This window comes from Microcebus murinus, chromosome 18 (genome assembly GCF_040939455.1).
Source record: "Microcebus murinus isolate Inina chromosome 18, M.murinus_Inina_mat1.0, whole genome shotgun sequence".
Lineage (NCBI taxonomy): Eukaryota > Metazoa > Chordata > Mammalia > Primates > Cheirogaleidae > Microcebus > Microcebus murinus.
The window spans coordinates 38108836-38236547 of NC_134121.1; the positions used below are offsets into that span (position 1 = coordinate 38108836).

Sequence of the window (127712 nt, forward strand, 5' to 3'; positions counted from 1 at the left end):
GCCCTCGGGGAGTGTTTGTTGACTGATAAAGCAAATGCCCTATTTCCTAAGAAGAGGTGATAACGTTGTACCTACTGCTACTGTGGCACTGGGTGTATTCCCGGCAGTGGGCACTGCCCATTCTGCTTTTGAGTTTTCAGAGCCAAGATGGTTTCTGCGGGAGGGTCCCTGGGAGAAGCAATAAAGGCTTTGTGGGTTGAGCTGCAGCAGAGAGATGGACTGAAACTCCCCCTGCCTAGTGGCCCAAGCCCCATCCTCCCTCCCCAACTGACTGCAGCTCCAGGCAGGATGGAAGGAGCATGTGCTGCCTCCCCCGCACAGCGGGCCTCCCAGGGGAACCCAGCATCAGGGATTTCCTGGCAAGGAGATGGAAAGATAAGATAATTGCAAGGTACAGCTCAGGGCAGGCGTGACAGCAGAGAGAAGAAAGCAGAACAAGGGGGGACAGGGAGACCCAGGCATAGGAAACACTAGGGTCAGAGACAGAGGGGCAGGGTGGAAGAGCAAAGCCTTTCCTCCCTCTTACTGCCTGAGTCTTTTAGCTCCTGGTGGCTCCCTGAAGGCCAGGAGCACCCCCAAACCAGGCTCCGGCTCCCACGCCCCAGCCTCCCCCTTGTCCCCTCCCAAGCAGTGGGCCTGTTTCCTCCAGACCCCAGCCTGGTGGCCCCTCCGCCCCCAGCCTGTGCTTGATCTGATTTGGCATGCAGGTGAGAGCTGGCTGCTGTGCCCGATTCTGGAGTTTTCAAAGCAAGAAGAATTAATTAGCTCTGCGGGCCACAGTTAGCAGCTCCCACACCTGGACCACAGCTAAGACTCGCAGAGTTTCAAAGTTCTTAGCAGCATTCCCTCCTGGGGGTTCGCTGGAGCAGCTGCCTCCTTGACCTGCCTTGCTCTGCCCCAGAGCAACGAAACCTGCTTTGAGAGTTAATTCCCCTCCTAGCAACCACTGTCCTGGATTAGTCCGGAGTCCGGAAGCTTCAGGCAAGGATCACTGAGCACTGTGGGCTCAGCACTCGGATGCCCGGGATCCTTGTCCGGGCTTCTCCACACACAAGGTCCTTCACTGGTCCCCGTGAGCCTGCTTCCTCCTTTGGGGGTCACATTGAGCACCTGTCCCTGGAAGGGACATGGGTGTGGGTGTCCCCTCCCTGGCTTGATCCCTCTGCAAGAGGGGGACAGGGTAGCACCAGGGGAGGTGCCGTCCTGTGCTGCCACCTGGTGTCTGCTGCCCTTGCTGCACCACTGTCGCCAGTCCAGGTGAGGGAAAAGGAGGCCAGGGAGCACCAGGCTGTGACGGGTGGGGACGAGGGTGAGGGTGGAGGCGAAGGCTGTTTGGAAAGCGGGTGAGGTCTGGGTGGGGCAGGGGCAGAGGACAGGAAGTGGGAAGGGAGCGGGATGGGGAGGAGAACAGTTGCCATGGGGTTCAAGGGCAACATTATACCAGGGAAGGGTGAGGCCTGGGAACCTGGAGTGATTGCAGAGCCAGCTTTGGCCAGCTCTTAGACACCTAGAGCCAGGGGACACCCTCTGCTGTGATGGAGCCCCTCTCCCCACTGTTCCCTGGGAGCCCACCAGGTGGGAGGCGACGGCCTCTCTGACCCTCTGAGTACACCAAGCTGGGAACATGTGCGTACATGTCTATGAACACGAATGTGATTGCGTTGGAAAAGGGCCCCCTAGCAAGTCATTTTGTAAGCAGGCCTCTTCCCATCATGCCCCATGCCCCCACACAATGAGAAGAGACCGGGGTAGTGTGGGTTGGAGGTTGGCCAGACCCAGGGTCAAGTCCCAACTGTGTCATTTCCTGGCTGTGTGACCTTGGACAAGTCACTTAACCTCTCTGAACCCCACTGCCTCATGGAAAATGCTAGCAATTGTCCTTCCCTTGCTGGGGTGTTTTGAGAAGTGAGACTGCAGATGAGCCTCAGAATTGTTTTTAGCACCAGCTCAGCTCGCCCCTCTTCCCAGTCCCCCACCCCCAGACAGACCTTTTCCTGGAGTCCTGGGGGTGGAGGAAGCAGAAGCAGCCAAGCCCGAGGGAGGGGGGCCGCAGCTGCTGACACAGTTTCCCCTGAACCCGCAAGGGGAAGGGCAAAAGCCACAGGGTAGATGCTCCCACCTCCGAAAGCCCCCACCCTCCTGAAGCCCCTGGCCAATTCCAGTCCTGCCCCTGGAGGCTCTGCTGTGAGGCCGCCACCTGCACCAGCCCCTCCCACCCAACCTCCTTCAGTCTTCTCCACCCCCGCCCCCACCCGCCATGCACCCCAGACAGAACAAATAACCACCAGACAGCAGCATGAGGTCAGCATCGCCATTATTATTACTGCCACTCGTAAGAGTTGGCGGAATCGCGATTTCCACTGCAAACCCTTTCAATGAGACAAAACAGCTTCCATCATTGATCAAGATTTTACATTATTGGGGAGAGGCCACAGTTCTCTCCCCCCAAATACCCACTTTGACTCTGCTGTTAGTATTTCCACATCTCTACCCAGATGCCCCCTCCAGGCGCTGTCTTCTTCCAGAGAACCCTGTCAGCCAGTCCACTGACGGGCCGGGAGGGAGCGGGGGCAGCCTTTTCCTTTCCACCAGGCTGACCGCTGCACATCGGAGCAACCCAAAAGTGTGGTCAGTGCACCCCAAATAAGCTTCCTAGGCTCCTACTGGGAGGAGGGGGTCCGGGGAAGGGGACCCCAAAAGGAACCAGGCAAGCTGAGTCAACCTCAGTAACGCTACAGCTGCAGCATCACCGTGCCGCCCCGCTGTCCGGTTTGGGGGTGTGTGCTGGAACGGAGGGGACGGGTAACAGTCCAGCTCTCTGGCTTCGCCTTGACCCAGAATCCTCCAACCACTAGAAGGAAAAAGGATGCCAGAGACTCCTCCCTATATCTTCCATCCTCATAGGAAATAGACAGCTATAGAATTCTACAAAAATATAAAAGCTTCATCTGCAGATCCAGGTGACAAACCTCTAGGAATTTTGTACAGCTTTGCTTTTAAAAAAAAAAAGGCAGCTCCTATAAGCACTTTTTCTCCCTATCGGAGGAGGCCAGGGGAAAAGAGTTTGGCATTATTGCACACCCTAAAAGGATAAAACTAGGTGTTTGCTTCAAGGAGTGGTATCGTTTCTGTCCAAAACAGCAATTAGAAAAGCTCTCGCCAGCTTAGAAAACACAAGGCCGGACAATGCCTCCAGGGCCACCCACCGGTAGCCTGGCACCCCCAGCTCCCAGCTCCCTGGTTCAGAGGATGGGCGCTGTGCATGAGGGCTGCTGCTGAGGTTTCCAGAATCAATCCAGTCCTGGGGTTTGAAGGCCCCAGGGCCAGGGGGTAGGGCTGTCAAGGGAGTGGGGTTGGGGCAGATGTTTAGGGGTAACACCTGGCAGGTGACAGGCTGACTGAGCCCGTGGTTACCACCTCTTGGCACCAGCATTTCAGACAAGAGAATATTGCTTGTGGTAGCACCAGAAAGGTGGCTTGGGGCCACGCTTCTTTCCCCTCCTCCTGCCTGCCTGTGCTGCCTTCACTACTCCCTCCTCTGCTGGTTCCCACTGGGCAGGCAGTGGACAAACCATGTAAACACCTTGATGGTGCTCGTTCATCACCCCCCGGGGGTTCAGCTCTCCACTCAGCAGCCAAATCCACCAGAAGGTCGCCTCTGGACACCCAGCCCTGGCACCTCATCCCTGGGACAGAGCAGCCCACTTCATTTGCACAGCTTAATTCCATTGCCAGCAGGTGGGCGGGGAGTGCCAGTCTGCTCCCCTGCCCGCCCCACAAAGGCAGGAGGCTGGAGCCCAGACCAATCAGGTCACGCATCCAGCCACAAGTGTGGCAAATCCAGGGCTGAAGCCCCAGGAAGGAAGACCTAGAAGCATTTGCCCCTTTTTCCTCCATCAACCCACAAATCCAGCTCTGCAGCGGCTGAGGCGTCCTCCCCCAGCCTCAGGCAGCCCATTAGCCAAAACAGCTTCATTATGCCAATTTCCAGCTTTCAGTGTGCGGCTGATAGCTGTCAGCAGAAATAAGAGTTAATCTGGAATTACTCACATTCACTGAGCTGCCGAGCTAAGGGGAAGCAATAATGCTTTGATAGCAGAAGGAGGAGACCCTGCCTCCCCAGCCTAGCACCAAGCAGAGGGGCTTCTCCTGTCCTTCCCGCCCCGCCCCGGGGAGGGCAGGCTGGAGGTTGCAGTCCTCCAGAGCAAGGCGTGTGGGTTCTCTGTCTGTCAGACACACACACACACTCACACTCATGCACTCACACACACACACCTTCCCTTCTTGCCGCCCACTCCCCAACTCCAGGAATCTCTCTCCAATGCCATCTGGACATGCCTGACTCTCCATGCCCTTGGCTTTTACTCTGGACCGTGATTTATTTTTTTATTTAGGAAAATTACTTTATTTTATATAGATATAGATATAGATATGTATGTATGTATATATAAAAAGGTTCCATTTCATTTGTAAAATCTCATTTTTCCCTTTTTTCGTTTTTCTTTTTTTTCCCCTACAGAAAATGATGACGAGGTTAAAGGAGAAAATAAGTTACATTACAGTTTCCAAAATGGTCCTCGCTCTCCGCTGAAGATGGGCCACCGTCGGGGCGGTAATGCACTCTCGGTCCCAGCTTGTGCTTTGCAAGAAGAGGGAATATAACTAGACTGGTTATTTTAGGTTAAAATAGCCAAGAGACAGACGCCTTCGCCTCAAAAATATTCTGAGACACATAAAAGTAGAAGGAAACAAGTCTCTTCAGTCACAAAATGTCGTACATCCCGCATATACTAGATTCAATTAATTTAATAAAATAGAATATACATAGAGATTCTGCACAAACGTATTGCTTTCTCCCAACAGCTCCTGGTGTCGGGAACCTCGGCTACACTGGGCCTCTCTCTCCGTCCGCCCGGAGCCAGAGGTGCCAGGGCTGCTGCTTCTCGCTCTCTTTGGAAGTTCTGCTCGCAGGTGCCCAGGGCAACCGAGGCAGGGAGGAGCGCCTCCTTGGTGTCTATACGGAACTCTTTTCAGGAAGATAGCCCAGGAGGAGGAGCTAGGATTTGGCACCCAGTGGAGAAAGGCGAGTGGGAGAGTGGGGCAGGACTCAGGGGTCCAGGTCTGCTAGGTCAGAGGACAAGCCGGAGAGACTCAGCACGTCTGTCTTTGGGGAGGGCGAGGCAGCCATGCTGTCGGGGGGGCCAGAGGCCAAGGGGTCCTTGGACTCGCTGGACGGAGCCCTCCTCCGGAGGCAGACGCCAGGGCTGGGTGGGGGCCGAGGGCCCTGGCTCTCGGGGGGGTCTATGGAAATACTGGGTGGGCTGAACTTTTTCTTGGGCCGGCTCCCAGGCCCCCCAAGAGGATGGTCCCCGAGGTTCGAGGGGTCTGGGCCCAGGCGGGGTTGGGAGCCGCTGTCCAGGCAGCTGACGGCGATGGAGTGTCTCCTCTGTTCGTCCAGCCAGGACACGGGCCGGCGCTGGCCGCTCTGGGCTTCCACGCTGTAGCACTTCTTCAGGTCCCGCGGGGATGGGGGCCCCTCCTGGCCGCCAGTGGGCAGGAGGTCTCCTGAAATCCAGCTCAGCTCTGTGTCCAACTCCAAGCTGCTTCCGGTCTCGGGAGGGCCCTTGCCCTGGTGGGGATCTGGGCCTGGGCAAGGGGCTGGCGGGGGCATGTGCTTCGAGATCTTGCTCTGGCTGCGGGAATGCTGCTGCACTTGGATGCGAGACTGGCCCCAGAAGGAGTAGGCCCGGGCCAGAGGTGGGGACGGCCCACTCACCTCCGACAGCAAGTCCTCCCGGCTGCCCAGGCCCTGGACGTCCAGGGAATCAGTCCTTATTGCTGCCTGTGTGGGGTGGGGGAGGGGTCAGCACAGGGGTTTCTTCTCCAACGTGGATTGTCCCTCCTGTCACTACCCTCATGCCCATGCGGCTGCAGAGGTACTGGCTCTTTTTGGAAGAGAGGGTCCGTATACAGCCTGCTGTCTGTGGTCTACCATGCCTCCCCCCACCCCAAATCCTGTCTTCCCTTCCCCGTGCCCTGGTGTCCCCCAAGCCTGCAGGAATGGCTCTCTGCAGCCCCCATCCCTTTGGCTTTGAATACCCTCCCCAGTTGGCAAGCACCTGTCAACTTTAAGGACTCAGGTTCTCTGTGATGTCGTGCTTGACACTCTCCACCCCCAAGCAAAACTGACCCTTTCCTCCTCTGTGCTCCCTGCCGCACCATAGACACGAGCATCTGGCAACTGTGACCTGTTGCTGCAATGATTTGATGCTGGGTAGTCTCTGCTATGGGACTTTGAGCTCCAGACGGCAGGAGCCGTGTCCCCAGTGCCTGGCACACAGAGGCCGTTTAGTGAATATTTGCAGAATAAATAAGGACCGAGCCTGCCGTCCCAGTGCATATGATTAGCGATTCTCACGCCCATGCAAAGGGCAGACACGGGGCATGGGCTGTGGCCTTGTCACAGGTGGGGCAAATATGCCTCACCTGGCTTCATGTGGCTCTGCTCAGTGCCCTGGGAGTGTGGGCTCCAGGAGGTGGGCTTGGGGCTTGGCCAAAGGTGAAGACACTTAAAACCTGCTTCATTCCCTCAGCTCAGTCCAAAGTGTGGAGAATAGGGAAGCTGCTCTGGGCCAGGTGAAAGGAAGTCCAGGGGCCTGGGTTCTATGTCCAGTCGATATGTATGGCCCTGGGCAGCCACTGCCCGCCCTGTCCCAGCCCCTGGGCCTTCTCAGTAAAACAAGAGAGTGGAGTGAACCTCTAGAAGGCACAGACCACCTCTGCGTTGCCCTATACTGTGTCCCTCATACCTAGAACTGATCTGGCACTCCCTTGGCACACAGTAAATGTCTGCTGGAAGCCCCTGGACCTATCCCCACCTGCTCACCTGGCGCCTGAGTGGCCTTTGAGCCAAAGGGGAGCGGCCCGGTGGGGGCAGTTTGGGGATGGTGCCCCACGTGGGGGCGCCGTGGGGCTGGAGCAGATGGGGCACGTCTTTGGGAAGCTGCGGGATGTAGCTGGTGTCTGCTGGTTGGGAGTGAACGGACAAGACGGAGCCTGCAGGGGGGAAGGGGAGCAGGGGAGGGGTGAGGAGGAGAGAGGTTGTCCTACCCGAGCCCCTCCCTTCCACACTCCCTCCGCCATCAGGGCCTCTGCCCTTATGCCCCACGGGCTGGGCGCTCCCCAGAGGTAGGAGAGCCCCCACCCAAGTCAAGACCGGCTTAGGGAAGGATGAGGTCTTCCTGTGTGAGCCGAGCCAGCCTGCCCCAGCCCTGGTACCTGACTGAGCTTTGGGGAACCCCCAGCCCCTGCGTCCCAGGGGCCCCTCGGCAGTGCTTCCGTCCCGACACATGTAGCTGTCATTGGGCAGAGAGTGCGTCCGGCTGACCCCAGACTTGCGCACAGTCAGTAAGTCTGGTCCCAGCATGACGGGCACCTCCTCGGGGCGGGGCTCCATCTGCAAAAGGAACAGGGGTGGGAAGCGGGGGGAAGAGAGGGTGTCTGGGTTTGGTAACTGAGGCAGAGCTGGGCAACAGAAACCAGACCCCCTCACCCCATCCCTCCCAGGACAAGGTAGAGATGGGCATGAGCGTGGCTGGGGAGGGGCAGACGTGGGGAGGAAGAGGGTGGGAGGAGGCCCTGCCCAGGCACCTAAGCACATCATCCCCTCCAAGCCTCCCGTGGGGTGTTGGAGGGGCAAGGAGGTGTCCAGAGAAGGGAGAGCAGCCCCCAGCCCCCAGCCCTGCAGCTGGTCCACGGGCTCATTCTAAGGCCCCATTTAGAGGCTCTGAAGGGAGCCCTGGTGCTACAGGGGATGGGCCTGGGCCCTGACCCAGAGCAGCACAGGAGAGGATTAAAAGCTAACAGCAGCCCCCTGCCCTTGCTGGAGCTGTGGGGGGAGAGGACACTCCCAGTGAGCACGGGACTGGGCAGCCCTTGAGAGCCTGCAGGGACGAGGCTGTTAATCTGGTCCCTGTGGCAGTCCCAGTCCCAGCATGGGGCCTGTGCTGGGTTCCTGTGGGTTGAATGACAGCTGAACACCAGGGAGATGCCACAGCTGGCCCCCACCTCCACTGCAACAACACAAGGACTCTGCGGGGACCTGGGTATGTGGACTCAGCTCCTCCCTTAGTGGACAGACTTGGGGTTTTTGCTGTTTCAAAGAAAGGAGGTAATCAGCCTCAGGCTGGCTGGAGGGAGCAAGGTTTGCTCCCAAGAGCTTTCTCTCTGACCCTTGTGACCCCACGTGAGGCTGCTGAGTTCCTGTCCCCCACGTGGGCCCAGCCAGCTGAACAGCCCGCAGCCCTGAGGGTGGCTGTGGGAGAGGCCAGTCTTCCTTCCTTGCTTTGCCTCTCAGCCCCAGGCTCCACTTCTGCCAGCCACCCAAGACTCCTAGGCCCCCCCGGCCGGTGGTCAAGCCTCTGCCCCAGCTGAGTAGCTGGGCCTGCTCTGAGGGCAGGAGGGGAAGGGCTGGGAGGAGGGGCTGCTCACAGCTGGATGAGGACAGGGAGCTGGGACGGCGTGGGGATGGCGGGGAGGGGACAGTTGTCAGGCACAAAGGAGCCCCCCCCCACCCCGCTGAGTTTGGCAAGGACACAGGGACACACAGGGACAGTAACAGAGGAGACAGGAACAGCGCCCCAGGTGAAGAAGGGCATGGTGGTAGTGGAAGAGATGTGGCTCTCGCCCACTGTGTGGTGGTGAATGTCTCATGTCGGGGCGGGGAAGGAGGGGTGCAGGGAAGGGGAGGGCTGGCTTGCACAGGGCTCCAAATACAGGGACTGGCTCTGATGCCACCTCTGTGCTGGGCTGTGTCATTCCTGGGTGTCTGGTTTAACTCTTTCATAATCACTGTCCCTACACCCTTCTGGGCAGGGCCCCAATTTAATCTCGTCTAATTTCTTTGTCCCCAGTGGGGGGCCTGCAGACCTCATGCCAGCAGAACCTGCCTGCTGGCTGAAGCCTCTGGATGGAGCCTGGTGGCAGAGTGAGAGGAGGTGCCCAGGGTCCTCCCTGGGCCACTCTGGAGCCCTGCAGCCAGCCCAGCCCTGGGGGTGGCCGGGGAGCCATGAGGGGCAGTGTATGTACATTGCTCTCCAGGGCACTAAGTAAGAGTGTGTGAATGTCATCAGGCAAAGAGTCATCCGTCAGAGCTAGAGAGCAGGACGGTTCAGACACAATCTCTGACGTCAGAGACAGAGCCTCCATCTCAGCTAGAGGGATCTAGACAGGGAGAGAGATGATCAGGCATGAGAAACCAGGACAGCGCACACGTGTGCACGCGCGCACACTCTGCACATTCTCTCTCGTCCCCACTTCCCCCTTTTGACAAAGCATGGGGAAGAAAGGCTCCCTTCTCTCCCCACCCCGTTCCCAAACAAGCCGACGCGCCTCCCCTCACCCACTTCAACCCCCTGCTCTGATCAGAGGCTGCAGCAGGCACCAAAGAGCCAGAGCAAACACTGACAAAGCCAGACACAGAAACACATTCTAAAGACACCCCAGGAACCTCACCGGCCCCTCCCACACTCCCACCGCCCAGAGAGGGAGCAGGGAGGAGGGAGGGCTTTCGACGTTCATAAAGATGATACCAAAAAGAAAAATGAAGAAAGGCCAGCAAAGCACCGTCTCTCCTCTGGGCACAGACAGAGCGGCACGGGGGGTGTTGGGGACAATGCCGCCAATCTGACGGCTGTTTTCTGCCTATTCTCTCCGCCTCCAAGAGCCTGGCAGGACTTGGCCTGCCCCCAGATTCCGGCTTCTCCCCTCACGGGCCCTCCTCCGCCTGCCTGCCGCCCGCCCTCTCCTCCCGACGCCCAGTGGGCGCACGCGGGTGGGCCGCCACGCCATCTGGCTGAGACTGCATCCCAAGAGGCAAGGTCCCTTCCCACGTGAGGATCACCCTCCGTGTTTGGGGATCAGGCTAAGGGCTTCCCGGGAACCTGCCTGCAGAGGGCAAGGCTTTTCTATCTCCAGCTGACTCCTGTCTCCACTGCAGGTCTGAGCCCCTGACCCAGGTGGAAAGGTGGCGGGGCCCTCTGCCAAATGGAAGGGGTCAAGGGTGGAAGAGGAGGGCAGGAGGAGCCCAGAAGGCAGAAGATCCGGGATTTGACGGGACTGGGGCGGAAAGGCAAGTGGCGCTGTGGGAAGGGGCTGGGCTTGGGGAGGAAGCCAAGTCCTATCCCACACCACGGTCTCAGAGCCCATGCCTGGAGGGAGCCTTCTGTCCCTCCCAGGACAGAAGTTAGTGGCTACTGAGCACTCACCATGCCCAAAGGGCTCCGTGGCTTAAAGAGCCACCAAATGGGACTGGGGTGGGTGCTGGACAAGAGGAGAAATGGACTGTGGCTCAAGACATGCCCCTCGGTGGGTTCCCTGGCCACCTGTGCTTTTCCTGGCACTTGCATCTGGCAGCTCACCCCCCCACCCCCAAGGTCCCACTGCCAACTTGTCTTCTGCCCCATCGCTCTCCTCTCTTTCAGATTCTTTCTTACAAATCACCTCCCCAAGCTTCTTCTCCCTCTACCCTGCCCCCTTGGAAGGGCAACCTCACTACCCTTCCCTTCCAATTCTGTTCCAGAGGTTGATCTCAGCCTGGCAGAACCCCTGACCACCTCCTGCCAAGCCTAACACTCAACTGAGGCCCTGAAGCTGCCCCTCCTACAGATACCCAGGCACCCAGCGACACCCCCAGCCTCCCCAGAAGCGCGGCACAGCATGGCACAGCCCGGCATGGTTAGGGGAGGGGCACAGCACGAAGGCACAGTAACCTGTGGGTCGGAGCCGCCCAGGCTGGGGGCAGAAGGGGAGGCAGAGGGCCGGCCCCCGGGGCCTGCCAGCTCGTCCATCAGCTTCAGCTCCCCCTCCAGGGAGCCCTGGAACAGCAGGGACATGGTGTCAAACAGCTGTCTGTCCTGGGGAGGACCAGCCCACAGGGGAGCCGGAGAGCCAGGGAGCACGGGGTGGAGGGGCAGTGACGGGAAGTGTCGTGGTAGAGAGTTGACAAGAGACACAGGGAGAAAGGGGCGGTGAGACCCACGTGACACACAGGCACACGCGAGCACGCGCACGCACACACACACACACAGAGCAACAAAGAGACGGGAAGAGGAGGGCGTGGGGAAGAGGGAAGGTGTGAGAGGAGGAAGGAGAGATGGGAGATGGAGATGAGAAGAGCCCATGGGTGGGAGGGAGAGGGAAAGAGAAGATAGAGAAAAGGATGGAGGGATGCAGGGTATCAGGAGGTTAGAGGGTGGGTAGGACGGAGGTTTGGCAATTGGGTAAGGGTAAGAAAGAAACAGGAAGGAAACAGAAAACTTAGCCTTGAACCTACAAGCCAGGGAAGGGAGGCCAGACCAGGCCATGGGAGCGGGGAGGCCCTGTGGGGTGAGTGTGGGCAGCCTGCTGGGGAGGGGCAGGGACGGCTCCCCAGCGTCCAGGTAGCGGAGTCAGAAGGATCCAGTAGCCTGGGGTCCGCTGTGCTGCCGTGGCCGGTGCCTCCCACGGTCCACCCCGCCGCCCTCCTCCTGCCCCAGGCCCCCTTGCGGCCGGGTGGGTGTTCGCTCACCAAGGGGTGCTCCAGGGAGAGGCGGGAGGCTGCTCTCGCATGGGCCTCGGTGCACAGGGCCCCGGGCTCAGGGCTGTCGGGGCTGTCAGGGCCCGCGACCCCAGGCCAGAGGAAGGGGCTGCCCAGCGGCGAGTGGGGCTGGGGACTGAGGGTCTTCATCTCCAGCTCCAGCTCGGCCTCCAGCTCGGCCTCCTCCTTGGCCTCCTTGTTGCTCTCCTCCAGGTGCTTCATCAGCACGGCGATCACCACGTTGACCAGCACGAACTGGGCCGTCAGCACGAAGGACACGAAGTAGATGGGCGAGATGACCGTGTTGTAGCAGGTGGACTCCTGGTCACAGTCCCGGAGGGTGTCCTGGGGCGGGCGGGAGAGAGGGTGAGGCCGGCAGGACAGCGGATGGGGCTGTCGTGGAAAATCAGGTCACTGGTGTCACAGAGCACAGGAAGGGGAGAAGGGAGCGTCCTGGGGGCAGAAGAGCATTAGATGTCGCCTGAGGAAGTGTGAGTCAGAGCACGTCCTGGGGAGAGGGAGTTCCAGAGCCTTCTGGCATGGGAGAGAGAAGGTCACATGCTTTTATTCATGGCCAATCCATCTTCCCAAGGAATGTTGGCCCAGGAAATAGGGCTGTCTCCCTGATGCCTGGGCCAGCCCTGGGAGGGACCCACTAGGGGTGGGCTCTCACCTTCATGATGCCGTTCCAGTTGTCACCTGTGGAGACTCGGAAGAGGGTCAAGAAGGCCATGCCAAAGTTCCGGAAGGTGGCATGCCGGCCCAGGCCCTCACAGGGGTGTGTCTCATCACACTCTGGGGAGGAGGGGGACAGGAGAGGCCTGGGTTAGTCCGGGAGCCCCTGGATCTCCAGCCCTGGCTCCTGCCCCCGCCCCCACCCCAACTCACCCAGGTCTCCAAAGAGCTCCACGCCCAGAGCTGCAAAGATGAAAAACAACAACATGAAGAGCAGTCCCAGGTTCCCCACCTGGAAAAGAGGAAAAGCAATGGAAAAGGTGCTGCTGGATCTCCCGGGCAGCTTCCCTGAGCCCCCAGCCCCTCTAGAGAGCACCTCCCCCTCCCCAGAGGCCCCCTCCAGCTACCTGGGGCAGGGCCTGCATCACCGTGTCCAGCAGCGCCCGCATGCCCACAGCCATCTTCAGCAGCTTCAGCACTGCAGGACAGGACAACATCATGAGCCAGCCCCTCTGGGTCCCGGGCCTCACAGCTGGCCCAGCCAGGTGCGCCCCCACTTTCAGCCCGGCCCTCAATCTTCCCCGGTGGCAGAGGCTGGGAGAAAGACCCATGGGAACCCACAGCCACCCAGTCCCTGCAAGCCACGAAGCTGACTCTTGCCATCTCTCCCTGGGCTGGTGCGCTGGCCACCAACCTCGGGCGATGCGCAGCACCCTCATGATGCGGATGATGGTGGGGTTGATGGGCAGCGAGGCGTTGACCTCAATCTCCTCCAGCGTGATGCCCATGATGGACAGCAGCACGATGGCCAGGTCCAGCTGGTTCCACCTGAAAGCCCAGGAAAGCCCAGCCCTGGTTCCACCTGAAAGCCCGCGGCCCCTGAGTGAAGGCCAGGGTCATGGAAGAGGGGCAGTTGTGGCACAGAAAGACAGGGCTGGGAAGGAGGGCAGAGGCCCGCTGGTCCAGCCTCCGCTCCGCAGAGGAGAGGCATGGCTTACCTAAGGCCACACGGCCAAGTGGTAGCACAGGTAGGGCTAGGACTTTAGCGGGAGGGCTGCTGCTTTTTATCTGTATTCATTTGCTTTTATACAGTGTTTACTACGTACCACTTTACAAATAGGAACTCATAAACGTACAGCTCTGTGATTTGGATACGATTATTGTCTCCTATTTTACAGATGAGGAAACTGAGGCACAGAGAGGCTAAGTAACTTACCCGAGGCAACCAGGATTCAAATCTGATCCAGACAGTCTGGCTCCAGGCTCTGTGCTTTTAAGCCCAAGGCTTGGCCACATTGATTTCCAGCTGCCAGTGCCCCCCAGGCCCTGTCTTGTCAAACTCCCTCCACGTCCTCCCATCTCCCAGGCCCTGGGTGCTCCCCCGCCCCTGCCCCAGCCACCAGTGGGGGCTGGACCTCAGCAGTTATGAAACGGCTTTAGGCACTAGGTCCTCCTGGGTATTTCCCCAAGAGACACACCCCTCTCTGCCTCGACACCAAACTCTCCCATCCCTTTCTCCTCTCCATTACCTGTCCTGGAAGAACCGACGGAAACCAAAGGCCACGAGTTTGAAAACTGACTCCAAGACGAAGATGACAGTGAAGATGTAGTTGCAGATCTTCAGAGCCTCATCCAGGATCTGGCAGGGACAGGGACAAGATGCAGGGTCTCCTGAGTCCCAGGGCAGAGGCCTGCTCCCCCCAACCCCACCATACCGCCTGGACCTGGGAGACAGGCTGAGTCTAAGGAGAGCTGTCTTCCCTGCTCCCGCAGGGAAGGCTGGCCGCCTGCCCCCGCCCCACGGTGGAGCAAGGTCCTCATTCACGAGAATGTGGGCCTCATGAGAATGTGATGGCAGGCACAGGGTGCTAGGACTGGAAGAGGCTTTGTGCATTACCAATTCAACCTCCGCATTGTATAGATGAGGAAACTGAGGGCTGGAGGGCAGCTAAGGGAGGCTGATTGGAAAAGTGGCAAGATCACAGGTAAGTTCTGGAATTCCAGGAGGGCAGGCACCAATGTGCCTGCTTTCCCCTCAAAGGTCCAGAGCCCAGCTCATGGTAGGCACTCAATAAATATATGCTAGGTAAAGAAACCAGATCCTCTACTTTCTAGCTGTGTGACCTTGGTCAAGTCAACTAACATCTCTGGGCCTCAGTGTCCTCATATATAAAACGGAAATGATACCCACCTCCAAGGGTCACCACAAAGAGCACAAGAGGAAACCATGTAAGGTGCCCAGCACTTGCCTGGCATAGAAGTGCCTTGGCTCAAGTGTGTGAGCCTTGCCCAGGGCTTCCATGGCTGGAGATGGGGGCCAGAGGCTGGACCCTTGCTCCTACCTGGGGCTGCTGGTAGTGCTCCATGGCCATGGTGACCACATTCAGCCCGATGACACCTGTGATGAAGAGATCCAGGTAGTGGCTGGTGCACAAGTGGTGGACGAGGAGCCGGAAGCGGGAGTAGTCCGAGTAGTAGGGTTTGGACTGGGCTTCTGGCAGGGCAGGGAGGAGAGCAGAGCAAGCGTCAGGCCCCTGCCCTCGGCACCCCTCCACCCCCAGTCCCTCACAGCTGCCAGCCTCTAACGCCAACATTCCGGTGTCATCAGCATCCTCACCCTCCCCACACCGCCCTTGGGAGGGGGCCACTCTCTCGGCACGTCCCCCTCCAAGCATCTGTTGTACTGGCTGCAGTTGGGGGCAGGTTGGGTCAGGACATGCAGAGCTCCCCACCTACATTAGACACCAGGTGAGCCCCCTCCCCAAGACAGCCTCTAAAATCCATCAGCCCCTCTTAAAGCCCTTGACTCAGTGTTCCGCAGCGAGGCCAGATCAATAAGATGAAAAACCACCGGTCTTATCGGGCTCAGAGGAGGCTCCATCAACAGAGCGGCAAAGGCTCTTGCTCATTCACCAAGCTCAGCCCCTGGGGGGGAGCAGAGGAGATTACACATAGCTGGGATTGGAAGATAAAACCGGAGATTGGAAATTGGACATCTTCTTGGCTGGCTGCACTGACCCACTCAGAGGGCCTCCAGGGGACAGAGCCTGGGCCTCCTGCACCCTCGGGTGGGGGAGGGCAGCGGGGAGCCCACAGGGCTCTGCTCCATCCCAGACTCGGGCTGGGAGGGTCCCACCTGTGGACTCACCCAGTTTCTAATGAGGCAATGCCTAGCCTGCTCCTGGGTGTTGGGGCAGCATTAGGCTGCGGGCTGGGCTGGAAACACTGTCTGAGATCTGTCAGAGGCACAATATTTCTCTTGTAATTAGTGAACCACTTAGATATAAAAATCGTGGTGCCAGAAGGTTGGCCTGCTAAGCAGGCAGAATAAATCTGGGGGCAGGAGATTGTAGGGGGCCCCTCCTCTAGGTGCTGAGGAAGGGCCGGGCCAAGTTGGGGCACATATTATCTGGAGGAGGTTGACAGATTGGTCTCCCAGGCAGCCACAGGGAGGGAGGAGGCTCCTCGCGGGAAGGCTTGGGGCAGCCTCAGGTCCCAGACAGCCCTTCCCCCTCTCAGGAGGTCTCGAGTGGAAGCCAGCCAGCAAGGGCTGCAGCCTCTGAGGCCCGTGCCAGGGGCTGGCTGGCTCAGGGGCGGCAGGAAGCTTTGGGCCTAGGCCAGCTCAGATGTAACTGTCCTTTCCCATGCAGAGGACCATTTAACAGAGAGGTAAACTAAGGCAGGGAGCGGCCTGGGGTGGGCCCCCACCAAAGGCCGAAGGAGGAAGAGCGCCCAGGAGCTGCACAGTTAGCCTCGTGGGCTGGCGCGCTCCAAGCCCCCTCGGCCACTCTCCAGCATCGCCCTGAGGTGTGGATAACCAGGGGGCAGTGTCCCCAAGGAGTTCTGGTGTGCCTTATGGGCACATGAAGCCATCATTTTGTTTTCAGAGAAGTGGCTTCCTTTGTTCAGGCTGCCCTCCTGTCCCCCAGGAGTGTGGGGTGGAGAGGCCTGGGGCAGGGGACGTGAGGCCCCGGTCATCCACACTGCGATGGTGGAGGGTGGACCGGGAGACCGGGCCTCTTCCTTCCTTCCGTCAGTACCACGAGAACCAGAGGGCGCTAGTCGCCCTGCGTTGCCTTAGCAGCCGGAACTCTTTCTCTGCATTAATCTCCATAAATGCCGAGAGCACCCGATCCCATTATGCTAAAATATGAATGGAGAATTAACTAAAATGTTTGAATACAATTAGGTTAGAAAAAGCGGCTCCTTATTAGTCCCATTATTAGCCGAGACAATGTAGAGGAGAGGCTGGAAGGGAGAGCTGCCCCCTCTCTGGGGTCACCCCAGCCTGACTCTGTAGGCAGCCCCAGGCCAAATGGGGCCCCTGCTACCACCAAGTCTGCCTTCCAGCCTTGCTCTTGGAGCCTGAGGGGTGGGTGGGCTAGGATTCAGCCGGGGACCCTCCTGCAAGCAGCCCAGAGGGAAGGTGGGGGCAGGAGGATGGAGGCAGGGCATGTGCTCACAGCGACAGGTCCCAGGCCCCTGAGGTCTATACAAATACCCCTCCACTCCTGCCCCTACCCCAGACCAGCAGGTACCTCCACCCCTGCCCCTTCCCTAGACCAGCAGGTGCCTCCACCCCTACCCCTACCCCAGACCAGCAGGTGCCAAGGCTGCCAGAAATCCCCCCCTACAGCACAGGTCCGAAGAGTACCAGGCCAATCTGATCAGCATCTCCCAGGACCCATTTGTTTTACAGAGGGAGAGAATGAGGCCCAGTAAAAGGTGATCCTTTCAGCACATTGTGAGGCATCACCCAGCAGGACCCGAACTTCCAGCTCGAGTCCCTCGCCCCACTGCCAGGCGGGTTTAGACACAGGCCTTGAGGCTCTGGCCCCGAAGATGCCCTTGGATGGCCTGTCCAGAGGGCTCTGGATGAAGCTACTCCCCCAGCCCCCGTTGCTGCTCCCTAGACCTTGGTTCTAAGGCAAGCACCGAGTCTGGAAGAGAAATGGAACCCCCTGCGAGGAGTCTTGGGCATGTCTGCTGCTCTGACAGCTCCGGCCATAGCCTAGGAGGGCTTGCACCCCTGGTCACTGGCAAGCTGGTAGCTGTGGCCCCACCTGCCTTCCTCCCACCAGTGTGAGCTGCCCTCCCAGAGTCAGACCTAGGACTGCCTGGACCCCCGGTCAGGGGCAAGGGCAGGGAAGGGGTGAGAGGCGCTGTGAGGCAACAGGCACGCTGAGTTAGTAGGGGACACTGGAAGCCCAAGGCATGGCCAGGGTGGAGGGTTGGCAGAGGAGAGTGGCAGTGAGTAGGTGGGAGGCAGGGGTCACTCCCAGGGACACAGGCCCCCACAGCAGAGGCCACACCTTCAGCTGCTGTGGCCAGGCCCGATCACTGGGCCCCGCCCAGTGGAAGGAGAGGGTGAGCTGAGTGGATGCCGCAGGTGGCTGAGGACAGTGGAGCTGGGGCTGGAGGCTGAGTAGTCACTTGGGGCTGGAAGGATCACCCAGCAGCCCGGGTCCCTCCCTCCACCAGGGATGCTGGGCTAGGCTGGACGCAGGTGTCTGGTCAGGCCCGTTCCCACATAATCAAAGGCTCTTCTCTTCTGCCCGCTCCCCCTAGGAGCGGCCCTGGGGAGAGTGGTACCAGCAGGGAGGTGTGGTGCAGTGTTTGATTCCCACAGCCCAGGCTAGAGGGTTTGACTTTGTCCCCAGTCTACCCTGGTGGGCAGACTGGTGTATCAGCACCACCAACACCTGGGAGCCGATTGGCAATGTAGACGCTCAGGTCCTGCCTAAACCACTCTAGGAGAACTCCTTTGGTAGGGCTGGGGCAGCTGTTTATGCTCTCCAGGAGGTGCTTATGAACACTGAAGTTTGAAAAGCTCTGGTCTGGGCCATGCAGAACTCCAGGTCCTGGGAAGAGGGATATGGGCTCATGTGAGCCCCTCTTCAGGGTCCCTGAGTCCTCATTAACAGCAAGGGAGGGTCATCCGTGTACCTGCCTGCATGTGCCAACGGGAGCAAGGCAGCATGTCCCCAGAATGGGGGTGCAGTGCGAGAGTAACCAGAGTGTTTGGCATCCAGTGGGTGTGTCATGTCTCTGGGCCGTGACAGTGTGCATGTGCTGATTGTCACGGGACAACCTCCAAGGCAGAGAAGTCTCTGGGGCCCGACTTGTGCGAGGGTGGAGTCTGGGGTGAGTGTGAATGTGTGTGCTTACTTCCATTTGCAGACTAGGTAGATCTGCAGGGGGAAAGCTGAAGGCCACTCCTCCTCTCACCCAGTCCCCTAGCACTTCAGGAATTTGCAAGACAATTTGCCGCAGGGTGGCGGGACCCTGGCAATCTGAATGCAAACCAACCCGAGACTCCTGAGCCCCCAGAGAGACGGTCTCTCAATGCCCAACACCGCAGCTCAGCACCATGGGACAGGGGACAGGGATCCATCCAGGGCCTCAGGGAGGACTTACTGAAGGGCAGCTCAGGGGTCCTCCCTTGGGTGGGTCCCTGAGCCCCCATAGACCAAGCTGCCCGACACCCTGGGACACCCCCAGGGCAGCGTCTGCCTGATTCTGGCTGGGGGTGGGGGGTGGGGAACAGTGGAGAAAGGTGCAGCCAGCGGCTCCCAGACGGAAGTCCCCTGCCCTCAGCAGCCACATGGGGTCCTTATGTTCTTTCTAATGCTTTTAAAAGCTTAAAAGAAATCCTACATTTGCCCACGTTAAGACCCCACAGACTAATTTAAGGATAAAATGGTCTTTCTTTGCCATCATTTAGTGTGTAACCTTCTGCAGCGCAGAAGCTCTGATTAGCAATTAGATGTGCCTCTGATTAGTAAAAACGGTGAAACAGTCATTACTGAAGTGCTCTTAACTTCAGAGACCGGCCTTTTAAAATGTGGGGTCTGTTGGATGGCATGATAAGGGGGGCCTTAGGGAAGAACAGCTGGGGAACCACCAGCTGGACACATGGCGTGGCCAGGCCCCACGGACTCTCTGAGCCTCTGAAGCTCCGTCTGGGGCCCGGCGGGGGCAGGGGACAGGCGGGAGACCGAGGGACCAGAGGAGGGCGGGCTGGACCAGGAGGGCCTTCCCGGGGACACAGCCTTCGAAGATAAGGACCCAACACACTCCCAAATCTCTGGCTTTTTTGGGAGAAGCTCGTGGCCAGCACAGGCCTTCAACTCCCAATTCCTGCTGTGTGTGGCGATGACGCGGCCACTGTGATTACTTGACTATTAATGAGTCTGTTCAATTATTCATCGTTACATTTTTAAAACAAATCCTTCCCCTCTCTGCTCCTCTCATCCTGCTCCCTTGGATCAAAGTCTTCCCCTCAGACAAAAGGAGACGGGAGAGATTTGCAGCTCTAATAATCGACCGGTGAGACGCAGGACGCAGGCACAGGGGGGCAGGGGGCCGCAGAAGCCTCCTCTGGGAAGGGGTCCTCCAGGAGGTGTCCGCGGAGGGGCGCCAGGCCCTCCCCGCCCGTCCAGCTCAGCACAGGCCTGCGGGTGACGCAGAGACCAGCGCCGCAGCCCCTGCCCTCTTGGGGGCCCCGGGGACCCTCACCCCGTCACCCCAAGAGGATAGAATCAATGAGCCATGGAGAGGGAGCAAAGAGCACGTCCCCACACGCATGAACCCACTCCCCAGACGCAGTACCTGACGCAGCGCTGGCTGAGCTGCCGGAAGCAATTACATCGTCCAGCATTAGATCTAAAAGAACGAAACACGACATTGGTCACTGGCCGGACCAGGTGGGCTGGGCAGGGCCCCTCAGCAGCTCGCATCCCCTCGGCTCCGACCCTCACTCTGCCTGCGAGTAAGGTGCACTGAGCACGGTGGCGTGCTCTGAACGTCCAGCCCCAAACTGGGGGCACAGGGCACTTGAGGAAGATAAATGATCCCTCCAGCTCGCCAGGGTCACGGGGCAGGGAGGCACCAGGAGGGCAGGCGGCCTGTCATCAGAACAGATGTCCGCTCCTACCTCGCGTGGCCTCAGCTGCACCTGAGACGGCTACGGACCCCAGAAGGGGAGCCAGCTGGTCAGGCAGGGGCCACAAGTGCCTCCTGCCAAAACAATTCCATCTGCCCGACTGCAAGGCGGGGGTGGGGCGCATGGAGCAGGGGCGGGAGCGTGGCCGCTGGGGACAGCACACCTGCTCAGCTTCAGACCTCCACGGGGAAGCCGAGGCCAGACTCCTACACAGAGCTGAGCAGGAGGCCTGGGGGGCTGACGCCGAGGGTGTGGGACAAGAAATGCACTGCCCACTGCTGCCCGGAGGCCAGCTTCTCCTCCACGTCCTCCCAGAGCAGCCTCCACCTGTCACCGGGAGCAGGCGCCCTGTCCCACCCCCACCCTCCTTTGCAACCCCCACAGTCTCCCCCCTTCTCCAGGTGCCTCGCCCAGGTGGCAGGAGATGGAGCCGAGGGCAGAGGGGAGGCGGGGGCACCGCAGCCCCTAACTCACTTGGTGGTACTCACATTTCAACACACCCAGGGGGAAACTCAGGGCACCGCACGCGTCTTATCGGCGGAAGGAAGACGGTTTGTGAAAGGGCTGAGAGAGCGTGGGAAACCCACACCCCCAAACAGGGACAGACACACAGACAGACAGACGAAGGCCTGGAGAAACCCACACGTGAAGACACCTAGAGAGACGTGGGCTGTGACTGAGAGAGGCTCGGGGATTCTGCTGTTCCAGATAGACGGGAGCCCTGAGGACAGGGACACAGGTGCAGACGCACCTGGAGACACACTACAAACAAAGGGACGGGGCGCCTGCCGCTTCCCTCACGTCCTTCCTGGCCTGTGTGTCTTCCCTCTGAGCCTTGGCCCGCCCCTGGCGTAAGAGCACAAGGAGGGCTGGGGTGGGAGCTTCGCCCACCCAACACCAAGAGATGCTGGAGAGCACGGGTGAGGCCCTTGACCCCGGACCTCCCCTGAGCCTGAGACATTTTTCTTCTTTAGTTTGCCCCCAGAAAAGATCAGGAAGCCAGGTAGTTTTGCTGGAGACAAGGAGGGAGGGTGGGCTTGGGTTCTCATGCTGTTGTCCATTTACAGGTTCTGCTGAGGCCTTGCTGGGCAGCTACAGGCAGTATTCGGGCACAGGGTCAAGAGGTTTGCCTGCCAGCCCTGGGGCGGGCAGGACTGGCACCTGGGCCAGTCCCTGGGCGGCTGGATGCCGGCACAGGGCAGCATCCCACGAGGCTCCTCCGAGAGTTGAGCGGGGGGAGGCCGTGTGTCCGCTCCCACCTGGCATCATCCGGGAAGGATAATGCTGAGACCCAGGGAGCCCCCAGGCTGGGGGCAGCTCCTGGAACCCCCAGGGCCGAAGTGGCCGGCTTCATGCGGGCTCTAAAGGCAGACATGCTGTTGGGGGGGAGGAGATGAGGAAGGGGGAGGGGAGCGTCTTCTCCCTGCCCCCAGCCCCAGCCCCCAGCCCCCTGCAGTCGCAAGGCCAAGGTCAAGCACGACCCAGAGAGATGTGGAAAGACTACCGACCAGCCATCTGCTTCTCCTTACTCCTTCTCTTTTTCTCCAGTCTCCGCAGACGCTTCTCCTCCCGCCGCCGGGCTTCCTCCTCCTCCTGGTGCTGCCGACACTTGTGGAAGTTCTCCACCACCACGCCCACAAACATGTTCAGGACAAAGAAGGCCACAATGAGCAGGAACGAGATGAAGTACAGCAGCATCCAGGGGTTGTGGTTCATGATGGGCTGGCGGGGAACAGGAAGGACGGGGAGCATCAGGCGCTGCCCACAGCCTGGGTTCCCGCAAGCCCAGATAGCTGCGGGGACCGGCAGGCGATGTGAACGCTGTGGGTTTGATGTCAGGCAGTAGGGAGAGGTGGAGACTATGGCAAAGGAGAGTATATTCTCCACCCCAAAGTGGCGACTTTGTACCAGCTGACTCCTCCCGCCCTGCAGAAACGCAGGCCCAGTGTGCTCAGACCCTCACACTCTTCCCGAGTAGACCCAAATCTGGATATTCATGTGAAATTCACCAGTTTTTAAATATTCACCACAAATTCAAAAACTTTTAAACATGTTGCAGGCCAATAAAACATGTCTGGATTTGGCCCACAGGCCACCAGCTACAGCTTCTGTTGTAAGATGTGACATCCCTTTGATGGCATTTTGCCAACCCGCCTTGCTCCTTCTGTCCTGGGCCTGCAGCAATGCCTGGCATCATCCCATACTGAGTGACCTGAGCCCAAAGATGGATCCTGCCCACCTCGGCCCTACCTGCTGGTCCACACCCACAGCATCCAGCCCATCGTACATGATGTCCACCCAACCGTCCTTGGAGGCCAGCACGAACAGGGACATCAGGGCCTAGGGGAGGGGGAGGAGATCATGTGAAATCTAGGATGTGTGGCTGAACCACCCACCACCTGCTCCCAAAGTGCTTCCAGGAAGCAGCTCGGGGTACCCTAGCCCCTGAGAAGTTGGGCTGGAGTCCCACTCTTGGCCCCAGGAGAGCTCCTTGTCCCAGGGCTCCATGGCCAGTCTGAAGGCAGAGGAGCTGTGAGAGAGGTTCACACTCTGACTTCAGGCAGGTAGGGCAAGGGGTCCCAAAGCCCTGGAAATCCAGAAACCAAAACCAGGGTGGGTCTGGGAAACAAACCAGCAAAATTGAGCAAGCTACTTCTTCTTCTGCATTTCTGTTTCTTCAAATTGGGAGCAAGAAAAGGAATGGGGAATATGCCTGCACTCTGCACACACCCTCTTATCGCATCCTTGCTATGACCTCCAGGGAGATGCTGTATGGCCCCATTCACAAGCTGATGAAACTGAAGCCATGGTAAGTCAGTTGCCCAAGGTCCCTGAGCTGACAATGATGGTGCAGGATTCGCACCCAGGGCTACCTGCTCCCACATCCAGCAACCTCATGTGTGCTTTCTGCTCTGCCATGCAGCTCTGTGGCCCTGGGTGAGCCCCTTACCCTCTCTGAGCCTCCGTTTCTTTATCTTTCAGGAAGGCTACAGACTGCTGTGGGCTCCCCTATTGGACTGCCACCAGAGACTGGGCTTTGTGACACCAGAGGGAAAGAAGGGCTGCTCTCTTTGTGGCTGCCCACCTCCAGTCAAGTCAGCATGTGTCACTGAGCATGGACTTGTGTCCCCTCCAGCCTCCTCACCACCATGCCACCTCCGAGCCTGAGCTCACCTGGCCGAGGTTGTCAAAGTTGTACTTGTGCCGGACCCACCGGTAACTGGCCTCAGCACAGTCAGACTTGTTGGTGATGTTCCTGGTGTCCTCGCCCTGGCATACAAAGAACTTCCCTTTGAAGAGCTGGACACACACCACCCCGGGGACAGAGAGAAGTCAGCTGTGAGCGTAGGAAGCCAGGACTCCTGAGCCACCCCCCACAGTAGCCCTGGGCCCTAAGAGCTCTGGGCACACCCCGAGTCAGCATGGGGTGCTCTACTCTGGGGTAAGTCAACTGGGGAAGCACTGCCAGGAATCTCCCCTGCAGGCACCCTTCCTCTTCCTAGGGAGGGAGGAATTGGGAGTGGGTACTGGGGCATGGCAGAGGGGTGGTAACAGTCACTCATCTTCTCCAAGGGCCAGGCAGTAGAACTCCAAGGGGGGTCCCCATCAACACCAACTGGGACCACATTAGAAAGCACATTCCAGCAGGGCTGGGGAGTGGGGAGGGGAAGGGCACCCTGTAGAGGGAGGCGTGCAGAGAGGCACCACAGGGCTTTGATAAATGCACCCCAGCTTAGTCCCCAGGGCTGAGAATTTCTAGGAAACTCTCTGCCTCTCCCCGGTGCAGAGGACATCCCAGGAAGCCAAAGGGAGGAGGGAGGGAAAGGGAGGGGACAGTCACTCAGGAGCTCCTGTGCTGCCCCAACAGCCAGCTGCCTACCCTGCAGCTGAAACAGCTGGAGCCAGGGGCCCTGGAAGACTGGGGTGGAGGGGCTCCCAGGCCCCCCGAGGTGTCTGCAATCCTGCAGGCAGCTCTGACTCTCTCTCCTCCAAACCCAAGTCTCCTCCCTGTGCTGGAGGCCAAGTTTCCCCAGCAGCCCCCACTTCCTGCCTGTCTGGGGTCTGCACCCGCCTGCCTGCCAGAGCGCTGCTAACCTGGCCCAGCTGTCTGGGCCCTGGATCCTCGGGCCTGGCCTGCAGCCCACCGTGCTCAAGCAGGGAAGGAAGGGAGGAGATCCCGGAGCAGACATGGGCCAGCGTCTGCACTCCAGGAGCTCATGGGCGGGGGCAGGAACAGCAGCCTGCGGCTCCCATGGCCAGAAACCTCTCTGCAGCCCGATCCTCTGTGGGACCCTCCTCTAAGCTCCCCATGTTCTACACAATGCCCAGGAGGCAAAGGGGCCGGAGGTCCTAGTCCTGGAGGGAAGTGTCCCTGCTGGGGCTCTTCTGGAGCGAAGGCAGCAGCAGCAGCTTGAGAGCCTCAGGACCCAGGGCTGAGAGAGGGCACTCCCCAGGCTTTCCCCGACAGCTGGCTCCACACACCTGCACCCCCAGGATGCCGAAAATGATGAAAAAGGCACAGCAGATGACCACAATGTTGCCGATGGGCTTCAGTGAGGACATCAGCGTCTCCACCACCAGCTTCAGCCCCTGTGCCCGGCTGATTACCCTGGAGAGGGGAGGGAGAGGCTGAGAGGGGCTCCTCCAGCCCAGGCACGCCCTTGTCCCTTGCCCAGCTGGGTCCCCACTCCTCACCCCAGCCTTGGCTCATGGGTCCCTTACTGGGTTCTGGTGGCAGAGCACAGTCTTCTTTTCATGGGACCCTGCCATCAGGAGCCCCACCGTGAGCCCTCAAAGCCGACTGTGGACATCCCTGGCCCCTACCTCTCCACCTCCCTTCCAGGATGTCCAGTGTATTACCTGTCCGGGCTGGGTGGGGGGACTCAACTCAAGGGGGTTCCCTAGGGATGCAGTGTGTTGAAGGTCCAACCATGACCCCTGAGGGTACCACCCAAGGGAGAGCTTCAGCTGAAGGCCATGAGGTACGGCCCTTGTCCCGTGCCCTGCACAGGGCTGCCAGCATGGAGCAAAGTGGCCCTGAGGAACAGGTCGTGCTGGAGGGAAGGAGAGGGATGGGCTGGGGGCAGGTGGGCACCTTGGACGGAAAGTGCTAGGGCCGTAATTGGAGTGAGTGTCATCTGGGCTGGGGTCGCAGACAGGGAGCAGGCGTGTGTGGGCCTGCGGGGTGGGGGTGGGGGCTGGCGGTGCGCCTGGGAGGGTTCACCTGAGCGGGCGCAGGGTCCGCAGCAGCCGCAGCACCCGCAACATGCCCAGGATCTTGGTGCCGCTGTCGGAGACCATGGACACCAGGATGTCGATGACGGAGATGAGCGCCAGCAGCCCGTCCAGCACGTTCCAGCTGCTGCGCAGGTACGCCTGCTCCCCAAAGCACCAGCCCAGGGCCACCACCTGGGGACCACCGCTGCGTCACCAGCCACTTGTGCTGCAGCCGACCCACCCACCCTCCTCCAAAATCCGCACGGCCCAACCCCGCGCCAACCCCCCTGTCACCTTCACTGTCATCTCAGCCAGGAAGACCGCAGTGAAGACGTAGTTGGAGAGGGTCAGGAAGATGCGTTCCTGCGGGAGAGAGGAGGCAGGGCTTGCCCACCGGGAAGCCCCCACCCTCAGGCCCCATCTCTGCATACAGAAGCCAAAACCTGCTTCTAACATGTGACTCCAAAAAAATGAGTCACCCCCTGATCTGGGCCCCCACAGAGCCAGGGCCAGCACCCTAACTCACGAGCAGCCCTGGGGACAGTCTTCCCTCTGCTCCGACCAGAATTCCCCGAAACGTGGCCTGGAGCGGGAAACGAGCACACCACAGTGCTGTCATGAGTCCCATATCCCAGGCTCTATTCCCTGAGTCCTTTCTTAAAACTGGGGCAGGATTTAACTTGATCTCTGACCCCCGCCTGCTATCCTGCCCTCCTCATTTGCTCTCCTGCTGTGCGCCCCAGAAATGGAGCACACAGACTGTGCACCCCCAGGCACGGGCTGGGACAGGGCGGGAAAGAAGGTGAAGCAGGCTCATCCCTGACTGGCCAGGAGAGGGTCGCAGAGCGCTGGAGGGTGCAGGCAGAGCGTGAGCACAGAGGGAGGGGAGCAGGCACAGTGACAGAGCTGGAGGTGGAGTGGCTGAGCGGGCAGACGGGGAGAGAGGCATGGAGACAGTGACACAGTGACTGAGAGCTCTGCGGCCAGCGCTCTTGCTCTGCCCCCGCAGCCCCAGGCGTGGAGTCTCCCATGCTGGTGCTCCCTCATCCTCCTGGTCCTGGGCCGACCCCTCCATCCCCACCCTGGCCTGGCTGCAGCCCACCCTAATCGAGAACAGAAGCCCCAGCGGCACTGAAGTCTAAACAATGGTGTGGGAGGTGGTGAGGAGGACACCCTGGCCACCTCCGAGCAAGTGGTGCAAGATGCCATGAGAGGAAATAGATCCATCTCCACCCCCCCTTCTAGGACCCGATCCCTGCTGGTGGGGAGGGGCTGTGATGCCAGGCTGGGAGAGGCAGCTCCCAGACCAGCTGGGCCCATCCTGAAGAGCTTAGCCCCAGGGCGGAGTGTCCAGCACCTGGGTCTCTGGCCCCTCCTCTCCTGCTGAGCAGGACTGACAGGTTCCCAGCCAAGCACAGGTGACCAATGTCCCCCCTAATACCCCTGAAACCTACTTGTTTGTGACCCAGCAGGACCCCAAGGAGCAGAGCCGGCTTCCCTAGCTCACTCCGCACGGCCTATGAGGCAGACTGGGTGAGCATCCCCCCATCTGCGCGCAGGGTTGCATCACCCCTGTCACTCACTGGACACACACACAGGCCTCACAAGCGTCTGGCTCACGAGACCATGTCATCTGTAAACAGTCTGGGGTGAGATGAAGCACCCAGCTGCTGGGCTGGTGTATCACAGAAGGGAAACTGAGGCAGGGGAGGATACAGGAGGCATCTTGGAGGGCCAGGAGCAAGGGTTGTAGTCTTGGCAACCTAAATGAGAATCCTGGCCCTCTGCCCGGCCACCAACATGTGACCCTGGGTGGGTCAGTGACTGTGTGTCCTCCTGGCCTCTCTTCTCACTCAGAGGGGCCTGGCCCAAACAGGACGCAAACTGCCGCGTTTATAGCCCTGGTGACTCACAGCGCTGTGGGGGTCGATTTTGGGGCGCTCCATGGCAATGGTGATGCAATTGAGGAAGATGATGACGAGGACCACATGGTCGAACATCTTGTGGGTGATGATCCGGTGACACAGGAGGCGGAACCTGCTCCGGGACAGAAGCAAAGGCTGGGGGGCAGGGCAGGGTGGCAGCGAGAGGCAGGGAGCCGTCGCCTGCAGCCTCTGCCCCGGTTTCCTCCCAGGCAAGGCCACGCTGTCCCGGGCCCTCACTCACACCTCCACGGCAGGGCACCACTTCTGGGGTCCCCAAAAGCACTGCGGGGAAATTTCCCGAGAGAAGGAGAGGCTGGGCCAGGTCAGAGCCTCCCCACATACCTGGACTGAGGAGGGAAGATGTAGGCGGACCACGAGTCGCGCTCGCGGCAGCAGGCAGGGAGCCGGGCTCGGATCCACGCTCGGACTCGCTCCACTTTGCTCTGGAACAAACACTGGGGCATGAGCAGGGCCGGCCTCCACGACAGCTCCACGACCCAGCCCCTGCCCACCCTCTCCCACCTTGGCCTCTCCTCCGCCACCCTAAAGCCACCTCCCCACCGGCCTGTCAACCCTCTGGGGGGCCCTTCCCTCCCCAGCCCCCGTTACCCTCCCTCTCCTGCCCGCACCCCCGCCCCGGCTCTCCACTCTCTTCCCATCCCTGCCTTCAGCCCAGCCCCTGCCTGCCCTCCCTCCTTCTCTCCCTGCTGGGCTTGGAAGCACATCAATTATCAAACGTTGTCCCGATCACAGCTGTCTGTTCAGAGACACACCTGGGCCAAGGAGACTCTGGCCTCTGTCTTCACGTGCTAGCCCTGAGGTCCCTGCTCCCATCCCAGGGGAAAGGTGTTGGGAGGGGTTGGGGGAGGGCGAATGGGTCAGGACTGGCGGGCAGTCAGGGCTCGTGCTGAGTGGAGATGAGAAAGGGGGATGGGGCCATCAGTTTGGGGAGATGAGTGATGGGTCTTTCTGAGTCACAGGGGGAGGGCCATGAAAGATTCATACACATCTGCCCGACACCATTCACATCATCGGCCACCGCAGAGCCGCAGCCCCAGGCACGGCTAGGAAGTGGGGCTCGGCAGGCAGGTGGCGGGAGGAAGCGGGCTGTTTGGAGCTCAGCCTCCGGGCCGGGCACGCTCGATATCCCTTGGGCTCGGAATGGTAGCTCCCTTGCCCCCTGCCAGGCCGGGCACAGCTCCCCTCTCCCAAGGGCAGGGGTGAGGGGTCACTGTGCCCACAGGGGCCTCACCAGGTTGCCCTCGTCATCGGCGTCATCCCCCTCCAGTGGGGGCTCATCGGGCCGCAGGGCCCGGGCCAGGCGCCCTGCAGCGGACTTGCCATTGCAGTCCTGGTGCTCAGAGGTGGCGCTGCGGCCGCTGGCTGTGCGGTGCAGCCCCGGCACCTGCAGGGTGTCCGGCAGGTCGAAGGAGCTCTTAGCCTCGCGCTCCAGGGAGCCCCTGTGGTGGCGGTCGCTGCCTGCCGGGCTGGCCCGCTCCTCTTCTGAGCTCTCGTCCTCATCCTGGCTCTCCCGGCCTTCACCCGACAGCAGGGACCGCCGCTCCCCACTCGGGCTCCTCCGCTTCAGGCTGGGGGCCCGGCCCAGGCTGTTCCTGCTGGAGCGCCTGCTGGTCCAGCTGCTGGCCGCGCTCCAGGGGCTGTGCGGGGAGCTGCGGGCGCTCGGCTGCAGGCGGGGAGAGCAGCGGTCTCAGCCAGGGCCCGCCAGCCCCGCACCCTCGACTGCACCCTGTCCCCGCTGAGGCACCACACCAGGTATAGGGGAGTGAGCAGGAGCTCTGAACTCTGATGCCTGATCTGTGTTCAGATCCTGGCTCATCCAACTGGTTGTGTGACTTGGGGCAAGTTATTAAACCTCTCTGTGCCTCCGTGTCCTCATCTGTAAAACAGATATGGCAACAGCACTTCACCCTCATTTAGTTGGTGAGAGAAGTGTTATCATCGGCTGAGTGGCAGTATAAAGCAATAGAGAGTAGGAACTCAAACAACTCAACAGCAAGAAAGAAGCCCAATTTAAAAAATGGAAGCCAGGCAAGTGCCTGTAGTCCCAGCTACTTGGGAGACTGATGTGGGAAGGTCGCTTGAGCCCAGGAGTTTGAGACTAGCCTGGGCAACATAGCAAGACCCTGTCTCTTAAAATAAAAAACAATGAAAGAGAAAAAAAAATGGGAGGAGGCATTTCTTAAAAGAAGACAAACAAATGGCCAACAGGTATATGAAAAAATGCTCAATGTCACTAACCATTGCATTTCTCTAAATGCAAATTAAAACCACAATAAGATATCACCTCACACCTGTTAGAATGGCCATTATCAAAAAGATGGAGGATAACAAGTGTTGGCAGGGATGTGGAGAAAAGGGAACCCTTTTGTACTGTTAGTAGAAATGTAAATTAGTATAGCCATTATGGCAAACAGTATGGAGGTTCCTCAAAAACCCAAAATTAGAGACACCATATGATCCTGCAATCCCACTACTGGGTATATATCCAAAGGATTTGAAATCAGTATGCAGTAGAGATGTCTGCACTCCCATGTTCATCGCAGCACTATTCACAATAGCCAAGAGACAGAATCGACCTATGTGTCCATCAATGAATAAACAAATAAAGAAAATGTGTCTATATATACAATGGAACACTATTCAGCCTTAAAAAAGAAGGAAATCCTGCCATTTGTGACAACATGAATAAACACTATGCTAAGTGAAGTAAGCCAGGCACAGAAAGACAAGTACTGCATAATCTCACTTATACATAGAATCTTAAAAAGCTGAACTCATAGAGGCAGAGAGTAGAATGCTGGTTACCAGAGGCTGCGGCTGAGGTAGCGTGTGTGAATGGGGAGCCCTTGATCAAGGCTTCAAAGTTTCAATTAGGTAGGAGGAGTATTTGAGATTTATTGCACAGCATAATGGCTATAGTTAATAATAAGGTCATGTATATTTCAAAATTGCTGAGAGTAGATTTTAAATGTTTGCAACACACACAAAAAAATGTGAAGTGCTGAATATGTTAATTAGCTTGATTTATATCAAAACATCACATATACTGCCGGGCAAGGTGGCTCAGTAGCCTGTAGTCCCAGCTACTCAGGAGGCTGAGGTGGGAGGATCACTTGAGCCCAGGAGTTTGAGGCTGCAGTGAGCTGTGATCACACCACTGCATTCTAGCCTGGGTGACAGAGCAAGACTCCATCTCTAAAAAATAAAGTAAGATAAAAATCACATTGTACCCCATAAATAAAATTGTTGTCAATTAAATGTGAAATTTTAAAAATTAAAAATAAATAAAACCACAGCAAGAGGATGGGCTCTAACGGCAGCCTCCTGGATTGAAACACTGGCTCTGCTGTCCATTTCAGCAACCTGAGACTCAAGTCCCCGTCTGGAGAACAGGGATAACACTGGCACCTACCTCGCAGAGCTGCTGTGAGGACTCGGTGCGTTTAGAATGGTTATGGGCAGTGTCTAGAACAGTGTCTGGCACAGAACCGGCAAGGAGACGAAGGTTTGCTATTATTATGGTTAGGTATTAAGAAGGAAAGGACACTCCTGCCCCCATTTTACAGAAGAGGCTCTGAGAGGTAGAGTCTTGCCCAAGGTCACTCGGCTAGGGGACAAAATAGGCAGGATTAGAACCCCACTCTTCTGCCTCCCAGGCTAGGGCTCCCTCACTTGCCTGCACACCCAGGCCCTGTCCCGCACACGGCCCAGGGCTGTCCCCTTGGACCTGCCTGCCTCCATCCTCTCTTCCTCCTGTCCTCCTCCCAACATCTTCCACCTTTGGGCACCCACATGCACCCCCTACCGGTGACTTCATCTCGTGGGCCACCCCCGGCTCGACCGATCCACTGCTGCTGGTCCGGCGGGAAGGGGGGCCCAGTGCCTCCCCCATGCCCGTGCTGGAGCTCTTGGGCAGCGACATGGGTGTGGCGGCCGTGTGGATGATGAGAGGTGGCAGCAGGCTCTTCCGCAGCTCTGGGTGCTCTCCCAGAGACACCACTGCAAAGGGATAGAGGGAGAGACCCTGAGTCCACTCAGGGCTGGCCTGGGGCTGGGGACAACAGCACCCCCCCCAGGATGGGCACTCACAGGCCAAGCGCTTCTTCCTGTCCCCATCGCCATCCAGACTGGGCGAGAAGAAATCGGGCTCTGACTCGGACTTGGTGGCATCTCCCTAGGACCAGGGAGCAGCAGGCCATTAGGGACCTGGTCAGGCAGGGGTTGCTGGGATGGACTGGGTCTCCCTCTCCTCATATACACACACCACACACAGGCCACAGGAACCAGCAACCACGGCACAAGGCATGCACCGGCACAGGCCAAACCACCCGGGCTCGGGGCCCGAGGCTTCCCAGGGCCCCCAACGCCTCTGCCCTCCACCAGCCACCCCTCAGAGAAGGCACATGGCACAGCCAGCCTGGCTGGATGGCACCAAGGCCGACTGGGGACAGGAGGGGTAGCTGGGCGGGCAGGTGGCACAGGCGGGAAGGGGCTGGGGACCCAAGTGAAGTGGTCACTAGAGCCTCAATTCCAAAAGTCCACTTGAGGCCCCTGCCTTCTCTTCATAGCTCCCCTGCCCCTAGCCTCAGACCTGAGGACCCTGGAAGGAAATTGAAAGACCCCAGACAGAGCAGCTCAGCCCAAGGACGCCACTGCAGCACCTCTGCTCCTTCCCTCCACCTTCCCCAGGCCCCAGCGCCCTTCCTGGCCCCATTTTTACCTCTCTCCCTGTCTCTGGGACAGTTTTTTCTTCCTTCTTAGCAGGTCAGTAGGTTTCCCAGTAATTACACACTTCTCCTTAAGAAGTTATTAAAAAATACTTGATTGCTACTTTTGATAAGGACATAAATATTGGGTAATTGGCATCTCAGGGGATCATTTTCATTAACTCAGTTTATATCCCTAACGAGGCCTTTAATTATCAAGTGGGATCTCCAGGGGGCTGCTCGGGATGCGCAGCGCCATGGGGTCCCGCAGGAATCCTGGCTTCGCCCCGAATTCTGGTGCCATGCCGGAACAGTGGAGCACGGGCTCGGCGTGGGGGCCAGAGGAGGCCCGTGCCCTGAGACAGCTGGCTGGACCTAACTGGGCGAGTGAGGGGCCGGACACTCAGAGGCGGATTTAAAATACGGGTACATTCCATCCTGGGCCACACCCCATCCCCACGTCCTCCAAGGCCGTGTCCTGAGCTGAGGCAGCTTGTGGGGTCTCCAACGAGGACCCAGGACAAAGGGTGAAGGGGTGAGAGGTGGGGGAGTGTCTGCGCCCACGGGGATGGACTCCACTGCGGCGGGACGTCTGGGACTCCTCGGGACCTCAGCACAGGCGCGCATACCCGGGGCGCCCCACACACGTGCACACAGAGGATTCTAAGTCCCTTCCTTCTCTGGCCTGTCCACTGGTCTGGCAGGGACGGGAACGGTGCCCTTTTTGGGTAGATGGGGGCAGAGGCAAGGAGGCTCCTCCCTTCCATGTCCTCAAGGGGGAAGGGACTTAAAATCAAAGCAAACCTCACAACACCAAGGACCACCACGGCTATCACAGGGTGCACAGCAGCGGAGCGTGGACACGAGCACAGAGACACGGAGGCGGAGTGGAGGGGCACAGGGCAGGAGGCGGGGGACATGCCAACTCATGATCGCGTACCTACCCCCTGGGAGTCGACAGGCAGCTGAATACAGCTTAACTGTCCACTCGCATCTTCCCGTTTGCTGATTTCCTACAGGGAAAGGGGGAGGCAGGGGAGGGCCGCTGGTCACAGGCACTCGGGCCTTCAAGTATCGGCAGGATGAAGGAAAGGAGGGGTGCAAACCCCACAGCAGGAGGGGAAATGAGAGACATGGGGGAGGCGAGGGACAGAATGCCCTTCCAGAATTCAACTGCAGGCCCTCGGCAGGCCGGAATGAATCTGGAGGGGGCGGGCAGAGGCCACAAAGATGGGAATGAGGGCAGGAAAGAATCGAGCCCCCCAGTGGTCCTAATAATAACAGCTGCGGTTCACGGAGGGCGTGCCCGGTCCACAAAGCAAACCGCTGGGAGAAGGCCAGCTCGCTTCCTTGCAAGGTAGGAAGCAGGCACCCCATCACCACCTTACACGGGAGACAGCTGGGGTTTGGGGAAGTGAAGAAAACTGCCCCGAATCAGAGTAGGAGGTGGATCTGGGCCTTGAAGCTGAGCATCCAGGTCACCTCTCCTGGCTCGGAGGCAGGGGCTCGGGATTGGACAGGATGGGGGAGGGAGGAGTGGATGAAAGTCGGAGGCGACAGGAGCAGACACGGGCCTCGTAGCGTCTCATGTTCTCGGCTCACGTCCCACCACATCAGAAAAGATGCAGCTGCTCCGTTTGGGATGGGATGTGACAAGTAGCACGGAGACGATGGCTATGATGTTGTTTAGTATCAATTAATGGCCTCACACAGGGCCTGCTGCCTGCTCATTTAATTAAGAGTGTGGATGATAAATATATAGGGATTCAGGGCACAGCCCCCCGCGAGTCAGGAAATCAGCAGCCCAGCAGTCTCCGGCCCCCGGACCACCTCCTCCTATCTCTCGGCAGGGTGGCAAAGCCAGCAGGGGGCCAGGCTTGAGGCCACCTGCCGGGGAAGCCCACCAAAACGGGGGCAGCCACTTCCTCTGCCGCCGAGGGGGGTTGTCTTATTTGGAAAAAAAATGCTGGGCCATCATCACGGCAAAACCAGCCTCCCCTGCCGTACCGTGGGGCCTCCTTAGATCTAAGTGCTCGGCCCCTTGAAGCCTACACAGGAGAGGACAGGTGCCTCTGGCGGTGTCCAGGCCATCGGAATTGAATGACATCCCCCAGCCCATGCCCGCCACATGCGGGGCAAGGAGCAGCCACTCCAGCCCCTCACGCGGGCATCCAGGGCTGCCTCGACTCTCACGGAGGGGCTTGATCTTGAAATCCATCCCACCCCAGACAGGAAGGATCGCAGCCCAAGACGCCACCTCCTGAGTGAGACCCTCCCCGCCAAGGCACGTATACTCTGAGGTTTCAGGATGGGAGTGGCCACTGGGCTCTTGCTGACCCTCACGCTGGGGCAGCTCACAGGCAGGGCCCAGCAGGGCCAGGGTGACCGGCTGGCCCAAGGGCCAGGCTGCTCTCGAGCCCACACTCAGACTTCTTCGCTGCCTAGCAACCAGCCCAGCTCAGCCGCACTCGATTTAGCAAGGTGTTTGCTGAAAGGGCCGAGTGGCGGGGCGGGGGCCGTCTGTGCTGGGCACCTCAAGACTGCCTTGGCGGCTGAGTGGCAGTGGCGGGAGGGGGACAGGCTCGAGGTGTTTTCCATTTCCCTCCACACTGTTCCACAGGAATTTTTCAGAGGCGCTGCCTTTGGAAGGAGCTAACGGGCCCCCTCCTCACTGAGCTCCCCCTCCCACAGGCCCCGCACGGTGGCCGAGCAAGTCCACAGGGACCCTGGGTCTCGTAGGAACACTGTGGTACCCTCAACTCCTCAGGGCCCAGGGAACCCCCAAATGAGTGTCCCACTCCAGGGAGCGTGCCGACGTCCCTCCTTCCCTGCAAGAGGCCCAGCCTTCAGCAAAGCTGCCCTCGCTGCCACCCAGCAGGGAGGAGACGCGGTAATGGATAACTACAGAATTAAGAGGGACTCGGGGAGAGAGGCTGGTGTGGGACAGACGCACCGCACCCCACCGACCCAGCTGGCCCACGGGGAATGGCCCTCCCTCGCAAGGCTGGGAAAGAGTCGGAAAATAGATTTTTGTTTTTCCACCGTGTGCCGGGTATTTATAGACCAGGCCGCAGCGGGAGTTTCCATCCGGGTCACCCGGAGAGAACTGGACCAAGAGCTTCTCCAGGCCCAACCTGGAGCATTTCTAGGTTGGGTCAAACCATCCCGTGTGAGGCACTAGGACGCTGGGGCGGGCCTGGGGGCTTGGGTGGGAAGAGAGGCCGAGCTGAGGCAGGGGAGGGGTGCAGCCCTTCGGGCAGAGACTGTGCCCTGGCACAGCAAGGGCAGGATCGATGTGAATCAATATTAATTGATGACGCTGCCTGTGACGGAGGTGACGGAGCCTGGGCTGGAAATAGGACACTCATTTCTGCCATGCCCGCAGCTAATTGGGCTCATTTCTCACCCTGGGCAGCTCAGCCCTGCCCCGGCCCTAGTGGCATCTTCATCAGCCTGGCCAGAGCTCAGATGACTTGCACACAAGCCTCCCGCACCCCATCGGCGGGATGGGTCCTCTTGGGATGTCCCACAGAGCACTGTGCTCAAGAGTCCAGCTGTGCCACGGACCCGGCACTTATCTGGGGAGAGGTCCAGCCGACTCTGAGGGGGAAGCCCACTCAGCAGCTGACCTTTGACCCAGGGACCCCAGACAACAACCGTGTGTGCCACGTGATGAGGGGCGTGGTCTGAAGGGCACTTCCTGCGGGATTTCCCAGGCCCCTGCCGTGGGCAGCGGAGGGAGAGGACACTCGAGCCAGGCAGCCGACTCCTCCCAGGTGTGGGCAGGGCAGGTGGGCAGGGCAGGGGGTTACCTCCGCCTGGAAGCCCTCCACCAGAATGGCGACGAGCAGGTTGAAGAGCACATAGTTGCCGAAGGTCATGAGGGCGATGAAGTAGAGGGCCGCCCAGGACGACGTGGAGGCCATGCCATTGTAGAGGACTTTGTTCCAGTCCTCCTGCGTCAGGATCTGCAGGCGGAGGCGGGAGTCAGGGCCTAACCAGGGGCACCCGACCGCCCTGCCCTCCCTGCCCTGTTCCCCTCGCACCTGAAAGACGGTGACGATGGCCCAGAGCAGGGAGTCAAAGTTCTTCCGGTCTGGCAGCGTGTCCCCATCCCGCTCGGATGCAAACTTGCAGCCGAAGAGATGCATGCCCAGGATGCTGAGGGCACAGGGAGCCAGAGACGGGGTCAGAGCCCGCCGCTCCCTGCCCCTCAGGCCCTTCTGCCCCAACCTGGCCCGTCTCCCGGCCGGCCCGGCGCTGCGCTGCCCTCACCTGAAGATGAAGATGAAGAGCATGAGCAGCATGCAGAAGGTGGCCACGTTGTCCATGGTCTTCATGAGCACCACGAGCTGCCGTTGCAGCGCCGGCAGGAAGCGCACCAGCTTCAGCACGCGCATCAGGCGGAAGGTCCGCAGCACCGACAGGCCGCCCCCCTGCTGGCCCACGATCTCCCACACGCTGCAGGGGGGCAGGCAGCCTGAGCCCACCGCACCTTCACCCACTCCTGCCCTCCCTTCACCCGAGGGCCTGGGCCGGCAGGCGCAGCAAAAGAAAATGGGGCACAGATGGGACCCTGGGCCGCCAAGCGGGAACCTCTGAGACAGTGAGGATCTGGGTCTGGGTGACAGCCCTGGCGCCCTCCACTCTCCCCTCCCGGCCAGAGATCACATCCTGGCAGCAGACAGCCCCCTCCCTAAATCCAGCCAGTACAACTGCATCAGGTTATGGAATATTTGCTTTGTTCTGTTCTAATGAAATCTAAAGCCAACTCCAAAAGCAATAAAGAGATTCTTCTGGCTCTAGGCCTGGGGGGACGGAGCACTTTCCCAAAGTCTTGGAAACCCTAAAGCAAGTTGCTGGAATCTGAGATGGTTTCCAAGCACTTTGCAAGCAGGGACAGCTGGCTGGACCTCATACCTCCACCGAATCCTCTCCAAAGACAATCCCCCACTCTCACCTACCCCAGGACTGGGTGGGGTCAAGGATAAGAGATGGGAGTGGGGAGAGGAGGCTAAAGAGGCACCAGGCAAGGAAGACGAGTGCCATAGCCCATGTGGGCAAGGTGGGGTGGAGGGAGAGAGAGAAAGCCATGGGGGCACACCGAGTCCCCCACCTAGAGGAGTGGGAGGTCCTGCAGGTCAGTGGGGCCTGACTCCAGACCCCTCCAGCCCAGAGGAACAGGTGGCATGGCCCCTGTCCCCAAGCCATCCCTGCTCACATTCTTCAAGCGAGAAGCAGTGGGGGGCAGCCATACCTGATGACCACAATGACACCATCGAAGATGTTGTAGGGATTCTTGATGTAGCCAAAGGGACCATACACGAGCAGCTTCAGCAGCATCTCCAGGGCAAAGAGGCTGGTGAAGACGATGTTGCTGATCTCCAGGGCGTTGGTAAGCTCCTCAGGCTGGAGGGCAGGGTGGGGCGTGAAGCAAGAGGCTTGTCTCTGAGCCCCAATTCCCAGTCCTCCCAGCGTGGGGTTCCAGGGAGAGGAGGAGCAGGAACAGCAAGCTGGGGGGATGGCATACTGGGTGCTCAGGCTCACGGGGAGGACCCTTCCTGAAAATGTCCGGGAACAGATGCACCTAGGGGCAGCCGCCCCCGGAAAGCACCGGGTGAAACCCACAGCCCTCAGCCGGCTCCCGGCCCTGGGTCTCAGATCGGGGGCCGCAGGCTGGCTGTGGAGCCTGTGCTGCGGGCTCCGCGCTGCCGCCTCCCGGAGCTGCGAGGCCCATCCCGGCCGGGCTGCCAGGCCAGCTTGACGTGCCCGGGCCGGCGGCAAGATGGTGCTGGCCAGCGTTAGAGGGCGGTCGCCAAGGCCTCGCATGCACGGCCCGTCACGCTGCCACACACAACGTCACACGTGTTCCACAGCTACTCTGTGGACTTGGCAGCCTTGTCTTGGACAACTGCTGGCTATGCTTGCTTCCTTCCAACACACACACACACACACACGCACACGCACACGCACACGCTCCCAGTCACACACGCTGCTGGGAAGAAGGAAGACTGCCCAAGAAGGGTTGTCATAGATGAAGAGACACCGGGAGCCTCGGCCTGAGACCAGGACACCTGGGTTACGTCTCGGCCTGTCCTATCCCTCAGCGAGTGACCTTCAGCAAGATTCTCAACCTCTCTGGCCAAACGTGATACATAAGAGGTAACTCCTTTTATGCTCCTACCCAGGGTCTGGGATTGGGACCAAGGATGCATCCTAGAGAGGTCCTCGGAAGAACTAGTGACAAACCCTGTCTCACCTGCTCTTGCAGCTCACTAGTCACCTCGGTATGCAGTACTCCCTGTATGCCTAGCAATGCACAGGCACCGAGGAGCTGCAAAATCCCGCCAGCCACGCTCCTGCCTCCCAGGAGCTCAGCGTCTAGCTGGAAACAAGTTGTACACACAACACAGCTGGGCAACCACAAGAGGCCCTAGATGCTTCAGTGCCAAAATAAATTACCCAGGCAGTAAATCCAGGAGTTCGGGAGAGAGAAGGTGAGAGGTGGACACAGAGCAAAAGGATTAGTCGGGAGGCAGCAGCTGAAATGCACTCTGAAGGGGTTGTGGGGTCTCCCCAGGTGGGCGGGGACCACGAGCAACCTGAGCCTGGTTCTGGTTGTGGGAGAAGGCAGGGGTGCGGCCGGATACAGGGATGGGGACACAGGGAGAGATATGGGTGGCTCAGTGGAGCCCACGCCCATCTCACGGGTGTCTGGACAAACCAAAAGCCCAAAGTCCATAGTAGCTGCTGGAAAAGTTTGAGTTAAAGAAATAACCAGCTGGCACGATTGCTCACGCCTGTAGTTCCAGCTATTCAGGAGGCTGAGGCAGGAGGATTGCTTAAGCCTAGGAGTCTGAAGTTACAGTGAGCTATAAAGATGTCATTGCACTCTAGCCTGGGCAACATAGCAGGATCTTGTCTCAAAAAAAAAGAAAATAAGAAATAACCAAACGAGGCCCTTATTCCATCAGACACCTCCCCCTGTTTACCCAGCTGCCTCATCTGGCCAGCTGCCCAGGTAGGTCACCCAAGCATGGAGCCAGGCCCTGGGCGAGACCAAATGTTTGCTAATGGCCCCAATCTGTGTGGCCAACCTGGGTGGGAGGTGGGGGGGCTGGAGGGAAGGGGCTTCTGACTAGCAGGTGAGTGGCAACTGGGGTCCTCGGGGTCAAGGCTACTCAGAAGGAGATAAGCTCTGGGCCCAAGCACGGGTTAGAGGCAGGCCCGGGAGCAGACAGCCTGTGTCCGGAGGGAGAGTGGCTGTGGCGAGGGCCGGTGCGGCATGAGCCCGCCGCTCCAGCAGATCGCAAGCAAGTCTCTGTTCCACAGACTACAAGTGGGGGCAGGCCGGGACACTGCCACCTGACCCAACTGTCGGGTCACACAGCCACGGGACCTTTAGGACCCCCAGCGTGAGCATGGTACAGGAGGTGGGGAAGGAGCCACTGTCGGTGCCGATAAACCCTGGAACCCAGGCCCCTCCTGGCAGCTTTGATCCTCTACTCTGTGTTCCCAAGTCCAGTCTGCCGAGGATTGGTGGTCGGTGAGGCTGCCTCCCTGTCACTCCGCCTGCTGCCCTGTTTCCCAGCCTTGCACTGGACACAGGTGAGGAGCACGGCCCACACAGGTGTGAGGTTTCACGGGTTCCCTGGCTCACTGCGTACTCACCCCGTGCCATCCACACGACAGCCCCCCACGCCAGTCTTCCACATGAGCATGAGGCCAGGAGACGGTGGCTGATGGGTTCCAAGTCACAGGACAGGAAGAGCCGGGGCAGGCCAAGCCTATGTCCCTCTGACTCCAACAGTACTAGACAGTCAGGATTCGAACCCACGCCCCAGGGACAGCGAGGGGCCTGTGGATCCCAACTCACGATGGACTGAATACACGACACGCCTTCTAATGTATGTAAGATCGCATTTCAAATCGACAAGGATGTAGGGATAAACAACAAGCTGATGTGAAAGGATAATGGAGGGACACTCGAAACAGGTGAATTTTATGACATAGAGACGAGACCTAAAAAAGCCACTAAATATGAAAATTAATAAAACATTCTTTAAAAAGTAGCTGAAAATGTCATGTATTTACTCAATCAGTGAGTCCTGAAAGCACAAATACCACTGTGCATATTGGAGAGAGGTTGTTCTTATCACTCCCCGATGTCATCAAGGACGGCTCAGGGACAGGTACGCCTTGCTCACCTGCACACCACGAGGGCTCCCAAGAAGGATGGTGAGGGGCTCTCCACAAGGCCTGCATCACTCGTCCTCGTTTAGGGGGTGGCAGCAAAGCCTGGAGCCCCCGCCCGGCCCAGCCACCTGGCTCTGGGACTGGGGAAGCGGGGGGCCTGACACCGGTGGGAAGGGCCTGGCGCTGCCCCTTGGCCCTGCCTCTCCCTCTAGGCTCCCAGCACACGCTCAGGGCAACGTCTCTCCCTTTCCAGGGCCCTGGTGTCCCCTCCCAATGATCCATGGAAAAAAAGCCCTCCCCCCTCAGACAGCCAGGTTTACCCAAGTTACTAAATCGGAGGCTGGGAACAGTCTACAAATGCAGGATGAGGACACAGTTAGCAACAAGGTTGCCCCAGGGACCAGAGCAGTAATTACGGCTGCAAAGGGGGGGGTGTGGAGCCAACTTCTGCGGGTACCTGCAGGCCCGCACGCACACATGGGGCCAAGGACCTTCCACCCAGAGGGCCATTCCCTCCCTGCTCACCACCACAAGGGAGGGATGTGGGTCTCCTGAATAGCCCAGGGCCCTGAGGCTCTGAGAGGTGAGGTACCTTGATGGAGGTCACAAGGATCTTTTGGGCAGGCGGGGAGCCAGGCCCGTTGCGCTTTCCTCTACATCCGTGCCTTTGGGACCCTTTCCATGGTGCCACCCCCACCACACACCCCGACAGCCCATCAGGCAGGCACCCGCCTCCCCTCACCGACTGGCCTCAGCTGCAGAAGTCCTTCCCAGGTCTAGCCTGCATCTTTCCTGCTGTTCACAGATGTCCAGGCCCCGTGGCAGCTTCTGTGAGCCACAGCCAGACAGCCTGAGCCTCTCCCTCCCGGAGCCCCAGGTCTCTTGTCTGTGCTGCTGCAAACTGTAGATCTCCCGTCTCCTCCCATCTCCTAACCCTTCCCTGTCCTCAGGCTGTCACCTGGCAGCAACTATGGCCCCAGGCAAGCTGCCCAGTACTTCCTAGCACCAGGACTGCCCCAAACCCATGGCATCTCCATTGACAAGCCCTTCAAGTGCCCTCTGTGTGCAGAACACTGGTGATGAAAAGGTGGGATTAAACCCGAAAAGAGGATGGTGAGACTTTCTGAGACTTTCTTCCTGTGCGACCTTGAGCAAGTCCCTTAACCTCTCAGATCCCCAGTGGCCTCTTCTGTTCAACAGGGTAACACCAGCTCCAGGCAAGACTGCTCAGGCAGAACTAAGGAGGCAAAGCCTGTGAACACACCCAGCCCAGGGCCAAGCTCAGGTGGCCCTGGGGGCACGGGCAGGACAGAGTGTCTGCAAGACTGCAGCTACACACAATGGCGGGGGCAACACCCCGGAGCCGCAGGAGCTCAGTCCAGCTGAGGTCAGTGGGCCAGTGGGGAGGAGGATGCGGGAAGAGGATGCCCACAGAGGGTGTCCCCCGCTGCCACAGAGGGCAGCGCGAGCAAAGGTGTGGAGGAAGGGATGTGCAGGGCGTCCCGGGGGCCAAGAATGAAGGGGTCTGCTCAGGTCAGAGGGTGGAAGGGGCCAGTGGTGGACACGGCTGCAAGGTCAGCAGGGCCAGGGTGAACGGCTGCGCTTGTGCCCTGACTCAGGCTGGACCCGCCCCTGCCCACGACGCTGCCATGGAGGCCCTGGGGCGCTGGGGGGGGGATGTGCAAAGCAGGGTATTAAGAAGATTAATCTGGCTGCAGTGGTAGCAGCGTGTGGACGGCTTGGAGGGGAGAGACGGAGACCAATTAGGATACTGCAGCGGTCCAGGCAGGAGGCCGGAGAGCCGGCTCTGGCAGACAGTGATGTACCTCTCACAGGGAAGGCGTGAGGGGGTGGACAAGCAGGGTCAGAGCTGAGTACAAATCACCCCTGCGCTGCCCAAGCCCACCCCAGCCCCCATCTCCTCAGCTCCCACCGGCTCTGCTGACCCTGCAATCTCTCTATTGGGCTCCTCAGCTCCCCTCACCTCTGCTTCCAACAGTCCTGCCTGCTGCTCCCCCGACCCAGGAGGGGGGTCCCGGAAGGCTGCAGTGATGGTGTGAGGGCCACTGGGTCTGTGGGAGGCTTGGGAAGTCAGAGAACACCTGGGTGGCAGGAGGTTTCCCGGAAATCCCACACACCTCGTCATGTAGGTCACAGCTGTGCTATTCCCACCACCCCAGAAGCTCTCTGGCTCAGACCCTCACCTCTCTGGGCACACCCCCCTCCAGCACCATGCCATGCCCACTGGGCCAACCGTTAGGTGTCATTGTGACCCCAGCCTGGTCTCCTAACCAGGGTGATGCCAAGGAGCAGTGTTCTCCCCTTCCTGCGATCTCTCCAGCTCCTGGAAGGCCCCACAATGAAATACACAAGCCAACGAGGCAGGGAGCACCCGCGTGCTCACCCAGCTTCAAGACGGCCGACCCAGGGCCCCTGCTACTTAAAACTTGGGAGCTGCGCCCTGCCCCTCACCCACCCGGACAACCTCTGGCCCACGGTGGCCCGTGGGAAGGCTGCCCTCATGACCACACTGTCCCAGGCTCCCACCCTGCCCAGCCCAGCCCAGGTAAGTCCCCACGCCCTCCTCCTCTCCGCTGCGGCTCCGGAACTGCTGAGCCGCGCTAGAGAGGCACGAACCTATGCTGACTGGACAGGCGATTCCCTGCAGGGGCCCACGGAGGCTGGATGTTTTATCACAGTCCTCCCTCCGCCACCACCCCACCATTGGTCCTCCCTTGTCAGGTCTCCACCTCTCTGCCCCAGCCGCTGCCTCAAACCTTCCCCATTCCGCTGTCCCCAGCTGCACTCCCCACCTGGCCTCCTGCTGCACAGGGGCTCTGTGTCCCGTGTCTACTCCTGGAAGGGAGCCAGCCCCTCCTCCACCTGCACACCACATGCTCCCCACCTCCAGGCTCTCTGGGCCCCCCACCCATCAGCTATCCCGGTACCCATCACTTCTCCAATCCCTTCCCTTCCGCCTGAAAGCAGAAAGCTTCCTCGTGACTCCGGACCCATTCACCCCTGAACCCTGGGCCCCGGCACTCGGGCTCTCCAGGGCCCCTCTTCCCAGCCCTGCTCTCAGTGGATGCCTCGGCAGCATCTGAGCCCATGCTGGCCCCTCCCGCCTGGCGCCAGCCTCCCCTGGCTTCCCCACCCTGTGCCAGCCCCTCCTGTCCCTGGAGGCCACCTTCCCACTGCCTTCCCCCCTCAGGCCAGCATTCCTCAGAGTTCAGTCTGAGCCCACAGCCTCCACCAGCTCCCACAGTCCCACCTCTCCAGCTGTCATGGGAGTGTAGACGACACAAAACAATCTCCAAGCCCCTGGCTCCCCATCCAGGGAGCCAACGCCTGCCTGACAGCCCTCCCGGGATGGCCCACAGCCATCTCACACTCAGCACATCCAAAACAAACCCTCTCACCTCCTCCCAAACCTGCTCCTTCCCAGCCCCAGCATTCTCCACGCTCTGCCTCACAACCTTGGGGTTAGCTAGGAGCCGTGCCTGCCCTCCATCCCTCCGGACGCTAGGGGAACTGCTGTCCTACCCACCCCCTCATTCTCTCGGCAGCTTGGCCCCACTTGGGGCCTCATCGCCTCTGATCTGAACAACAGAAATAGCCTCCAGCCCCTCCCCCACCCAGCCCGCACCTACTGGAAGCTGCTTCCTTCAACACCGGGACTCACATCACTCCCTGCGCAAACACCTCCAGGCCAGGGTAGGGAAGAAAACTTGACTGTCCTTCAGAGCGACCCATGCCGTGCATTTCCCCTTAGACCTCTCCGCTTCTACAGCCCGCTCCCCTACACCTGCTATGAGTCCCACCCATCTTTCAAGGCCCCCCTCAAAAGCCACCCCCTCCACGGAGCCCTTCCAAATTCGTCACCTGGTGTGAGTATCTCTCTTTGTTCCCTGAAGTCTCTCTCTCTCTTTGTTTTAATGCATTTGGCATAATTGTCCATGAAACAGAACAGCTTTTCTACTAGAACCTATAGTTCCTGGGTGCTTCTGCCCCCGCCCTCAGCCCCCTGAAATTCTAGTGTTCCATACCAGTGTGCTATGCACAGGGTGTGCTCCTTGTGCTTGTGGAATTGGGGGAGCCAGGGGACAACTGAAAGAATGAGAATACCCCTTAGCAGACATCTCTAAAACAGCACCCCTCTCCTCCCACACCCAGAGATACTTTGAAAGTCTGGGGTCAGGTCAGCTGTAAAGGACCCTCCTTGGTCCCCAGCACCAGCTCCTCAGCCAGGACTCCTCCTGGAGGCCAGGGGACTGGCTTGGGTGGAAGGTATCCATAAACTTTTGCCCCCAAAGGCCACATTTGCAGTGTCTGTGCACGTGTGCAATTTCTGGGGGAAGGGTCACCAGCCTTCAGCAGAATTGAAAAGGAGGCTGTGACTCCCTTCCATAGTTAAGGCCTACCACATCTGGACACCCCCACCCCACCCCCAGCTTCCCTCTCCTTGAACAGCCGACCTCACTCACTTATAAATAGAAACTCTCTCTGGACATGGATCTGGAGTGACAGGATGGGCCCAGAGTGTGAGCGACCGGCAGAATCACCACCTGCCCTGTCCTCTCCCGGCTGGCCATCTACCCTGGACCCTCCCTCCCTCTCCCCTTCACTGGGCTGCGTGTCTCTCCCCTGACCCTGGATGCTGTTGTCTGTCTTCTAGAATATGAGGTTAGCACCTGCCTCCCTACTCCGTGACTTGGAGACCAGAAGGGGAGGATCAGGAAATTTCCGTGTCCCCAAGACCCCTTCCTGCCCCTCCCCTCCTCCTGGAGAGGCTGGGCCCCCGTGCAGACCCAGGGTGGACAGGGAAAAGAGGACAACCACTTTTCCGAGCTCTGGCAGCCTGCTGGATATGGCACCAGGATGGCCTGTCGGCACCTTGCATGCAATGTGTCCCTCCCCAGCCCAAATCTGCTCAAGCCTCAGTGCTCCCCTGCTAGGTAGAAGCCTGGGAGTGCTTCTTGCTGCTTCCTTTCCCCCAGCTTACAACTAGTGTTGAGTACTAAAGATTCAGCCACCTGTCAGCTCTCCCAGCCCTCTCCACGCCATCTCCAGGGACAGAGATGTAGTTTGAACTACCTGGATCACTGCAGTAGCCTCTGTACGTGCCCTACCCTCCACCCGTCACTGGCTATGTCCTACTCTTCCTTCAGACTCAGCTCAGAGGTCACCTGCTCCCAGGGCTCCTCCTCCACGCACCCCTCTCTGAGCACGTGCCACATCATGTAAATATGACTGTAAATTCGATGGCGACCTCCCTGAGAGGAAGGACGGTGCCTTAGGCCCAGTGTCGTGCTGCTCTGCACTGGCATCATGTTGGTAGCTTGAAATTGACTATGGTGGGAGCATTTACACCATGTAAATTGGCAAACGCCACAAATCAGGGCTTTTTTTTTTTTTAAGGGATGGTTGTTAAACATTTATCAGCACACCAACGCTTAGGCCCAACTCTGATGATGCCAAGGAAACGTGTGGAATGGATGGATAGATGGATAATTCACCGAAGTTCCGGGCTCCATGCACTGCCCTCTGGTGGCCGGGGCACACACATAGCCTGGCCCTAAATCAATCACATCATCCTTCCGGCCTCACTCAGGTCCATTTTCTTGCTCCTTCCCCAGGGTCCTGTGTCCTTGTCCTCCTCATCAGCTCTCTGGGCAAACAAATCCTGCCAATTCTCCACCAGCTGGTGGTCAAGGGTGGGGAAAGCAGGAGAGAGTGGACAGCAGGGGGCCAGTCTGGGGTGGGGGGGTGGCACAAGATGATCCCTATCTCCGTCAAGAGGATGGGGGGGAGGCAGGACCTGACAGTGGGAGAGGGTGGATGGGGCCCCCAAGGGCCATAGACACAATTGCTCATTAAGGGTGCTGCAAGGGTGGGCCACCAGCCTCTGTGACACTCTCCCTCCCCGTGGCTCCACCCCAAGCCTGCCCTGCCTCTGTCCTCATTTGCATCTGGGTCTGGTCTCTGTCTTCAGCTCCCTCTCTGTGTCTCTGTGGCTCCAGTTGTCTCTGCCTCCTTGCTATGTCTCCATCTCTCCCTCCATGTCTTTCTCTCCTGTCTCTGTGCCTCTGTCCACCCTCCTACCCATCCCCCACCCCCCTCCATCAGTCTCCTCCACTTTGTTCCCATCTCTCTCTCTCTCTCCCTCCCTGCCCCCATCGCCCCCATGTGTCTCTGTCTCCTCCTCTGTGCCCGCTCTGTGTCTCTGTCTCTCAGCCCCCCACATGTCCTCGCTGCCTTCCCTAGCAACCTCCCCCCACCCCCGCCCCCCAGCCTGCTCAGGCTCTGGGGCCCAGATGGCGGGACGTTCACGCCGCAGTGCCTGCAAGCACAGGGCCATGGCAGCTTCTGGGATGTCTCACCACCCCCCACCCCTGAGCCCGCTGGGCAGCAGTCAGTCATCTGCCCAGCCTGCTGGGACTCCCACTCACCCCTGTGGGCCCTCAGCAACCAGGTACTGGGGCAAACTGGAGCAGAAACTGCCGCCCCTGGGTGAGGCCTCCCTGCTGCTGAGGGCTTAGGGTGTGCCGTGGGCTGTGTCCCCCTTTCCTCAGGAACTTGGGCAAGGAGATGCTGCAGGCACCCCTGACTGATGGCTTTTACTTCCTCTCCAAAGGGGTGTCCTTCTTGATGTCTAACTGAAAGCCCTCTTGCTGCGGCTTCATCTGCCCTGGGTCTGTGTGACTCAGCTTCTTCCCAGTGCAATCAAAGCCTCCACCAGCAGCATCTGGCTAGGCAGGGACTGCTGATGTACCCCCCAGGGGGCAAGAGGAGGGCACTGAGAAGGTGCCCCCTGGGGGATGGGCATCCGACCACGGCTAGACCTGGGGTGAGGGCAAAGGAGTTGGGGTTCAGGTTCGGGGAGCCTGGGCAATGGGAGGTTAGGGACTACCACCACCTGGTCCCAGGAGCAGAAAATGCTGCCCCCTCCCCACCAGCCTGGCAGAGCGGAGCACCTCTCCCCGGGAGGCTGGCTGAGCGGGCATGTGCACACACACCCACACCCCACGCAGCCCAGACACAACATGCCCACTGTGGTGCCATGCACGCCCACCTGCTGGCACTGCAGCCGGTGTCCCACCCCCTCTCCACCCCATAGCTACCAGGTGGGGGGCCGCCAAGGCAAGATGAAGTGGCATCAGTGTGATGTGATGGTGGAGAGGGTACACCTGGCCAGACGGGGCAGTCTGGGGCAAGAGCCAAGTGCTCACAGTATTGCGGGAGCAGAGGTCAGCGGGGTGGGGGCAGGGGGCTTAGAATCCCCTGAAAAGTGAACATCTCACTGTCCACTCCAGGCCCAGCTTGGACCTATGTTCCCAGCCTTGACCCCCTCTGCCTGCCTGCATCCCCCTGCCGAGCCCGCCTGCCCGCAACCAGGCCCCACCTGGCTGAGACGCCCCTCCCACGGCGCGCTGTGCTGGGGCAGGCACCCGCCCCACACCTCTGGCCCCTTGTGCCTCTGCCCCTGACTCGGGGACACGGAGATATGCTGCTCAGTTCCAAAGCAGGAAAGGGTGGGTTCTGGTGGCCCCGTCCTCTTCCTGCTGCCTCTGGGAGGCAAGAACACCCAGGGGAGAGGAGCACAGACGGGCGCAAGCCACAGCGCCTGCCTCCTACTCCGAGCACTAGCCAAGGGGTGACTAGAAGGCTGAGCAGGGGGAGGATGCTGACTTCTGGAAGGAACCCTGTGGAGGAGGAAGCCAAACCCGGTGTGAGGCTCATGGCGCCTGCTCTGGCCCCCACCAAGGGTGCAGCCTGGTGTGTGGCGGGGAATCGGTGGGGTCCCCCAGGCCACCATTTCCACCTCTGTGCAGCTCTGGGAGCTAGAGCAGCCTCCTCCCCCTCAGCTCAGATCCCATTGCTCGCAGCCATTGGCCCCACAAAACAAGCCTGCTTCCACATGACAGCCCTTCAAATATTTGAAGACAGCTCGCCTGTCCCTGCTGAGCTCTCCTCCTGACTAAACCTCCTGGTTCTTAGAACGGTTCCTCAAACGCGATGGTTTCAAGTCCCCTCGCCACGCTGGCGCTCTCGGCCGCCCAGAGCCGCCCCGGATCACAGCACGACTCCCAGACCGCAGGCCGGGACAAGCCTGCTTCCCGCCCCAACCCCAGCAGGCCTTCGATCCACCAGGCGCGTGGTGGATCTCACCCCTCCACTCCTCACCCCTACCAACGCAGTCCCCTCCTGCCGCACCTTCTCCAAAGACCCAAACCTCCTCCAGTGACGCACCTCTCCCCTTGTCCACATCCTTCAAAGCCGCCGCCTCTGAGAAGCCTTCCCAGATAGAACACACCCTGCACCTGTCCTGGGCAACCTCTAAACTCAGAAACTTTGTGGCATTCACTGGTATTCACCCTCCGGAGAATCCCCATGCGTGGCGCCCGCGCCCTCGCCCCCCTGCCCCGCCATGCAGGCTTCGGCGTGGAGAGTAAAGAAGGAGCCGAGCAGAAGGGGAGACAGAGGGCCCCGGCGCCAGGGGAGAAGTGGCTGGCGGGGGCCCTGCCGTTGCCCACACCCCTACCTGTTCATGGTATTCGATGCCCATGCTGAGAGTATTGACCAAGATAGCGATCATGATGCCCCGGCCAAAGTACTTGCTATCCACAATCTTCCGGAAGGTGTCACAGATCAGTCTCCAGAAGGCCAGCACGGAGCTGGGCTCTGCGTCCTGGCTCAGGCTCCGCTGCCGCCGGCTGTGGGGGTCCCGGAGGTCGCTGTGCTGGGCGTCCTGTGTGAACTCGTAAACCGCCTCACTGTCTGAGTCAGGCATCTCGTGGTCAGCAAGCTCCATCTCCCCGGCCCCCGCCCGGGCACAATAGGGGCAGCTGTCTGGACCACAGGCTCCACTGTCTGCCCTCAAGCAAGGGCTGGAGATCTTGCAAGAGCTTTGGCAGGCACCTGGAACAGGAGAGCAGAGGTTAAAGGCTCCAGGGTCTTTTACCTGGGGCTCCCCTGCCCTGAGTGAGGGCACCTGGGTGTTACAATGAAGGGGGTGCTGGGCACCTAGTGGGCCCGGGGTGCTCACTGCCCTGCAATGTGGTCAGTCCTGAATAACAAATGTCCCAGTGTCAATAGCACCATATTGATAGTCACTGCTGAGTGTCTCAGGGCTCAGGCAGAGAGGCCTCAATATTCTCTGAGGTCCTGGACAGCTCCTAAGTCCTAAGGCCCTTCAGCAAGGAGCCTGGACCATCTCTCCTTCCCAGAAGCCAAGCCTACATCAACACTGCTCTGAGCAGCACTTTCCAAGGGATCCTTCAGACACACCCACACATGTGCACTTGCACACACACCCACACCAGACACACATATACGCACACATGCTCCAGACACATGTACACATATGTACTGTGTACACACTGCATGCTACCGTATATACACACATGCACATACCAAACACATGCTTGTACAAACATGTTCACACACAAGGCACATATGCTAGATACACACACCTGTGTGCGTGCACACACACCAGCAAAGAGCATCATACCCGTGTGCACCTGCACCTCCACATATCAGACATGTGTGCACAATGCACCGGACATGTGCATGCACAAATGCACATACACACACACCAGATCCCTTCGTGGACTCAAACATGCATATACACACCAGACTCACGCGTGTACACATGCACAGTGACCTATCGCAAGACAATATCCATTTAAATCCATCTTCAATCATAGAATATGCAAGCTGAAAGGAACCTTAGAGACACCCGGGGAAAGCATGTTTGTGGAGGCACCTGGCCCAGGGCCCAGCCCCTAGTAGGCACGCAGCGACATTTCCCCTACTGACTGCATCTGCACACAGGAGGGTGTCAGTAAGCCCCCACTGACAATAATGATGGGCCCAGCCCTGCCTTTTACACGTGGGTGTGTGCGACTGGCCCACGTCCCATGGCAGGGCAGCGGAAGAGCTGGCATAAGAACCTTTCGCTCTGGGCTCCGTGATAGCACCTTCTGGTCCCAGCCCACGTTCCCACGTAACACCCCCACGAATATCCCGCTGCTCCCCACGTGCCACATCCTTCCCAAAACAGTTCCTGGGCTGTGGCTACAGAGAACCTGTCTACCGGGGAGAGCCCAACACCCCACGTCTCACTGCCCCATGACACTGGGTGCTCCACTCATCAGACAAGCAGCTCCCCAAGGACTTGCGGCTCCTGGCCCCGGACTCCCTGCAGGGAGGGACTGAGACTCAGGCTTAGAGTGTGGGGCGTGATGCTGCGCATAGTCACATACCATCTCCCCTCTGAGCCTTGTGACAGGGAGTGTGGAGCGTGGGCCTCAGAGTCCACCCCTCACCCATGACACAGCCTTGGGCATGTCACACAACCCCCCAAGCCTCCTTTTTCTCACCCACACAATGGGGATACTAAGAGAGCTTATCACCTAATCAGCGGAGAGGATCCAATGAGACTTTGCTGCAAAGCATGTGACAGGCACACAGCCATTAGTCAAGAGCCACCAGATATTACTGCAAACAGCACAGAGCAGAATTCGTGGAAGGTGCCCATTACATGATAGCTATCGCTATTAAAATGCAGGAATTACGATTCCCATTTTAACAGATGAGAGAATTAGGGCTCAAGGGAGTGATGTGACTGCTTGACGATGTCAAGGCCATGAGAGGCAGAGTGGGAATCTGAGCCCTGGTCCCCTCTGGGACACCACCCAGCCCCCAGACAAGGGCACCAACAGGCCCCCACCCAGAGTTCTCACCCGTGCTCTGCGTCTCTAGCAGCTTGTGCATGGAGCTGTAGGGCCCGGGTGGGATGTTGAGGCTGGTGAGGGCGGGAGGCCCAGAGCTGGGGGCCACCTCTACGAGGGCCTTCTCTTTCAGCATCTCTGGTGGAGGGCTGGTGTGTACAGTGGGGTACACCTTCCCACTGCCCACGGTTCTGCCCGATGCTACAGATGGGGACCGGGGAGGGGGCGCCTGGCAGCGGACTGGCTCCAAGTGGCAGTCAGCATGGTAAAAGCTGTGCACAGACTCTGCACCACCTGGGGGGCCCCTGGAGAGGGCGGGTGTTGAGGGCGGTGGCAGCATGAGCCGGCGGGACCCATTGGCATCCCTGTCCTGGATCTCTGGGCTGGCCCGGGGGGCTCTGAGCGTCCCATTGCCCAGGTGGTAATGGTGGTGGTGGTGGTGGTGGTGGTGGTGTACCAGGTGGTGGATGGACAGGCGGCGGTGGGAGCGAGAGCAGCTGCCACTGGGTTGGGGCTCCTGGGCCCCGAGGGGTGCTGGGCTGCTCAGGAGCCCGGCCCGCACGCCTGCTGCCCGCGAGACCCGGGCCAGCCTGCGGGCTGCCTTCCTGAGGATATACACCAGGTACTTGAGCAGCTCCTCGTAGCAGCTGCCTGGCTCGGAGAAGCTCGCCAGGGTGCTGGCGTTGGACAGGAACCGCACGCGCTGTTCCCGCATCAGCTGGCTTTCCCGCTGCTTGGTCTCTGAGAACTGCGTGGCAATCACCACCAGGCACAGGTTGATCATGAAGAAGGAGCCCACCTGTAAGGGTGGGGACAGGAAAAGCAGATGTCCTGAAGAAAAGCGAATCACAATGCTGGCTGCCACGTACACAGGACTTCCCATAGGCCAGAAACCAGGCTCGACTATTTTCAAGCATTATCTCATTTTATTCTTATGACAGTCTTAGAAGGTGACATTTCCATCTGACAGATGGGGAAACTGAGGTCCAGAGAGGTAAGGCTTTTGCCCAAGATCAAGATCGCTTAGCCAATGCAGAGTAAGGCTGAGACTTGAACCAAGCTCTGTGAAATTCCAAGATGTTGCTATTGATAACAGTCTTTTCCTGCAAGGTTATCTTCCAAATTCCCTGCCCCTAAACATACCCACCCAAGGAGACTAAGCACCCCTCCCCAACTCCCAGCAGGAGTACAGAATGCTGTGGAAATGAGTGCACTAGGCACGTGGGGTTTTCCAGTTGGATTGAGTCTTCGAGATCTTGGCAAAAATGTTGTTCACAAGACTCCTGCCTCTAGCCCCCTTTCTAGCTGCGTGACCTTGGGAGACACCCTCATCCATAGAGCCTTGGTACCCTCATGTGAAAGCAGGGACCATGGGTCCCCCATACCCCTTTTCCCTGCACTCCCCTCCCCCAGCTGAGTGAGGGGCTGAACCCTGGACCCTACAGACTAGCCCCTCTGCCACTCTGACTTGCTCACACTCCCCTCGTCCCCATCTCCATGCCTCAGTTTCCCCAGACTCTGGGACGACCAACGCTTGGACAACAATCCCCAACAAAGGAAATGAATATTTATGGTGACAAAGCAGATTTTCTTTTCTAGATCGTGTCCTAGTAATTATGATAATTAGCTTCACTAGTGTGATTCCAGAGAGCTGTTTGAAAAGATTTTTCGGGGGGTGTGTGGGAGGGCGGAAACTAGGCCCCTTACCTCTCTGTCTGCTTCCTTCCCCCTCCCCCAAGCCTGGGGGCGAGGGGGGGCAGCACAGTGAGAGGACCCCGAGCCGCCTCAGCCCCTGAGGTGGGGGTCAGGGTAGGGAACAGGCCTCCCGCCAGGCTTCGCCCCAAGCCTGCCCACTCTTCCGCACCAGGGAAGCCAGGGAGGCAGGAGGGGCTGGCCTGGGGGACTTGTCCTTTCTCAGGGCCGGCCCTCGGCTGCTCACGCACCAGGAGCTGCCTCACTCTGCCTCTGCCTCCCTCTCGAGCTGGTCCTAGGACCTCAGTCGATCTTAATCTTCTCCTTTCTTTTTCTCTGTCCTCCACCCCACATCCACCCCCGCACCTTAATCTGTTTCTTCCTCTCTTTCTCTCAATATCCGATCCTGTGTCTGGCTCTGTCACTAGCCTCTTGGTGACATGGAATAGGGCCGATCTTGGGGTTGGTGGACTGGGGCTGAATTCCTAGCTCCAGGCTCTTACTTTTCCGTGTGACCTGGGGATCTGAGTTCTCATTTAGGAGATGGGGACCGCCCTCCCTGCACAGGCCACCTCACAGGGCACTACAAGGATTAAGCAGGCAGCAGATGTTATAACGCACATCAGCAGCGACGCCCCACCCACCCACCCAGCGACACTCATCTGCAGCACTGGCACGTGGCGGGGTCGGATAGACGAGGAAATGTCGCTTTCCTCCTCTGTGAAATGGAGACGACACAGGATGACTGCGAGGATTAAATGCGGCAGCACATAAAAAGGGCTTAGCACAGGGCTGGCACGTAGTAAGTGCTCAATAAATAAGCTGTGCGTGGCCGCAGTGAAGTTGTTAGCTATGAATGGTAGTGATTAAAACTATTAAATATTGCTGCTTCTGCCTCTGTCTCCTGCCTTCATAAAGTCTTGGAATTTCTGAGCTGGAAGAAACAAGAGATCACGCAGTGTTTCTCAACACCGACTGATGGGGACTTTGGGTGGAACAATGCTTTGTTTGCAGACATTTCAGGATGTTTAGCATCTCTCCCTTCCTGCCACAACAAAATGCCAATGGCACTCCCATCATCCTAGTAAAACACTGAACTCTGTGAACATACTAAACACCAGTGGACTGTACACTTCGAATGGGCGAATCGTATGATAGGTGAATGATATCTCAATAAAGCTGTTTTTTTAAAAAACAAAACAAGGCCAGAACCACCCTTTCCCATTTCCAAATGTCCCCTAGGGGAGATGGTATCACTCTGGCTTGAGGACCATCCACCTTACTGATGAAGGAACAGAGGCCCGGGGTGGGATGGGGGGCTTCAAGGAGAACGACTTGCCCAGGGTCATAACAGCAGTCAGTGGTAGAGTCTGGCCTTGACCTTGGATTTCCTCCTGGCTTCTCATCTGATGCCCTCCCTACGGGGACTTGTCCTGAGAGCTCAGAACTTCAGGCTGAGCAACATCTCCCCTCTCTGGACTGCCCCACCGGTGCCCCCAGGATCCCACCTCCCCACAGGGGCCTAAGGAGTCACTCACGATGATGAGGAGGATGAAGTAGATGAAGTTGTAGAAGGAATGAGCATCCATCACAAAGTACATGATGTCGACCCAGCCCTCCAGCGTGATGACCTGGGAGGGGCAGAGGGGCAGGCTGACTCTGGGCCCACAGGATCCCCCTCCCGTCTCCTCCGCAGGCCCTGACGCCCACCCCGACCCTGAGACTGACAGCGACCACTGCAACCCGGGACCGTGTCCCGGGCGGCATGCTGGGAAACCTCCCGGGCCCAGGCTGCCCCACCTGGAAGATGGCGATCCAGGCGTAGCCGATGTTGTCGAAGTTGATGGCGCCCTTGAAGGGGTTGTGCTCCCCCGCGGAGCAGTTGGTGTAGTACTGGTTCCAGTTGACGCAGGTGGTGTTGCTAGAGCTGTTGTAGGCCTCGTAGTCGAGGCCGCAGGGCGGGCCGCCGCCCCCCTCCCCGCGCAGCGTCGGCACGCTCCTGCAGGAGCGCATGCCGTTCTCGCGCGGCTGCGAGCAGATGAAGGGGCTCTCGTCCTCGTTCTCTGTCTGGTAGTAGCGCTCCAGGTCCACGCTCAGGGGGCTGCAGGGTGGGAAGCCGGGCAGGGGTGAGGCTGGGGAGGGGGCCCAGGAAGGGCGAGCTGGCGTGAGCATGGAGTGCGGGTGGGGAAGGGCCAGGGCAGGGCAGGGCAGGGCTTTGTGGGCACCAGGAGAGCGAGGGCTGAGCAGGGCAACTCCAGGGTTGGGATGTCGGAAGGTCACATCCTAGAGTTGTGGTTATCAAACTTAGCTGCATGTGAGGAACACTGGAGGAGCTTTTAAAAATTCCGGCGTCCAAGCTGAACCCTGAGACCCGTGAAATCAGGACCTCTGGTGGTGCCCCCCACCCTGTACTGGTAATCCTGAAAACTCCCCAGGGGGTTCCAATGTGTAGCCAAGTCGCAGAACCAGACATGCCTCAGATCTGAGAACATGAGCCTGCAGCCACAGGAAGGAGGGGTCCTGGGACATGCCAGGCCCACGACTACTCCCAGGTCCTCCCCCAGCCCGCCCGCCACTCACAGGCTGAAATTCTCGGGTAGGAAGCATCGGTTGCGAAGCAGCCCTGCCCACAGCTGGACGCCGACGATGCCGAAGATGAAGAAGACGAAGAAGCAGAGCAGCAGCACGTTGCCCAGCATGGGCAGCGTGTCCAGCAGCAGCGTGACGAGGATACGCATGCCTGTGGGGGCAGAAGCCTCGCTGGGGACGCCAGGCTGGCAGCACTCCCAGGGGGGCCTTCTGGGGACGCTTATGGCCCAGCTCAAGAAGAAGGGGAGACCCACAGACACCTCCCGCTCCCCAGGCAGCCCCTGTACCCCTCGCCGCACCCACCACCCCTCGTGGCCACCCACACACCACCACCAAGGAGCCAGAGTAGTGTGGTTTCCAGAGCACCCTCACGCCACGTCCCACCCAACTCTCCCGACGCCTGCGCAGGGCGAACGCTGCCACCCCCGACTTACAGGTGAGAAGCCCAAAGCTCAGAGGAATGACCGACTAGCCCAGTATCACAGGGCTGCTAAAGTAGGCGCCAGGACTCAAACCCCGGCTTCGCGCTTCGGAAGCCCACCACTCCCAACACACACACGCTGCCCTCCCGCTTTGTCTCCGCAGACACAGTCACCTGACCTTTCTACGCTATCACCACTGGGGAAACTGAGGCAGAGAACACCAGGAAGGATGTTAGCAGGATGTCACTTGGAGAGGCAGCTCCGCAGCAGGGGCAGGACGCCCTGTGCTTCACCGTGGTTCTGCGCCCCCCAGCCCTGATTCTGTTCCCTGCTGGGTCCAGATCCCCAAATCAGGACCCGAAGAGACACCACCCTATCTTCTCAGAAGTCCATCAGTTAACAGCCCCCTCCATGGGGAAAGCCACTGAAACCCCCCTCCCAAATAGCCCTGTTAGGGATACTTCCCTCTCTCTCTCTACTCCAGGTCTAGAACCAGCCCAAATGGTCGGAACCAGTCCCCCGTCCCTGTCCATCAAGCCCTTGTCAAACACACAGATCTCTAATGCCTTCTTTAGACCCCCAGAGTGCCATCTATGGTCCCCTGCCCCCTCCAGGGCAAAAACTTCTAAGCAGCAGCTAATTAGCCCTCTTGGTGACTGCAGTAAGCGCCCAGCCTGCCCCTGCCAGCCCGGCCTCCCCCATCCCCCTTCGGCTCCTCTGTGCTCCAACTGAGATCAATTCCTCAGGGTTTGCATTAAGGGAATTACACCGGTGGTTAGACAGAGGCCTATAAATCTGCTAGCCATCACCTGGGGCGGGAGAGGAGGCAAGGCGCCCCTATTCCGGAGCTCCTGTTAACACCAACACACCCCAGCCCCCAGAGAACACACTCAGCAGCTCGGCCCTCCCAGAGGCAGCCCCGTCGCCCTCTCTCTCTCTCTCTCTCTCTCTCTCTCTCTCTCTCTCTCTCTCTTTCACACACACATACACACACACACAGAGGGAAGGGGGCTGCTGCTACAGGCACCACAATCAGACACAGACACCTAGAAATGCGTTCCCCCCTCCCCCCGGGGACCGCAGGGGGACCATCTGCAGCTTGTGTAGGTTGGGGAGTTGCAAAGGGGGCCTGAGCAAAGTGGGGGGGCAGGATGTAGGGGGAGCTAGAGCTGCCAAAGCTTCGCTGGCTCCAGAAACCAATGCGGTTTAATTTAGATAATGGTCCCGGCAGTCACTGCAACGGGTTGGAAGGGGCTGGGAGGGAGGAAGGGAACAGAACTGGGAGGGTGTGGCATGGAGTGGCCTTGTCTTGCGAGAAGTCATGTTCAGAGTGGACAGTGTGGTCTCACCAGTGAGAACCAGACCACATGAGCGCTGCTCTGGCTAGAACAGGCCATTCGCACCTTGCATCCAACCTGGCCTGCCAGCCTCTCCACCCCTACTGCCCTGGGGGGTCATCTAGCTGAAGGGAAAGGGTCATCTGAGATGTTTCTGAGACTCTGACCCAAAGCCAGGCTAAAATGGGGGGAGGGGCCGGGCGTGGTGGCTCACGCCTGTAATCCTAGCACTCTGGGAGGCTGAGGCGGGTGGATTGCTCAAGGTCAGGAGTTCAAAACCAGCCTGAGCAAGCAAGAGCAAGACCCTGTCTCTACTAAAAATAGAAAGAAATTAATTGGCCAACTAATATATATAGAAAAAATTAGCCGGGCATGGTGGTGCATGCCTGTAGTCCCAGCTACTCGGGAGGCTGAGGCAGGAGGATTGCTTGAGCCCAGGAGTCTGAGGTTGCTGTGAGCTAGGCTGATGCCACGGCACTCTAGCCTGGGCAACAAAGCGAGACTCTGTCTCAAAACAATATATCTAATAAAAATAAAAATAGAATAAAATAAAATAAAATGGGGGGTCTTCCCAGGTGACTCTCACAGTGCCACAGCCAGGGGCAGGGGCTCCCTTTGGTTCCAGTGACCCCAGCTCCCCACTGAGCCTGTGAGAGCTCAGGTGAAGACACGGGGTGGGGCTGAGATTTCCACATTCCTCTTGGGGCCCTCTGTCTACGGGCTGAGGGCCCAGGGGTCACTCACTGGGCACCCGATTAATGGCCCTGAGCGGTCGCAGCACACGGACTGTCCTGACAGCTGAGAAGCTGACGTTCTGCAGGTCCAGCGAATACTCCAGCATCCTGTGGGAGGGGCCCAAAGGGAAGCCCTTTGAGTCGGAGGCCACCATGGGGTCAAAAGAGGTCAAGGAGGACTCCTGCTGTGCAGGCCGAAGGATGACCTCTGGTTCCTCCTGCACCAAGAGACCCCGAGGATCTGGCTCTGTCTGGGGGTCAGGGCCAGCCCAAGCCAAGGACCGACTCCGCCTCAGAGAAGGAGGCAGAACTGGGGGAGGGAGTGGAAGTCAGAGAGGTCCAGGCAGGAGCGCTACTGGCAGGACAGCCTCAGACCCTTAGTGGGTGGCCAGGGAGAGGGCAGAGCTGTAACTGGCTGGGCGCAGGGGCAGGAGGCCTAGAACCCCGGCCCTGAGGAAGGGACTGATCTGATCCATGCTCTTCTGCCCCCAGCCCAGGCCCTCACCCAGCGATGACGATGAAAAAGTCAAGCCGGTTCCAAGTGTCTCCCAGGTAACACTTTTTCCCAAAGATGCCCAAGGCCACCATCTTCACAACCATCTCCACAGCGAAGAAGGCAAAGATGAAGTCATCGAAGGCCTGGTGTGGGGACAAGAGGCTGCTGAAACTAAGAAGGGGATCAGGGGACACCCTCCACCCCACCCCCCCCGTCATCCCCTGCCAGTTGGGTCAGGGCCTCTTGCAGAGAAGGAGTCAGGGGTGTTAGGATTAGAAGCTGCATGCCCCCAACATTCACAGCACACCCACCTGCAGGATCCGGCAGCGCTGGGAGTCACAGGCGATGTCCTCGCAGGGCCGGAACATGCCCAGGGTCACACAGTTGAGAAGGATGACCAACATGCTGATGCGCTCAAACCAGGTATTGGGCCGTCAAGGAAACAGCTGGCAGGGCTAGAGCTGGAGCCCCCACACCCGCCCTGCCACCGCCTGCTTGTTGGCCCCCACCCCATCCAAGACTAGCCAGGTGGCGGGAGGAGTGGGAGGGGAGGACTTGACCAAGGCTCACCTTGGTCACCTCACCTCTGTGGACCCAGTTTCCCTATCTGTAAAGGAGGAAAAGCCACAAATACCCTGACTATTTGCACAAGCCATTTGGGGAATAGAATCGATCGTGCCCGTGGAAATGCCAGACACCGTGAGTTTGCTGCTGAATGTGAATCCTATTCTTCCTACCGCACAGGGTAGATGTGAGAAGCAAATGAGATAATGTATGTGAATGTGTTACACAAACCTAAAGTCGGATTATGCTGCCTTACAGTTTACCAAGCACTTTCTCACAATGCCACAGCTGATGCTCACCGCAGCCCCGGGAAGCATCTAGGGGAGATCATTTTATTCCCCGGAACCCAAGGAAACTGAGGCCCAGAGAGCTGAAGTCAAGTGTTGAAGGTCACCCGACAAGCCAGGACGAGGCTGAGGTTTCCGAGCTCCTGATCTGTGATGCTCCCCTCTGCACACCGTAGCTGCTCAGGCAGGCAGAAAGGGGCTGTTGTGACCGCCCCAGCACGAGGACAGGCAGAGGTCCACAGTGGTGGTCCCCTTTGCTACATACAGCACTGGAGCCCGTGGCTCCCTCTCCCACAGCCAGCCTCCTGACCTCTCAGAGCCCTCAAACAGCGGCTGGACACACTCACGCACTCAAACACTGAGGATCTGCTACACGTTAGACACTGTGCCAGGCATAGCCCCCGGGCCGTGCAGGACAAGACCCTGCCCACACAAGCCATGCCGCCATCACACCTTCTTGTGACTTCCAGCCCAGACCAGCCAAAACAGCAAGGGGGAGGGGGCTCTTTCTAAACCCTGCGTCTTTCCACAGAGTGGATTCTACTAAGTGACTCACTCCCAGCCCATCAGCAGGACAATGTGCGAAATACCCTCTGGACCTTACAAGGTTCCAGGCACTAGACTCACAGACAAAGGAGGTGAACAAGTAGAGAGAGGGGACTGGGGAAGGGAGACCACCTAGGGAATGGCAGCCCCCGGCACGACCCACCAAGCCAGCCTCAGTGGGGCCCACAGCACGTGAAGTCTTCCTGTCTTAACCCAACTTCAGGAATGAGAAGGTCTTGGCCAGGCGTGAAGGAATGTCCCATGACTCCCCCAGTCCCCTCGCAGCTCTCCCCCCGCTCCCCACTATCCAGGCCCTTTTCCTTTGGACTCACACCCTGCCCGCCACCTGTCCCTGGCACCGTGGAAGTCCTAAAGCCCTGCGGTTTCCCTAATCTCCACCCCCTTACAAGAATAAGAGTTTTTTTAAAAGTTGTAGGTTTTGGGGGGTAAGTAGGTGGGAGAGAGGAAATAGAGAGTGCTCTGTTTCCATGGAACTGTTTTTCTGAGTGGAGCCAGAGCCCAGTGGATCTCTCCCCAGAATGAAGGTCAGCCAGGGGTCACCCTGGAAAAAGGGGGACAGGGAGGGAGTCATCATTTGAGAAGGGAATACAATTACCCTCGAGAACTGGTCTGCTTTCCCCTAGCTAGCCCTCTCCTCCCTTCTGCAGGGAAAGGGGGTCTGGGAGGGTGCCATGTGAGCAAATGTCTCTACATGAGGGAGGGTGGACAGTCCTTTGGGGAAGAGGGGCTCTGGGGACATCTGTTTGTACCCCTCTAATGGCACAATCCCACCATGTTGATCACCTAAGCACTAGTCTCATCTCCCTTACCGAGCTGTGGGCTCCCGACAGGCAGGGGCACTCTGATACACCTTTCTATACTGCCCAGAGCTTGCAGTAGTGCCTCGTATGTGGCAGGTGATCATGGGAAGAGTGAATGAAGGAACCAATCAATCAATCAATCTCCCTGCCTGGAAGCCAGATGTGTCTCCCCATTCATGCTTTCCCGCCTTGCTTCCCTTGATAGAGATGAACTGATTATAACCATGGTGGGAGGAGCAGAAGTGACCCCGTAGAGGAGCTGCCTTTCTTTCTGTCCCCACCTTACGCAAGTTCAGCCTGGAACCTCTTCTAGCCAGAGTCTGCCTCCAAATGACCCCATGCCCAGCTCTTAACCATGGCAGCCCTTTCGCATTTCAGCCTATTTCCAGTACGCCCTGCCTGACCGCCAGCTCTCGCTACAGGTGAGCACAGTGGACAGGGAAGAGACCAAGGCACAGGAAAATGTGGGACAATCTGAATAGAGGAATAATTAATGGGGGGGGGCTTTCACCCTTCTCAGGGTTGGGCTCGTTTCCTTGGGAACACGGCAGTATGTCACTGTGTGATGTTCTTCTGTTGCCATAACAACGGGAGGATGTGTCACCAGGTGGTGTGGATTTGTTGCCATGGTAATTAAAGAGACCCCCACACACACACACACACACAGGATCTCCCCTCACTCAGTCTGCTGTCTCATCCTCATGCAAGGAAGGGGGATCAGGGAGACCCACAGGTTATCAGGTTGGAGGAACCATGTGACAGACAGATCCCCATGGTAACCAAGGGAACGGGGGACACTGGTTGCCATAGCGATTATGAGACCTGTGTAGTCACATGCCTACTGTTGCTATGGTGACTGTCTGGGCTGGAGTGGATCCCAAAGGGGGGTAGGTGAGGGGAGGATCTTTCTTCTCCCCACAAACCACCATCAAAAGCAGAGAAAAAGGAAATGGCAGAGAGAGGAACCCCACTTCCATCCCTCCTCCTTTTTTTCTCCCTCCTGGGAGAGAGAACTAGAGCATGTTATCTCCACAAATGAGTCCTCTCAGTGGGGCTTTATCTAGATAGAGCCCTTGCCTAGCCTGGCAGCTGGAAGGGTGAGGGAGCGGGGAGAGGGGGCGGCCTGGGTACCTCTGGGTGCACAGGGGCTCTGGGCATGAACCGAGAAGGGAAGCAGGCCCTCTCGCTGCCCCATTCCCTCCCAGGAATCTGGAAATCTGAGACTGAGGAACGTTGAGGAGGAAATGGGCTGAGACCCAGGAGTCCTGGCCTTCTAGTGAGAGGTGGGGAGTTGGTGGGGAAGGCTCTTGCCTTGCCCATCCCACAGACAGGCCAGTGTCTGTCGGATCCAGGAATCCCACGGGGGCTCAGCCTCGTGGCTCACGTTGGGGTGGGGTGGGGGTGTGAAAGGGGACTCCCCGCGCTGAGCCCCTACTCCTATAAGCCTGTCTCTCTGTGGTCCCCCCGCCAAAACTCGAGCGTGTGGGTGTGTGGGGAGAGAGGTTTCCAGCTGAACTGAAAACTGAAGCCCACAGAAAGGCAGCGGGCCCCACCCAGAGACAGAGACATGAGACACAGAGACACAGAGAGACGGCCCACTGGAATCTTTGAGAGGGGAAATAGGCCAGAAATCTGATTCAAACGTCTGTGACTCTGTGTGTGTGTGCGCACGCGCATGCCTGCGCGTGTGAGCAGTTGTGTCTGTCGCCATCCTGGCTGAGGCAGGCAGGGCGGGGTGAGAGCTGGGCGGGAGCAGGCAAGGGGTGCGGGGGGGCTGTGTGGTGGGGGTAATCCCAGGAATGCCTCCAACTGGCACCATGGGTGACGAGGAGTCCCCAGCAGAGCGGTGGAGGGCAGCGGGCGGGAAGGAGAGTGTGTGTGACACAGAAGGGAGGTGGGCCTGGGGCAGAAAGGCTGCCAAGGGGTGAGCTGCCCCCAGTCCCATCCAATTCCCAGCCCCAGCCCTTCACCCCGGAATCCCAGGGTTCGGAAATGGGAGGAGGGAATTGACGAGGAGACAGGAAGAGCATCCACCCCCCATTTCCTCTGAGGACAGCCATGGAGAATGCTCCCTAGGTAGGAGAAGCAGGCAGACTTGTGGCAATGGGACAGTGGCAAAGAAGGCTCCAGAAGTCCCTGGTGCCCCCTCCACTCCAGAGGCGCACACTCAGACACACAGAGTGACGAACAGTCACACACTCACACTCGCTTCTGGAAGCCATTAGGGCTCCTGCCGGTCAGGCCTCCCCCTTCTCCCCCACTCCTGGCAGGCTCCCCTCTCCCCTCTGGCCCCCCTCCCACTCCCCCCCTCTCGGCATCCCAAATGCCAGCCTGTGATTTCCAAATGAGAAAAAGCTGTGCTGGGCTCTGAGCTTGGAGAAACTCCTACACAAACTTCCAGATGTGACACAACAGCCAGAGAGGGGATGCTCAGGATCTCCTTCCGGGAGGGAAGCTCATGCCCTCGCCCTGGAGAAGCTCACACTGGTGAGGGGGCACATGCCCTACAACCTGGTGAGGGGGCCTTCGGGCTCTGGCTTGACTGTCTGCCAATACCCTGCTCTCCCCAACACCAACACATGCACTTGTGCACCCCTCTGCCTTTTGCTGCCCTCCCTCCCTCCCTCCAACACACACACACACACACACACACATACACACACATACACACACACACACACCATTTCCTACCTGGGTCTAGATTGCCTCTCTAGGAAACCTGGTCTCTTAAAGAGACAGAGAGGAGGGGCCAAGAAGAAGAATGTGCCAAGAAAAGCCAAACTAGCTTCAGTTAGTGGGAGCAGGGGGAAAGTGTCCTTATGTCCCATATCCCTCAGGCTCAGAGGTGCACAAGGACCCTTGTGGAGCAAAGGCAGGTTTCACATATACCGCAAAGAGAGAAAAGGAAATAGGAAGGCCCTCTGGCAACAAAAATACAGGTTTCCCGTGGCCCTTGGGTAGGATGGAAGTGGTGGGGGGGCACAGCTCAGGCAGCCCCCTTGCCAAGAAATTGTTCTCATCCCATCCCCAGGCAAGCCAGGCTCAGCTGCTTCTCCAGACCTAGCTAGCGAAGCGGATGTCCCCCGTCCCCAACTCCCACTCCCCGAGATAAGCCTACTCCCACTCCCAGGATGAGCACCAGGCTCTCACCTCTCTTCCATCAACCCAACCCTCACCACCTGTCTTCTTCCAGACCCTCAAGGAAGGAGTCTGCCTCCAAACCCTCCACTAGCACCTGGAGATACGGCAGGTGGGAAGAGATGCGAGCCAAGAAGCCTGTTTCTGGGGACAGGGCAGGGAGGGAGCTCTCTCTATGTCCCCCCACCCGGACCACAGAGGACAGAGAGGCTGGTGCTTTTCACCCATTATGGAGGGGGTGGGTAGTTAGGGGCAGAGATGCTCAGAGCCCATCCTTCTCCATATATTTGCCATGGAGAAAGGGGCCTGGGGGTGGGGGATCACAGCTCAAGATTGTGCCTATTCAGAGGACCACAGACCTCAGAAGCCCCCACCTCTCTTTCTGTGGCTCAGAGAGAAAGGAAGAAGGGGCAGGGGATGGGGAGAGGGTGTGATGAGGGGAGCTTCCCAAAGACCCAGGGGGGGGGACCTAAGCTCATCCCTGCTATGCGCACTAGAGGCAGCAGAGCTGCAGAGTAAGGGCCGCACCAAGCTTCCGCATCCCCCTTCCCCAAGGCAGAGTCCAGGCTGGGCTCTCAGAGGCTGTAAGGGAGACCTGGGGCTTCCCACCCTAAATCCCAAAGAACCTCTGAGCTGGAAGGAAGGAATCAGGAGAAGATGTCAAGACCTGGGACAGCAGTGCAATCTCACCCCACCTTTCCTTCCCTTGGTGGCAGGATCCACCCCAAGCCTGGAGCCAGGCATTAGTCAAGCAGCACTTTGTGCTTGGGGTTTCACAGGCTGGGGTCTCTTCTACCACTCCAGACTGGGCAGAGTGTAGGGGGCAGTGCTAAATCCATCTCCCTAGAACGTGGGGCTTGCATTCCCCAAACCCATCTGCAGAGTAGACACTGGGGTGGTGGACGCAAGTCTTCCTTAGTGAACACACTCACAGTCTCACTGTTCCCCCAGTACTTTCGAAGGGCTGCAGTCCCCCATACCTGCCTTGCTAGCAGCGGGAGCACTCTATTTGTGAAAGGGGAGGAGTAACCTGGACCAGCTAAATCCCATCCCCCACTTGCTAAAGCTCTTGCCACAGTCTTTCCCTCCACAAGAAAAAATCCAGTACAAAACTCCCCAACCCAACCTCAAGCACCCTGCATGGAAGAAAGAACTGGGGTGGAGGGAGGCGCTCCCGGCACTGGGCTCCGGCTGAAAGGGGCTCCACTCCAGCTCCGGGGCAGACGGCCCCCCTCCACCACATCTTGTTCTCATTCTGCGCCCCTGACATCCGCCGGAATCTCCTTGTTGTGCCTCCAACCCGCGAGGTTGGGGGTGGCGGGAATAGGACCTGGTCCCCGCCCCCCAAATCTCCCTCTGGGTCAGTAAAAACCTCAGCCTTAAGGACCAGGTGGGGGGACTGAACCCTAGAATCCGCCGCAAACTTTGGGGCGGGGGCAGGAGGGAAACCCAGGAGATTGCGGTTCCCACTCTTCCGTCCCCGCAGCTTCCTCCCCTCCCCAACCCCCAAACTCGGAAACCAAACCCAGCTCGCTAACCGGCGGCGGGCGGAGTAGAGCTCCCAGGCTCCTGAAGCTTCCCACATCTGGAGGACGACCCTCCCCTGCCCACATCTGGAGAGCATCCAGCTGCGGACCATCGGGGTACACCTCCTCTCTTTTCCTGGCCAGGACCCCAACCCCCCAAGGAGGACTGAGGTGTGTGTACGGAGGTGGGGTTCGCCCCGGGTACTCGACCTGCTTGCGTCCCCGCTCCCGCTCTGACGCCCCCTCCCTTCCTTAGCAGACCCCTCCCGTCTGCCCACCCTCCAGGCTCACTTCTCTGACTCACCTGGCTTTCGGTCCCCTCGGGCGGCGCGGCCCGCCCCGCTTCCGACCCAAGCCTGGCCGTCGTGCCCCGAAGGATATGGGTTACAGACCGTGCGGAGACACCAGCTCCGCGGGCGGCTGTCCTGGCTCAAGTAGAAAAAAACCACTGGGGCCAGCGCCGGGTACGGCAGCCCTTCCGCCTCGGAGTCCGCACTGCCCGGGTCCTTTTCTGCAGACCCTGGCCCCGGCCGGCCCCCGGCCCCCGACAGGTCGTTGAGCCGCAGGAAGCTCCGGGGCTGTCCCGACTCCTCGGCGCCCGCTCCATCCTCCTCCTCGTCCATCCTCTGGCCAGCCGGGGCCCCGGGCGGTCCGGAGAGGGGCGAGCGGCGCCCCTCAGAGGAGGTGTCCTCACGCAACCGGGGGGCCCCGGCGGGGGCGCATCTGGGGGGCTCTAGGGCGCAAGCTGAGCCCCCGGGAGGGCCAGTTCAGCCCAGCTCCCCCTGCCCGCAGGGGCATGCTGCCCGCGGGGCGCCGGGTCGCAGGGAAGCCCCGCCCGGCGCGAGTCCCGCTTCCCCAGGGCCCCCGGGGCTCCCCGGGCCAGCCGGCCGGCTCCCCGTCACTTTGGTCCGGCTTCTTCGCTTCGCGCCCAGGCTCCGGTTGCCCGATTCGGCGCTACCTTCGGCCAAGCGGCCCCGAGATGGGGAGAGACAAGGGGAGCACCCGTGGAGGGCGGGGGGTCAGGCGAGGGCGCCCCCACTTCCCGCGGCGCAGCTGGAGCAGGATCTAAGGGGTCAGCATCGTCCCGGCTCCGCGCCAGCGGCGGCGGGGGGAGGGGAGGAGGGATCTCTTTGGGGGTGGGTTTGAAGGGGGTGGGGGGCGGCTCCTTCCTCCGCCCGGCGGCGGGCTCACGGTCAGGGAGGGGCGGGGAGACGGTGGGGGGCCGTCCTGGGCGGGGGTGGAGGCGGAGATGCCGCCGCCGCAGCCGCCGCGGTGACTGCCGCTGCCGTAGCTGTCGCCGGCGCCACTGCCTCCTCCTCCGGCCGAGACGCGGAGCGAGCAAGCGAAAGCGGCGGCGAGGAGCCCGGCGCACACCACAGCTGGATCCCTCACTCCAACTTCAAGCCTCGGCCCCGCCTCTCCCCTGCCAGCCTCGCAGCCAATCGCCGCGCGCCGTCGGCCCCGAGCCGCGCGCCCATTGGCCAGCCGCCGTGGCAGTGCGGGCGGGAGCGCCGGGAGAGAACCACAGCTGGAATCCGGTTCCCACCCCGAAGCCCAGGACCGCCCCTCTCCCCTCCCCTTGCCCCTGGGTCCGCTCGCGAAGGCTGGAGCCAATGAGACGGCTGCCCAGACCGAACCCACTTTCCTATTGGCCTCTGGGGTCTTTGGGACTCCCCTGGAGTGAGCCCCAGAGAATCAGTATTCGGCTCGGAGGTCTTGGGGTTGCACTGCAGGCCCCGGGGATCCTTTGTCCACGACCCCTGAATTGGACAGCAGCCGGAGGGCGGAGCTCCTCTCTGGGCGGGCCTGGAGAAGGGAGCAGGCGGCACAGGGGTGAGGGTGTGACCAGGGTCCCAGAGTGAGAGCCTGGGTCTCCACACCTGGTTAATCGTCCACCCTGGAGCTTAGCCTGGGAGCGGGACTGGGGAAGGGGAGGAGCAGAGCTGGGGTCCTAGGGGTGGGGCTTCGAGCTGGAGGGGGCCGGTCTTGGGGAAGCAGGCAGAGCCAGGGAAAGGCAGGGGAAGGCATGGTCGGGGTGGCTCCCACCGACCTCTTGGGCTTATTGGTCCTGCTCCAAAGTACTCTTCTGAGGCTTTGCTCCTGACCTGCTAACCCTGACTTGCTGGACCTGACCTCACGTTGGCGCTCCTGAGCTTCATTCCCTGCCCCCAGGGGTCCTTAGAAGGGCGTGGACTCCACGAGGGGGCTTCGAGCTTGGGCCCAGACAGATAGCTCCGGACCGCGAGCTCGGACCCCCAGGAGCAGAGCGAGGACTCCTGCAAAGGGACCTGCAGGGCCTCGAGTGTGTGGGAGGGGGCGGGAGCACAAACCTGGCCTTTACCAACTCTTAACCTTCAAAGTCCCCACCAAACCCCCCACTCCGCGCCTCAGTTTCTCCCTCTGGAGTTCCAGTATGGCTTAGGGGGAGGCCGCCGGTGGGACAGGAGCTCCGCCGGGCTGCTCCCCTCGCTCCCCTCCACCCCACCGGCAGCGGGTCCTCGTGAGTCTGTGCTTTCCTCGCGCGCACACGCACGCGCAGACCCCGGCCCTCGCCCCGCCCACCTCGCGGAGTTCTGGGGCTCGGTGAGCTCTAGCTCCCTCCCGCCGCCGGCGCCACTGCTAGAAGATGAGGCTACCCGGGAGCGCCGGGCAGCTGGAGTGCCGGGCGCGGGTGGGGGGACATCGAGGATTAGACACTGGTAAGCACTTCCCCACCGTCTGCGAGAGGTAGACACGGCGGAAACGAGCAGGTCAGTCCGCTCTCTGGAGACTCGGGGCGCTTACGCCACTGCAGAGAGGCCGAGGGATAGACCGGATGACCTTCGGTACCCCCTCCCCCGACTCCCGGGCCTTCTTCGCTCTCCTAGGACTGCGCCACCCACGCAGCCCCCGCGCTCCGCCGCGGCGGGGGTTGGGGAGGGCGTCTCAGCTCCGGCCACGGAAGGTTACGGGGTGGGATGGGGAGGGCAGAGTGGCTGCTGCGCTGTCGCCTCCCTGGTTGCCCTTTCGCCGAATCCACGCACCAAGCTGTGCGAATGAGGCCGGGCTCATTTGCATTTCATGCTAATGAGCAGATCCCATAAGTGCCTTTTTTTCCTGGCGGGAGTCTCTGCTCTCATTCCGAGTGTAAGGCTCCAGAGTCCTGAACTCGGGCCGTCTTCTGGGAGCGGGGGTGCATTTATGGTTGCACCGCGTGTCTGACACCTTCTTCCCTCCTGCGAGTCCGCAGTCTGCTGGGTCGGCCTGCCCTTCCCTTCAGGGTAGACGCCCCAGGGCTGGCACAGAGAGAGGTAGGGACTCTCATCACTCAGTCTTTGCAGAGGGGGAAAATGAGGCCAGAGAGGCTTGCCCACCTCGATGGTCAGGTTCCGTGGTGGTCAGCAGGCCCCACACCCTCATCCATCATCCAGGCCACCCCTGGTCTCTGGCTGAACCCTGTTCTAGAACATACCCAGAAAGGAGGGCAGGCACAAAAGCCTCTGGAGAAATTGAGATCCACATCTGCTTCCCTGGGTTTGGGGCCTGGGGGAAACTTGCCACCCAAGACATCCTCATCCCTGTACTAGGGCACCAGGGGACTGTGATGTCCAGTCAGAGACGCTCCCCCTTAGCCTGGTGGGGGAGGGGCGGGGAGGCAGACCCACAGGGAAGGCCGGAGCTGAAACCGTCTTTAACTCCAGCCCGCCAAGCCTCCGCTCTGACGTCACCGCCTGAGAGCGGCCTTCTTTCCAGCAAGTGTTTCAATGCCTCTCAAGTGCCAAGGTGCTGAGGACACACTACCGAGCCAGACAAAAGTCTGGAACCTTGTAGCACTTAGCCCAGGCTGGGATGACAGATGTATGCTTGTGGTGATGAAATGACTGTCTCCTCCTCCAGGCTCTGTGTCCCTGGAGGGTCCGAGTCCATTCTGCGCACTAGGACCTAGTCTAGGGTTTGGCACATGGTTGTTAGGTGAATAAATAACCTCAGGTGGTGAGAGGGAAGGGGAGGGAAAAGAAATTCCTTTTTTTGGGCTTCCGTTTCCCAACAAAGTAGTTAAGCAGAAATGTCCAAGACCTCTTCTACCACCCCCCACCCCCCATACACCCTGCTCAGGGCTCCTGCAGTGACCCCTCCCCCACAGCCCATCTGGCTCCCCCAGGAGCAGAGACAGTCCTGCCATGTGAGCCTCTTTGCTCAGGATGATACACACATTACCCCATTTGGTCACCCCAGCAGCCCTGAGAGCTGAGTGGGTGGGCCCCCATTTTTCAGATAAGGAAGCTGAGGCTTAGAGAGACGAAGTGACTTAAGTGACTGCCCACACCTCATAGCCTGTCTCCACTGCCCCCGCCCCCAGCTCTGCTGCTGGGAGAGGAGGGAGCACACACCCAAGAGGGACAGGCACCAAAGGGGAAGGGAGGCTGCAGGGACTTTTAAAATCCCACATCTGAGCAAAATTTATGTTCAGCCCTGCCCTCTTTAGAAATTCATGGCCTCCTGGGAAAACCAACCCTTCAAGGCAGTAACTCCTTCTTCTGAACCCATTTACAGAATCCCATTGTCATGTGCGTGCCCAGCCGCAGAGCAGACTGGACGGAAGGAAGACACCAAGTGCACCCACCTTCACAGCTGTGCCCGGGCATCCTGGGGAAGGGGAAACCTTGGGGGTCATTACTGTACCCTGAAGGCCCCAGAGGGAACCAGAAGTGCTGAGGAGTCACAAGGCAGTCTCTTACCCTCTCTGGGCCTCCAATTTCATCTACCAGTACGAGGATGAAAGTACCTGCCGCCTCGCCAGCTCATTCATGAGGGTCAACGGGATGACAGTGGCAAGAGGGCTTGGTAAATTGCCCAGACTATTCCAAAGCCAGGACTGGGGCTGCCAAAAAGGCCACCTGTGCTTCACCACACTCCATCCTCCCTCCCTGCCGCCTCCCAGGCCCGGCTCCACTTGCCCAGCCCTCTGGCTTCCTGGGGAGGCTGAGTGGGCTCCAGCTAGAATGGGGCCAGCTGACCTCGTTGGCCGGAGTTCTAATCCCCTCCAGATGGGCTGGTGGCTTGCACCAAGGGTCTGGCTGCCCAGCTGACTCTGGTCCTGGTGCTCATGTGTGGCTGCAGGTGACCACGTGCAGGGAGTGACTCCATCCAGTCCCCTGCTCCTTCCTGCTGCACTCCTCCCCATTGCTGACATTCCCCCAGGCAGTGGCCCCATCTGGCTGCTCCTTGTCTCCAGCAGCCTCTATTGGCTGTGCTGCTTGGTTGGGGGGCTATGAGGATGCCCGGGGCTCAGCATACCCCTCAAGGCCCCAGGGGGCAGCTACCCTCCCATCAGCCTCAACACTCCATACCAGCCCTTCTGAAAACATGCTTCCCAACCACACACAGCCCTGTGGAAGCTAGATGGGGTTTCTGGAGCCGGCGAAGATGTATGTGCCAAGGATGGGACTCAAGAGCATCTCCCAACATGAGCAGGCAGGAGGAGGTCACAGGAAGGCCCTGGCTTTCTCTGCAGCAAGAAGGACTCAGATAGATTTGGGGAAGGACTTGTAACCCAACAGATGCTCCAAATGAAAGAGAACTCTTTCCCCAGACCAGCTTGTATGGCAGCAGAGGGATAGACAATGTGACCTCCTGCAGGGAGGCCATGCTTCCATCTTGGTGTGGAGGGGGCTACATGGATATCCCCAAAGAAATGTCTTAGTCCTGATGACAGCACTTCCTGCAGTGCACCAGGGCATGTGCAAATATCACCATTCTGTGAAATATAAAGTATCTCCTACCCCTTCCCTGGCTCAAGACAAGGAGACAATGGAGAGGGGCGGCAGGTCCCCTTCTTAGCATCTCCTGGGGGTGAGGACTGGGCTTTCCCCGCCCAGGCCAGTCCACACCCCCAAGCCCACCTTTGGTCATTTGTGCTTCATTTTAGTCCCCTGACCATAGTTTCACCCAGGCTGCAAAGGCCATAGATGGGGACAGGGTCAGCCTGGTGACCTCTGGAGGTGAAGGAGGAAACAGAGGGGTCAGCTGGGGACTCCCAGACGGGGGCTGGGCTGCTGGCTCCCTCCCTCACAAGTGAGGCTGAGCTCCTGAGGTTACCGCGGGACGCTGTTTGATTTATTTGAGGTTGAGCGGGTGCCCACGGGGAGGCAGTGAGGATGGCCGGGATCACCTGGTGGCAGAGTGCCCAGGGATGGCCACAGGTTCTGCAGAGTCCTTGAGGGCCTAAAGTCACTGGTTGTTTGGGAAACTCTACCTTCTGCCCCAACCCAAGGGGGCTTCACTGATGTAGTAGTTTGCGTAACTCGCAGGGCTCAGTGACGGGCAGGGAGCAGGCTTGATTCTCACACACATAGGCAGTGGCCCGGTCTTCTAGCCGTCGAAGGGTACTCAGGAAGGGCAGCTGGCGGGACATAAAGCTCGAGGGGTCCCCATCAGCCAGAATCAGCACCTAGGGCAGCAGCAGAGCATAAAGGATCACCTGGGGGCTCAAGGTTCACTGGAAGGTTACCTCCCCCCAAGCCTTCAGTGGGGACAGATGTTGGGGCACCAAGGAAGGGAGAGGGCAGCTTGGGGGAGTTGGGGTGGGGCCCACAGGGACAGGCACCTTGTTCGGGATGTACATAGAATGGACGCACTGCACCAGAGCTTTGGTGTCCTTGGCCTGGCGGTCTCCACAGATGACGATCTGGCCGGAATAGAAAGGTCACTCCGGTGTCAGATGATGGAGGGTCTGAGCCTCAGACTTGCCAGGGCTTCCCCATCCTCCTCCCTCCTCCCTCGGCCACCCGTATCCCTAAGAAGGAATGGGGACTCATCTCAACTGCCAGGGGGCCGCATCAGATTTAATGCTAGGCAAGTGGGAAAACACACACACACGAGGATAAACAAAGAGGCAAAGTCATGCGTAGTGGCAGAAACAGACACAGGAAGACACACGCAGAAGACCCACAACACATAGATCCAGAGACACACACAGTAGTCACAAATGCACACAGCAGATGCCCACGGGGAGGCAGATACCACACAAGCCCCTCCAGACACGCACACGCACACACACACACGTGGGCAGACACAGAGGCACACATGCAAAGGCAAGCAGGCAGCCCTGCAGACAGGCAAACACTCACACCAGCACGCCCCCCACAGCAGGTACACAGACACACACCTCCAGGGGCACACAAACCAATAGCACAATAGGGACAGAAACGATTACACTGGTACACAGAGACACACAGAGAAAGACTCCACCAGCCACCAGGGACCCATATTTAGCTCATCTCCTGCCCCCCACCCCCCGTACTACTCCGACAGCCCCAGCGACAGACACTCACAGGTCTGTCTCCTTAGACCCACAGTCACCCCGCCGCAGATAGCAGAGACCTGCCTCACACGCCCCTGAGCTCCGGGGCAGCCCGCACTGTAGCCCCAGCTGCCCTCCTAGCCGGGGGCCCAGCCCCAGTGCCCGCACCCCTCACCTGCTTGAGGGTCTGCTGATGGGCTGAGAGGGTGCGGACCATCTCGGGCAGTGCCACCGGGACACGACGCATGCGCTCTGAGAAGGCGGTCAACAGGCACACGCACTTGTCCATCCAATCCTTGTGGCCCGTGAAGCCGTGCAGCCGAAGCAGGTTGTGGGCCGACACGGAATTGCCGCTGGGCTCTGCGCCATCCTGGTCTGCAGGGGGTGGAGGGAAGGGAAGGTCACTGGGTCTCAGGATCCAGCCCCAGCTTTGTGTCCAGGGCCCCTGGGGGAGGGGCACAGAGAAGAGGCCCTGCCCATACTGCTCCATCCTGCCCCGGGGTCTAAGAGTTGAAGACCAGCCCCTGCAGCTACTGATGCTTCGCCCTCTCACCCACGTCCCCAACTCCATGTGTGCCAGGCCCACTCCTGGGCCCCGGGTTCCACCTCACTGAGAACTTTGTCCAACCAGCCAGCTGCTCGAGCCAGAGTGGTTTCACCCTCACCCCCTTCCTCTCCCTCTTCCTCCACTTCTAATCCATCCATGATTCCTGCTGGGACTATGGCCAGAACAGGTCCCAATCCCACCACCTCTCCCCATCTCGTCCCTCTAGCATCATCGGAGCTCCGCCCATGCCTGCCTGGGCTGAACACCACTGGTGGCCTCCTAAGGGTCTGCCTGCTGCCCTGCCCCATCCCTTTTCCGCCATTGGTCAGAGCAGGTCACAAGCTGCTTAAAATCTCCTTGCCCCACCCACCTCGACAGTACCCCCCCCCCCCCGCCTGCACTCTGCCCCCCTCCCACCTCTCGTGCTGCCCCCCTGCCTGAACTCCCTCCCCACCTGTCTGCGACCACATGGCCCCTCTTGCCCTCCAGATCTTGGTTAAATGGCACCTGTCACAGGTACAATCCGATCTCTCCCAGGCCAAGGTGGGCCCCTCTGTACTTCTTTCCCAAGGCCCTTTCATTCACTCAGCTAACATTTATCGAGCACCTGCTATGTGCCAGGACAGACCTCGGGGACAGAGCAGAGACAGAAAGTCCTGCTCTTTGAAGAGCTAAAATGAGTGGGGGGAGAGAGACCATTAACCACAGACAAGGCACAGGGGTGATCGGGGGACAGGTACATGGTAGAAGCTCCTACTTGTCCAGGGCACATAGCACAATTTTAACTACATGCTGGTGCATGCATTTTTGCATTATTGCTGTCTATGACATAGTTGTCTCCCAGATTGTACTGTAAGCTTCCTGAGGGCAGGGACCAAGTCAGCCTTGCTTAATGTCTGAATCCACAGTGCCAGTCACTGTGCCAAGTGTGTTCACAGAACGGCTAAATGAGTCTTCACACCAATCCTGTAATGTAGTGCCAACGTTAGCTCCATTTTGCCTATTAAGAAACCAAAACTCAGGCCGGGCGCGGTGGCTCACGCCTGTAATCCTAGCTCTCTGGGAGGCCGAGGCGGGCGGATTGCTCGAGGTCAGGAGTTCGAAACCAGCCTGAGCAAGAGCGAGACCCCGTCTCTACTATAAATAGAAAGAAATTAATTGGCCAACTAATATATATAAAAAATTAGCCGGGCATGGTGGCGAATGCCTGTAGTCCCAGCTACTTGGGAGGCTGAGGCAGGAGGATTGCTTGAGCCAGGAGTTTGAGGTTGCTGTGAGCTAGGCTGACGCCATGGCACTCACTCTAGCCTGGGCAACATAGCGAGACTCTGTCTCAAAAAAAAAAAAAAAAAAAAGAAACCAAAACTCAGAAATGCAAGACCAGCCCAAGTCACATGGTTAATAAGTAGCAGAGACATGCAGCCAGAGGCTCCTGCCCACGCCAGCTCTTCCCGCCACACTGCACTTACACCTCCCTAAGGGAAAGCCAAGCCCTGGCTAGGGCCAGGACTCTGGGCCAGCCCCACACCCCCACTGACCATCCTTCAGACGCAGGGGCAGGCCAGCCCCGAGCTCAGCTTCACTGCAGAAGTAGCCGCCACCCTTGGCGTCCCAGAAGAGCCTGTCCTGCGTGTCCTGCAGCCGCAGCGCCCACTCGAGCCACGAGCTCTCCTGTGAGGCCTCGTACAGGTCCAGCAGGCCCCGCACCACGAAAGCGTAGTCCTCCAGGAAGCCCCAGCAGGGTGGATTGCTGGGGACAGGCAACAAGGGAGGGGCTGAGGACAGGCACAGCAGCGAGGGCCTTTCACAGAGGGGGCCCTTTTCATGCATTTGTTCATTTACCCTCCAAATGGCCCCTCGTGGGTAGGTGCCTTCATTTTCCAGATGAGTAAATGGGGCCAGGGAGGATGCGAGCTCACAGCAGGCACCCGCAGAGCCAGCACTGGAGCCCACTGGAGGGGAGGTCAGGTAGGGACATGCAGGGAGACTAGCCACCCCCACCCCACAGTCTGCCCAGCTCCCCACCTGTGCTCCACAGTCCCCCCTGAGCCGCTGTAGCAGGTCCGCATGAGGCGGCCACTGGCCACATCAAACATGTGCCGCTTCAGGAACTTGGCACCATTGGTGGCACAGTTGACCAGCTTGTCTAGGCCCAGGACAGCCCCGGTCACAGCATAGCCGGACACCATCAGGCCTGGAGACAAAAGAGACCAGTGGTGGTAAGAAGCTGGCCAGGGCCCTCCAGGCATGGCCACCCCGACACCTCAGGCCCCGGACACCTCTCCGGAGCAGTGGGGTGGTGCACAGACAGCTTGGGCCCCAGAGCCAGGCAGGTCAGCGTTCCTGGCCCTTGGGTGTGACCTTGGGCAGATCACTAAAGCTCTCTAAGCCTGTCTGCTCCTTTGCAGATTTGAGGATAATAAACCTACGAAAGGAAGCATTAGCATTTGGCAGGTGCCTAACAGACAAAAAGGGCCTCAGCCGGGCCGTCCCACCGTTCCAGGCGGCCAGCATCTTGTTGTCTAGGTGGGGCTTGGGCCGGTGTTTCCGGGCCTGGGAGAGCTTCTCCAGCCCCGCGTTGAGCAGGGTCCGCACGGCCTCCACGTCCAAGCCGAAGCGGGCAGCGGTCAGCTCCAGCGAGTACCGGACAGTCAGCACGTTCTGGCCCTGCAGCTCCCCCTTGGAGTCCTGCGGAAAACAGCCTTTGTCGGGGCGCCCACAGGCTGGGCGGGCTCTGGCCCCTCTCGTGTCCCCAGAAGCCCTCACCTGAGTGGAGCCGATGTTGCCGGCCTCCGTGAGCCCGTAGTGCTTCATGAGGAGCTGGCCGGAGGTCAGAGGCTCGGTGGCCCCCGGCACAGGGTCAGGCAGGAGCTGCTGGATCTCCTTGACCGTCCACACATAGAAGGCACCCTCTCTGGGACGCATGTTCCGCTCTGGGGGCGAGTCTGCGTCCTCCGCACAGTAGAAGCCTCCAGACTGTGGGGAGGGAGAGTTGCTGGCCCCAGCCTAAAGGGCAGGGGCGGCCCCAACCCACTCCCCCTGCTGCCAGGCCCGCCTGCCTCAGTGGACACACACCCGGTGGGTCAGGTTCCGAGACACGTACTGCAGGATGCCTTTGGCAACATCAGAGTAGAATTCATCACCAGAGATCTGAGGAGGGGAACAGAGGAGGCTGTAAATGGAGGTCACTGGGGCGGCCTAGGGACGTGGGGGTGGGGTGACATTCTCCCAGGACGATGGCGAGGGAAGACTGGGTATAAGCAAGGGAATGAGGGGTTTAGACTAAGTGGGATCCCCAGGCACCTGGAAGGCCTGCGAATAGGCCACCGCGAGCTGTGCCTGGTCATAGAGCATCTTCTCAAAGTGTGGGATGTGCCACTGGCGGTCCGTGGAGTAGCGGTGAAAGCCCTGTGCCAGGTGGGACGTGGGGCTGGAGGCTGATCCCAGCCTCTGCCTCACCCACCACCTCCCACCGCCCCTCCAGGGAACACCCGCCGCCCCCTCACCTGCCCCACATGGTCTCGGATACCCCCGTTGGCCATCATTTTCAGGGTGTGCAAGGCCATCTGCTGGGCCCGAGAGCCGTCCGGGGTCACTCGATGGCTGAGCCAGTAGGAGAACAGGAAGTTCAGGATCACTGTGGGGACCAAGAACACACGGGTGAGAGAACAGGGTGCACAACCTGGTGGTCAGGATGCCTCTGGCCAGGTCGGGGCTAGGAGTTCACCCAACAGCCAGTCTCTGCACAGGCTGGGAGTTGGGAGGTCAACGGTCAACCCAGAAGACAGAACGTCACTGCCCAAGCCAGAGGTCAGAATATCATTGGCTCACACACAGAGGACCAGAAAGCTGCTGACCAGACCAGAGCCCAGAAAGTCATTAGCCAAACCAGGGTCACAAGAACGAAGTCAATGACCAAGAGTCAGAAGGACATTATCTAGGTCAAGGTCACAGGGTCACAGCAAAGACCAGAAGTTAGGTTGTTACTGACTGGCTAGGGATAAGGAGGTCACTGGTCAGGAGGACAGGAGGCTCAGGACCAAGACAGGGGTCAGAAGATCATTGACCAGGACAAGAATCAGAAGGTCAGGCTCGGGGTAAGGTGGGCAAGGGGACACTGACCTGGTGTCGGAAACTTGGGGGCCTCTGCAAAGCCACCATACTCCTCGTCATAGCCCTCATCCAACTGCTGGAAGCAGCGGCTGTTCATGGTGGCCGCAGAGGGCGGCAGCTGGCGGTCACCCGTGCTGATCTCCGACCGGGCCAGCAGGGTGGTTGTGACACGCTGGCTGTTTTCTAGCAGCGTGTTCTTGTTCTGTTTCCACTTTGGGAGGTGGGGGCACAGCTGGGGGTCAGCTTGGGGTGGGGGCCCTGGTCCCCTCGTCCCTCGCCCAGGTCCCCAACTCCCTCCCTTGCACACCCACCTGGTCCCGTATTCTCAGCAACACTGTGTGGAAGCCTACTCGGGTCAAGCCATCCTCGGGAGGGAAGTAGGTGCCCCCGACAAAGGGCTGGAGGTTGGGGGTCAGCCACACGTTCATGGGCCAGCCCCCACCACTGCTGGTGGCCTGGGGGAGAGAGGGCAGGCGTGACGGGAGCCGCGCCCCGAGCGCGAGCAGCACACACACCCGAGAGGGAAGACCGCTCACCTGCACGAACGTCATGTACACCTTGTCCACGTCGGGCCGCTCCTCGCGGTCGACCTTCACACAGACAAAGTCCTCGCTGAGCAGGCGGCCGATCTCCTCGTTCTGGAAGGACTCCTCCTCCATCATGTGGCACCAGTGGCAGGTGGAGTACCCCACTGGAAGGGGGCCGGGGGGAGGTCGGGGGCCAGTGATGGGCTGGGGGCCAGCCGAGGGGCCCCAACTACCCGGGACAGGTCCCGACCTTCAGTCTCCTGGGAGCCCCCGGGGCCCAGAGGACCCTCCCCCAGCCCAGGGAATGCGAGTGCATTACCTGAAAGGAAAATTGGTTTGTTTTCTTTCCTGGCCTTGTCGAAGGCTTCCTGTCCCCAGGGGTACCTAGACATGGCAAGTGGGGCATCACTCAGCAGACCTGGGGGTCGAGGGCGAGCCCGGGACCCCAGCTGCTTTGGGAGGGCACTGGGAGAGCACGTACCAGTCCACGGGATTGTAGGCATGTTGTAGGAGGTACGGTGACTTCTCATTAATCAGGCGGTTGGGGGTCTTCTGGGGCGCGGACGGGGGACAGCTGGGCCGGCTTCCCTTTCCTCCCGCAGGCATGGGCCCTGAACTACTGACCGACGCACTCCGGTCCTTGTCCCGGGAGGAGCTACCCCTGGTGAGGCCGGTGGGTCACATGGGTCCAAGGCCTCCCCCAACCTCTGCCAGGACCCTGGTTCCCACCACACCCCACCCAGCCCCCAGCCCCCCTTAGAACCCACCTTTCTGAGCCACGGGGGAGACTGTGGCCTTTGTGCTCCCCCTTGTGTTTTGGGGGGGGTGAGGAGAGGTGGCTCATTTGGGGGCTCCCTGCCAGATAAGTCTCCCCCAACCTCTCGGCCCCCCGGCCTTGGGAAGAATGACTGTGAAGTGGGGGCGGGTCACAATAGGCAGAATGGTCCTGGGGGCTCCATTCTTTCCCCCTAACTGGGCCCCTCCCTGGGTGGGGGGTGGGGCTGCATGGAGGCGTTTCTATGGCAGGCCTGGGAGGGAGACCTGGCAGGGAGGGAGACCTGGCAGGAAGGCTGCCCACTGCTGGTGGCTGCACAGGTTAAGAATAGTAGGGTCTGGGACTGAACCAGGTGGGGGACAACCAGAGGAAGACAGACATAGAGTTTCCCTCACTCAACGGCCACCTGCTGGGCACTTCTGCAGGGCCAGGTCCTGTGCTAGACACCAGGACACCTAGGGAACCCAAAACAGGCCCTGACCTCAGGGAGTTCGGCCTGGGAGAGTGGCTGGGAGGCTGGCGCTGCCGGGCAGACCTAAATAATGACAGGCCCGTGCAGCAATGAAGGACAGTGACGGGACACAGGGTGCTGTTGGAGAATGGCCCTGGGGCCAGCATTGGGTGTAAGGAAGGCTTCCCGGAGGCAGTGTCAGAACAGTCCTTGGGAAGCCAGCCTTGCAGCGGCATGGATGGGGGGAGGAGGACCTTCCTGCAGGGGTCAGGCCGCGGGAGTAGACCGGAGGCGGGGTGGGGCGAGGACCAAGCATGCAGGGGTGGTCCAGGCAGGCACCGAGACCACTCTGGGAAGACCAGCCACGGGGCCCCGCAGGCGCAGGGCGCGCCCCCGCGGCCCGCTCGCCCGCCCGTACCTGCGGCTCGCGGCGAGGCCCGGCCCAGCTCCGCCCAGCAGAAGGCCGCGGCTCAGCCAGACCCGCGCGCCCAGCATGGCTGCTGCGGGCGGTGGGCCGGGACGCCGCGGACAGGAAGGGAGGGCAGGAGGCTGCGAAGGGCGGGCCGGGCCCCGACAGAGCCGCGGGCGGGTCGTCGCCACGGATCGGGGCTGAGTGGCTGGTCTCCGAGCGCCGCCCGGTGGCAGAGTGCGAAATTGCAGACCAGACAGCCCGCGCTTGCGAGTGTGCGCGTGAAACTCGGCTGGGTTCAACCGGATTAAACCCCTGCCTTCGGGAGGACATCCCTCCTGATGGGAATAGGAAAGGCTGCGGGATGCTAGGGACAGGCAGTGCCAGAGCCCTAGCTCATTTTGTCCAATCCTTGTCCATTTTACAAAGGAGAAACGAGGCTGGAGCCAAAGGCATGCCTTGTGCAGGTGGACGAGCTAGCAGGCTTTGGCTTGCACAGCCCTATCTCAAGGCCCTGCTCAAATCCCACCCACCCCGGAAGCCATCCCTGAATAACAACTGCGAGCCAGTTTTATGTCCTAAGTACACTTTGCACACTTGCCTCATTTGCTACATTCAGCCAATATTTATTGTCGGCTGCCAACCACTCTGCAAGGCCCTGGGGTGTACAGTGGTGAGCAGAGAGAGACAAGGTTCCTGCACCCATGTGACCCGCAGTCTGTTGAGAGTGGCAGAAGCTAACCCAACACCATACAAATGAATATACAGCCACCCACTGTGACAAGTGCCATGGGTGGGTATAACATAACAATGGACATGATCTGCTGGAAGGGCCAAGGGATGACAGCCTCCCTGAGGAAATCACATTTGTGTAGTAGCTACAGAGAATGATAGGAGGGGAGTTGGAACATGGGAATGGGTGGGGAAGGAGTCAGAAGGAAGAGTATGTGCAAAGGCCCTGTGGAATGTCAGTGAATCAGGGCTGAGGAACTGCAGGAAGGAAGACAGGCAGTAGATGAGGTTAGGAGGTTGAGGAGGAAGGCAGGGGCCAGGTCTCGGAAGGACTTGTGAGCTGTCAGAGGGGATTTTTAAACTAGAGAGCTGTGGTCTCCCCGCATTGCCCAGGCAGGTCTGGAACTCCTGGCCTCAACTGATCCTCCCACCTCGGCCTCTCGAAGTGCAGGGGTTATAGGCATGAGCCACCTCACCCAGTTAGAAGGGGATTTTTGATGAGAGCAGAAGGAAGTTGCTGAAGGGCTTTAGTCAGGAGAGTGACCTGGTTGGGTCTGCATTTTGGAAAGATCCCACTGGAGCTCAATGGAGAAAGGGGCAAGCGTGGAGCAGGGGCAGGTAGGAGGTCATAGCAGCACCCAGGGCAGATGGCGGGCAGAGATACACAGAAGGCGGTGGGCTGGAGGTCAGGAGGAGGAAGCATGGTCAGGACTGGCAGTGAGGAAGAGGGGGGTGTCCAGGCTGATTGCAGGTGGGGCCATTCCCTGAAGAGAGGGGGGCTTCATGAGGTTCACGTTGGTTTGAGGCGCCTTCTAGTATGTGCACAGGGAGGCAGAGATGACAAGGCATGGAGCGCAGAGGACAGGCTGTCAGGAGAGAGGGATTTGGATGGGGGTGCGGAGAGTTCACTGGGGAGAGTGCAGCGAGCAGAGAAGAGGACTCAGGTCTGGGCTTGAGTGAGCCTGAGAAAGACACAGGCGGGGACCAGCCAGCGTACAGAGGGGAAACCCAGACAGGGTGGCACCCCAGAGGCAAGGGGACTGAGGGGTGCAAGAAGCATGGAGTTACTGTTCACTGGACCTAGCTAAAAAAATAAATAAAAAAAAAAAAAAAGAAGAAGAAGAAGAAGCATGGAGTGTCAACACTATCAGACTCCTGAGAAGCCAACCAGGGTGGGACAGGAAAAGGTCCCTGTCCCCACAGGTGGGCTTGGCGGGCGTTGTCCCAGCGACAACAAGCAGAGGGCTTTAAGCCAACCGGAGTGGGTTGAGGAGGGAGGGGAAAGGAAGGGCAAATGGAGACTGGATGGGCGCTTGCTGTGAGGGGAAGGACGGAAACACACTTTCAAGATGGAGGAAGCTGCGACACGCATCGACGGGAAGGGTTTGGTTGAGAGACAGTGACTGAAGCTGCCGAGGAGAGAAGAGACGGCTGACCCCGCGCGGTTCTGAGAGTGTGGGGCGGCAGGTGTCGGAAGGGTTGGCAGGCAGGGGGGTTCTAGTGGGTGCTCCAGAGAATGAGCTCCGGCTGGAAGGGATGGTACTAAGCTCAGAGAAACTGGAAGCTGCCTTGAATGTAGAGGAATCTGGGGTGATGACGGGCCCCAAAGTGTGACCGTGGGTGAGGGGAGCCGAGAGGTTGAGGGGCAGAGAGGTCATCTCCTGGGATAATGGAGTCACCTGAAACTGAGGTAGAAAAGGAGTGAGGTAAGAGCTGGGTGAGAAGACCATGCGCCAAGGCCAAAGCATCCCAAGAATGAGGTGGAGTGACAGCCCCAGGCAGGGTGGAGGCGGGACAACCCAGTGGCACCAGCCTCCAAGGAGGAAGCATCTTAAGAGGAGGAAGATGGTCTGGAAGTACCTATGGGAAGCAAGACTCCCAACCTCTTCGTGGGAGACGAAATAGCTCCCTGGGAGTGCTCAGGGGAGAGCTGGTTTAGAAGAGGGCCTGGGTAGGGGAGGCACAAAGGATGGATCAGGGACCAAGAAGGTGGAAGCTTCCAGGTGTGGGTGTGGCAGAAGCAGACGGGGGCTGGACTCCGGCTACTGCCTGGCAAAATTCAGAGTGAGGGCCATGTGGGTTCATTCCTCCTGGCCAGTCTCGGCAGAGGTGGGCCCTGGGCTGACCGGACACTAGCCCGGAGTGTCCACACAGCAGACTCATAAGGGAGGAGCTCTCCGTCCCATTTGGCAAGTAAGGAAACAGGCACAGACATAGGGAGGTTAGGTAATTTACTCAAGGCCAGAGATCATAACCACTTATTACTAAGTGATTATTGTTATGAAATTCAACCCTTGGAGCAGAGTTTTGAACCCTGTCAGTCTGCCTCCTGAGCAGGTGCTCCTGTCCATTCCATTTGTCATAGCCACTGTGGGACTCCCTTCCCCCACCCCCACCTCGGGAAGAATAGCCTTGTGTCTCCCCCACCCCACACGGAATTTGGCATTTCTGGCGCGTGGAAGGCCCTTTACCCCAGGCACCCTGAAAGGGGCTTGGGAAGGGCCGCAGGCTGCCTGTAGAGCCAGACCCTTAGCACTGAGGACACTTCAGTGTCCAGTGGCCCAGTGATCGGGGGCACTGGGTAGAAAAGGAGTGGGGGTCCCCCTGGATGATGTACCTGGCCCTGCCCCCATCCTTGGTTTCCCAGACCCCACAAAAACCCCCAGGAGGATCAGACTCCTCTGCATGGTTAAGGTGAAGTTTCTTGCCAGCCCTGGTGAAGTGGGCAGAGGGTAGAGCCAGATTTAAGGTGACTCAGTAAGACAAAGCTCCTGTACCCGCCTGGTGCCGCAGCCATCACGTGCCCCTGGCTCGCCTGCCCTGCCAGGCCCTGAGCTCCTGGAGGTTGTAGGCTTAGCAACTCCTGGACCCTCCCAGGTTAGCCCAGCACGTTGTTTGCAGCAGTCGCTCAGTATTTGCTTAGTTAAGTCTGGAGCCCAGCCTGGGAGCTCCCCGTCTGACTCTGAGTTCTAGCCCCACTCTGCTAGCGCTTTGTGACTTTGAGCCGCCACTTAACCCCGCTGAGCCTGGGCTCCCTTGCCTGTGAAATGGGAGCAGTGCCAGCTGCAAGAGTGACAGACCTGTGCCACCGCACTTCGGAGAGCTTTGTGCTTGGTTTCATGCTCTGTTGTCCCCGTTTTGAAATTCTTAACCCAATTTTGAACAAGGAGCCCGCATTTTCATTTTGTACTGGGCCTCACAAAGTATGCAGGTAACGATATTTATCTACCTCAGAGAGATGTTGCAAGATTAAATGAATTGATCCGTCTATAGTGCTTAGCACATAATGAGTGTGCAATAAATGCGAACAAATGCCCATTGTCCCTTGCTTCAGAACATCCCAGTGCCTGTGTATGATAAATGAGTGAAATGACGGAATGAGTGAGAGCTCAGGAGCATCTGGAAGCGACCCTGTCAAGGTGACAGGGAATGGGGGAGAGGGGGAGGGAAGTCGAAAGGAGCCGTACGGGAAGTGGGAGCAGTTTTGCACCCCAAGTTGAGAAGCAGTAGTTTCCTCGGCAGCTGGAGATCACATTGTGGTCCAGACCCGGCCGCCACACCCGGCAAAGAGTCCGCTTGGTGAGAGCTGAAGGCTGGGCTTGCGGTCTTTATTACGGAGGCGTTCAGTCTCTAGCTCCCGGACGTTTCTAGCTTCAGGAGCTGCCGCAGGGCTAGGTCGCCAAGGCCTGGAGCAGTGTTCAACCCCCGCGCCGCTCCGCCAGGACGGGAGTAGGGGTGCGCACGGGCCAGCAGGCCCCAGGCAGGACGGCGAGCGGCGCTCAGAGGAAGGGGTTGGTGCCCGGCTGCGGGGGCCCGGCCGACCCCGACGTGGGCAGCAGCGGCTGCGGGAGGCCGGCGGGCGGCGGCGCGAAGGCTCCGGCCTGCGGGAAGACGCTGACGGAGACCGGGAGGCTCACGCCCGCGGGCACGCTGCTGAGCGGGAGGGGCAGGGAGGCGCTGTAGGTCATGGAGCCCAGGGGCGCCCCGACAGGCCCGCCGGCCGCCAGGCCCAGCGCCGGCGACCCGGTGCGCATCTGGTTCAGTGTGGGCCGGCCCGGCTCGCCAGCGCCAAACGGGTTGGTGGGGGACGGAGCGCTGGGACCTGGAATGACAGTGGGTGGGCTTGGTGCAGGCCGAGGACAGAGCCTGAAGCAGGGAGGGTCAAGAGGAAGATTCTAGGGCACAGAGAGCAGAGCCCCAGCATTGAGGGACGAGGGGGTGTCCTACCTGTCAGGAAGGGGTTCCGGGTCTGTGCCGCCTGGGGCACCTTGACCAAGGAGTCAAGGTTGACCAAGGAAGAGGCTGAGGGGCCCAGGAAGGACTCAGGTGTGCGGCACCCTCGGGCCTCCTTGCCGGGCTGGGTTAGCGCCTCCCCTAGTACGCCCAGGTCAAAGGCGTCTGGCTCCTTCGTGCCATTTTGCTTAGCACTGGGGCTAGGCTCTCCAAACAGGTCCAGCTCTGGAAGAGAAATGCTAGAGCTCACTGGTGGGGAGAGGGATGGGTCCCCCACATGGGAGGAGGAGGGCAGAGCCCCTCTGGGTGGGACCCTGTTCCCCGAACCGAACCTCGAGGTCCCCTTGCCTCCTGCTCACCCACAGGGCTGCCGAGCTTCCCGGAGGACAGGGTCCGGGAGCACTCCAGCCCCTCCTTGGTCTCCGTGGATTCTGGGGGTTTGGCAAATGGGTCAAAGGTCGAGGTACCACCTAGAGCTAGATGAGAAGAGGGAGAGGAGATGTGTTGGCAAAGAGAATAGGCACTGGTCTGACCCCTTTTCGGGGAAATGCCCCTCTTAGCACAGACAAGATCTGCTGCCCCCTTGGCACTGGAAGGAAGGGGACCCTGAAGCCCCCCAGACCCTCACCGACACCCTCAGGCCCTGTACTTACCAGGTGTGTCAGAGGTGTCCAGGGAGGTCCCCCAAGGGTCAGCCCCAGCGCTGGGAAGTTTGTGGTGGGGGGAGCTCAGTGCCCAGGGGTCTGTGGTCGGGGGTCCAGCAGGCAGCACTGGGGTCCTGCCCCAGGGCTCAGAGGAGGAGAGCGTAGGAGGCAAGTCCCAGGGCTGGCTTCGGGACAGGACATTTCCTGAGGGCACTGGAGACCAGGGGTCTGCAGAAGGCCCCCAGGAGGAGCCACTGGCCTCTGTGTTTGGCCTAAGACCTGAAATGGGAACAGCATAGGCATGATCCCAGACCCACCCAAACCCTCATCCAGGCCCTTCCCAGTTACCCTGCCCTAGTGGGAGGCGTGGGATCCACGTCATAGATGGGCCACCGACTCGGGACCACCCAGCAAGCTGGAGCCTGGATTCAGCAAGTTAGCCCAGGAGCCTGGTGCCCCCGGCAGGGGCGACTCAGGCCACCTACTCAGGCCGAGATGGGCTAAGCGAGTGAGGCAGCGAGAGAACACATGCTGCATTTCTCATGAGCTGGCCTTCCTAGACGTGCTCCCCTGGCCCTCACTCCGAGAGCCGTGTCCCAAAGACAGCAGAGGGTCAGGGCAATGAGTGACTTGCCCAGGGACCTGCAGTTAGTTACTGGAGGGAGGTGCTTTGCCAGCAAGTGGCTGGGAAGGAAGGAGCTCCCTGGGACCAGCCTGGGAGCCTCTTGCAGCCCTCCGTGCCCACCTGGGATGTCCCATGGGTCAGCAGAGCAGTGTGTGGAGGACGGGGCCGGGGCAGGTACGAAGATGTCAGCCAAGTCCAGGATGGAGGACTGTGGAGGGGAGAGGCAGCCATGGCTCAGGAGTGGGCGGGGCCCAGAGGGAGGGCAGGCCCTGACCTGTCAGCCTGACGGCAGCTCGTGCTCCCCTTTATTCATTCCACAGATATCTGCTCATGACCCCTCACCTCTGTACACTGCTTGAGAGTTTATGTTTCCTTATCCATGAAGTGCCTGATTTTCATAACAAACCTGTGAGGTAGGTAGGGCAGGTGATGTACCCATTTTACAGATTAACCAGCTGAGTCCCAGAGAGGGGAAAGGGTTTGCCAGAAGTCGTACAGCCAGGGAAAGACAACGCTTTGATAGAATCCAGGCCAGCAGAAGGGGGCAACAAGGGCCAAGTCAGATTTTTTTGCAATGAGCTTAACTCCCTAGATCAGAGTCCAAGAGAAATTGAACATGGGCAGGAAGGAGACAGGCTGCCCAGGGGCAGCACGGACAGCTGGGGTGGGTGGCCTTGCTCAGCGGTTACCCACTCCCCCCTCCTGGAAAGGAGATATACAAGCCCAGGGTGTCTTCAACACCGTTTGCCCGAGCCCACGCTTGTCCTGACTGGCAGTATCCCGTAATCTAGAATGTCAGCGCTGGAACTGTCCAGAAAGCCCATGTGCAGAAGAGGAAACAGGCCAAGACAGTGATGTGCCCCAAGCCACACAGTAAGTGCCCGAAAGTCCAGGGCTCTCAGATCAGGATTCTTTTGCATCCTACTTCACTGTCAACTCAGTCACCAGCCCATGCATCATGGGATGAGGGGCTGCTACACCCCACAGCCCCCATTTTCATGTAATAAGCACTTAGGTGGTGCTTACCATATACCAAGCACTGTTCTGCACTTTGCAAATACTAACTCATCTCACCTCCCAGGCTCCGTCCAGCCCACACCCACCGGCCCACTCCCTACCTGGCTGGTTTTCAGCTTCTCCTCCTCCTTTTTCTCTTCTCTCCTGGGCTCTCTGTCCTGCCGGTGGCGGCCAGTGGCCCCTGCACCATTGGCTATGGGGGAGTCATCTCCCCTCCAGGACCTCACCTCCTGCAGAAGGCACAGAGGAGTGAGGCACATGAGCAGCTGGGGCTGGGCTTGGGGGAGCCTGAGCAGCTGAGGCTGGAGTCAAGGAGAGAGTGCAGGGTGGGGGCAGCTGAGAGGTTAGGAGCAGCGGGACCACCAGGTGCAGGGGGAGCCTGTTAGTGCCTGTAGCACCTCCACCAGCGCCTCCACCAGCACCAGCAGCAGCACCGGCCACCCGGGCGGGCGCGGCCCCCTACCCACTACCTTCTCGTGCTCCTGCCGGCTCAGGCGCAGAGCCAGCTGCAGCTGCAGGTCCTCATCCCTGTGGGAGGCTGGGGGAACTGGCTGTGAGGGAGGAAGACAGGGTGAACTTGGCCCAGTGCTGCCACCCTGGAGCCAGAAGGACAGAACACCCTGCCATGGAACGGGGATGGAGAGAGAGAAATACTGCCCACCAGACGACAGTGCGGGTGTGGCCTTGTCCCTGCTGGGATCCGAGATGCAGTTGTAAAGGTCAGCAAGATTGATCTTGCTCCTCTGGCTGCCCTGAGAGCTCCCCAAGCCCAGCTACTTGCTGCCTGGCCTTCCCGGATCCACAGAGGTGATGGCAGAGAAGATGATATCGGGAGACCATCCTGTTCCCCCAAAAGGACACCTGATGGGGGCAGTAAATCCCAGTGCGTCTTGAGGATGTCTGTCAGCACACTCACCGCCTCCACCACACGGCAGTAGCAGGCCCCCGCGACACGCGGTGCACCCCAGCTGCACACGCACTGCCCTTTCCAGCTGGGGAGGCTGAGGCGGGAGCCAGTCCCTGCCTGCGACCAAGCCAAGGACACAGACAGGCCCTGCGCTGTCCTTGGGGGCGGGAGTCGGGCTTTGGGGCCCAGGGTAGCAGAGCTGAGTCAAGGCTCAGGGGCACAAGGCCCCTCTCCCTCCTCCTGGGTCCCATTCCTACCACACCTGCAGCCGCTCACCTTCTCAGCCTCCTCGCGGCTCATGGCCAAGGCCAACTGCAGCTGCAGCTCCTCTTCTCCTGAGGTCTGAGGCCGGGCCTGCTCCAGGTCAGAGGCGTAGCGGGGGGATGAGGAGGAGGCTGCAACAACCATCGTGGCTCTGTGACCACACCAGTACCCACCGGTACCCGAACCCTCTGCCCGCCGGGAAGCTGAAGCTCGGAGAGGGGAGCTGAGGGGGAGGGGAACAACTGGCAGCCAGGGGCTCTTCTGGGCCAGGCAGTGTGCTGGGCACTGTAAGTTCACTGGTCCACCCAGCAGTGCAGACTCCATTCCCCCCTTAGCCTACAGAGACCGCTCAGAGGGGCCCTGGCCAGGGTCCTGAAGCAGGACTTGCACCAGGTCCCATGACCCCAGCGCTCGGACTCTTCCTTGGGGCAAAGGGGAGCAGGAGGGCAGGAGGTTCCAGGCAGATAAGGTCACAGCCTCAAAGCCCTGGGCAAGCTGTCAAGGGCTATATGAAAAAAGGGCCATTCTGAATATTCCTCAGATCAGGGACGCCCCGCTACTAGGGACAGAGAGTCAGGCACTGCCCAGCAGCTGCCCTTATTTTCAAAGGCAGTGCCCGAAGCGGAGGGATGAGGGGAATGCCACATGTCTGGGCACAGGGCGAAGGGCATTTCTGGACATGGTCTCATTTAATTCTCAGATCGCACAACGGAGGTAGGTGAGCTTATGCCCATTGTACAGGCGAGGAAACTGAGGTTCGGGGAGCTAACTGCCCAGGTCGCGCAGCTTGGAAGGGGCGGTATAAAGAGGGCCGTCTGACTCCAGAGCCTATGCTTCTGCCACCACGCCGTCCTGTCAGCAAACTGACAGCAGTAACAAACGTGTGACAGCGCTATCCTTTCAGCTAACTTGCCTAGCACCACCGCGTGCCAGGTGTTGCGCCTCGCGTGCCACATGCCTAATCTTGGAATCCTCCTGACATCCCTCTGAGGTCGGTACTCTTAACCGAGGCCCGGGGCTGCAGAGGCAGGGCCGGAACTCAGGCCACCCCGTCCCGGCCCCTGCAGGGCTCACTCACAGTTGTAGGAGGAGGGGGAGCCTCCCGGGCGGCCGCAGTCCTCACCGTGGCGGCGGCTGAAGCCCAGCTGCCCGCTGCCGATGCTGGCGCCCTCCAGCGCCATGCGCTCCTTGGTCTTGAGGGCATGGGTCCGCTCCTGCCGCAGGCGCTCCTCGTCCTTGAGCAGGGTCATCACCTGCTTGACCTTCTCGCGCACGTTGACGCCCTGGTCCTTGCCGTCTCGGTCGATGTACTGGAAGTCCTTGAGCGTCTGGATGGTGTAGAGGTTCTCGCGGCACTGGTGGGCCACGCGCTCGGAGCCCGTCTTGAGCAGGTAGTCCAGCAGCGTCAGCGCCTTGTACACGTGCCGCCAGTTCTTGCCGCTGTCGTTGAGCCGCCGCCACAGCATGCCCATGACCTCGGCGAAGGCCACCGTGTTGAAGGTCAGGTCGGCGATCTCCGACATGAGAGAGCTGGGCGGGCCCCAGGGGTCATTGCTGGTGGCCTCGCGCACCTTGACCTCTGCCTCCGAGTAGTTGTGCACGATGTTCTTCACCTGGCGCCGCAGTGCGGAGGTCGTCATGGCTGGGGACTTGCAGGTGGGCAGCCCCCGCCCCCGCCGGAGGTGGAGGGCCGAGGGCCACCGTCTCGAGGTCACGGTCTCGAAGGATGGGCCGCCGTGCTCTCAGCAGGGCGGCTGCGTCCTTGGGTTCCACATGGGGCTGAAGAAAAGAGGGTCTGGGACTCAGGGGCAGTGGCCCTCAATGCACTGGGCACTCAGCCACCGACCAACGAAATAAGGGCCGGCCAGAGTGTTCCTGCTGCCAGGAACAGCCTTCAGCGGGCACTTACTCTCATTTCTTATCTCCCTTATTCAGCAGGCAAGTCTAACTTTGCACACTCATCTATGTCCACAATCACACCGCAAAGATGCCATCATCTCCAACCACAGGTAGGGAAAGTGAGGCTCAGAGAAGTATGAAACAACCTGTCTAAGGTCACAGAGCTGCTACGTGGGCGGCCAGGATGACCCCAGGCAGCCCCCCAGAGAGTGCACGGCCCCGGGGAGGACCTAACAGCAGCCCCAGGAATGCCCACTGGCCGTGCTTCTGCTCAGCTACCTCCTCCGTTCCTGCCAGGCTCTAGCTCGAGACCTGTCCTTTCCAGCTCCTCCCTTCACTTTCCTCTTTTCTCATATTGTTAATTTTTGTAGTTTGATTCACTCAACACCTATTTCCTAGAGACCTTTTTGGAGCCAGGCACTATGTCCAGAAAACCGCAGTCCAGTGTGGGAGTGCAGAGAAGCACAGGGAGACCCAAGCAAGGGAAATCAGGGGAGACTTCCTAGAGGAGGTGGTGGCTGAGCTGAAATCTGAGACCCCAAAGGGAAGGGTGCGGAGTGACCCAGCAAGGTGAGGAAGGGCAGCTCAGAGCCAGTGCTGTGAGCTGGGCCAGGAGGCCGGAGAGGGAGGAGCGTTTGGGGAAGGCTGCCTCGCAGAGTTGTGGCCAATACCACCCCTGCCACCCCCACGTACACGTGAGAGCACTGAAGCCAGAGAAGGGATGTGACCTGTCCACGTCACACGGCGTGTAGGTGGCAGGGCTGGGACTGACACCTAGGTCTCCGTAAGACTAATCCAATACTTACTGCCATGTCACCCGGTTTGGTAATTAATTCATCTGATTGTTTTTCTGTCTCAGTCCACCTTCTCAGCCAGAGCGGAAGCCCCCTGAGGGCAGGGACAGGCTGGGCTCTCCAAACCCCCAAGGCCCTGGGCAGATGGTAGCCCTCTGGTACCCCAGCAGAAGGAAGGTTAGGACCAGCCACTTCCCTCCCCAGCCCTCAGGTCCAGGCTTTCTGCTGAACGCTAACCTGGGCCCAAGACAGAGGAAGGTCCTCCCAAGGCCCTATCAGACACCAAACGCAGAAGCCCCTGGCCACCGCCATTGCTCCAGCACCAGCACAGGTGTGCTCGGCCACACACCTACACACAGACACACACACACTGGGCCTGCAGAGCCCCCGGCTTCACCTGTGAACCCCTCCCCACCCCCTACCCCCACCCCCCCCAACGCCCAGGGAGATGGCACTTCTCAGCTCCACCCTCTGTGCCCAGCCTGGCTGTGCCCCAGCTGGTCCCCAGGCTGCCAGAAGGCAGGACTCAGGAGGCTGTCCCGCTCCCCCGCCAGAATCCACGCTCCTTCCACCCCAGCCCTGCCAACGCTGGGCTCCGTTCAATGCAGCCCCACAGGCCTTGGCAGGTTTCACCAGGGCCCAGGTGCCTGGGAGAGCCTGGGCTCAGAGCATGGGGTCCCGTGGGAGCGGGCCAGGTGGAGCGTGCCTGGCCCAGAGCACTGCCTACCTTCTGTCTGCTGTCTGTCTTTCCGTCCAGCCCAGCCGGTCGTGGGCTTTCTGTGAGGATGCCACGGCCACAACTTGTTTAACTCCAGCCCTCCCCCTCGCTAGTGACTCAGACCTGCCTGCGCCTCCCCAGCGGTGGAGTCAAGATGGGAAATAACACGCACCAAAGCCCGCCCCAGCGTAGGCCCCTCCCTGCTGGCCGCTGGAACTAGCAGAACCAGTTGGGCACAGTGACTCCACCAGAGCCCTACCTGGGCCTGGCGGCCCTGGCCCTCCTGCCTGCCCAGTGGGGGAACCGGCCTTAGTGGGAGGGGGCCTTGGGGTAGGCCCAGCGGCCCTGCCTGGACTTTTCTCCTAGAAGGTGGGCATTCGCCCATACCTCTGCAGGAGGTGCCTTGACCTCCCTCCCCTGGAATTTGAGGGGACAAGGCTGGGAAGAAGAGGGGGCAGGGTGAGGCCACTGGAGCACAGAGATGGGGGAGGAGAGGAAGGGACGCGGGAGGGAGCGGCTGGGAGTGCTGCCAGCGGTGTTACAAGCAAAGGGTTTTATCGAACACAATATGCCCAGAAATAAAAGGGAGTGAAACAGAAACCCAGCAGCTGATAAGGCGGAGGTGGCAGCGGCGGCGTGGTGGCAGCCCGGGCAGCTGAGTATGGAATTACTGCAGTGACCTTGAGCCAGACCCTGCCAGGTGGAGGGAAGGGCACTGAGGAGGCAGGGCCTCGGAGGCCAGTTCAGAGGGGGGCAGAGGGCAGGTGAGGCAGGAGGGCACAGGGCAAAGGAGGGGGTGGGCTGGGGGCCACAGGGCATCAGCTCTCTCCTACATAGGGGGTCCCAAGAAGGACTGCATGGGGGGCTGGGGCTGCTCCTCTCGGGGCCTCCAGGACTGGGCAACCTGGAGAGATTCCCAGAAGTCAGGACCAAAAAAAGCAAATGGTGCATCCCCAGAATGGGGTTCAGAGAGACGGGAGGAACCCAGATCTGTCTAATCACAAGTGTGTGAGTTTGTCCAGAGTCTGTATGTGCTCCCACCAGCCCACACCCCCTCCGGCCAGTGGCTAAGGCGGGCTCCAGCCCCCAGGTCCCCAGTCAGGTCCAGCACTAGCAGTTTCTGATCCCTCCCTTCCTCCAGCCCTCTAGATGCTGAAGGGACAGAGGAGTGAGCTCCAGCTCTAAGCTGCTGTCAACTTCATCAGCCCTGGGGTGGCTAAGTGGGGGAGGGGGGCCGTGGGAGTGTGTGGGGGGGCTGCCCTGGGCTAGAGGTGCAGCAGGGGCTGAGGAACAGGGAATAGCAGAGATGCCCAGGCGTCCGTGGGGAATGCCACCAAAGATGCTAAGTCCCAGGGTGAAGTAGGGAGCGGGGACCCTGAGTCCCTTCCTGGGGCTGCAGGGAGGGAGGGGCAGCAGGCAAGAGCCTGCAGGTCCTCTGCAGCCCAGCTCTCAGTCTCCCCTCCCTGCCCCTGGGAAAGAGACTAAGCCCCAGGTCCACTCTTTGCCCCTGTTTTCCACACAGGGCACTGCCAGGGAGGGAGCGCGGGCGGGGGGAGCTTACCTCTGGCGCAGGCTCCCTCAGCCCCAGCCCTGGCCCCAGGAGCCTCTGCAGTGACCCTCCGACCTGGACCTGCGACCTGCACGGCAGGGGGATGGCACAGCCTCGGGAGCGTCTCGAGAGCCATCCACCATGGACCCTCGTCCCAGAGACCCACCCACTCCCAGGAAGCGCAGACCCCTCAGAAGGGCAGCAGCAGGGTCCCTGGAATGGGGAGCAGCGCTGCCTCTCTCTGGTTTGCCTCCTAGACTCCGGCCAGCCAGCCAGCGGCACTGGGGAGGGAAGTTGCTCAGCTGGCCAGGCAGGTCTTCCTCAGCTGTAACAGGACACAGGAGGAAGCGCAGAGCGGGTTAACCCCTTCCTGCTGGCCAGGCAGGTGGCCTGCAGAGGTGGGAGGCCAACCTTCCTGCACTAAGCAGGTGCAGATCTGGAGCCAGGCGGACCCCCCTGCAGCGAGTTAACCCTTTCCCTGCCTGCCTCTTCCACGGGAGGGGGAGCTCCAACACCCCCGCCACACCCCTCCCCTCCCTCCTCTGGGCCAGGAGGACATTAAAGCAGAGGCTAGGGCCATTCCCTGAGGCTGGCTTTGGTGGAGCTGCTGCACCCTGTGGGCTCCCAGCTGACCTCAGCACTCCAGGCCCAGCCTCCTCCTGTGTCTCAACTGGAAGATGCCTGAGCCGCAGGAGGTCATTATCAGACACAGCCATGAGGCTTTGAGCCTGGGGCCGCCCCCCCCCAGCCTCCCACCCACACCTTTTCTTCACACTTAAAGACAGTAAGCCCACACCGCCCACCATTAGCAAAGATGTTCTTCAAACTCTGGGATCCTGGGCTGCTCCCCGCATGGGAAGTCTGACCCAAAATGGTTATGACTGGCCAAAGAGAACTAAGGTACTGAGTGAGTGACAGCACCTCTCTTTGTAAGAGAGCCATCCCTTGCCGGCTGCACGTTCCCCAGAGCAAGGCAGTAGCATGAAGCCTAGAGGCTGTTTTTTAAGGCATAAAAATGGCTCAAGGCCAGATGATTTGACTTGAGGAGGGGAGAAGACAGATTAGAACCCAAAGTAACAAAGGGGCGTGGCCTCCAGAGTTTAGGAGGCATGGTGAGGGTGGTCTTAAGGGACTGGGATGGGGCCCTGGGACCCAGTTGAAGTGGGAGGCCCTCAGGGAGCCAGGGTTCATGGCGTCTAGTTCTCCTTCTACCACTTTGTCATACTTGGTCATGCACTTTGAGAAGACCTGGCTCCAGGAAGCATAACCCTAAAAGTGTGGGCCAGGGACGCCAGAGGCGGGGACCACAAGGGGTGATGCACGCTGCCTGTCACCCGACTCATTCCTCATCCTGCCACCAACTTGCTCTTCTGCTGGTCACCCCACGTGTCATGTCTGCCTCTCCTCCTGCTGAGGACAGGTGGGACAGGGGAGAGAAGGTGCGACAGGGAGGGCCTGGGCTACGAGCTGACCTCACCAAGATCCAACATCCAAGACACAGAATCATGGCGGAAGTGGTAGAAATCTCAAGGTTCTTTATTGATTTGTTTGTTATCTGGTTTCCCAGAAGGTTGCTTGGGCCTGAGAGTCAGCTGCAAAGATGAAGAGTCTCCTCAGTATCCTTTACGGGCTGAGCTCATCAGCCAGCACCACCAGCTCGGTCACGAGGGTGTTCAGCAACCCGTAGACCTGGAAGAAAGGGACGGGCATCACAAGCCAAGGTTTGCTCTGGGCAAGCACCTACACATCAACTGCATCAGAAGAGAACAGCCAGAGAGGGGGAAAAAACAAAGTTGTGAGACTTTCTATAGAACTTTAGCTTTTGCAAACAGCTTTATTTTTAAACCAGTCTGGGGAGGTCATCCTGCACTGGCGCCTGTGACATATACAGGCACTGGAGCCTAGAGAGGATAAAGGGGCAGCTCCAGGGAGCCCAGGGAACCCAGGGAGCAGTGCCCATCTAGTCCCCTGGGTGGGCCTGGGCTCTGCCCCAATTCTGCTCCCCGCTCTCCTTCCTGTAAGCCCACAGCTTCACACACTGAAGGGCCTCCAACACTGAGTCCCCCAGGGGGCTAGCCCACAGGAGCCTGGGCAAGCTGATTCTTAATTTCAAAGAGCCACAAAAGAGGCTACCCCCAGGGGTCCTCAGAGCACATTAATTACTTTCTAGACCCCACTGACCATCAGAAATCTCAGTGATGTCAGCAGCAGCAAATGGAACTTCTGAACAAATGGGATCCGGAGCATGACCAGGAGTGACGCAATCCCAGCCCCCCAGCTGCCCACACCAGAGGAAGACAGAGCGTTGCCATTAGACACGCTGCTAACATACCCAACGTGGTTTTGTAGACCTCTCCTCCAACACAAACAACAACACAACAACAGTGGCGAAAAACAAACACAACAACACTTTTACATGAATCTCTAAGAACCTGCTGCTTAAGAACAGCTCAGGATGCAGGCTCTCCAGTGTTTCAAAACCCTTACAAGTTGGCCGGGCAGGCGCGGTGGCTCACGCCTGTAATCCTAGCACTCTGGGAGGCCGAGGCGGGCGGATCATTTGAGCTCAGGAGTTCGAAACCAGCCTGAGCAAGAGTGAGACCCCGTCTCTACTATAAATAGAAAGAAATTAATTGGCCAACTAATATATATAGAAAAAAATTAGCCGGGCATGGTGGCGCGTGCCTGTAGTCCCAGCTACTCAGGAGGCTGAGGCAGGAGGATCGCTTGAGCCCAGGAGTTTGAGGTTGCTGTGAGCTAGGCTGACGCCATGGCACTCACTCTAGCCCGGGCAACAAAGCGAGACTCTGTCTCAAAAAAAAAATAAAATAAACAAAAAACCCTTACAATTGATGGAAATGCACCCTATGCCGTGTTCTCCCAAGGAATGTGGCCACCAGGATGCACCTAACACAGGGAGGAAGCGGAAGCAGCCGGAAGAGAGGGCTTCCTTCCTTTCTGTTCTCCTGGGGTCTGTTCTCTAAACGACAGCTAGAGCCATCTCTTCTAAAGCCTAAGTCAGACCATATCACTTTTTTATTCAAAACCCTGCACAACTTCTCATTATGCTCTGAGGAAAATCCCAAGTGCTCACAAGGGTCTGCAAAGGATCCCCCTCCTGTGATCTGTGCCCTCCCTGTGGCCCCGTCCCCTCCACCTGGGCGTTCTTCACCTCCCTCCAAGTTTCTGCAGGATGTCACCTTCTCACCAGGGCCCACCCCACTGCACCCCTGTCCTGGTCTATCTTCTCTTTCCCACGGTGGCTGCCACCTAACACACCCAGGCATGCTCCTTATTCACGGGGTCCGTCTTGCACTCTAAAGTGCCCTTCCCGGGGCGGCTCTGCTTCCGTGTTGGGTGGAGCGGGCCCTTCTTTGTGCAATAAAGGGAATGAATGGGGCGGGCGGGCGCTCCCCTTCACCTCAATGTGCAGCCTCTGGGTGTACTTGTCCATGACCAGGGGATCGATGGGCTCCTGGGAAGGGGTGACGCTGTCCGGCACAGGATCCTCCGAGAAAAACCCTTCCTGGCTTGCAGGTTTCATTACTTTCTTGTCATCCTTTGCCTTTTGCTTCCTGCTGTTCAGTCGTTCCTGCTGGAGGAGGCGGGAGCACATGGACAGCCCTCAGTAGCTCCCGGGATGGGTCCAGGCAGCCTCCTCGTGCCCTCCCCAGCCCCACCCAGGGCCCAGCTTGCCTCTTTCCCGGGCAACTTGGCTCCTTTCTTGTCCTCTTTGTCTCTGATTCCCAGTTGCTTCTTTTCCTGGGCTGCCCCTTTCCGCTCCTCCTTCCCGGCCCTCCCAGTAGGCATCTTCGCTTCCATGATGGGAGGCAATTTTTGATCTAAGAGAGGGGAGTTGAGGACAACGTGGCAGGCTCCTGTGTCCTAGGTGACGCCATGGGCATGTGACGAGGCTGGAGATGAGATAGGAGAGCAAAGGGGACCGGCCTGGGCCCCGTCGGTGCCCTCGAAGCTTTGAGAACTACAGCCTGGGAGCAGAGGAGGGCCCTGAGCAGGATGTCCCTTTCCTGAGCCTGTCATTCAGACACATGACCCTGTGGGACAGGACTGGGGCTGGGGTGGGGGTGGGATGGGGAGACCTGGGTTCTCTTCCCAGCTCCACTGCTCCCCACGTATGCCCACAGACAAGTCATTGAACTCCTCCGGGACTACTGAACTAAGGTGGTCACCGAGGCAGCTTCTGGGTCCAAATGCTGGCAGCAGGGCCCCCACCAGAGGGGAACGACTGGAGGAGGCACCACCATTTGGGCAGAGGGACAGGGAAGCCCACGCAGAGGTGTGGCTGCACCATGTCTGACCTTGCTCATGTGGCACATCCAAATAGACGGTCTCCTTCTCAGGAAGGCCCAGCAGAGCCCTCAGCCACAGGGAGTGGCTCACCAGGCTGTCAATCACATCACGCCACAGCTGCAAACTAGAGGGTAAGACGTATTGGAGAAAAGCCATCACTCCTCATTTGTCATTGAATCTGCGGAGGCTTGGGTCCCTCCCTTCAAAGACCCTGGTATCAGAAACTACCATGGAAATCTGTACCTGCCCTGCAAGTGCTTGGATGGGGTTCTAGCTTCTCCTGGGTGGTAGCCAAGAAAAATAGCCCAGGACTAGGGTTAGGAGGCCTGATGAACTCAGTCCTAACTTTAGAGTCTACACTCCAACTTGAAGCCTGGACTTGGGTCCAGCCCCACTGGAGGGGTTGAACCTTGCACAAGATTTCAGCAGGAGGCTCCTGGGGCTGTGTCCAGAGGGCCTTGCAAAAAGCCCCCCCCCCAAGCCTATCCCAGCAAGTTCTAAACAGGCAATGGGAAAGCGGACAGCAGGGAAGTAAAGCTTTTAAAGCAATCTGCCTTTCTCACTGGCCCCTGGTTTCAACTTTTTTCATTCCTCTGCTCCTTGAGAAGGAACAGGAAAGAAGAGGAAGAAACAGAGACGAGGGGTTTGCCCTGCGATGACCGCTCCCCGGAGAGCAGGAGGCACTGCAGGGTTCCAGGGCATGGAACGCTTGCAGCATCTTTTAGCAACCCGAGCTCCAGACCCCTGGAGTCCTGCCCAGGACCCCTGGCCAGATGCCACAAGGGAAGGAGGTGGAGCAGCTCTCCCGGCGGGGCCCCTACCACGTCTGGTGCAGGAGGTCGGACTGCAACGGCTTCTGCTCCTGGCACAGCTCCAGGGCTGCTCTGTTGAGTGTGATTAGCGCATTCTCCCTCTGGGTCTCCTTAGGAAGCACCTTCACTGCCTGGCAGAGACAAGGACCATGGGCAACTGTTGTCCACGGACACCAAGAGCCCCTGCACCCACTAGTTACAGACATGGTGATGTCGGGCAGGTGGCAGAGGACCAGGAGCCAGGAGGGGACACAGCCATGGAGCCTAATCTGGGGTGCCATCTGTGGGAGCCTGGGGCCTCCCTCAGAAACTGTATCCAGGGGCCCCTTTTCCAAGGGTTGCCGGGGTCAGAGAGGGAGCCCCTCCTGCCCAGTAGTGGTCCAGACAAAAAGTGATGACCCAAGAGAGCAATCTCGATGGCTCACCAGCAGGAGCACTGGCAGCCAGCTGTGCCAGGGCCTGTCCCCACCAACCCCTTCCAGGGTCTCAGAAGCACCTTTCTGAAGTCATCCAAACAGAGGTTCCACTCGGGTGTGGGAAGGTCATCTGGCTCCCAAGGGGTGTTGATGCCCGGCACATCTGAGCTCTGCTCCGCCACGATCTCTAGTGCGACATCCTTTTTCTGGGGACTCTTGGTCTCCGCGCCAGTCTTCTGGGACCCCAAGGCATCTCTGAAGTCCCTGAGGGCCTCATTCTCCTGCCGGGGCACTTGAGGTTCTGAGACCACACTCCTAGGGCGCGGTGAGAGTTCAGTGCCCAGCAAGGTCTTCTCTGCCGGGGCCGACTGGACCGTGAGGCCGGGGTGCTCTATCCCGCTCAGCTTGGCCTCCAAGGCCGTGGTGGGCATGACCATGTACTGGCGCCACAGTCTGTGCAGGTTTTGCACCACTTGGTGCTGGTAGTGCAGCTGCGGCAGAGGCGAGGGGAGACTCGTGAGGGGGAAGCTAGGGTGCGGGGCCCCCAGCTGGCTCTGGCTCCCCCTGTCCCCACCAGAGCACGGGCGGGGAGGCAGCGAGGAAGCCAGCAGAAGTGGCTGTGGCCAGAGGGGCTCCCTACTTCCCCGTCAACCCAAGCATCTCCAAGGTAAGGCTTTCTTTGCATTTGGGCTTCCAAGTGAGATTGGGATTGAATGAAGGAGTTTACGAAGCTCTGTTCTCACCAGGGAACCACTTATTAGCTATCTTGGGCAAATTACTTAACCTCTCTGGGCCTCAGTTTCCTCAGTGTAAAATGAGGATATAAGTGGCACCCATATCACGGGACTGCTGTGAGGGGGGGGGTGAGTTACTCTTGGAAGATGCTCAGAAGAGGTCCTGGCGCACAGAGCATTTGCTATTACTGTCACCCAGGGCACACACAAGGGGGCAGGGGCTGGCGCTGGGCCTGTACCCGAGGATTCTTAAGGTGGAACAAGTCCTCTTCAGTGAGATAGGCATCCGCAGGTGACGCCACGCGATCTGGGGTCAAGACCCCCATCAGCAGCTCCTGCAGTACGTTCTGCACGATGGTGACCGCCTCGTAGGCAGCCAGTTTGGTCTGGGAAAGGGAAGGTGGCACAGGCTGGCAGCCAGGCTCTCAAAACCCACACCTCGCCGAGGGGAGCCAGAGCCCTGGGGACTTTGTGCCTTCCTAGGGTCTTGGTTCCTGCCATGGTCTGTCTGTCTGTCTGTCTGTCTGTCTGTCTGTCTGTCTCTCTCTCTCTCTCTCTCTCTCACACACACACACACACACAGGTGAGTGCACACACTTTTCCCAAGACTCAAAAACCTCTGGGTCTCTCCAAACCTCTTTGTTCCCTAAAAGAGGAGGAAAAGGACCCAGAGGAGGCCAGTCCCGGGGGAGAGCTGCCCCTGCGTGGGAGCTGGCGGTCACACAGTCGGCATGTCCTCCACGTTAGGAAGAAGGGTCAGGGTGCACAGGCTGGGCATTCCTGAGACTGGTGGCTAACTCTCATCTGGCCTGGCCACACGGTCAGTGTCACAGAAACCCAGGGGAGGGGCACCTCGTGGGAGACATCGGTCCCACAGTCAGTGAGTAAAGCAAATGTGACATTTGTCAATGTTACCCTTGATCACCGCTGGTTGAGCTCAGCTGAAGTAGCTGGTTGTGTTTGGGAGCCGCAGTGAATAGAAAAGCGCAACTTTCCACAGAACGGGGTCCCCTGGGAGCTGGATGACCCCATGAAGCCGGGCACACGATGGCCACAGAGAAGCTGATAGGGCAGCGGACTCCCAGCTCCCCACTCGCCCTCACTCAGGGTGAAGGCTCACTGAGCGGGAATGGGGGCAGACTCACCCCTGCTATTTAAATTGTTTTCTCTGGTTTTGCAGTCTCATCAGTTAAATGCAACCCCACTGTGTAGTGCCAGACAGTAAGTGAACAAAATGCAGGTCTGGTGCAAAAGGCCACAAGAGTAAGTCCTCACACAGGTGGCGTCTTAAGGTCCAGTCCTAATTCTTTCTAACTCAGTGGGGGCCGCAAGCTGCCCCTCCAGCTAGCCTGCCCACCCATCTTTTACATCACAAAGCCCTGGGAAGTGTTTGTTGAGCAAGAGTAGTTACCTATTTGCAAAAATTCAATTCATTCCTTAGGCTGGGAGAAATGAGATCCCTGCAGGCACAGCCAGGAAGAATACCAAGGTAACCTACCTGGTGTCCACAGGGGCCATGGAACTGGGTCCCTTACCTCCAGTGACTTTCTCTCCTCCCTAAAAATGTCCTGGGCCAGGGACACTGCATGGAGATTGACCTGCAGGACTGCACCTCCTAACAGGGTGGGATGGGTTCCAAACTCCCACGATTCCCTGAAGATCCCCGCATACAAAGACTTGAAGAAGAAGGTAAAGTGTTTAGTTTCTCCAGGCAGAATCACACCTGAGAGAGACAGAGACAGAGGGTTTTGACAAGTAGGAGCTAGCTGAGCCCGGAGCCTGCGGGTATAAAGCTAATGGAGCCCCAGGGCAGGTGACCAAGCATCCCAGTTTGTCCAGGACTGAGAGGTTCCCAGGAGTGTGGGACTTCGAGTGCAAAAACTGGGAACATCCCAGGCACACAGGGACAGGTGGGCATCCCAGCCCCAGGCCTGTGCACATAGGCAGCTGAGCCCCTAGAATGTTTCTGCTCCCTGGGGGCACGCCTCCCTGCGTTCTGAGGAGTTCCGTCATTCTCTCAACAGGCACGAATAGTCAGATCCCGTACTTCCCAGAAGAAACGGGAGGGACGAGGCAGGGAAGAGGGGATCAAACTTGCAAGAGCTGAGCCCTAACTCGATTTAGCATCTCACAGACCTGAGCACAAAACCAGCCCCAGGCAGGAGCTGCTGAATAGGGCGGCTTCTCCTAAGTACCTTCTCGATTGTTAAAGTAAAACCGCTGCATCTTGCTTCGCTTCAGGTCCTCGAAAGCGTCTGGCTGATGCTGCCGTCGCCAGTCGTACCAGATGGCCACTGTGCCATTATTCGCCACGGTCAGTTTTGAAGACGTTTTCTCCCCTTCTATGGTTTCGAAGGTCAAGCAAGCAGCAATTCCGACTTGCTTCTGGGGGAGGAGGGATGAGAAATGTCTGCTGAAGGCCCTGGCCTAGGGTGACCAACTCATCCCGGTTTGCCCAGGACTTTTCTGGGTTTAGCACGGAAAGTGCTGAGTCCCAGGCCTCCAGGGCTCGGCCACTCCCAAGCAGAGTGCCGTCATACTCCAACAGGGGCTGCCTCTGAGGTTGCCATTGATAGTAAGAGGAGAAGAGAAGACATAACTTATACCCCACGAACGTTTCTGCTCCTTAGCATCTGAAGAATATTTCAGAACTTCTTAGAGCCATACCTGTTTGAGAGGGTTTGCTTATTCACATGCTTGGGGACTAGCTACAAACTGGGTGGCTTGTGACACTCTCTTTTCCGCCTTGTGATTTTTTTCTTGCTTACAATACAGATTCCCGATGCTCCTTCTGGGGAATTCATTGCTGCACCCACTTTTCTGTTTTCTCGTAGCCTTTACCTGCCCCCAGGAAGGTGGGGTGGTTGGTGCAGGTCCTGCTCTGACATACCAGAACAGAACATGGCACTTTGGCTAGTCCAAAAGTTAGTGTCACTGTTACCATTTTCAGACATGCTGAAAGCATGACCAGGTGAAAATGCAAACAGGAGACCGTGCAGGCTCCTGTGACTGCCATAGTCACCTGCGGGCTGCACCGCGAGGGAGGCCCTCCCAGCAGGCGAGTGAGGGTAGGGGCGGCTTTACCTTGTCGTGTGGGTTACTGCCTCTGATCCAGCAAGCTGGCTTCCCACAGAACAGCAGAGAAGGGCCAAGAATAGGCATGGAGGACACATCAGGGTAAGTGGTCAATAATTCTCTGTAAGATAAACCAGTGACTTGTTTTCCCTGAGGCTGTCACGGTCGTGGCATGAAAATGGTTGCCTAGAAGTCTAGAAACATGGCCAGCTCTGCCCTGCCATGAACTCTAATCTGCTGCACTCTGGCTCAGCTTCCTCCTGATCCACTCCTCTAGGTGGGAGGCTCTCAGTCACACAACAGACTCTTTTAAGCCCTCTGCCAGGGTGGCTCAGAGTGCACAGGAATACACAGGCTCTCCAAGCCAGCGCCATTCCCTGTGCACGGCAGCGGGAACGGCTGCAGGGCCCCATCCAACCAGCAAAGGAACATCTCGGAAATCCCCATTAGGAGTCGGTTGTTGGGAAGGAACAGGTGGCAGTAGAAAAGCCAGCGTGGGTGCTGGAATGGCTAGAGGAGGGGGTGGCAGCCACTAGAGACAAGCTGGGGTGGAGGCACCTTGATGTCAGGGAGGGAAGCTTGCCCTTTAACACAGTGGGTGCTGGAGGACTCTTCAAGCTCTCTCCCTAGGGTGCAGGCTCCACTCACAAGCACGTGTCTTCAGAGGAGCTTTCCTGGGCCCTTGCAAACACTGTATAGTCTTCCACCGTAACCGCCGAGAAGGGCTGCCCTCTGCCCACCACCTCCAGGCCATCAATGTCCTCAGAGAGACCGAGAAAGGGAAAGTGAGCTGACTGAAGACAGGTACCACCATGAGGGGCTTCAGACTGGGGTGCGGAGGCATCACCAACCTGCTGGCTAAAGTCCAGCTCTGCCAGGATGCTCTGCAGCTCCTTGCGTCGGTAGATCAGAAACAGACTCCGGTCCCAGGTGTGGCGGTACCAGGCATCCCTCTGGGCTGGTAATCCTAGAGTGGGGTCCAGGGACCCTCAGCACAGGCTGCTGCCATGTCTCCTTCCCCACCTACTTCTCAAGGGCTCTGAGAGCACCCATCCCAGCACCTTTGCTAAGGATAATGAAACATGTAGCTTCTCCGTGGCAGCTAGACTGCAGTTCTCCTGCCCCATACCTCCTCTGCAGCCCCACATGGACTCCTGCCAAATCAGCTTCCAAGCAGCCAAATCTTTGGATTGTAATAAAAATAAAAGCAGCTACTTTTTACTGAGTGCTTACCAATGGGCCAGAACCTCTTAATACCTTGTATGTCTCATTTAACTTTCTCAAGACCCCATGAGTATTTTACAGATGGGGAAAAAAAGGGCCACAGGGGTTCACAAACCCAACACAGCTGGGACCCCAACCCAGGCAGTCTGGCAGGCTCTAAAGCAGTGCTGCCCGGTAGAAATATACTGCAAGCCACAATACAAGCCACGTTGAAAAAGGTAAGAAGAAATAGGTGGGATTCATTTTAGTAATATAGTTTATTTAACTCAATATATCAGAAACATCATTTCTACATGTAATCAATATAAAATTATTAATACAACATATATTTTTCATACTGATCTTTGAAATTCAGTGTGTAGCTGACACCGACAGCACATCTCCACGAAGACCAGCCACATCCCGGGTGCTTGGGAGCAGCATGTGGCCAAAGGCTGCCACACTGGACAGCACAGCTCTGGTGCCCGTGATCCAACGTTCTTACCATTTCTAGAACCATTTTACTGAAGAGGGAACTAGCCCTCAGGAAGGTTCTGGGATTTGCCTGATGCCACACTGGACCAGGATTTGGTCCCAGCTCTGTCTCACAGCAGAGTCCTGCTGGTCACCACCACACTGCCCCACCCCCTAGGCCAGGCTCGAGATGCCAGCTGGTTTGCAGCCCTGTGCCTCACCTGTCTCCTCCTTGATGGAGCGAGGCTTCCTGATGTGAATGATTGGCTCCAAAAGGCCACGCTCAGTTTTTGTCTTGGTCATGACCAGACCTGTCATCTCATCTCCCAAGTATTCCAGTTGACTCCAGAAGCCACTGGTCTCCGGGACCTGGCAAGGAAGGACAGGTGAGTCAGATACCTGGATACCTCGGCTAGATACCAGGGGACATGGGAAGACAAGAGCAATACAGATTCCCGATGCTCCTTCTGGGGAATTCATTGCTGCACCCACTTTTCTGTTTTCTCGTAGCCTTTACCTGCCCCCAGGAAGGTGGGGTGGTTGGTGCAGGTCCTGCTGACATACCAGAACAGAACATGGCACTTTGGCTAGTCCAAAAGCGGAGTCTGAGCTACGTAGGGGACAATGCCAAGACTTTTCTAAAAACTCAGCACCTGTGATATCCTTCTTCTCAAACTGACCACCAGCAGCCACCACAGGCCGAATTACTTAACTAACCAGTCCCTGAGCTCCCAATAACAGGACTGATAACATAATTTAGTAAAGGCCTCAAGGCTTTAACAAGGCTTTGCAATGGACAGATTTTCTCTCCCCAACCGTGCAACCGGAGACAAGCCGTCTCGGTGTCAAGACCCCCCGAGTCACAGGGCACTCAGGGACAGCTGTCCTCACTTTCCTGTCCCGCTGTGCTGGCAGTGTGCGGTCAAGAAGCTGGCGCTCCTCCTGGATGTGCCGGTAGGTCTCCCCGCTGTGCATCAGCAGCTCGCCGACCGGCTTCTTCAGGTGCTCTAGAGAGAGACGACGCGAGGATGCCGCCACTCCGCCAGATCACCACAAACGGCCTCCGGCACCCTGCACTGGGCAGCCCCGCTCTCGGGGCTGATTTTAGGACCCACTGTGGCTTAAGAGCAAGAAGCCCTGGGGAGCGGATGGCACAAACGTGGTCAGTCCCAGGCCAGGCTCTGGGCAGGTGGGAGGCAGAGCCCTGTCGCCAGATGGAGGCCCCAGGCGGGAGCCCAGCCCCACTGCTCACTGCTGAGGGCTTTTTGCTGCTTCTTCCGCAGAGCCATGTTCCGCTGCCAGTTCTTCAGAAAGTTGTGCTGAAGAGGCGGAGCCCAGGGAGGTCTCTTCTCTTCCTCTGGGGCTTTGGGCCTCTGCTCTTCTCTAGCTGAGATGAGGGTCAGCAGACAGGGCGAGGTGGGTATCAGCTCGGCCAGCTGCAAAGTCCAACACAGGCATGTGCGGGCCGGTGAGGAGGCCCCGAGCGGGGCCGGGCGGAGATTTCAGAGCCCTAAAGCCCTGCCGCTGTCCCATTCCACCGAGAATCCCTCCCCTTCAGGATCTCAGGGTGGCCAGTGACAGAAAGCAAATCACAGAACCAGGGGGCCGTGAAAACTGCTGTCAGTCTGCTCTCCCCAGAGAGAAAACTTTTGTTCTAAGATCATGGTCAACATCTTTCAGTGTGTCTGTCCTTCTCAACACACACTAACATCACAACTGGTGTTAATCAGCACCTTCACCCACTTTCACCCAGAGTGACTCAGCCTTTTTTTTTGGAGACTGGGTCTCGCTCTGTTGCCCAGGGTAGGGTGCAGAGGTGCCGTCATAGCTCACTGCAGCCTCAAACTCCTGCGATCAAGCGATCCTCCTGCCTCAGCATCTGGAGTAGCTAGAACTACAGGCACCTGACACCACACCCAGCTAATTTTTAAATTGTTTTTGTAGAGACAGGGGCTTGCTATGCTTCCAAAGCTGGTCTTGAACTCCCAGCCTCAAGCAATCCTCCCGCCTCAGCCTCCCAAAGTGCTGGGATTATAGGTGTGAGCCATTGTGCCCAACCTGACTGAGCCATTTGTACATGACCCCAGGCATCAGCACCTGACTCCTCAGACAGTTTGCCTAGAACAGGGGAACTGAGGGATGGAAGAGACAGAAGCACTGCCTGATGGGAGCTTGGAAAGACAGACTCTTCATGTAGCCCAGGGAGCAGTGGGAAGCCACCTTCTTCCACCACGTGGAGTGGGGTGCTCAGCCCAGTCCCAGAGAAGGGGAAATGAAGCCAGTGCACAGAGCAGCAGAGGGAAATGAGGAGTGGGGCCTGAGTCCTGACCCCTTTCCAGGTGCAATCTACCCAGACCCAGCGACACTTGCCTTTGGGTTCCATGAGCAACCTCTATATCCTTATAGTAAATCCCCGACTTTGGCTGAAGCCAGCTTACGTTGACTTCTGTGATTTGCAACTGCAGTGTCTAACTATTTCAGAGGAGGGTTGCTTATCGCAGACTAGAGGCCCAGAGACCGGACTGTCTCTTTAATCCCAGCCCTGCTTGACTCTGCCAGGTGGGAGACTGAAATGACTTCAGGGACTTCACTCATCCAGGCAGCTCTGTGCAAACAAACCTGGGTGTTCCCACGAGCAACTGCAATTCTCTTAAAGTCATGGAGATTCCCCAAAATGTGGTGGGGCAGGATTTGGTCACTGCCTTCAAAGCTGTCGCCTGGACCTGGTGGGGAAAAAGAAGGAAGGAGAAAGATAGGATGTAGGTAGCTTATGTAAATTATTCAAGTGGGTGCCTTTTTGATGGAGAGCCGGCTTTCTCTAAGGCTGACCCATGAATTCAGAGACCAGCAAGGCCAGGGCCAGGACTGGGCGTACCAGAGTAGTCCAGGGGCTTTGTGGCTGCATCTGGATTAGCAGGATGTGCTACTAAGTGGCAGACTTTCCTCCTGGGATCCGTGGGTCTGAGTTTGCGGATGATAAATTTCTGGGTAATGACAGGTTTATCTCCCGTGTCAGTAAGATGAGGGATGTGTTGCTAAAAAAGAAACAAAACAGAGGAGAATTCCACCTGAGACGGGGAGGAGGAAGAGCACCGCCCACCTCTCTGTCCTAGTTCTTGGTGGAATTCCTGAAGGGTGACACATCTGTTTCTTCAGCTCTGTCTATATGTTCTGTCGAGGAAACGCCTGTGTAACAGGCACATGACTTAGTGATGTCCTGGAGGGGGAGAAACAGAACATCTTATGCCTCCAGATGGTTCAGACAAGAAGTGACTTACTCTCCCAGGTAAAGCACGGGGTTGGGTGTAGCAGCTTTATCCACATATGTAACTTTGCTGCTTAAGCTCATTTTCCCCTCTGTGAAATAGGGATGATGGCATGGCACCTGCCCCTGTGGGAAGCCACAAACCTCATCATCTCATTTCCCCTGTGGTTCTAGATGAATCTCAGAAATGTTAAGAACAAACAACACAGTAAATTACTTGACATGCTAAAGTGAAAAACACTGGTGTTCAATGGACTTTTCCATGGAATTAGACACTCCCTGTGGGCAGGGAGCCGGTGAAGCGACCGTGGACATTAGCCCACACAGGCTGGCGGGGCGCCTTCTGCAGTCAGGGAACTCGGCCTTCATCCTTACCTTCTTCAAGTCTTCCCTCTTAATGGCTAAGGCAAGAATGTCATCTCCTTGCAGGACATTGCTAATAGGCTCAGGCTCATCCTGAACTGGGGGTGTGGGCTGTTCAGAGACTTTTGCTCGCCTCTTTTCTGAAGAGAAGAAGTAGAAAATTGTAAGTGCTTGAAGAACTCTTTCTGTGTATATATACATATAAAAATTTTTTTAAAAAATGTAAGTATATATTAAACTCCATGGTGTGGGGGCAAAGTTGGCCACCTAGACAGACAGCAGAAGCTGCCAAGGTGGCCTGGGCAGCTCTACTCTGCTGGGGCAATGGGCATTCTCTCCCTCTCTCGCTTTTGTTTTTTTTAAAGACAGTGTCTTGCTATGTTGCCCAGGTTGGTCATGAACTCCTGGCCTCAAGCAATCCTCCTGCCTCAGCCTCCCAAGTAGCTGGGACTACAGGCACAAGCCACCTTGTCTAGCTGAGAGTTCTGTCTTGAGGGTCCCCCACCCGCTCCCCCTGGTCCACTGCAGTGCCTGAGACTGTGTAGCCAGAATAGAGATCAGAAGATGTTCCATTTCAGGCTGTGCTAGTTATAAGCCAGAGACCCTTGGATATACATCATCACTGAACTTCTCTAGACCTCATTCTTCCCATAAAAAGAGGTAGTTAGACTAAATCAGTGGACCACAAATATTAGTCTAATGTCTGCCTCAGGATCTCCTGGGGAGTTTCATAAATACAGCTTCCTGGCTACTGCATGGAGCCAGGGCCTAGGCCCTGTCATTTTTTTCAGCTCCCTGGCCCCGATGCACAATGGTTTGGGACAACTGGGCTGGATGTTTTGTCAGCCTCCTACAGTGCTGGAGCACTGATCTGGGTGAAGGCATCAGGTTTTGTAAGACACTGGTTAAAATACAGAACCTCTGGGTGGAAGTGGAACACTCGCCGCTGGCCATTTACTGCACACTATTTCATTGAATAAAGACCATTTAAGCAGCTTCTATGTGCCAGGCACTGTGTGTGCTAGGTTCTGAGCCTCAGTCTTCCAAGACTGCCAGACTGACTGAGCCAGGGTTGCGATGGGAGCGTCGGGGGTGGGGGATGGCCCAGACTGGGGCTGGTCAGGGAGGGCTTCCTAAGGAGGTGATGTTTAAACAGAGCTGGAGCAGGAAGAGAAGTTAGACAAGGGAAAGGGAGCTGGGAAAACAGGCATTCCAAAGGGAATAGCGTGACGAGGCCTAGGGGCAAGAGGGAATGGAGTGTTCCCTGGAACTCAAAGCATGTGTTTTCACGCAGCTGGAGTGTGGCGAGGTGGGAGAGAGGAAGCGGCACCCGGAGAGGGAGGTAGGAGCCGTTTCACCAAGAGCTCAGCGAGGCGTTTAAAGGGCAGCAGTCTCCACCCTCTGGCAAGGGATGGATGGGGGTGCGAGAGCCAGGACGAGCTTATTTAGAAGTCGATCGCAGTCGTGAAGTGACCAATGATGACACTGGCTCATGAGACTGGAGAAAAGTGGAGAGATCTGGGCCTTTATCCCTCACAGGGCAACCAGAGCAGGGCATTGACAACACATGTGGCAGAAGGCGGTTACTCCCCAAAAGGGGCACACTCCCTGCCTTCCTTCCACAGACGTGGCTTCACAGTCAAATACATCTCGTCCCCCTGGCTGGTCATCCCCTGTCTTCTTCCCTCTGGTTCACAATGATTTGATGTAAAGCCCTACACAAAAGAATCAAAAGAGAAACCTAAGTCTTGCCTTCAGGGAGTTTAAAACAAAATTTGGCTTCATCCACTGCTTCTCATAGTGACCTAATGTTTTTTTCGTTTTGTGTGTGTGTGTGTGTGAGACAGAGTCTCACTCTGTTGCCTGGGCTAGAGTGCCGTGGCCTCAGCCTAGCTCACAGCAACCTCAAACTCCTGGGCTCAAGCAGTCCTTCTGCCTCAGCCTCCCAAGTAGCTGGGACTACAGGCATGTGCCATCATGCCTGGCTAATTTTTTCTATATATTTTTAGTTATCCAAGTAATTTCTTTCTATTTTTGGTAGAGACGGGGTCTCGCTCTTGCTTAGGCTGGTCTCGAACTCCTAAGCTCAAACGATCCGCCCGCCTTAGCCTCCCAGAGTGCTAGGATTACAGGCGTGAGCCACCGCGCCGCGCCTACGCCCTAATCTTTAAGAGGCAATATGACTACAACATCAAAGGCAGGTGTTTTGGTTAACAAAATCAAACTGTTTTTTAGGAAATGTCCACATAGTTGGTGGCAAAAAGAACCACACCAGAATCATTCTAAACATAGCTCTAAATTCAGCCTGCTGGTCACAGTCCATCTCCCCGGCAGAAGCTCAGGAGTATCTGTCTGTTAAACACATGGCTCTGCTCCCGAGCACACGCACACACACATGCAGGGAGGGCTGAGCGGCTGGGCTCCAAGTTCTGGTCTGATCTGCCACCATGCGTGGAGAAGCAGCCTGCGGTTCTACTACCCTTCCCCTTCTGCACAAACTCACCAAAGTTGGTGGCAGCCCACGAAAAATTGATACGGGTTGAAGGTCTGCTTTTATAAATATTTTGGTATTATTATTTATATTTTCTAGGACATTTGTTTTCTCTGTTCATCATTTTGGCTGGGTCTACATCTTCCCAAGTGATTAAATATCTCCAGATGTATTTTTTATTGGTGGGTGTATATTTATCGCGTGTAAATAGAAAGCTTTAACATTGCTGAAGATTTCTGAGGGCCAAAGCTCCCATCCCTACAGTGATAGAGAAGCTAATCTTCTATGTTTGGTTGAGATTGAAATAGTGAAACTCTAGTCTGAGGTTTTTCTGAGAAAGTCACCTTGCATGTATTACAATAAACGCCCTGTTACTGCGTACATTCAGGGAATGGTATGTTCTAGCTAATGAAATAGTCATTAAAATGATATATACAACTTAAAGTTGAATACATCCTAGAGAATATTTACCAAGCACCTTCTCTGTGCCATGAACTACAGTGAAGATGGTATAAAAGATAAGATGTGGTTCCTTTTCTTGAGGAACTAAAAAATGCAACAGATACTAACATACCAATCACAACGATGTAAGTGCCTATGTTAGTGGCACAGGCAATAGGTTAGGTTGGACTTCAAAAAGGGACAGAGCAATGTGGATCCCACAGTGCAGGGTTCAGAAAGATTCAGAGGAACAGCTGCGGAGACGGCCACAGGCTAAGCCAGGCCTTGAAGCAGAGGAAGGCTTAGCACTGGCAGAGCAGCAAAGGGAGATGTTCCAGGTGAGGTCACAGTCCGGGCAAAGCTGGAGGCGGGGCTGAGCATGGCATGTTTGTGACACGGTGACACAGAACACTTGTTGGGGAGGTGGGCGGGGTGATGCTGGAGATGAGAGGGAAACCAGGGCATGGAGGCTCTGTGAGTACGGCTTGGCCATCTTATCTCTGGTCCAGGGCAGAGAGGTTCGCCCGCTGAGGGTGAGCCAAACAGACTAGAGGGGCACAGGCAGGCTGGGGAGGCCTGGGAAGAAGGATGTGCTCCCCAGGGTCATTTCACGACCTGTAGGAGGACTTCACAGGGTTGGGGTGTGTCTTGCCACTGAACCTGTAGAGGTCCAGCTCTTTCTTGTTCTTTGCTCTGGAAACCCAACCTGAGTGGGTTCCTAGTGAGCCTCAGAGCTGACATTTCTTCCCTGATCCCGACAGCTGGGGGGTCAAAGAGACCAGCGTCCTTGCACAGGGCAGTTAGGTGACACCTCCCCTGGAGCCAGACCAGGCAACTGGAAGCAAGGAGCTCATGAGCGGTGGGGAGGGGAGGGAGAACCTATGGAGGGAGAAAAAACCTGGATCCTCTATTTCTGCTTCTTGTTTTATCTAAATGTTATTCTTTTTTTTTTTTTAAGTGTTGATTAAAATCTTTAGGAAATCCTGACCTCAGGCTTAAGCTGGGGGAACTGAGGAAGGGGCTGTTCTTACCAGGCAGAGCTTTAGTTGGTGGAGGAGGGGGGGATCTGATATTACTGGGAGGCTTCTGGTTTCTCAGCAACAAGACCAGGGAGAAACATGGGGCTCTCGGGTCCCTAAACAGGTTTAAGTCACTATATTTGCTTGCCTTTTTGCTTATGATTCAGAGATTATGGAGAAATAGCACAAGATTACATGATTACATGTGTTGATTAGCTGCCCTATGGGGGGAGGAGTTTAGTACTGGCCTACTACATTAGAGGGTTCCCTGAGACATTTAAGGAAACAAGGGATCTTGCATGCTGAACACTGTTTCCCTCCTCACTCTTGTGCATGTTAACTCAGGGGCTATTTAACAATCTAAATTTTCCCCATATTAAAAATAAATATGGAGTGAAAAATCTTTCCTTGATATGTTAACAGCAGAAAGTTCAAATCTGATAAGCTCTCCCAGAAACTAAGTGAGCAGGAGGCAGTAGCTAGAAAAGCCCTTGACTGCCCTTGGGAAAGAGGACTAGATATCTTTTCTCTGCCCCTCCCAACCATTAAAAAGTATGTCATGAAAACAGCACTGGACTTTTATATCTTTAAGAGATGGGGCCTTGCTATGTTGCCCAGGTTGGAGTGCAGTGGCTATTCACAGGTGCACCACAGCCAGGAACTCCTGGGTTCCAGCGATCCTCTGACCTCAACCTCCTGAATAGCTGGGACTATAGGCATGTGCCATTGCACCTGGCTCAACACCAGACTGTTATACTATGAAGAAGCACAAAAGAAAGCCATACTGAAATGTTACTAAGCTCTTGCTAGTTTTCTGAGCTTCCCAAGGGACCCTACAGACTCTGGGCCTGCCCCTCTCCTAACACTGAGCTTTCACCCACTCTGAAGCTGGGTCTCCCCAGGGCCTGCAGGAGCACACCCAAACTTTCTGACTCCTCCAAAGTCTAGCCCCTGCCCACCTGTGCAGCCCCCGCTGGCTCCCATATTCATAGTTCCATAAACTCATGCTGCTCTCTACACCTGGAGAAGCAAACCCCTCTTTTTTTGGTCTGCCATAAATGTCAGACCAAACCTTCAGAAAACCTCCCCCCATAACTCTACTGTCCAAGGCTTGGGTCAGTTGCTCTAAGACCCCTTAACCCTGATGGGCACCTATGTCACAGCTTTCCCCATTTGTCTGGTGACTCCTCTGGGTCTTGACTAGACTGAGTTTCTTGAGGGCTGGGGCGACAGAGTCAATACTGATAACCTTGTAGCCCCCCACACAGTGCCCACACATAACACGCCCAGCAAAAACAGATCAGAAAGGGTGTGGGTTGCAAATGAGAACATGTCCATGGGGGTCAATCTGCTGTCCGACACCCTGAGGCTCTCCCACCTGCAGCCAGAGGGTAGCCGCAGAAGCCAGGAGGCGGTCATGCCTAGTGACTCTTTTGGAAGGGATATGTGGTAGGAAAAGGCAGTCAGAAACAAATAGCCAAGTAAGGCATTTATTCTGTTTTTTTCCAGCAGCACTCTTAAGTGGCACCCCCACCACCCAAAGAACTCCATCGAAGTGGCTGGTTTCACCACCTCAACATGTTTCTTGCATTCCTTCCTGAATTCCTCTTCCCAAGGACCCCAATTCCTGGCCCTTCAAGCCCTAGACTCTTTCTGGCTCTCCTGCACCTCCCCCAGTCCCGGGATCCCGCCTCCTGCATGCTGCCCTAAGACTCGGTTGGAGGTAGAGGTCTCCTGTGCCTTCCTGCACAAGGCCATCTCCCCGACCGATGGCCCCTGAAGCCTGTCAGTCCCCCACTTCCTACGTGCCCATCCGCAGTGCACTGTGCCCCCTTCCCTTCGGGGGCCTCCGCCTTGTCCATCATCCCTGAGGTTCCTGTGTCCAGTACCCCATTTCCCAGTGATCTTCACCTCCATCCTGGCGTCACCCCATGCTCCAGGCCCCGTGTCCTGAACCGCATCCCAAGAACCCTTGCCCCTGCCGGGCTCTCCTGAGCTCCCGGGGCGGCCGGCGCCAACCTTTGATGGTCTCTGCGGCCTCCTGAAATCTGCTTGTAGGTACTCGGAGGCGGGATTCCTTCTTTACGGACTTCATGGTACCGCCCGGGCCGTGAGCGCGGCCCTGCGCCGCCGCCGGGCCCCGGGACACCTAGGCTGCGCGGCACCCCCCGCGACCCCGCGCGCGCGCGCCCGCCAGCGGCCGCCGCTGCGTCCATGGCAACCTGCGCCCCGCGGGGGCGCGCACCCACCGTTCAGCCTGATTGGAGACGTCTTGGCCACCAACTTCTTCATCAGGCCGCGCACGCGCCCGCCGCACCTGCGGCTCCTCCCGCGCGCCGACCCTGACAACGCCCCGGGCCGGCCCGTGACGTCACAGGGCGCCGCGTGACGTCACCAGCCCGTCGTGGGCCCCCGGGAGCTGCGGGAGCGGCTGCGGCGTCGGCGGGGTGCGGCCTGTCCCAGCCGTCCTACTGCTGGGCGACGTGGGGCTGGGGCGCGTCGCGGTGCCGCCGGACTTCCCCGGGCTCCGGCCGCGGCCGCGCAGCCTCCCTCCCGGCCGGTCCTCCGCGCTCCGCACAGCCTGCAAAGGGTCCTCATTTTCAGGTCGAACCGAAGACGCCCGACGGCTTGCGGAGGATTGTAGGTGCCCCTGCCGGCGCCCCCGACCCCTGCGCGCTCCTGGTGGCCACGGTTGCTGCAGCCCCTGTCGCCTTCCACCATTTCCCAAACCAGCCAAGCTTTACCCCAGCTCGGGCACCTCACGCTGCCAGTCTCAGTCCTTGGAGATGCCGCCCTGACTCCCTAATTTAAAGTAGCCACCCCCACCCCCCGTTATCCCAGGTTTATAAATGCACCCGCTTTATTATCTTTTTCTAGAGCCCTAACGCATTCTGGAATTATTTTGTTTGTGAGGTTGCCTGTTGTCAGAACTGCTGTCAGAATGGAAGCTCTATGACATGCTGTCTCCTCCAACGCCAAGTTTAGTCCATTGTAGTCACTCAGTACCTGTACTTTAAATAACGAAGGGGCTTCTATCTCTGCCTACTTGCTAGCTGTGTGTTCTTGGGCCAATCCCTTGACCTCTCTGAGCCACAGTTTCCTGAGTTATATATTGACAGTCATAATGCCACCCTCACAGGGTCACTGTAAGGGTTAAATGATTGATTATGCATTTAAACTACCCAACACGGTGCCCTCTATAAACTGTCTTCTCAGTCAATTCTCAAAATCATGGTGGGGTTGGAGGGAGGGGGATACACTCTGTACCCGTTTTACAGATGAAGGAATGGAACTCCATAGAGGAGAAGGGTCTAAAGTTACCTGACTAGCAAGAAGCACAATTTGAACCTGGCTTTTGCAAGTCCAAGGCCAGGGCTTTTTGGACCGTCTCCTGGGCCATTTCTGAGATTTGCCATCGTTTGCCCCAGACAGAGAAGGAGCTAGGGAGGGTGCCAGCAGGGCCAGTCAATCCCTGGGTTCCCTCTGTGTTCCCCACTGCTGGGCTCCTCCTCGGGGCCCCTTTTCCATGCCCCTCTACACTACACTCCTCGTAGGAGTGAGACGTCCTCCATTGGCAACCCCTCCTCTTCTGCTCTCTGAGGCCCAGTACCAGACTTCCTCCACCCCCCAGAGAATCCTCAGTTCATTTCTCTCCAGGACGTTAACTGAGCACTTATGATAAACCAGGCTGGGTGCTTTGTCACCTGGGTCCTCCAGGAAGCAAGCCCTGAGATGGACACAGGAGCACAAGAGGTTTATCAGGGGGAAGGGATGTAGGGGTAAGGTGCAGGAAGGGGGAGGAAGCAGGGCTGGGGGGGAGAGCCTCAGACTGTGTTGCAGATCTAACACAGTCTTGGCCAACCTCGTGTGCCCTCTGAGCAAAAAAATGATCATTAGGATCTGTCAGCTAACTCCCCCACCCCCACCCCCTTGCAGGTGAACAACAAGTTCTTTCTTGAAGGGAGACAGCTCACCTCCATGGCTGCCCTGGGAGCTCTGTGACAGAGGGAGAAAAATAATAAACATTTCCTCTTGCCCTCTAGGAGTTCAGAGTCCACTTAGACCAGAAGACAAACACTCATGAAACTCTCATTTGTATGTCCAGCTTCCAGAAGGCCTATTAACTTTGGGGAGTCACTCAGCTTGTGGCTAGCTTGGCTGGAAGCAGGACGGAGGCTTGGGGGCCATGCAGGGAAGGTTCAGTGGAGATCAAAGGACAAGGGAAGAAGGGAGCAAGGGGTGTATGATCAGGCAGGTGTGCAGCCTGGCTGGCTCTGCCACCAACCCCTGAGTGACCTTGGACAGATCTCATCCCCTCTCTGTGTCTCAGTATGGCCATCTGCATCATGAAGGGGTCCCGACCAGATCAGAGCTGCTTGACCTTTTAAGAATCTGATCAAACCTTGGAGTCTTCTCCCCAAAAATGTGCATTTGACTTTTTTTTGTGGTAAAATACATATAAAATACCATTTTAATGTATACAATTTAGTGACATTTAATACATACAAAATGTTGTACAACCATCACCACTATCTAGATCCAGAATGTTTTTATCACTCTGAAAGAAAACCCTATATGCATTAAGCAGTCACTCCCCAGCCCCCAGCAACCACTAAGCTCCTTCCTGTCTTTATTGATTTGCCTGTTCTGCATATTTCATATAAATGGAATGATACAATACTTGGCCTTTTGTGTCTGGTGTCTTTCATTTAACATAACATGTATCAGTAGTACTTCATTCCTTTTTATGGCTGGATAATATTTCATTTTATGGGGATATCACATTTTGTTTATCCATTCATCAGCACATTTGATTTTGCACATGATTTTGCATTCAATTCCAGGGATTCCCTGATGCTCACTCATGTGCCCTTGGGGTGGGGGTGGAACAAGGTCAGAGTACTTTGGACAGACAGTTCAGTCATCTGAAAGTATGTGTGTGTTTGGGGGTTAGTGATTAATTACAATTTGGGAACTGCAGACTGGATATGAAGGGAGCCTTGTTAGAGGAGGTGGCATTTGAGGTGGGCCACTGGATAAGAGCTCTGTGGGCAGGTCAGTGGCAGGCACTGCAGGTGAGGGCAAAGCAGCAGGTACAAAGGCCAGGAAGAGGTGAAGCACAGCTCAAGGCACAGCATCACTCAGCCAGCGTGGCTCTAGCAGTCTCCTCCCAGTGCAGCAGCTCTGAGCAACTTCCTCAAGCCCAGGGAGGAGGTGGCGGCTGGGTTGACAGAAGACATGACATAAATTATGGCTTCACGCCTCTGTTTATTTCTACCCAGCCAGGTGCCAGGCATGTCGTCAGTTACTCCTTCCAGAGGCTGAACAGCCTCCCCAAATAGAAAGCATGTCTCCTCCACAGACTGCATCATCCATGTCCCAGGGACAGCCACCTTCCCAAAGCCCGAGGCTGGGAGGTGTCCCTTCTCCAGCCTTTCACATCTGGCCCCCCTCCCAGTTCTGCTTGCCACTCTGTCTCACTTCTGCGTACACACCTGACCCACTCCCCCATTGTTTCTGTTGCCCCTCCCACACCTGGCTGCTGTCCCCTGAAACGATGCATCCCACCCCTCCCCTCCTGACTGTGACCTTGCCAGGCTCACGCTCAGCGGGACTCGCACATGGACCAACTTCAGCCTCAGGGATGATGTATAGATGCTGAGACCCTTCTTGAGAAGGACACAGGGCAGACTTACGAAGCCACATACAGCAGGGGCCCAGAGCAAGGGGAGTTTTGGGGTAAAACGTGTTTGCTTCCCAACTTTTCCCCTGCCTGGCTGTCCTCTTCAGAGTGGGGACAATGCCCATCTCACAGCATTGCTGTCACCCGCTATGGTTTCATTCTGTTTCTTATCCACAGAATCCTTGTCACATGCACTTCTGTGGGGTCTGTCTGTGCTTGGCTAAAGCACAAGCTCCAGGGCAGCAGAAGCCTTGCCCGTCAGATTCACAGCTGTGTCCTCAGTTCCTGGGTGGCAGCGGCGGCCACAGTAGGCTGTCCTAATGGATGGGGTGGGGGAAGCCTGCAGCAGCGTCAGTGGGCTCATGGTAGCTGCCTTCCAGGACCTGTGGGGCGGGGAGACAGCTGGTTTCTCCCATGTGATAGCACCCAGGAGGGCAAAACTGCAAATCCCAGTGACATGTTCCTGGGAGGATTCCTATAAGAAGATTTTTCTAAGAACCAGAGCTCCCTCCTGAGCATGCGGGAGTCCCCGCACTGGTCCAGTCGGCCTGGGCTGCTGGGGAGGATGCGCCCAAGAAGGATGGACACTGATGCTGACCTCCCCTAAAAGGAAGCTTCTCTGCCTGCACCGCTCCCTCCTCGCCCTGGTCAGCAGGCCGCTTGCTGGGGGCAGATTCGGGCCTGAGGGAGCTGGCTCACCTTGGCAGCTGGTCCCAGATTGTGGGGGTAGCTGCGGAGTTGCCCTGACCCACCATCCAGAATACACTGGAGCATGGCCAGGACCTCAGGGGGGTGGGGGGAGGTGCTGAATTAAAACACGAGGGCCTGAGCCTCTTTCTAGCTGTGTCACCCAGCACGCCACCTCCCCTCTGAGTTTTATCTACCCCCCTTTCGAGGGACTTACTACTGCCTTTATCTACTTGCCAAGATCAATGCAAGGAGAGAAAAAAATGATGTGTGTAGAAGTACTCTGAAACTGTATAGATGAAAGGGATTGTAGTAGTTAAGGCCCAGGACACTCAAGTCCACTGGATGTTTCTCCCTGAGTGTGGTGAGCAGAGTAATGGCTTCCCCAGAGATGCCCACAACCTGATCGCTGGAAGCTGTACATATGTTACCCTACAAGGTGAAAAGGACTTTGCAGATGTGATTAAGGATTTGGAGATTTGGAGATTATCCTGGATCATCCGGTGAGCCCCATGTAATCACAAGGGTCACCAAAAGAGGAAGGCAGAAGGGTCAGAATCAGAGAGGGAGACGGGGTGACGGAGCAGAGGTCACGGTGCTGTGGCCCTGAGCCGAGAAACGCCGCAGCCTTTAGAAGCCGGAAAAAGCAAGGACTGGATTCCTTCCTAAAGCCTCCGGAGGAACTCGGCTCTGCTGACATCTGCGTTTTAGCCATTTCACACTTTTGACCCCCAGAGTTGTAAGATAATAAATTTGTGTTGTTTTAAACTGCCACATTTGTAGTCATTTGTTACGGAAGCAAGAGGAAGCTAATATAGACAGGGTCATAGAAACATTGTTTCCAAGCTGATACTCTAGCTCTTTTTCAGTATACCTTCTCAGTCAGTGAAAGCTTCAGTTCTTACCAAGTCAGCTCCCAGCTCCCAGCGCCCGTGCTGTCATTAAGTAGGTCACTGCGCGTCTGTCTTGAGCTCCATTTTAGCAGAGCATGCTACAATCAACACACCGAGCTGGGTTCCAATCCCAGCTCGGTAATTTTCTAGTGGAATGACCTTGGGCTAAGTCACTGTCCCTCTCTGAGTCAGTCCCTCCCATGGCAAAAATGGGGGGGGGGGGACAGCATATGAGAATTAAATATGAGTTCCTCAAAAACTTTGCTTTCACAGAAATTGAATCACTGTCTAGGGTTACCAGATAAAATGCACGATGCCCAGTTAAATTTTAATTTCAGATAAAACAAATAACTTTTAGTGTAAGCATGTCCCATGCAATATTTGAGACATACTTTAAAAACACATTCATTGTTTACCTGAAATTCAAACACAACTGGTGTCTCTATTTTTATTTGCTAAATCTTGCAACTTTAGTCTCATCCCGGGTCACGTGGCTTGTAAGCAACAGGGTTAAGCCTCAGTCTCAGGCCTTTCAACCCCAAGGTCCGTGACTATCCTACTCTGTCACAGGCCCCACCTTGAGTAGAGTCTCTGAGCCACATGGCAGCCCTGGACTCAATCCAGTTGAGATTTCAAAAACAAATGCAATTTAAACCTTGAAAATTCATTTCATATGTCGAAAATATCCAAAGTGATCATAAAAATAAAATTTAAAAACACATGAATGCTTATATATATTATATATGTATACATGATACATATGTATATAAAATCAAGACTGAATATGAAAATAAATGAAAGAAGAAACTACATGCAAATAAATGCTTTAACATATAGTAAGCATGTGAATTCAGTCTCTAACAGTGATGTTCCTTTTAGGATTATTTTTTCCTTTTTCCTAATCTGGCCCAACCCACAAATCCAATTAGAATTTATGAAATACATGGCAACTAACTGGCTGAGGACCTATCATGGCCTGAGTAGCCTTCTAAGCACCTTATGTTACCAACTCCTTTTTAAATTTATTTTTATTTTTATTTCTTTTTTAGAGACAGATACCTGTTGTTTTGTTTGTTTTGTTTAAGAGATGAGGTCTCACTCTGTTACCCAGGCTGGATGGAGTACAGTGGCTGGATCATAGCTCACTACAGCCTCAAACTCCTAGGCTCAAGGGAACCTCCTGCTTCAGCCTTCAGAGTAACTAGGACTATAGGTGCTCAACACCAGGCCTAATTTTTTTATTTTTTGTAGTAACAGGGTCTCACTATGTTGCCCAGGCTGGTCTTGAACTCCTGGGTTCAAGCGATCCTCCTGCCTCAGCCACCCGAGTAGCTAGGACTACAGGCGTGCACCACCACGCCCAGCTAGGTTTTTCAAATTTTTTGTTTGTAGAGATGGGGTCTTGCTGTATTATCCAGGCTGGTCTCAAACTCCTGGCCTCAAGCGATCCTCCCACTTTACAGATGAGGCAACTGAGGCATAGAAAAGCTAAGGGCCTTGCCCAGGATTAAGCAGCTAACAGGTGGCAGAGCTGGGATCTGAGCACAGCACTCATACTCCAGGTCACTAGTGGGAACCATTCACAGCTCCCACACTCAAACTGGGGTGCACAAATAGGAGCTTTAATTTCTCCTGGGACCTTCAAACCTTGCTCAACATTAAGATTGCCAGCTTGATGACTTTCATACCTCATTTTTTTACTGTTCATGGATTAATCTGACAGGTCCATGCTTCATGGGTCTGGGAAGATGGACATTTCCACAGCCACTTTCTCAGTGATCCAAGGCAGCCTCGCTGAGCTGAGGCCCTGCCCTCTTTGCCCCCTCCCCAGCACTGCCAAGGCCCTCAGAAAGGGGTTCCGGGCTCTCGCTGGGGTCTTTATAACAATAAGAAAGCTCAGCCAACCACGTGACATCTATATAAGCTGGTCAGGTCCAAGGCAGGGGAAGCCCCAGGGTGAGTCAGGGACAGCAAGGACAGAGATAAGGAGGGCCTAGGTCCAGGGAGGGGTGTAGGGGAGACTTAACCCAGAATGAGGGCTAAGGGAAGGCACACTGTGGTGTGTCCCAGGTAGCAGGGTCTGGGAGACAGGTGGGGGTGGTCACTGCCTGGATTGATTGGTCACCGAAGGAATGGGGCTGTTCCTGCCTGACCTGTTGCGGGAAGGCAAGGAGTCACATCGTATGGGTGCCCGCTGCCCAGAGGCTGCCAGTCAGCCCCATGGTACACACCCTCCCAGCCACCTAGGAGGTGACAACTTCTACACTCAGCCAAGGGAAAATTTTCCAGGAGCCCAAGACTCCCTCCTGACAAGTTCTGGCATCACAGGGAAATGACAGGTCCCTCTCAGTTTTGTCAGGCACAAGGAATTCCTGGTTGTGACCCGACTTCCTTAGAGCCAGCATGCCCAGGGCATTGTGAAGGAGTTAAGAACATGCCACCCTCAAATCTGCCACTCTGGCATATTGACTATTTTGAGTTAAAAACACTTGAAAAATAGCAGGTGTGAGAAGATCACATGGATCTTCCTTCTGCTTCTTAAACATAGTAGATGAAATTCCCGTGTGAAAGATGATCTCCCTACACCAGAGGAAAGTATCATTCTTAACATCAAGAACAGGAAGTTAGGCCAGGTATGATGGCTCAAGCCTGTAATCCTAGCACTTTGGGGGGGGCAAGGTGGGAGGATCCCTTGAGGCCAAGAGTTCAAGACCAACCTGAACAAGAATGAGAACCCGTCCAGACAAAAAATAGAAAACTTAGCTGGGCGTGGTGGTGCATGCCTGTAGTCCCAGCTAATAGGAGGCTGAGGCAGGAGGATCGCTTGAGCCCAGGAGTTTGAGGTTGCTATGAGATATGATGATGCCACTGTACTCTAGCCCAGGCAACAGAATGAGACTGTGTCTCAAAAAAATAAATAAAATAAAACAAAAAGATAGCTGGGCATGGAGAATCACTTGTGCCCAGGAATTTGAGGTGTAGTGAGCCATGACTGCACCTGTGAATACCCATTGCACTCTAGCTTGGGCAACAGAGTGAGACCCTGTCTCTATTTAAAAAAAAAAAAAAAAAAATATATATATATATATATATATATATACACACACATATATATATATACACACACACACATAATATATATTAATATAAATATATGTATAATATATATGTATATATGGAGTCAAAATTTCCAGAAAATTCACTTCCAAAAATGTAAAAAATCTATGAAAGGCTGGGCATGGTGGCTCATGCCTGTAATCCTAGCACTCTGGGAGGCCGAGGCGGGCAGATTGCTCGAGATCAGGTGTTCAAAACCAGCCTGAGCAAGAGTGAGACCTCGTCTCTACTATAAATAGAAAGAAATTAATTGGCCAACTAATATATATAAAAAAAATTGGCTGGGCATGGTGGCACATGCCTGTAGTCCCAGCTACTCAGGAGGCTGAGGCAGAAGGATCACTTGAGCCCAGGAGATTGAGGTTGCTGTGAGCTAGGCTGACGCCACAGCACTCACTCTAGCCTGGGCAACAAAGTGAGACTCTGTCTCAAAAAACAAACAAACAAACAAACAAAAAAAACAAACAGGTAAATATGAAAAACAAAAAGAAGGTTGGAGGTTTTATAAAAAGGAGAAATGTGGCCGGGCGCGGTGGCTCACGCCTGTAATCCTAGCACTCTGGAAGGCCAAGGTGGAAGATTGCTTGAGCTTAGGAGTTTGAGATCAGCTTGAGCAAGAGCAAGACCCTGTCTCTACTAAAAATAGAAAAATTGGCCAGACGTTATTATCTCTGTAAAGAAACAACAGAAATAATGAGTTAAAAACAAACAAACAAGGCCAGGCGTGGTGGCTCACGCCTGTAATCCTAGCACTTTGGGAGGCCGAGGCAGGCGGATTGCTCAAGATCAGGAGTTCGAAACCAGCCTGAGCGAGACCCCGTCTCTACCAAAAATAGAAATAAATTAATTGACCAACTAAAAATATATATACAAAAAATTAGCCGGGCATGGTGGCGCATGCCTGTAGTCCCAGCTACTCGGGAGGCTGAGGCAGAAGGATTGCTTGAGCCCCGGAGATTGAGGTTGCTGTGAGCCAGGCTAATGCCACGGCACTCACTCTAGCCTGGGCAACAAAGTGAGACTCTGTCTCAAAAAAAAAAACAAAAAAAAAACAACAAACAAACAAAAACTATACTGCCCAACCTCCCTTGCGAGAAAGAGTGGCCAACTAGAAGCTGATATTATGGGGCAGGAGGACTTTGGGGAAAGCTCTTTAGAGGGAGCTGATATACCTGGGAAAAAACACACTGTTGCCCCTCCAGCCTTTCTCCTTCTTATTGCCTGGAATGCAGGCATGATGACTGGAGCTCCAGGGACCGTATTAATCCACAGGGAGACCTTAGAACTGAGAATGCAGAGCATAAAGTTAGAAGCCTGGGTTCTTCATGACCAATGAGCATGAATGAGTCCACCATGCTAGCCCTGAAATACTATGTCCAGACCTCTTCTATGTAAAGAAAAACAAATGTCTGTCTTGCTTAAGCCTATGTTATTTTGGTTTTCTGTTATATGCAATTGAACCTAAACTTAACTGATATACACACCAAACCTGTATGGAAAGGAAAAGGGGACTTTCACACTTTAGTTTCTATGCAATGGTATTGCTCGCATTTATCATTTTTATCTTTTAAAATAAGAATGCATTCATGTATTTCTTGTATAAGCATCTCCTTGGGAGCCCCAGAGAACTTGGCTTGAGCACCAGCCCCACTACTCCCTAGCTATGCGACCTTGTGCAGTCAATTAATATCTCTGAGCCTGTTTCCTCATTTGGAAAATGGGCATGATGATAATAGAACTTATCTCATTTGGGTTCTCATGGAGCTTAAATAAGCTAATGCAGATAAAATTCTTGGCACAGTACCCAGCTTACAGCTATTACTGTACTACATTATGCTACTATCTAGGCACTGGTGGTGGCAGAACCAATTAGAAAAACCTGGGCCATGTTGTTGAGTAAAAAAACAGGTTGCAAAACTGGCTCGTGAGTATGATCCCTTTTGTGAAAAATTATTTTAATGTCTATATCTATATGCATATCTATGCTCAAGAGATGTCTGGTAGGATGGTTGTCCAAATGTTAGTAGTGGTAATTTCTGGGTAGTAGGATCTTTGCTTTCTTCTGTATGGTTGAAAAAGAGCATGTATTCTTTTTTGAGCAGGAAGATAAAAAACAAGAAAACATTTTGGAAAACAATGCAACAATTCATGCCAAGAATCATCAAAGCATTCATACCCTCTGACCTAGCTGTCTCACTTTTGGGAATTGAACTGAGGAAATAATTTAAATAAAGGAAGAAGCTATATCCATAAAAAACATGCACTACAGCATTATTATTTATAATAGGGGAAATCAAGTAACCACATAAGTGGCTTACATTAGGATAATGATTATTAAATTATTCACTCATTGGAACACTGTACAATAATTAAAATAAGATGATGACCATGTAGCAATGTGGAAAACTGCTTATGACAATGAGAAGAGAAAATGGCAAAATGGCAGAATGCAAAATTAGATCTGTGCCAGGGTCACAACCGGGCAAAGGGAATGCAGGCAAATGAAAACAACTTAATTTGTTGGGGCCACTGATTGCAGGAGATTTTTTTTTTCCACTGAGAATTCTGCCTAATGTTTCTATTATATTGTTTATTTAATAACAATAATTGGCTTTAAAAATTTCCTCAGGGAACATAAGGGGCAGCTGGGAGAAGAGAGAAGGGAAATCTGGGACTCTCCTAGGAGAGAGGTCTGGGTAAGAGAAATTCAGGGGTAATTGACAAGCCAGGGAGAAACAGCTCCAGCTCAGTCTTCCACCTGGGTGGTCCCACAGGTTGCATCCCCTCTGCTCTCTGGCTTGGCAGTGATCAGATGACCAAAAGATTTTCCAAAGTTAGAGAGGCAGTATGTTAGCTGATGAAAAAGCTAGGGTCAAGAATGCTTTTCAGATTGGAATCATCTGGAAAAATTGATCGTGCTTGTTATTGATGAGATTGTAGAGAAATGAGCACCAGCAAGCTGGCAAGAGGGTGAACTGGGCAGGCTTCCTGGAGGGTAGCTTGGCACTGTGAATCCAAACAGAGGATGTGTATATCCTCAGAGTCAGCAATTCCATCTCTTGAGATTTATCCTAAACCCCAGGAAATGATCAAACCAGTGCATAAAAATATTTACATAAGATATTCATCACAGAGTTTAATAATAACCCAAAATTAAACCCTTAGTTTCATTAAAAAAATTGGAAAATGAAATTTTTTGGCATAATCATGTAGTGAGATACACTATGGAGGCCACACTAAAAAGTAGGATATAGATGTAAATTTGATGCCCATCACATATTAAACAAGAAGGCTCTTTGGAACAAGACATATATTATCCCATCTTTGTAAGACTGTGTAGCCAAATATATGCATTGCATATCATAATTGCTGCTAAAATATACACCGGAATCTAAACAATGGTGAATCTTTGAATTGTAGAATTTGTAGAAATTGTAGAATTTGTAGAATTACAAACTGAAATCAGTCACTTTAGTCTCAATTATGGTGCAGTAACAACCTGAAAATCTGGTTGACAAGTGCAAATGTTAATTTCTCTCTACTGCTCACATATATTGTTTCTGACTGCTTCCTATGCCCAACTCCTTCACTCTGGAACCCAGGCATACAAAACAGACCCCATGTGAGTGCTGCAGGTCACCATGACAGAGGGACAAACTGGTGGATCACCCACTGGCTCTTACAACCAGTGCTGGGCAAGTCTCATGGCCCTTCCCAGGCTCAACAAGGCAGGGATACACAGGCCCTCAGGGAGGGGTAGCAAACATTTTGAGCAATAATACAATCTGCCACACAAGTTATTTCATCCTATTATTCAAAGTTCTTTTCTTTGCAGAATGGGGTGGGAGGAGTATGCAGTTCTAGCCCAGGAAAGGGATGGTCTCCCAGAGATGGGGCCTGGGTGACACAGGTTCTCATTCTCAAGTTCTCATTCTCAAGGAAAGATAGAGACGGAGTCCAAGCTACCCAGCACCCACCAGCTTCAAGCCTGAAGCAGAGAGGCCAGAAAGAGATCAGGATTTTGCCTAATGTAAGAGGCAGGCCAATTGACTCGGAGCCACAGTAAGTAAAAAACAACAATGAAGGCTGGGCATGGTGGCTCATGCCTGTAATCCTAGTACTCTGGGAGGCCAAGGTGGGAGGACTGCTTGAGGCCAGGAGTTTAAGACCAGCTTGAGCAAGAGTGAGACCTCATCTCTACCAAAAATAGAAAAAATAAGCCAGGTGTGTTGGTGCGCACCTGTAGTCTCAGCTACTCAGGAGGCTGAGGCAGGGGCATCACTTGAGCCCATGAGTTTGAGTTTGCCATGAGTTTGAGCTATGATGATGCCACTGCATTCTACCTGGGGTGACCGAGCGAGACTCTGTCTCAAAAAGTTCTAGATGTCCAGAAGTGTTATAGCAGGTCTGCTACTTACTACTTATAGCTGTGGTCCCCAAGCCCTGGGCCATAGACCAGTACCGACCGGTATGGTCCATGGCCTCTTAGGAACTGGGCGGCACAGCAGGAGGTGAATGGTGGGTGAGTGAGGGAAGATTCATCTGTATTTACAGCCACTCCCATCGCCCGCATCACTGCATAAGCTCCGCCTCCTGTCAGCTCAGCAGGGCATTAGGTTCTCATAGGAGCCGGAACCCTGCTGTAAACTGTGCAAGCCAGGCATCTAGGTTGTGTGCTCCTTATGAGAATCTAACGCCTGATCATCTGAGGTGGAGCTGAGGCAGTGGGGAGTGCCTGCAAATACAGATTATCATTAGCAGAGAGGTTTGACTGCACAAGAAATGTAATGTGCCTGAATCATCCTGAAACCATCCCTCCCCCTCACTCCCAGTCTATGGAAAAATTGCCTTCCATGAAACCAGTCCCTGGTGCCAAAAAGGTTGGGGACCACTGACTTACAGGACTTGAGTCAAGTTAGAGAAACTATGTGACTGTCCCCACCTGTAAAATGGAAATTAAAATAGCTGCCCTAGGCCAGGGGTGGTAGTACATGCCTATAGTCCCAGCTACTCAGGAGGCTGAGGCAGGAAGATTCCCTTGAGGTCAGGAATTCAAGACCAACCTGGGCAACATATTAAGACATTGTTTCTAAAAAATTAAAAACATTTAAAGATGGCTGGGTGCGGTGGCTCACGCCTGTAATCCTAGCTCTCTGGGAGGCCGAGGCGGGCGGATTGCTCAAGGTCAGGAGTTCAAAACCAGCCTGAGCAAGAGCGAGACCCCGTCTCTACTATAAACAGAAAGAAATTAATTGGCCAACTAATATATATAGAAAAAATTAGCCGGGCATGGTGGTGCATGCCTGTAGTCCCAGCTACTCGGGAGGCTGAGGCAGCAGAATCGCTTGAGCCCAGGAGTTTGAGGTTGCTGTGAGCTAGGCTGACGCCATGGCACTCACTCTAGCCTGGGTAACAAAGTGAGACTCTGTCTCAAAAAAAAAAAACAAAAAACAAAAAACATTTAAAGAATAGCTGTCCTGCCTACTTCGAACTAGTTCAGGGGTGGGGTTCAATTGTAGGGTTTTAAAATGATCGGTGTTTCCAGCATATGGAAAGTTTGGTCCCTCAAGCTGTAATCACAGAGTCACGTGTACTACTTGTCCCCAACTTTGCTCACCACCTCATCACTAAAGTGGGTTGCTCATCCTTTTTACTTGCTATGCAAGACAGGAGAAAGATGACAGGCAAAGTCCCAAAGAGGAGAAAGAGAAACTCCTTGGTGGAAGAGCCATGGAAGGGCTGGGAGGTGGAGGGAAGGACCCCATACCCACTTTGTTGTGTCTGGAAGTAGCCAGGTCCCCCCTTTCCTCCCGTCCCCAGCCTCTCAGGATGGAAGAAGGGAGATGATAGTAATCAGGGGTCCCAAATGAGACTGAGCCATGCAGGAAGCACTGAAAAACCAGATTCCTGGGTTCCACCTCCCGGACATTCTGATTCACTGGGTGAGGGTGGGACCAGGCTAAGTCACGGAAGGTGATCTGTGCCACCCCCACTTGGCCCTGGCTCCCACCCAGCTCCTTTGCACAAGCCTTGTGAGGTGGCCCGGCAGGGTGGCCCAGGACATCTCAGGTGGCACGAGCCCTGGCAGCCAGGAGAA

The 127712-nt window shown here is 57.3% G+C and overlaps 4 protein-coding genes and 1 long non-coding RNA gene across 19 annotated transcripts; 1 reads left to right on the forward strand and 4 right to left on the reverse strand.

The window, feature by feature from the left end:
* Nucleotides 1-2687: 2687 nt before the first annotated feature.
* CACNA1G (calcium voltage-gated channel subunit alpha1 G) lies at nt 2688-66268 on the reverse strand. Of its 14 annotated transcripts, XM_012789766.2 has the most exons (38): nt 65527-66268; nt 58575-58686; nt 58273-58406; nt 57778-57875; nt 55266-55425; nt 54486-54786; nt 54224-54316; nt 51006-51792; nt 48803-49179; nt 37322-37473; nt 36340-36525; nt 36111-36225; nt 35877-36032; nt 33009-33077; nt 31448-31532; nt 31164-31357; nt 28590-29021; nt 27680-27780; nt 27326-27449; nt 25707-25775; nt 25420-25604; nt 24678-24804; nt 23370-23495; nt 22446-22535; nt 21725-21917; nt 19862-19915; nt 14593-14744; nt 13780-13889; nt 12945-13078; nt 12658-12728; nt 12464-12542; nt 12249-12370; nt 11567-11920; nt 10770-10913; nt 9088-9222; nt 7279-7456; nt 6887-7056; nt 2688-5842 (listed from the first exon to the last, which is right to left on the reverse strand). In XM_012789766.2, the coding sequence occupies exons 1-38, from the start codon at nt 65766-65768 to the stop codon at nt 5108-5110; spliced, it is 7146 nt and encodes a 2381-aa protein (XP_012645220.2). In that variant the 5' UTR covers nt 65769-66268; the 3' UTR covers nt 2688-5107. The 14 variants fall into 14 exon arrangements, with proteins under 14 accessions (XP_012645220.2, XP_012645221.2, XP_012645229.2 ...); XM_012789767.2 differs by lacking the exon at nt 19862-19915 and having other exon boundaries at nt 21704-21917; XM_012789775.2 differs by lacking the exons at nt 10770-10913; nt 33009-33077.
* Nucleotides 66269-71219: 4951 nt separating this feature from the next.
* Nucleotides 71220-78548, reverse strand: SPATA20 (spermatogenesis associated 20). Its single transcript, XM_012789782.3, has 16 exons — nt 78382-78548; nt 78096-78275; nt 77934-77998; nt 77624-77778; nt 77399-77542; nt 77097-77298; nt 76481-76611; nt 76278-76382; nt 76050-76124; nt 75741-75950; nt 75470-75662; nt 75000-75168; nt 74513-74724; nt 72603-72802; nt 71732-71812; nt 71220-71575 (listed from the first exon to the last, which is right to left on the reverse strand). The coding sequence occupies exons 1-16, from the start codon at nt 78456-78458 to the stop codon at nt 71405-71407; spliced, it is 2370 nt and encodes a 789-aa protein (XP_012645236.1). The 5' UTR covers nt 78459-78548; the 3' UTR covers nt 71220-71404.
* Nucleotides 78549-82195: 3647 nt separating this feature from the next.
* On the reverse strand, nt 82196-91195 carry EPN3 (epsin 3). 2 transcript variants are annotated; one of them, XM_075994475.1, is made up of 10 exons: nt 91092-91195; nt 88795-89450; nt 87684-87802; nt 86971-87051; nt 86602-86730; nt 85604-85691; nt 84868-85137; nt 84574-84690; nt 84209-84439; nt 82196-84083 (listed from the first exon to the last, which is right to left on the reverse strand). In XM_075994475.1, exons 2-10 carry the CDS (start codon nt 89309-89311, stop codon nt 83761-83763), a joined length of 1875 nt encoding a protein of 624 aa, XP_075850590.1. In that variant the 5' UTR covers nt 89312-89450; nt 91092-91195; the 3' UTR covers nt 82196-83760. The 2 variants fall into 2 exon arrangements, with proteins under 2 accessions (XP_075850590.1, XP_012645239.1); XM_012789785.3 differs by having other exon boundaries at nt 88750-89450.
* A 2951-nt stretch (nt 91196-94146) lies between these two features.
* Nucleotides 94147-113437, reverse strand: MYCBPAP (MYCBP associated protein). Its single transcript, XM_075994476.1, has 19 exons — nt 113255-113437; nt 107297-107424; nt 106532-106691; nt 106276-106379; nt 104909-105092; nt 104548-104663; nt 103878-104025; nt 102831-102946; nt 102628-102740; nt 101989-102100; nt 101100-101289; nt 100440-100627; nt 99144-99290; nt 98251-98661; nt 97764-97885; nt 96951-97066; nt 96328-96473; nt 96053-96226; nt 94147-94320 (listed from the first exon to the last, which is right to left on the reverse strand). Exons 1-19 carry the CDS (start codon nt 113328-113330, stop codon nt 94255-94257), a joined length of 2817 nt encoding a protein of 938 aa, XP_075850591.1. The 5' UTR covers nt 113331-113437; the 3' UTR covers nt 94147-94254.
* LOC142861950 (uncharacterized) lies at nt 100504-101134 on the forward strand. The gene is made up of 2 exons (XR_012913070.1): nt 100504-100593; nt 100929-101134. It is a non-coding gene; the product is annotated as an uncharacterized LOC142861950 (long non-coding RNA).
* Nucleotides 113438-127712: the final 14275 nt, after the last annotated feature.

Bases quoted from the DNA above. Each gene is read 5' to 3' on its own strand.
- CACNA1G (XM_012789766.2), bottom strand. From the start codon at position 65,768: ATGGACGAGGAGGAGGATGGAGCGGGCGCCGAGGAGTCGGGACAGCCC. The intron at 49,180-51,005 runs GTGAGAACTCTG...CTCCTGTTCCAG, and splicing joins GCTAGAGACGCAGAGCACGG to GTGCCTGCCAAAGCTCTTGC. The intron at 23,496-24,677 runs GTGTGTGGAGCC...GTGTGTGTCCAG, and splicing joins TCGGCATCCTGGGGGTGCAG to CTCTTCAAAGGGAAGTTCTT.
- SPATA20 (XM_012789782.3), bottom strand. From the start codon at position 78,458: ATGAGCCACCTCTCCTCACCCCCCCCAAAACACAAGGGGGAGCACAAA. The intron at 77,299-77,398 runs GTGGGTGTGCAA...CACCTCCCAAAG, and splicing joins TGCTGAGAATACGGGACCAG to TGGAAACAGAACAAGAACAC. The intron at 72,803-74,512 runs GTCAGTGGGGGT...CACCCCCTGCAG, and splicing joins GCCCCTGCGTCTGAAGGATG to ACCAGGATGGCGCAGAGCCC.
- EPN3 (XM_012789785.3), bottom strand. From the start codon at position 89,311: ATGACGACCTCCGCACTGCGGCGCCAGGTGAAGAACATCGTGCACAAC. The intron at 87,052-87,683 runs GTGAGCGGCTGC...CCTCCCTCACAG, and splicing joins GCCGCGAGGAGGCTGAGAAG to CCAGTTCCCCCAGCCTCCCA. The intron at 84,084-84,208 runs GTAGGACACCCC...CTGTCATTCCAG, and splicing joins CCGGAACCCCTTCCTGACAG to GTCCCAGCGCTCCGTCCCCC.
- MYCBPAP (XM_075994476.1), bottom strand. From the start codon at position 113,330: ATGAAGTCCGTAAAGAAGGAATCCCGCCTCCGAGTACCTACAAGCAGA. The intron at 104,026-104,547 runs GTGAGGACAGCT...CTTCCTTGCCAG, and splicing joins CAGCACAGCGGGACAGGAAA to GTCCCGGAGACCAGTGGCTT. The intron at 102,947-103,877 runs GTGAGGCACAGG...ACCCCACTCTAG, and splicing joins CTCCATCAAGGAGGAGACAG to GATTACCAGCCCAGAGGGAT.